Source organism: Epinephelus lanceolatus, chromosome 22 (assembly GCF_041903045.1).
Source record: "Epinephelus lanceolatus isolate andai-2023 chromosome 22, ASM4190304v1, whole genome shotgun sequence".
Lineage (NCBI taxonomy): Eukaryota > Metazoa > Chordata > Actinopteri > Perciformes > Serranidae > Epinephelus > Epinephelus lanceolatus.
Genome location: NC_135755.1, coordinates 8,511,098 through 8,622,580, shown reverse-complemented (window position 1 = coordinate 8,622,580; position 111,483 = coordinate 8,511,098). Strand labels below are relative to the sequence as shown.

Sequence of the window (111,483 nt, the reverse complement as noted above, 5' to 3'; positions counted from 1 at the left end):
CCTGCACTCTTTTACTACGAAGCCACGCTGTTGTAGCATGTGCAGAATGTGTCTCATTGTCTTGCTGGAATAAGCAGGGATGTCATCTGGATGGCAGCATATGTTGCTCCAAAACATGTACCTTCAGCATTTATGGAGCCTTCACAGATGTGAAGTTTACCCATGATGCCATGGGCACTAACACATCTCCATACCATCACAGATGGGGGCTTTGAGCTTTGAGCTGGTAACAATCTGGACGGTCCGTTTCCTCTAAAGCTCAGAGGACATGACGTCCATGATGGACTTGTCAGACCACAGCACACTTTTCCACTTTGTGTCAGTCCATCTCAGATGAGCTCAGACGCAGAGAAGTCAGCGTTGTTGATATCTGGCTCTCACTCTGCATGGTAGAGTCTGAACTTGCATTTGTAGATGTGGCGACAAACTGTGTTACAGACAGTGGTTTTCCAAAGTGTTTCCTAGCCCATGTAGTTATGGCCGTTATACCAGTGGTCCAGATTTCTCCTTAGTCATTAGTTCAAGGTCCACATAGTTAAATACATTCTTAAAAATAGCGCCGTACTTGCATATTCAAGCTAGTTTGCTGTCTCTGTCAAGTAGCTGTCCATTAGTCACTTGCTCTACGGCAGGAAATTGCACTTCAAAATAAAACCTCTGTGCTGGAAATTCACTGTACTTAAAAATAAGCGTGTTTTTCACAAACTTGACACGTTTGCGAGTCGCTTGCGGTCCATTCAGAATGGATCCGTGACCCACTTTTGGATCATGACCCACCAGTTGGGAAACACTGCTTTATGCAATCATGTTGGTTTTCAGAGAGTGCAGCCTGAGGGGTCAAAGGTCACAGGCATTCAATATTGGTTTTCAGCCTTGCCCCTTACGTGCAGATATCTGCGGATTCTATGGATCGTTTGATGATATTAGAAGATGGTGAAATCCATCAATTCTTGCAACTGTGCGTTGAGAAATACTCTTAAACTTTGGGACTACTTGCCCACACATTTTATCAGGAAGTGGTGAACATCACGTCACCCTTGCTTGTAAGCCTTCTGAGGTTGCCCCTTTCATACCCAATCATCTTGTCTTTGGACTGTATTCTGCTGCATATAGGTTGAAAAGGATTTGCCAATCACTGCATCACAACTATTACACAATCAGGGTTTTAAATCAAGTGAGAAATAGGGTCATGTTCTTGTAGACTTCTACATGATATGGCTTATTTTTGCAGCAGTGGAGTCGCCCCCTGCTGGTCATTAGAAAGAATGCAGGTTTAAGGCACTTCTGCACCGGCTTCACTTCTCGGACCTGGATGCCACGATGTCCACTTCTTTTATACAGTCAATAGTTTTTAGTTTCATACGTGAGGAAGAAAAACATAAAAATTCCACATCCGAGAAGCTGAAGATGTGTCGTCTCTCTGCTTGAAAAGCGACAAACGAGATGAAGAAGTGTGGGTGGAAGTAGCTGTGGGTTACCTTCAGTCTATTTAGTCTCACCCCTTCACACTTCATCATTGTTCGTACAACAGCAAATCAACACGGAAAGGCAACTTCACCCGTCACATAAAAATACACAGTTATTGGTAGAGTTAACTCCACGGAATAGTTAGAAACAATAAATAAGTTAAGAACGTCCCTTCACTGAGATTTAGCAGAATACTGAGTGTACTCTGAGTGTGTGTGTGTGTGTGTGTTGGGGTGATTTGATGGGGAACGAATGACACAATATATTACTTTCATCTCTGACATTAAGAATATAATGACTTACAAGGGTAGCGTGACAGTAAACAATGCTTGTGTCTTTTTCTTCCCAGCATTCCCCCTTTTAAAATCTCAAATCACACCCTGTGTGCGTGTATGTGTGTGTGTGTTGTGGTAGTAGTAGTGTAAATCTGCAACCGTAACACAGTTTAGTGAGTTAGCACGTCACACTTTTTTGTACTTCAAAAAAACAAACACAGGAATGAGGAAAAAACCAACATAAACATGGAATCTCTTTGTGGACATTCTCAGTTTCCTGTTTGCTTACGAACCCCCCGAGGCATCACATACACACATCTTAGTGGTTTCTGTTATACCTACTTGATGGTAATAACTCACGGGTGTGATGGAGGACAGGTAGATAGAAATAAAATATTAGTGGATAATATAAGTGTTCAAAAACGTGAATGGTTTATGGTATACTTGATATTTTCAGCTCAATAAATAATAGAAAACACAGAGCTGTGGTGTCTTTTGGTGTTTGTAGAAAGGCGAGAACCCATTACTATACTAATATGTGGCCAAAAGTATGTGGACATTTGGTTTAGGGCCTTTTATGCCCTATTTATAGATCTGCTCCCGACTAAGAATTGGCCTAGTCGCCCAATAGTCGTCATTTAGGGCCATTAGTCGACTAGTCGCCTGCATGTTTAAGATATTAATGTAATTATTAAATGATATATTTTGGGCGGGGCAACACAATGGTTTGCGTTGAAGGTGTGAGAAAGAATAGTATCAGTAACATTGTTAACACTGTGCTACATTACAGAGAAATACAAAACCGTACTAATGAACCTTCATTAATATAGGTCTATATTTTATCTACAAGTGCACGTCACACACTGAGCGAGCCGCCTGTTAATGACGCTGTGGGCTAATGGGCATGTAGCTACTTCCATGTTTCAGATGATACGTCATGTTTGTAGTCGACCAATGAAGATGAGTTTACATGTCACCTTGGGTTCGTCCTTCACCTTCTCAAAATGATCCCACACTTTGGATTTCCTGCCCGACATGTTATTAACTAGCCTGTGGAATAACCGCAGGTACCAGCCCTGGAAATTAACCTGACTCCTGTCTGACTGCTGAGCGTGGACACTTCCTGTGTCTGTCCTTTCAAATTAAATTCCCACATGGTCATATAGGTTTTGATTTATTCTGACTCCTAATAGAGTTTCACGTTTGTTTATTTTTGTTTTTTCTGCGAAAAGCGACAAATGAAATCTTGCCGACAAATTACCGTTGTGATTGACTAACGTTTGGTCGACTATTCGGGGGCAGCCCTACTTATTTCAACTGCATGGTGCAGCACGACTCGACCCACTTGGAACGATCCTTTTTTTGGGTTCCATCTGCAAATGTTGTAGATAGTACCTGGTATATTTTTGGTACCACCTTGGTCAAAGTTCCAAGTGAGCTGAGGTGATGGAAGGTGAAGTTTAAACACCGCAGTTTCACGCACAATCCCTATGACGATTGGCTAAGATTCACCTGAAGACCTTTTTAGGCACAAAATGTGGGTGTTTCGTAGCTTTGTTTTTTACTGAGATGTCGCTGCTTTTCCTGTCGAGATTGTTGCCCAAAAAGCAGTTGTTTTCTTACTGAGAATTTGCTGCTTTTCAAACCAGGATAGCGCCCCAGTGAAACGAGATATCTCAAACTAAACATGATCTTTTTTCCTAACCATAACCATGTGGTTAACATATGAGCTACATAGCAACATACAAATGCAACGTATCCATGGTTCGCAAAAACGTACAATGCCAACATTTTTTCTGGTGACTGAGTCGTGTTCCACCTACGCTGAGGAGTACTGCTAACAGATGACAACAAATTTGAGAAAAGTACCTCGTGCCAAAAGTGAGTCAAGTCAAGCCGAACCCTGCAGCGGAAATTCGTTGAAAGTTACAATGAAGGGACGACACAACAGTGTGCCTCCAACTTTGGAGCAACAGTTTGGGGAAGACCAAACGAATGTCGCCATAAACAATGTCAGCATAAATAAAGAGTTTTCCCAGTTTAGTGAGGAAGAACTTGACTGGGTGCTGTGAAGAGCGCTGACTTTAACCCCATCCATTTGGGATGAACTTGGATGAGCCGGATCTTATCGCCCAACTCGCTGTTGGATAGGGGTGGGGGAAAAAAAAAATCGATTTTTAGATGCATCGAGATTCTGTCTTGAACGATGCGAGCATCGATGCAGAAAACTCGTAATTGATTTTATTTTTATATTTATTTTTCAAATTACTGTAACTTCTCGACCATTCACGCTATCGATGGAATTCCAACGGATTCTGAAAGCTGAGAAGCAGAGCTTTTCAGTGATATACATTACGGTAGTGATGTCATTCCCTGTGGAGGAGGGGAGGGAATTGGAGGAGAGTGACAGCTGACGAGGAGAGTGCAAGTTGGAGTGTTTTAGTGGAGTTTGGGTGGTGTTTTCTTTGTAAATAATATTTAGTGTTGTAAATAATAGTATTTGTGGTTTTTTGAGAGCTTTTGAGTGTTTTTTTGTCGTGTTTTCGTTGTGTTTTCACCATAGTTTTGCCATTGTCTTTTTTGCAATAGTTCGTGTTTTTACAGTTCATAGATAGTTATAGTCAGTTTTACTTTTGTAAATACTGGAGGAGAAATGTTGAGGAGATCGACGAGGGACAGGAGAGTCCCATTGAGATGTGTGGATGAGGAGGATGGACCGGAGGAGACTGGTGGAGTGTATCTTCTCAACCACAGTAAGTAATATAGTTTGTATGCACTGGATATGTATTCCCAGCTTTATTACAATAATGTTTTTCAATATCTAGGGTAAATTTTCTTATTGGCTCGTTTTAGAATCGAGAATCGTTTTAGAATCGAGAATTGTTTTAGAATCAAAATCGTTGCCCTCAGAATCAGAATTGAATCGAATCGTGAGGTGCCTAGAAATTCCCACCCCTACTGTTGGACCTCAGTGAACAAGAGCAAATCCCTGCAGCAGGTTCCCAAAACTGGGGGTAAGCCTGAAAAGTGGTTTTGGGATAAAACTGTCAAAAGGTGTCCACATACTTTTGGCCATATATTTAAAGTTAAAATCCAACCTGTTTTGAACCTGCGTAAAAGTATAATGCAGTTGGGAAAACATCAGATATTGGTACCAGCTTTAAAATTCCACATCAATGCACAATCCAGTGTCGATTTAAAGCTGCAGGAAAATGAATTTGATTCTATATAAAAGAAAACATAAAACTTTTAAAACATAAAACACAAGCTCGTTTTGGGGGCAAAGTTACACCTTGACAACCACAAGGTCAGTTTTCATTCAGGGGTTGAAGATGTACAAACACTTTGATGAAACAGGAAGTTGACCTACCTTTAGAGGCTTTTTGTTCGAGAAGTTGATGCTTGTTTGCGTCAGAGATATAAATACAGCTCCCTTAAAAACACCGTAATCAAAAGATGGCACTGGGGTTAGACTGACATGTAGGTCGATGCTGATTAAAGTCGTAGAAACCCTCTTTAGGTCTGATTCTCGTGTTTATGCAGAAATATTTTTGCATAATGTGTTTCATTATAAGCATCTTAGAGTTTCCACTGGACTGTTTTGGTGTCTCGTGATGGCCTGAATGTTATTTCAGAGGCTTTTGGTTCAAACAGGAAGTGCATCCTGGGGGCCCTGAATGTCTGAAATTACTGGCCGTGAAAATCGTTAAATTTCATGGAGGGTAATACATCCAATATCAGCAGCTTTGGGTTAAAAAAAAAATGCGTATAAACCCACATCAGTCAAACCCCAGTGTTCACAAGGGGCCAACTCTTCCACAAAACAATGCCAACAACGCTGGCAGATCGGGACAAAACGGGGACTGTCGGAGCTCCACTGTCACGACAGGAAGGAAATTCATGAGTCTGAGGCTGAACACGTTTAGGTCCTGGGGGATTAAGTCACACACACTTCATACATTCATTCATTCATCTAATACACACACACACGCAGTCTTTTTCCCCCCTTCATCCTCCTTCCTCTTCAGCTCTCAGGTCCAAAGATAAAGATAAGACATCATAGTTAGGCAGAAAATTCACACTCACTCTCACACACACGCAAAACCTTTCCTCGCCCTGTCGCCCTCACAGCTCAGCGGTCAGACGTCGTAGTCGGGCAGGGCGGAGTACGTGATGCCGCCAACTGACGGAGGGCTGGAGTGGAGAGGAAGGAGCCAGCAAAAGACCGAACCTGGAGAGAAAACACAGTGCCGAAATGATCCAAACGCACGATGAACGCTCTGATAAGAACAGTCGTGAGCGGTGCATTTCAAACCGTGGACGACAAACACAAACCCACCTCTTCCGAAAACCTCCCGCAGCAGAGCCAGCTTTGGCTTGCGGGTGTGTGTGGGGTGGTGAGGCAGCTGAGAGGAGGCGGAGGAGGAGGAAGAGGATGAAGATGAAGAGCCCCGGTCCTTGATCATCAGCCTGTTCCTCATCTGCTCGATGGGAGTCTCGTCTGTGATTATGGAGACCAACTGGAGGGAGCGTTATTACATTTCAGGAAACTGGATTCAAGACTTTTTGAGGCCTAACTTGTTTTATATAATAAAGTTTTTCAACCTGGACCCTATTTTCCCATGTTTAACACTGTTCAACAAATGTAGTGAAGTAAAAAGTGCAATATTTCCCTTTGAGGTGTGGAGAAGTATAAAGCTGCATGAGATTAAAATACTCAAGTTAAGTACAAGTTTGTGTGTGTGTGTGTGTGTGTGTACCTGATCGTAGAAGATGACCATGACAAACACGCCAAACAACACCGACTCCACCAGGAGGATGATGTAGTGAGCGCTACGAGAGAGAGGAAGAAACAGAAACAGCAGGCTGACTGATCAGAATCGACACACAACTACTCACAGACTGTTTCACACTGAAACACCAGAGTTCAGTTTCAAAGACCACCCTGTTTTCACTCCGCAGAGGACTCACACTATCAGGTGCTTGCTGGGCGTCTCCTCCCCTTCCTTCTCTGCATCACCCTCTCGCTCGTTCCTTATCCGCCACACCCAGGCCGACACCACCAACACCATGGAGTACAGACTGGCCATGCCTGCGCTCACACATACACAGTACACCATTACAACATCAGTGGCACCACCTGCAGGTGTAGTTGTGGTAGCAGCAGTGTTGGAAGACGTATTTAGATCCTTTACTGAAGTAGAAGCACGAATACCAAACTCCACTGCAAGTAAAAGTCCTGCATGCTGTGGTACAGTGTTTGTACTCACCGGTGTAAAAGAGAAACTGGATAAAATACTTCTGGTTCAGCTCTCCGACACAGTTGTTGATCCTAAAATACACAAATCAGGAAGTGAGTGAGAAGAAGATGACTAAAGAAAGAAGAGGAAGAGACAAAGTGTGAGAGATGAAAAGCGGAAGTTACAAAACAAAGAGGATCGGTGTGCGATGTCTCACCAGGGACAGTGATGGTCCATGCGGCGTATACACCTCTGACAGACACGGCAGTGATGCGCTCTGGGAGGTCTGTAGGTTTCGCAGCGACTGCACACCGTCCAGCCTTCGCAGCCCTGAAAACAGACGGACAGTACTCAGATACTCAAACACAAATATTCCAGTTTCTGCTGGAGTGTTTGTTTTTCTCGCATGTCTCCACGGTGGACAGAGAATCCAAAAATGGAGAAAATCCTTGATGAACTGTAGCCATAGGGGGCCACATTTAACAAGAGCAAAACTAGATCAAAACATCTGTTTACAGACTCTCGCACAACTCCAGCTGTATAATCCAAGTTTATACTTTATATTTATACTTCTGCATCGAATCAACGTCGTACCTATCTCTGCATCGAAGCAGAGCCTACGCCGTATCCTACATCATAGCCTGATGTGCACCTCCAGACAATAAAGGCTCCACAAAAATAGCATTTTAAGTCTTGTGTGTGATTTATTCTGGCTTCATATGAGCAGAAGAAATCTGTGCTAGACGCTAGGCTAATTTATACAATGTAAAATGTCATATGCTTGTGCTAATAACGTTAGCATGTTTTATTTGTTTGGAAAACGTGTTTAGTATAAGACAATTGTTTTGTCGGTGAACCTTGTGAGTTGTAATGGAGCCGAATTTTGTAACATTACCTTTGTTAAATGTTGGCGTTGTCGCTGGCTTCATATGAGAAGAGGAAAAGTCTGCTAGCCACTAGGCTAATTTATACAATGTAAAATGCCATAGGCTTGTGCTAATAATGTTAGCATGTTGTACTTGTTGGGAAAATGTGTCCAGATAAAGACAAGTGTTCGTCTGTGAATGCTGCGAGTTATAGTGAAGCTGATTTGTGTACTTGTGTTTGAAATTGTTTCTATTAAGCCATGTTTAATGTGTGTTTAATGTGTGTTTAGAATCAACTTAACTTTACAGCACTTCACAGAATCCCCAAGTATAAATGCTCATAGCGGCGTAGGGCATGTGCGTAGGCTACGGCGTAGGCTCTGCTTAGAGCTGATGCACAAGTATAAATCTGCCTTTATCTATCCAGTCGTATGATTACTTCCCAGACAGACAGGCTGGCTTTGAAGAGAGCCTTGCTAAGTTTTACTTGTACTTCAGTTCCCTGTCAGAAAGGGCTGTCTGTTTGAGAAGGACTGAGCATACGGCTTGAATTATATTGCTCTTCTTGTTGTTGGAGGTGGACCCCTATGACTTTCCTCCATATCTGGATTCACCAAGAAGGTATGCAAGAAACACAAAGCTTTCGTCACCAATGAAAAGTAGCATGGCTAGTATAGATTACACTGTGTTTTATGGAATTAACAATTACATTTTTTTGTTGAACTTTAAAATTAATATAAGAAAATAAATCTCACAATCTAACGTAACCCCTGCAGAACTACAACGTGCCCCTAGAAGTACCTGTACTCCCATTGGAGAAACACTGCCTTAAATGGTTAATCAATTATTAAAGTTTTTGTTGAATTATTTTCTGTTCATCCACTGATTCTTTCAGAACATTGGCTTAAAAGATCTAAAAATGTACCTTGTAGATGGAATTCTACCACACCTGTCTACCAACATTATGAACCCAGAACAACAGAAGAAGGTCTGATCCCAGCACCCACAGACGTTTGAGATTCACGCTGTTTTTTTCTGGTCAGCCAGTACCCAAAAAGCTAAGTCAAGAATCACACACATTCAGAGTTTCCTGTTTTCAGTCGAGCTACAGATTCATACGTCATCCCCATCACTGTAACACCATCAAGACAACTCTTCACAGGCGTCTGCCATTAAGCTCATGAGTGCATAATAACAAGCCCAAAAGCAGACATAAGTACAGCTGTTAAGATGTAAATACGGAGTCACCACCAGATAAATATATAGCTGTTAATAATAGACTTACAATCAGAGAGGAGCTCCCTGTTATTAGCCTTTAGCTCTCTGTTGAGTTCATGACAAAAATATTTCCAAGGTGGAAAGATTCACTTTATCTCTTAGCTGGAAACGGCTGACGTAGCTCTGTGCTATCAAACAGACACAGAACTACATGATACGACTTTCTGGAACAATTTAAAGCTACTTCAAACGTTTTTGAACGATTTGTACTTGACTCTGCAGTAAAATGACGGACTAAAGTTTGTGTAATTAGTAAGATTAGAAGGATTAGGAGAATTTTAACCATGTGACTCACCCTCTCATTCATCCGAGACGACTGGGAGCGAAGGTCTGAGAAGTCTATGGCTGTCTCAGGAAGAGGCACCATACCTGAACAACACACGAACACGTAGGGCAAATGAAGTGTCTTTTCTTTTCCTGACTGTTTCTCCCATTTCCTGCAATGGCCCTGAGAACTCAACACACTGCAACTTCAGAAAACACCTTCACCAATTTGACTACACAGAGCTGCAAATAAGAGAAAACACAACCAAAGGCAGACATGCTGCAAGTAGCACCACACGCCAACAGATACCGTTTCCAGGGGACGCTGAAGAGTGATGCACATGGCAGTTTTTTTCTCTAACTGCTTCTCAAAGTCAAGGAAGGATGCTTCAACAGCTGCATTTCAAGGATGTGCTGTCATCGAATCCCGCTTAAGGACTGTTCCGATGTCTTGGATCCTTAAGTGCTGCATCGTAGGCAACTGGACTTGCTTGAGTATCTTGAACACGGTTCAACGCTCATCCAAGAGGCTTCTCCAGTTTTTAGATGAGAGCTGAAACGTCTTCAAGATACTCAAGCAAGTCAAGTTGTCCCAAATACATCCATCCATTTTTATCCGCTTATCCCAGGCCGGGTTGTGGGGGTAGCAGTCCGAGCAAAGCACCCTAGACGTCCCTCTCCCCAGCAACACTCTCCAGCTCCTCCTGGAGGACCCCGAGGCGTTCCCAGGCCAGATGAGATGTAATCCCTCCAGCATGTTCTGGGTCTGCCCCGGGGCCTCCAATACAACACTTAAGATTACCATGACCTGGATGACTGAGAATCTTCACAAAGATGTCGAGGATCTTCCGAATTATACCAAGGACAGAGTTCTTCGTTCAGAGAATTTATCCTCAGCGCTCTTAAGGCAACCAAAATCCTATGCGCACAATGCATAGGTTCTGTCCCCTACTTTGGAAACAGGGAAAATTTGCAAGTAAAGTCTGAGCTATTTTATTTCAGCAGTCCAACAAAATCTGTTTCTGAAAAAAATGGAGTTGGCACCGATGCATTGCCGATCCTTGGCCATGCTTGTCTTTAAGTATAAGGCTAGACCGTGTATGAAATGCTAGAGGGCTTTGAATTTGAAACAGGAAATGGTGTCTTTTACTCAGTCACAGACTGTGCTTCGTTGCTGTGGTCCAGCCCAAAACTTCATGCGGATATGTCTAATGAAGAACAGTTCACTTAGACACACTAATAAAGCAGAAGGGATCTGCTATTTCTGGAGCTGTACCCACAACCCTTCCCTTTTCAGCTCCGGTTGGTGATGTACGTCCCCTCATGATTGGTGGAGGCTGCGCATCGATCGGCCACCATGAGAACCAAGTTCTGCTGTTAACGATAGTTTGTAAAACCTTCTATGGGCGCAGACTAATTGGCCAAACTGATTAACTGACCATACTCTAGTTAGCTTGCAGCCCGTCCGTCTATCCATCATTTTCAGCCACTTATCCAAAGCCAGGACACAGGGGGCAGCAGGCAAAGCAAAGCACCCCAGACGTCCCTCTCCCCAACAAAAGCTTTCCAGCTCCTCCTGGGGAACCCAAAGGCGTTCCAAGGCCGGACGATATACAGTACAGGCCAAAAGTTTGGACACACCTTCTCATTCAATGCGTTTTCTTTATTTTCATGACTATTTACATTGTAGATTCTCACTGAAGGCATCAAAACTATGAATGAACACATGTGGAGTTATGTACTTAACAAAAAAAGGTGAAATAACTGAAAATATGTTTTATATTCTAGTTTCTTCAAAATAGCCACCCTTTGCTCTCATTACTGCTTTGCACACTCTTGGCATTCTCTCCATGAGCTTCAAGAAGTAGTCACCTGAAATGGTTTCCACTTCACAGGTGTGCCTTATCAGGGTTAATTAGTGGAATTTCTTGCTTTATCAATGGGGTTGGGACCATCAGTTGTGTTGTGCAGAAGTCAGGTTAATACACAGCCGACAGCCCTATTGGACAACTGTTAAAATTCATATTATGGCAAGAACCAATCAGCTAACTAAAGAAAAACGAGTGGCCATCATTACTTTAAGAAATGAAGGTCAGTCAGTCCGGAAAATTGCAAAAACTTTAAATGTGTCCCCAAGTGGAGTCGCAAAAACCATCAAGCGCTACAACGAAACTGGCACACATGAGGACCGACCCAGGAAAGGAAGACCAAGAGTCACCTCTGCTTCTGAGGATAAGTTCATCCGAGTCACCAGCCTCAGAAATCGCAAGTTAACAGCAGCTCAGATCAGAGACCAGATGAATGCCACACAGAGTTCTAGCAGCAGACCCATCTCTAGAACAACTGTTGGCTATTTTGAAGAAACTAGAATATAAAACATGTTTTCAGTTATTTCACCTTTTTTTGTTAAGTACATAACTCCACATGTGTTCATTCATAGTTTTGATGCCTTCAGTGAGAATCTACAATGTAAATAGTCATGAAAATAAAGAAAACGCATTGAATGAGAAGGTGTGTCCAAACTTTTGGCCTGTACTGTATGTTATCCCTGCACCATGTTCTGGGTCTACCCCGGGGCCTCCTACCAGGAGGACGTGCCTGGAACGTCTCCAACAAGAGGCGCCCAGGAGGATCCTGATCAGATGCCCCAACCACCTCAACTGACCCTTTAGACCCAAAGGAGCAGCGGCTCTACTCCGACCTCCCTCTGGGTGTCCGAGCTTCTCCCCCTATCTCTAAGGCTGAGTCCAGACACCCCACGAAGGAAACTCATTTCGGCCACTTGTATCCGGGATCTCAGTCACTACACAGAGCTCATGACCATAGGTGAGGGTTGGGACGTAGATGGACCAGTAAATTGGAAGCTTTGCTTTCTGGCTCAGTTCCCCCTTCACCATGATGGTCCGGCACAGCGCCCGCATCACATCAAACTGCTGATCCATCTCACGCTCCATTCTACCCTCACTCATGAACAGGACTACAAGATATTTGAACTCGTTCACTTGGCCTTGCAGCTAGCTTGCTTGCTAATTCCTCCACGCTGTCGTGGCCCCCTGGTTACAGAAAATGCCACAGCGCCTATTCATTTCAAAAGAGCAACAGCCAATAAGGAAACACCCTCGTCATCACTCACTCAGTGACAAACAAGTCTGTCTCATTTATAGGGCTGGCCAATTCTCCCGCTGTTTTTGAAATTGGAAACTGGAATTGGAAACTGAAGCGGAAACTTTCCAGTGAAACACACCTGCACACTCTTTGGACTATTCTATCATGATTGAGGTGGGAAGGAGTCTTTACTTTGAGAAGCACCCTCTATTTGCACGTGTTTGCAGTGTGCTGAGCTCTCAGGGCCACCGTACATTTCCTTCCTGCCTTATGAGCCTGAACATTGAACACACACACACACACACCCTCACAGTTACTGACCGGGGTCTGAGAAGACAGCTTTGGAGTGGCAGGCCAGCAGCAGCAGCAGAATCAGGTTGAACACTGATCCATGTAGAGTACACCAAACACTGTCAGAGGGTTAGAGAAGGAGACTCAATGCACTAAACAAACACCATTTGTTGTTTCATTAACTCTTCTGTTATGTGTAGGGCTGCGATTAATCGATTAACCTGCCAGCTATTTTCCAAAATAATCGTTAGATCTACAAAATGCCAGAAAGACACAAATTAAAGAAGCTGTTTTGTCCAAAAACATTCAGTTTTCAATAATACGAAAAAGGGAAAAACAGGTTCTCGAATTGGAAAAGCATTATTTTGTCATTCTTGGTCAGGAAAGTTATGAAAATGATCAATAGATTATTAAAATAGTTTTGAAACAAACAAACAAACACATAGCTAACTTGAGGGGGAAAAAACGTAGAGTCAAACTTTCACAGCAGACAGATTAATCACGTTTGTAGTTTGATATGGCAACAAATTTGACTGACTTTAGCGAAAGTAACAAGCTTAGACCCTGTTAATTAGGAAATACTCGTTTGAGGACACTGGGACTTTATTATCGTTGACAATATTTAGTTTTTATCCTACTGATCCCAAATAGCTAGGAGAAATTAAAAATGCATACCAACCAAAAATTCAGGTCTCAGGAGGTTAAATGCTCTGAACAATAAAATACATCGTCTTTGAAGCGTCTTTGTTACTCCATATCACAACATAAAGCTCATGAACGCACCAAAGTCGGGAAATTGGACTATCCGAGACGCACCTGAACGCTACATTAGTCGTGACGTTTACAAATTAATGTAGCAAGTGGAGTTTTAAGTACAATATTTAGGCTACTTCTTAAATGTAATGGAGGATAAGGATAAAGAAGCATAAAATAAAAATATATAAGTTTAGAACAAACACCACAAAAGTGTACTTGAGTACTCTACACCTCGAGTAAATGTACTTAGTTACATCCCAGCACTGTTTTTTTTGGCCTGAGACTGTGTCACTGTCAACTAGAGCTACAGGCTAAATTAATAGAAATAAAAAAAAGTGTAAAGTCAGTAAATCCCTGTATTCTTAAACGCATCCGTGACAAACAACTGAAACCTCCTGTCACGTTACAGCTGACTGTTTCGGGTCCCAGCTAGTAAACAAACGGAAACACACATGTAACCTGGTGTCACCTCAATAAAAACCCGTCAGAAACACGCGCCTGGATTTAAATAAATACGTGTTAGTGTGATAAAAACAAGTTTGGTTAGGATTCAGCAGAGGCAGAGAGACAGAGAGGAAGCTGTCAGACCTGTCTGCTGTCATATGAATGGAGACAGCGCAGAGGAGCAGACGCCATGTCGGTTTTTTAGGGGGTTAAACGACATTAAAACACAAAGTACCGACCTGTCCGAGTAGGCGGGGATGAGGACATACTGTATGACCACGTAGTCCGCGTAAAACACGCTGAAATAAGTTAAAATCAGACAGATAACGCCGCAGGGGTCTCGCCTACAGCGCAGAGACGCCATCTTCTGCCGGGCTCCGCCCCCCTGTCCCCCGCCTCTTGCTGCCTTCCTGGACCGTGGGAAATCACAGGCACTTCTTAAAGGGCCAGTTCACTCATTTTAAAAAATGGCGCACATCATCCAAGCATATTGCAAATTATATTTTCATGCTCTAATATCTATATCTATGTGTATGTTTTTGTGTCTAACTATGTATATTGCTTGAAAATATAACAATTATATCTTGGAAATACGTTACTTTTCCTTTTTAATTCTTCCTTATTGCTGCTTTTATATAGGTAGCAATATTTTCCATTCATCGTTTTTATTGTTTATACATTTTTATTTGAATATTTTAAATATTCTTAAGCATTAGAGAATTTTATTCTATAATCAAAGTTTGGTATTTATGATATAATTTAAATTTAACTGTGATATTGAACACATTTTACAGATTTATTTGTATATAATATGTACATTTATATATAGACACAGTTATGTACATACCGCCTATTTAACTGTACATGTTTCTCTCGAATATAATTTTCCTTTTCTGTTTATTTCTTCTTTAAAAGTTCTGCTTTTATTTGGGTTGTTCTATTTCTATTTATCTATTTTACTGTTTATATTCTATTTTCATTTAAAATTTTCATATTCTATCTTTACGGTGATATTACACGTATTTAGATATTTTTGTATGTGAATATATGTATGTTTATATGTACATATGTAATCATATATGTCTCTTGTAAATAAAATTTAGGTTTGCTTTTAATTATAAAAAAAATTGCCTGTTTTTTTGATTATGTACTATTCTTATATACATTTTATTAATAGCTGTATGTATATCTATATTTACATTTTCTGTGTGTATAGCGTGGAGGAGGCTACAGCAACAACAACAATTCTTGGTCTAAGCCTGTATTTTGCCACAACAATAATAAAATCATTGAGTCCGTATTTCGTCCAACAAACCCAAAAAATTCAATTTTCAGATACATAAAACAACAAATTTTCAAATTGGAGAAGCAATATGTTGTCACTTTTTTAGTCAGAAAAAGATGTATAAGATGAATCAATCATCAAAATAGTTGACAAAAACTACACATATATTTCAAGGGGACATAAAGTGCACAGGTGTAACTAATAATGCTCCTAACTGCTGAGTTGCATTAACAGTAACTGCATAAACAGAGGCGTCAGTGATCTTACTGGTTTCACCTGAACTTTCCTCCTACATCCTTTATGTATACACAGTACAGGATGCTGCCTTCAGGGATCGTAGGACATAATGTGGCTCAATTTTTAAAGGGCCAGTTCACTGAAAAACAAAACAAAACAAAACAAAATTACATTTTTAAAAAGATGGTTTTGTTATTTGGAGTTTTTACCCCAGGAAACCATTTTATTTTGTTTCCATGCCTTAATTGATCATATTTATTATCTGATAATGTTGATTTTTTAAAAAAATGTTGTTATTTGTTTTTTTGTTTTTTTTTTGCCTATTGTTTCTTGAAAGATAGATTCGCAAAATTAAAACCACCTGACTGTGTGACAACTTATTTAAGCATTTTTATTGGGTTTTCAGGGACAAGTAACGTGTACATTGCAAAGGTAGCAATCTGTATCCAACACAGAGGCAAGATAAAGTAATGTCCAGTAGAGACAAATATAGAGAACAAGAAAGCATCAAACCATAATAATAATATCTACAATAATAATAATAATAATAATAATAATGATAATAATAATAAAAAACAATAAAAGTAGTAATAATAATAATAAAAATGCAGTTAAATAAAATAAAATAAAACAACAAATATAAAAATACTGTACTACTGTACACTACTGTAAACGTACATTAGCACAAACCTTGAATCTCGAATTTTACGAGTTGCACCTGAAGGCAATCTTGAGCCTAAATATATTTTATTTATGGTACTTTCTAAACTAATAGATAAAAGATAAAAATGAAAAAATACACATTGAAATAATAATAAGAATAAATAATAATACATAAAAAGTACACACATAATATGATACATAAAAATAGAAAATAAAAAAGTACACATTGAAATGATAATGATGATAATAATAATAATAATTATTATTAAATTAAAGTATTAAATATACTTAAGCATTAGAGAATTTTATTCTATAATCAACGTTTTCTATTTGTGTTATAATTTAAAATAGTATCTTTAAAATATATTATTTTTATTGAATACACATTGAAACAACAACAATAATAATAAAAATATTAATAACTAATATTATTATAGACAAAACTAATAATAAAAAATAAAAATGAAAAAATACACATTGAATATTGTTATTATTATTATCTTAAATATTTTTTAGTTCTCCTTTTTTCCTCCTTAAAAGTTCTGCGTTTATTTAAATATTAAACAATAATAATACATATCAAAAATTTTGATCATTTTATAGTCGATACATAGGTGCATAAGCACAAAACTTGAATGTCGGATTTTCCGAGTGCACCTGAAGGCAATCTTGAGCCTAAATTTATTTAATTGATTCTACTTCCAGCTTTTTTAGATAGTGTAATGTAATCAATAAAAACACTTTGTCACAATTATAAATACAGCGTTTAAAATGTTACGTCACCATCAAAGCAGGTGAAGCACCGGGGCCTTGAAGTATTTATTATGTCAGGTGTGACATGATGTGTAGATACCGCTGGGTGCTTTGTAAATCCAGACACTGTCAGTGTGTGGCCTGCAGGTGGCAGCAGACCTCCTCCTCCTGCATAAAGCTGACATGTCCTCACCCCGTCGCTCCTCCCTTGCAGTAGGCAGTAACCAACTCGTCATCCTCCTCGTTTGCTCAACACTTTTGTTGCTGCACACACTCACAGGACGTGTTTGTGTGCGTGTGTGTGTGTGCGCGTGTATATGTGTGTGTGTTTGTAGTTTGTTCACTTCTGTCTTCACTGCAAACACACTGCCTGCTCTCATCGGATACAGTTCCTCACCCAGACCTCCAAGTTTTACCTGTTGATTTTTTGGGGGGGAGTTTATTATTGTGCTCGGGAGAAAGCTCGAAGAGGAGACTGAACGAAAAGAGAGAGACTCTAGAGAAGAAGGAGAAGAAACAGACAAACCTGGAGGAGGAAAAGGGCGTTCATACTTCGAAGTAACCATGGAAGTTCCTGGTATGCAGGTAAGCCGAAAGGTGGACGCGGTGGTAGATTTTGAAGGTGTGTTTGGTCTCTTTCTCTCGTCGTTACGACCAAACTAAACCAGTTTATCACAAGTGGAGGGAACAGGGTGCAACTACAGGCCATTTTAGACACATTTTTAAAGTGGTTACCTGGTGTTTGTGTGTGACATAAAACCTCCAGGTCTCTTAAATTCACATTAACCGTCCAATATCTCCGCAACCGCTTTGACGAAAGGTGACGAAAGGTGACGAAAGTACTCTTATTGGGTCATTTTCTAGCACGATACTGTAATGTGACTTTTATGTGGTACTTACAGTGAACTCCTGATACATTACCTTATGTATGTACTCTGGCACTTCATGTGGAGTTTAAAGTGAATTTAAAGTGTTAAGATATCTTTAAATGTGACTTTAGTACTCTAAATTGGGTTTATAGTGATTCTAAGGTGTTTAAATCTCTTAACACGTCCCTGTGATATTCTTATCAAGACTTACATTGTGATTCTTGTATTCTATATCTCTTAAGATATCTCTGTAATATTCCTTTCGCTACCTGGATTGGACTTTAAACTGAGTATATTGTGATTTTAAGGTGTTTTAATCTTTTGAAATAACCCCATAACATTTCTATAGTGACTCATAAGGTGACTTAGCTTCTCTAAATTGAGTTTATAGAGGCCGTATGGTGTTTAAATGTCTTAAAATGTCCCTTTAATACTTTAACAAAGACTTATCTTTGCTACTCTCTATGGACTTTATAATGAACTATATCTCTACAGTATGTGACTGTGGTGCTTCATATTGAGTTCATAGTGAAACATATGGTGTTGATTTATCTTAAGCTCGCTCTGTAATACTCCTAAAGTAACTTCAAATGTGACTTTAGTACTCTAAATTAAGTTTACAGAGACATCATGGTGTTTAAATCTTTTCGCTTATCCTCATGATACTCTTACAAAGACTTACAATGTCACTATCCTCCCCTACATTGAGTTTATAGTGAACTACTGATATATTACCTCATGTATCCTTAAAATACTGTATATGTGACTTCGGCACTTCATGTGGAGTTTGAAGTGAATTTATAGTGTTAAGATATCTTTAAAGTTACTTTAAATGTGACTTCAGTACTCTAAATTGGGTTTATAGTGATTCTAAGGTGTTTAAATCTCTAAATATGTCCCCATAATAGTCTTATCAGGACTTGCATTGCAATTTTTGTACTCTACATCTCTTCAAATCTACATATGCAGTATGCCTACAGCTACTTACAATAGACTGTAGTACTCTAAACTGTGTTCATAGGGATTTCAGGGAGTTTTAATCACTTAACATAACGCTATAACATTTCTATTGTGACTTAGGAAGTGACTTAGCTTCTCCAAATTGAATTTATAGTGACCTCATGGTGTTTAAATCTCTTAAAATGTCCCTATAATACTTTGACAAAGACTCATAATGTGGCTTTGCTACTATATTGAGTTTATAATGAACTATATCTCTACAGTATGTGACTGTGGTGCTTCACATTGAGTTCATAGTGAAACATATGGTGTTGATTTATCTTAAGCTCTCTCTGTAATACCCCTAAAGTAACTTCAAATGTGACTTTAGTACTCTAAGTTGAGTTTATAGAGACCTTATGGTGTTTAAATCTCTTAAGATTTCCCCACAATGTTCCTACAGAGACTCATTATGTGACTTTGCCACTCAGTTTTGATTTATGTTTATGTTCTTATGTCCCTATGATACTCGTACAAAGGCTTATTTTGGGGCTATATATTAAGCTACGATACATTAGGTTATACCCATGTGACTTATGATTTGACTTAAGAACTTCCAACAGAGTTGATTGCAACCTTATGGTGTTTATGTTTCCTAAGATGACTCCCTAATACACTTACAAAGACTTATAATGTAAATTTGCTACTCTACACTGAGTTTATAGTGACACAATGATGTTTAAATCTCCATAAGGTTTCTCCAGTGACTTCTGTTGGTACTCCATACTGACTATATAGAGACCTTATGATGTTTATATTAGAGTTGCAACAATTAGTCGATTAATCGGCTGACAGAAAATTAAATGGCACCTATTTTGAGAATTGAATAATCGTTTTAGCAGTTTTTTAAGGGACAAATAAAAGTCAAACATTTGTTGGTTTCTTGCTTCTAAAATGTGAGAGCTGAATGAATTTTATGTCATACGAGTAGTTTGGATTTTTGGACTGATGGTTGAGTAAGACATAGGCTACCATTTGACGAAGTCACATTGAACTCAGGGAAATTTCAGGGCATTTTTGACTCTTGGCTGAAGTGTTTTGACAAATCAGTTAATTGATAATGAAAATAATGGCTAGTCGCAGCCCTGGTTTATTTCTCTTAGGATGTCCCTTTTGTAACTAGGTTCACTGTTGAGTTTATATTGACTGTATGGTGTTTACTAGGGATGCACGATAATATTATCAGCGGTATCGGACGATATTGGCTTAAAATGAAGAATCGGCCAACGTGGCTTTTCTTATTTTGTACAGTGAATAAATATTACATACATTGAAAAATATCGTATTTCCTGTCTCCATCTGCTGGTGGGCCATCAAGATAAGAGCACGCTTGTATAATATGATGTTAATGCCACGACAGAAGAGACCTGATGATCACTAAAGTTAGGTAGGAAAAAAAGCATATATATATTGGTATCGGTTATCGGTTAAATAAGTTGTTATATATCTGCAAAAAAAAAAATCCAAAATCACGTATCCCTGTTGTTTATATCTCTTCAGATATGTTTATTGTGTCTGTTTACGCCCATGCTGACATAACAGCAACCTTACTTACTGTAATATTCATGTAATATTCCCACGGTGACTCACTGAGTCTGAGAGCTAATTTTAGCCTTGTTACAGCTCAGTATCTTTATCTGCTTTTATATGGGTTATAATTGGACTGACCTCAGAGGGAATGAGGTGTGTCTGTGATCCTCCCTCAGTGAGCCACATTGTGACTTAACATTGTTTAATATCTTCTATCAGACTGTTTTGCGTCATATATTTGGTTTAAATTTGGGTTTGTAACCTGTATTGTAGGGTTACACCTGTTGTTGCTCAGTGAAGATAAACCATTAGACCGACTGTGTTTCCTCCACCTCGACAAGGTGTGCAGTAGGGTGAGTTATAACCCTGCACTCGGCCTCCTGTTTGGCCGGCTCTCAGGTGTGTCTACCTGTGGGACTGGCTGCCTGGCTGTCAGCGCACTCGCTCTGCCTGCTCCGGTCGTCCCAGGTGGGCGGGGCGGAAGTGGTGTCGACGGCTGGTTAAATCAACACACACCTGACACCCGGCAGCAGCAGCTGCAGCGCCGCGGCTGACAGAAATATCTGTTGTACCTGCCAAAAAGACAGAAGATGAATTGTTGGATGTGTTGTGTAATAACGGTAGAGGAATGATGAATTGATTAAGTGACGGTGACAGTAGATTGTAAATTTTTTCAGCAAAAATGTCTGTTATATTAACTTCTAGTTGGGTTTTACATCCAGTTATAGGTAAAATGCCTGACTAATATTTTTAGTGATTTGTCTGTTAGTCTAAACATTGAAGCTGCTATAATACCCAATTTTATATCAACAAGGGATCAGCTGATGGTGACAAACCCACAGAGAGTTATCGCCTGAGTCTTTCAGCTCATTGTTTTTAGCATCAATTTAAGACGCAGTAAGCTGCCCTTTTTCATCAAAAAAGTTCTGATAAATCCACAGTGCTACATGCTCAGCACCAAACAGGAGACAGACACAGTTAGCGACTAGATGGTGAATGCAGTAGAGCATTTTTTTTCCCATTGAATTAATTTGTTGGTTATGTTCTTGATTAATCGCTAAGTTTCTTGGTCTATAAAAGGCCTACTGTCTACGAACCCAAAGATATTTATCTACTGTCATAGAGGAGGAAAGAAACCAGAAAATATTCACATTGAAGAAGTTTGGATCAGAGAATTTTGACTTTCATTCATTCATTTTCCATAACCGCTTATCCTGTTAGACTCCAGTGCCCCTGCGACCCCAATCCCAGCTGCCATTGGGTGAGAGGCAGGGTACACCCTGGACAGGTCGCCAGACTATCACAGGACTGACACATAGAGACAGACAACCATTCACACTCACATTCACACCTACGGACAATTTAGAGTCACCAATTAATCTGCATGTCTTTGGACTGTGGAAGGAAGCGGGAGCACACGGAGAAAACCCACGCTGACACAGGGTTCCCCCACCCCAGGCTTGTTTCGACTGCTCGCAAGTGGCCTAAAATCAGTATAGGCATGTCACCATACCAGAAAATTAATAGTTCATACCAATACAAGTGAAATTCCACTATTCACGAAACCCAATTCGATACCATGGTTGAAAAATGACAACAATAATTCCCAAGGCTGGGCGATATGTTCTGAAAATTATATCAGGATATTAATAGGCTATGTGTCAATACATGATGTATATCTTGATATTTTTAAATCTCCTCAAAAGCACTTAATTAATGCTAGGACTGGGAGACAAAATCGAACATAACTATAGACTATATTTCTACCAAATATCCTGTCTGATGTGACAAAGTGTAGGGATGACTATTGTTTTTTGTTTTTCTTCAGAAAATTTAACCCAAAGTTGAACATTTTTCAACTGTTAGTGACCAGAAAAATATAAATACAGAAATGCTGAATGTGCAGCACTCAGTAGGGAACAGATGCACAACATCTTGTCATGTTGCAGCTGTTTGTAGCATAGCATAAGAATACATATAGTCTCTATATACAGACACTACATTCAGTGAATGTAGATTCTGTAGGCAAACCCCAGAGATCTTGCCTCCTGAAGAAGAGCGGAAGAGCCCTGGTTTCCGGTTGTAGACTGTTTGTAGTCAGCATGATATTGACCAATCACGTTTGAGCCGGCTGCAGTTGTTGCCAGGTTAAATGGTCCGTACGGTGAACTAATGAGGCGGAACATAATTGGCGTCACCGCAAACTCTGAATCCATCGCAATGGTTCAGCACATTTGCTTGTATATAAACGGAAGTCAGAAACGGAAGTTCGTCTCCTCCGCCCAAATCAAACCGGAATGCCAAAAAATCGGGGGCCTACCTCCAGAGGCTGTATCGCCGTCTGCTGGAAGTCAGACGCCGAATACAGGTGATGGGTTCTGAGAATGACATACATACACAGACCTTTTCTTTTCAACGAGTCAAGGTAGCGTTGTTGCTGCAGCTGCATTTAACGCTGTCTTCCACATGCTCGTAGACGTTCATCATCATTTGGCATTTGACGGCAGACTACAACATTTGTAGGTGTATGAGCTGCTCCATCAGGTCCAGGAGACTTGCATCTTGGGTACTCAGAGTACTGGAGAAAAATGAGTTTTGTCATATTTTCAGAATTCTGGCATTAACTTGGTACTGACGTATCGGTTCTGACGACATCCCTAAATCAGTTAATTTGGGTTCATAATGGCCAATTGTCATTGTTTTTACATTCTGTACACTACTCAGTCAAACGGCAGTGTGTTTAAAGGAGTACCTTTGTGCTTTTTAGAGTTACAGTCCAGTTACTTCATGTCTGTGTCAAGTCGTACTCGTGTTTTTTGCGTTAGACATAACGTAGTTTAATAAAGATCATAGAGAGATTCATAGACCCTTGTGTGGACGTCAGTGTTGCACATGTACTTTGGACCTCGGAACCACCAAACGCCTCAGTTTTTTTTCTTTTTCTTATCAATGGATGACACTGTACTGTTGTGAAATCACAATACTTCAGAAAGTGTTACATAAAGCCTGACCGATATCAGACAGCTGACGATTTTGTGGGTTATTGGCTCGGTTTTGACATCCTTTTTTCAAAAAAAGAAATGAGCTTGATGTAATTTTGAAACCATGCCATCATCATGACTCTGTTATTTACACTGCTTTTACAGTCTGTTAGGAATAATACGCTTATTGTGTGGCCTTGGGCATGTCTTTGTATCACCTCTTCTTTTAGGGTTGATTTCCACAGTGAATTTAAATGAAGGCGGCGTGCCTAGCCTACAGTACAGATCACCTCTGCCAGCGTTTTATGAGCTTTATAAAAACAGTAGAGGCGGCACATTACGCAGCAAAGGCCAACTATTTGATGAGTGTTGCAGTTGTTTAGACTGTCTTCTAGTGAGTACATTGATCATGGGATTAAGTAGAGTCTGTTTGATTGTGTCACAATGTTGGGATGTGGAAAAAGCCCTCTGGTCCCTAAAGAAGTTGTGAACCTCTGAGAATCAGTTTCCCATGGGAAACCCTGTTTTTGATGACTACATTTGAGAGTTTCTTGCTTTAAAGAGTGTGCAAAACTCTTAAATACCTACATTGGCATCAGCTACACATGAGTTGTACTTCTGCATCAGGTAGCTATAAGTTCAGGTTCAACTGTTTTGTACTGTTCCACATTTGCTGGTTCTCAGATATGAGGATTTGCTAGTCTTTGTTATGTCATTGTAAAATAAATATTTTTGGTACAGGAATATTGGCTTATGCTCAGACATAAGGTTGGGTTCTGGGAAGTTGCAATGCGTATTTTTTGGGTGCCGATCGGTCACCACTTTGGTCCAGACTAGGGTTGTCAATGGTTAACCGGCGAATATGTTTTTGACCGGTTACATGTTGGTCTAGGTTAAATTAGCTACTCTTCAGTAGGAGTGAGAACCCCTTTAGCATTGTTAATCACTCCAGCACCTTTAGTGGTGTTAGTGGTGCTAACATCTTTAACAACGCTAAAGGGGTTTTGCGGCTCAAATTTAAGCCACTTACTGGGGCTACCTGCAGGGTCGCCACCATGTTTCAGCTGCCACAGAATTCCAGGCAGTACTTGTGATAGAGTGGTGCTGCAAGCTAGCTAGCTGCAATCAGACCTGGGTGGTGCGCAGTGCAAAGCGGCCATGGCTAACATTTGCTATCCATTGGAAACTGGAGGGTGGGCAGTGGGCACTCTTCCACACTAACACAGCTAGCTGGCTGTCTGTCAGCAGAAAATAAAAGTAAAGACATTTATCACAACATTGAAATGTCACGTCTCTAAATGGATAGCACTTGGAAATGCAAAGCTAAAGCTCACTGAGTCAACGGAAAGGCCTCTTGTATATTTTTCTTTTTCCTGAAAAATTAACAGGTTAGCAGTTCATGGATATTGGGTTATCGAAAACTGACATCCCAGACTTAAATTTCTCAACAATTGTCTAGTGGATTGTTATGTTATTTGGTACGAGCATTCATTGTCCACGAAGGACGAATCCCACTGCTTTGTTTTTGCGTCTGTGCAGTAATATACAGAGACCATTACGCGTTCATAAAAGGTAATGTGACAGAGTTTTGCTGATGGATGTTGTGACACTATGAAACAGTTGGATGACTCAGTGTCGTCTACAGTTGATCTGACACAATCTGATTAGACTTTTATTGCTTAATTGATTGATGATATGCTGGTCGTGTACAGGAAACACTTACAACCTCATCAGGTACACGGAAACACTTTTTTATTGATGCTTATCATGTAATTGTTAGTTTTACTTTTGGTATCTTGGGTGTCAGTGGAGAGTTTTAGTGCCCTGTAATGGTCTGATGCTATTTCAGATTTGTTGTTGCCTATCTTGCATTAGATTACAGAGACACTGAAGTCATATTCGCCTCTGTTTTTTGAATGAGAAGAGTGGTGATGTTGTGATCAAGCTTTTTGGCCCTGTATGACTACTTTATAATATTTGCTCTTAAGTGCTATATTGTAGGCTACTGGACATGCTTGAGTTTCTTGAAGACGTTACACTTCCCATCCAAGAGGCTTCTTCAGTTCTGAGAGTTCTACGATACGGCACTTGAGATTGCCATAGCCAGGATGACTGAGAATCTTCTCCAGCATTTTGTAATATTTGGTAACTGCAGATACCAAGGACCTCTATACTGGAGGTTCTGCCTCACAACTACTAGGTTGGGATGCATGGAGCTATAGGACGCAGGATGGTGTCAGCCGATATTCGCCTTGTTGATTGCTATCAGCTTACTGGCAAATTAGTCAACACACATAGATGGCAGTGGTTGATGTTTTTGTGGTTGTGTCACATCAATTTTACGCAAACTATAAAGCAGGGGTCAAGACTAATGGTGTCCCGTCGTCCTGGGGACAATAGAAAACATGTTTGGAACAAACAGCACCTTCGGAGCGAGAGGACGCAGTAAACTCACTATCAATGTATCAGAGGACACACCCCAGTGTTTCCCACATAACGCTGTATTGTTAACAACAATGCAGTGTGGAAATCGCTAGCTAGCTAACTAGGGATGCACCGAAATGAAAATTTGTGGCTGAAGCCGAATAATATTAAACGCTTGGCCATATACCGAGTACCGAATACCGAATATTGTTGTTTAGTTTTTCATTAGTTTTTGCAGATGAACCCCCTCCAGATTAGTGTTGTCAGGGTACCAATATTGCGACCCACTGTACGATACCAATGAAAATATCACGGTTCTGAGTAGTATCACGATACCACAGCGAAAATGAGGCAGATGTGCCTTTTGTCATTTATGAAAAAATAAATCACTTTTCTATAATACATCAATGATATTTCAATGGAATAAATTACTTATTGACTTATTCATACTTCAAAAACAGCATCAATGAGTGATTAACATGGGGGGAATCAAAATAAAATAAATAAATAAAATAAGAATCAACCAGCCACCCTCCTCCCCTGACAAGTAAAGAACAGTCCCTTCATAAGTAAATAACAGTCCCTAAAGTGCGGTGAGGTTTGTGGGCCGTGAACGGCTCGTTTCTCCTCTGACACATACCTGTGTTCCGCTGGCTCGGCTGTTCAGGTACTTCTGGGCAGTCATGACACCAAGAAGAGGATATTATTGGAGCCGACTTCTCCGTCGCCGGTAAGACGATGGTTGCCATATTTGACAGGAATGCATTACTGTCTGTATCTGTGACCCCTGTTCAACCCACAACCGATGGGATTCGCCTTTCGTTTCTGCTGCTGGTTGAAATCTGTAGGCTGCTCACACAGCATGCTGAATGATTTAAGCCTATTTTGCTCGCTCAAAACTATTTTTAGTCGCAAATGCGAGTGCCGTGACGGGCGGATCGCCACACTGCCGACATTTTATTCCGCCCGTCACGGCACGCTGTTTGATTGCGTTATCAAAACACGCCGCTATTATTCGGCCTTGCTTTTAACTTATTCCACTGAATACCGAATGTGTGTTTTTTTGCAATATTCGGCCAAATATATTCAGTTACCGAATATTCGGTGCATCCCTATAGCTAACATTAGCTGTTAGCACGGTGGCTGGAACGAACTGCAAAACGAGGTTGCCTTGAGTTACACTATGATGCGTTCAAGCTCTAGTCAATAAAAACGGGCATTAGTCGAAGGTAAATTCTAACGATCTTGTGATGTGTTCAGATGTAATCTCATAAAATGTAGCTTTAGGCGAAAAACCTGAATAAATTCAGCTGTTTAAAGGAGAAATGTGTCAATGTTTTAACAGCACAATAAAACAGATATTAGAGAGGAAATAATGATGTACCATATAAAGTAAAAAGGCTTTTTCGCTTATTTTTTTAGAGGTTTTCATGTGAAAGAAACTTACATTAAAGGTTGTTTCATACATTTGTATGATTGAATTTGTGCTCTTTCAAAGGTATTGTAATAAAGGACTGAATGGATTTAAAACCAGGGGCAACCTTTACTATTAAAAGAGCCGTTATTGGCCAAAAAAAGGAAGGAAAATCCGTCTGAAGCTGCAAAACCTATTTTAATAAAGGTAACAGCCTTATAAGTCTAAATTAGCCCATCAACATAACGAATAGGTCTAAATGAGCATTCATTACTGTGACTTGCTACAGGGTGGCTAATTATTTAGCAAATTAATCTGTCCACACACTATTAAATTCACAATTTTCCTCCGAGACTTTTCCCCTTTTGGATTTGCAATCCATAGCTAGCCTTGCTAGGGAGACTCCAAGCTAACCATCGTTATGAAGTTCAGCAAACTTCAGAGGAAAAGGCACCGGGTCGTAGATGTACGACACACATTTTAGTTTATGAAACATTAAAACATTTTTAATTCGATGTATAGGCTACACATTTTTACAGTTGTAGAATGCAGTGATCACTCTAGGCATATAACAATGACAAATGAATATCTGGATGTTATAACCGTTATTAACGGTAATAACCGTGATTCATTTCCAAATAATTTTACGTCAAAGCCACAGGGAGCCACCAGAGAGAGTCTAAAGAATCCTTCTCAGGAATGATCTTTGGATGAGCACAGACAGCTTGAAGGGAGCAGAGAGGTTTTATCTTTTGACCATTAAGTTACTTGCAGAATCAACGTAAATTAGGGCAAGCTGATATGATACTGCTAGTGACATTCATCATTTTAACCAGCGAAAGGGACTGGCTAAAATGACAAGCTGATTTCTAACAGATTTGTTAGTTGTATTCAGTAGGTTTTCAGAACAGCACAGGATCTTGGGGTTAAAACTTTTCCTTTCTAAAGTCTTTTTCGCAAAAAACAGAGGCTTCAGACTTATGTTTACTTGACCTCTGACCCTTCTTAGTGAAGGCAGAACAGTAAAGACAGAACTTCCTGTTCCTCTGCTGTACTGCAGCTCCTGCAGGGGATCAATTCTTAAGTTTCAGACAAACTTTCCCGTGCTCCGCTGTCGAAACTTCCTGTTGTAAATCAGTGTGACTCTGCAGCTCTGACGTGAACAGGTAAAGCGCGAGCAGGTTGTTTTCAGACATTTCGGGGAAGCCATCTGCAGGCGTGTCGACGGAGATGGCCCCGATCAAACACAAGGGAGTGTCCTCTTCTTGTTCTGTTCTTTGTAATTTCTACGGCTGCACCTTTTCAGAGCTCGCACGGTCATGACATAATCACAGGCTCCACCAGACTGAAACTTGAAAGAGACTTCACTTGTATGAGAGTGTCTTACTCTGGGTGTGAAATTATCAGCAGCCAGCTGCTTGTAAGTTTTGGCTGTGGGTGGTGAGTCAGTTTTTCTGTGGTCTGAATCATAGTAGAACGTTTTTACTCTCCTGTTTGTTTACATTCACATTTTCCTACATCAGAAGTCACATGGCCTCACAAACGGCTCCTGTACTGTAAAAAGTTTTAGGAACGTGTCTCTTCAATCTGTTGAGTCAGATTGGGCAACAGATTGAGATCAGGCAGATGTAAGAGGCATTAAAGTCCTCAGTTTCACTCATGACTACAGTCGTCAATGTCATGTTTAATTTCAAAGGAAAACTAAATACCAAAGAAAATTGTCCTGTAAATAGCAACAGGAAAAAATGAAAGACGACACTGACAAAGTCATGATTTAAAGCAGGATTTATACTCGTGCGTGAGCCTAAGATGATCCTATGCCGTAGCCTGCGTTGTTATGAGCATTTACTTGTATGGTGGTGTGTCTGTGTCACTCTGCAGTTACACCTCCAGAGCACTAGTCGGTGGTGGAGTTTTTGTGAAGTGCTGTAAAGTTTAGTTGATTCAATACACACATTAAACACACATTAAACACACATTAAACATGGTATAATACAGTCAATTTCAAACACAAGAACACAAATCAGCTTCACTATAACTCGCAGCATTCACAGACAAACATTTGTCTTTATCCCCACAAATACAACATGCTAACGTTATTAGCACAAGCCTATGGCATTTTACATTGTATGAATTAGCCTAGCAGCTAGCAGACTTTCCTCTGCTCATATGAAGCCAGGGACAACAGCAACATTTAACAAAGGTAACGTTACAAAATTCGGCTCCATTACAACTCACAAGGTTCACTGACAAAACAACTGTCTTATACTAAACACGTTTTCCAAACAAATACAACATGCTAACATTATCAGCACAAGCCTATGGCATTTTACATTGTATAAATTATCGTAGTGACAAACAGAGATTTCCTCTGCTCATATGAAGCCAGGATAAATCACACACAAGACTTAAAATGCTATTTTTGTGGAGGCTTTATTGTCTTCACAATTTATTGTTTCTTATCTCTGAAATTAAAGTAAATTAAAGCTTTGTGTCCACTGAGGGAAATGGTTTCAGCTTACAGAAATAGACAGGAGGTCAGTGTTACAGTGACATGTAGTTATATTTAGACATTTAGACAAAGTTCTAGCTGTCCTCACATTTAACTATGAAAGCAAGCTAAGAAGCTCATTTTATACCATTCCTTAAACATTTGAGAACTTTGGCTTCATTTATCAAAGTAAATAGAAACAATGGTTTGGTAACGCATTGATTTAACCTGTACTCTGAAAGTGGGTAACAAACATCCATCAGACTTGTTATACATCATATTTTAAAAAAAGCTTCAGTGTGTTTTGGAAAAGTTCATATGTTGCATGACTCAACATGTCATGTCATGTTTTTGACTGTTAAAAAAACAAAACAGGAAATGTTAAGAGTGGTGAGATTTTCACATGATGCGGCTCTGCAAAGGTCATTTTTTGAGAATGCTGTGTTTGTACTTCCTCCTCCAGCAGCTGTGACCTTTCACCTCTCTCTCTCACACACGCACACACACACACACACACACACACACACACTGAGCTTTTTTTTCTGTTTGGATATTTGGACTCGACTTGGTAGTAAAAACATGGATCCCTCTCACTCAGTCGCACGCAGTTTCCACAGCGGTGTCCAAGTTCTTGTGAAGGCAGCTGAATGTTTGCATGTTCACTTCGCTGACCTCTAAAACTCAGCTCTGCCTCTCTCTTTCTATCAGTGTAGCTTTAACCTGAATCTGCCTCTTATCATCAGTGTTATCACCATTTAACCTACAGCTGTAAAAGTCAGGTGCGTGTCTTGTTTTAAATAGCATCCTCCAAAAAAAAAAAGCGTAATGGCTTTAAATTGTTTGTAAGATTTACTGAATGGAAAAACTGACCTACCTTGTGAAAGGTACAGACATTTTCACAAACCTCAGGGACGCAGGGTTTCTGGTCACGTATTATCTATTATCTGTGATTATTGAGCTAAAAAATAATTAATAGGCAGGCTGTGTAAACAATGACATCATCAAGGCATGTATATTTCTAATACATATATTTTTTTTTATTAAAAAGTAGCCTTCTTTTGCCATACATAGTATTCCAAGTATGTCCCTTTTTAATAGGCTCACTTGCATAATATTGCTATTTTAAAATTAAATATCATGCAAGCACACATTCGTTGGGGCATTATGTAAACACAAAGAATTTCCTTGAGCTTTACACCTACATATTCTCTGATAAAATAAAACAGAATAAAAACTATTTGCAAAAAAACCCCAAAAAAAAACCACATGTAGGCTTGTCTAACTCAATGTTTTAATGTATTCTCACATAACAGTTTGTATGAAATTTTATGAAAATGCACATGCAAAAAATTGTATGATATTTAATGAATTAGTGCCCCAATCAATGGCATCATTACATTATGAACTTAAAGTAAAGTTACGTATAAACTGAAAGTTATGTAGGTTAGGTTGAAGAAAGTAAAGATGCGTAGGTTAGGTTGAAGAAAGTAAAGTTACATAGGTTAGGTTGAAGAAAGTAAAGTTGCGTAGGTTAGGTTGAAGAAGGTAAAGTTAGGTAGGTTAGGTTGAGGAAGGTAAAGGTACGAAAGTTAGGTTGAAGAAAGTAAAGTTGCGTAGGTTGGGTTTAAGAAGGTAAAATTGGGTTAGGTTTAAGAAAGTAAAGTTATGTAAGTCAGGTTTAGGAAAGTAAGGTTGCATAGGTTAGGTTTAAGAAGGTAAGGTTACGTAGGTTAAGTTTAAGAAAGTAAAGATGCGTAGGTCAGTTTTAAAAAAGTAAAATTACCAAGGTTAGGTTGAAGAAAGTAAAATTATGTAGGTTAGATTGAAGAAAGTAAAGTTACGTAGGGTATATTGATAAAAGAAAAGCTATGTAAGTCAGGTGTGAGAAAGTAAAGTAATGTAGGTTAGGTTTAAGAAGGTAAAGTTACGTAGGTTAGGTTGAAGAAAGTAAAGTTACAAAAGTTAGGTTGAAGAAAGTAAAGTTATGTAGATCAGGTTTAAGAAGGTTAAGTTACGTAGGTCAGGTTAAAAATGGTAAAGTTACGTAGGTTACATTGAAGAAAGTAAAGTTATGTAGGTTAGGTTGGAGAAAGAAACATGGCAACAACATACCCTGAAACAGTGCAAAGTCCACGTGGTCCACATCAAATCTGAAAACTCGATAAAAGTCCAAACAGTACTAAGAGTTTACACCCATGTTAGCATCCACATTGAGCTAAATACTAATGTTTATCAAGCAGAAATGTCAAATATTTGTTGGCTCTTGCGTCTCAAATGTGAGGATGTACTACTGTTCTGTTTTATGTAATCATTAATTGAATAACTTGGGGTTTAGTTCTGCTGGTCTGACAAAACAAGCAACTTCAAGATGTTAATTTGAGCTCAGACATTAAATTAAAACATAAACAGATTCATCGTTAGCTGCAGTGCTACTTTTCATAAACAAAATCTTAATGGTTATGCAGTTGCTTGATAGTGGTGGAAGGTAAGGAAGGAAGGAAAATATGTATCCCGTATACTTGTAAAATAAATATTTTGGGTGTTTGCTCTGCTTGGAAGAAAGGTTTTTACCCTTGTACCACAGTTAATGTCTTTATCCAGTGATCCTGCTGACTGGTTAGTTAGCCTCCCAGTTTGTTCAGGTTAATGGATGCACAGGGAAGACACACCACAACTAGAAATTTCCTTTTTGCCTTACTGGAAGTTATCAAAAGTTAATCAATTGGCAGGAGATTTATGGCCTAAGGATTTATCAGAATGAGCAACACAGTCTAAACACTCTCTTGACATTGTGGCTTTGGTTAAACATTAACCTGAAACACCTTTTTAAAATCTGGAAAGTAGATTTGTTTGCATTTGAGTAATTCTCCTTGAGTGGCCGTCACTGATAAGCTTAAATTAAAATTCCCAGACAGTCGTTTTAAAGATCATATGACCTGCAGTGAAACGATAACATAACCAGTTTTTAACTGTGAAAGATGGTCATTTTTACAGTTTCTGAATTTATCTACAGTAACAGAGCTGGTCTGTAATGATTGAGCCAGTGTTGAATGTTTAACTTCCTTCTCTGTTGTTTTTTCACCACGCTGAGACAGAAAGGTCAAAGTATAACCTCCCACGTTTATATTATCCCCTTCCAAGTGCAGTCTGTTGTTTTATGTTTGTGGTTTTTGGTGTTCGTACTCATTACTTTAAGACAGATGACTAAATCTGTTCAAATGTCTCTGTGTTGGACGTAAAGTAGGGCTGGATATTTAAAGTGTTTTGATTCAGAAAGCTTACAGATTCAGTTACATCAAATAAGTACCACTAAAGCACTTCCCTGAATGTACTTTGGGAAGTTGAAATATGGGATGGATTGCTATCACAATACACACATTAATGTTCCTCTCAGGATGAATTGTGGCAATCCGTTAACTTTTCAGCACTTTGGACCAAATACCTGCAAAATTTTGGATGCACTTAGCTTCAACTGTACTTTGTGTTCTGTGCTAATTAGCAAATGTTAGCATGGTAACACACTGAACTAATGTAGTAAACATTGTAAACATACCTGCTAAACATCAGCATGTCAGCAAAAGTTGGCATGCTAACACGCTAAGATAATGTAGTGAACATGGTAAACATACCTGCTAATCATCAGCATGTTCGCATGCTAACATGCTAAGCTAATGATTATGTTAAACACACTTGCTAATCATCAGCATGATAACTTAGTAACACACTAAAATAATGTAGTGAACATGGTAAACATTAGGTTTGGGAATCTCTCTGTGATAGACGATTCGATACGTATCCAGATACACGGGTTACGACACAATTCAAAAACGATATACTTTTAATACAGAACGATTCGATACAGTGTAGGAACAATATGATTCGATACGATTCGATACAATTCTACGGTTGACATTTGTTGATGTAGACAATCATACATTATAAAATAAAGAAGTCAATTCTATAAAAGTGACGTTCTTACAGTATTTTCAAATTTGTAAAAGACCACATCCCCAAGCATTGTTGCTGTATGGCACTGGCAAAAATAAAATTAAAAGACAAACAACAACAAAATTACATGTCACATGTATTTATTTTTAGACATGGACCAAAAAAAGACTTGCTGAATGAACATCATTTTGTTGGATGGGATCAATATAAAAATGAGAAGAAGTTTTAAACTTTAAGTGAAGTGAACTTTAAGTAAAATTTAAATGTTTTAAATCTACTTGTTGTGTTGTTTTTATTGTATTGTCTGTGTTTTTGTATGTATCTTATATGGACTTGAGTCTGGAATAAAGTTTATTATAAGGCTGTACAATATAAACATAAAGCAGAATAAAATAATAACATCCAATGTAGGGGCAGAATCTGACATCTCCTGTTATTAGTTGATATCATGGACTGTGATGACTAGCAGCTTATCACTGACAGCATGTCAGACTATTTCTCTGTGTTTGCTACACTCTGTGTTTGTCATTTATAAAAAGATAAATCACTTTTCTATAATACATCAATGATATTTCAATGGAATAAATTAATTATTGACTTATTCATACTTCAAAAACAGCATCAATAAGTGATTAACATAGGGGGGATCAAAATAAAATAAATAAATAAAATAAAAATCAACCAGCCACCCTCCTCCTCTGACAAGAACAGTCCCTAAAGTGCACTGAGGTTTGTGGAAATGTGAACGGCTCGTTTCTCTGACACGTCACATACCTGTGTGCTGCCACGGCTCGGCTGTTCAGGTATTTCTGGGCAGTCATGGCACCGACGAAGACTTCTTGGACCTGGAGCTGGGCTTCTCAGTTGCCGGTAAGCCGCTATCTTGCGCCACAGAGCACTATGGCCGCCGTATTTGACAGGAATACGTATTTCTGTCTGTGTCTGTGACCCCCATTCAACCCACAACTGGCAGGATTCGCCTTTAGTTTCTGCTGCGGCTTGGCTGCTCCCTGGTTTATCCAACCAGCATTAGCTTCTGTTCCTCATCTCCACCGGTCAAGCTGGTGCTGATGTTTACATCCATTATCGTTGTCAGTAATGCCTGCTACGGAGCATGCCGCCGGGTCTCGCGTTGTTTTAGAGATGCAAACTGTTAAAGCCAGTCAACCGATTGCTAGTCTCGCGATACCCGATCCATGACTATACATTCGATTCATCTAAGGATTCATGGCTGATTTGTATTGATTGAGGAGGCTGCTACCGACGCAGCCGTATCTCTCGCTTGTCAAACCGGATATCCGTTCATATCGGTTAATCGTTCCCAACCCTAGTAAACATACCTGGTAAACATCAGCATATTAGCAAATGCTGATATGCTAACATGCTAAACTAATGTAGTGAACATGGTGAACATTCCTGCTAAACATGAGCATGTTACCAAATGTTAGCATGCTAATATCCTAAACTAATGAAGTGAACATCATAAACATACCAGCTAATCGTCAGCTAAACTAATTTAGTGAACATTGTAACCATACCTGGTTAACATTGGCATGCTAGCAAATGTTGGCATGCTAATATGCTAAGCTAATATAGTGAACAGTGCAAACATACCAGCTAATCATCAGCATGTTAACGTCAGCATGTTAGCACAGCTAAATAGTGTTTGCTTGGAATAGGAAGAACTTTAAACACCCCCAAAGGGAAATTCAACTGTCTAGCAACTCAAAAAACAACCACACTTCCCCTCATCAACAATAACACAGTGGTATTAAAATAGACGTAAAAAGAAATAAGTTGAAATTAGTGCATTAAAAGAAATAGAAATTGAAATTAAAATTGCTCACTCCACAGTCCAGTCCATTTGTGGCTAATGTGACATGTGTTAGTGTGTGTGTGTGACTGGATTCAGGAGGTGTTAAACAGTCTTGTTGCCGTGGGAACGACGGATCTCCTGAAACGCTCCGTTCTGCAGCGAGATGAGCTGCAGCTGCTCCTCTGTGGCTCCAGGAGGCTGTGGAGAGGGTGTCTGCTTATGAACTGGCACTTTGTGGTGTGGCCCCTGGGCAAAACACGTTGAGTGTCCCTGATCCAGACAGTAAATAGATAACAGGGAACTAAATTTAAGCTCAGTTTTACCCCCAAATACTTAATTTATTTCTGTGTTACATAACTGCTTCAACAGAGAGAGACACAGAGAGTCCATCGTCCTCTGGGGAAGCCGCGCTCCTGGTTATCATATTATTGCATCATAATTGATGTCTGAACAGCTGATTACTGAATTTCCTTATTGGCTCGAGGTGATTTATGAAACAGAGCGCTGTTGCAGTGTCACTGGTTGACAAACACAAACGCACAAAGACATTAAAGGAAGTTTTCGATCTGTATTTTAGTGATTATTAATATTATTTGTACTTTGGTGATGCATCATAAACACACAAATACCAATATTGTGCGAAATTTTACCTGCTGTCTAAGTTCTGGAAAAACTGTCCAAACATTAGCACCACTTTGTCCTGTTTAATTTGATAACTCTTTGGGAACATACAGCTTTATGAATGATAATTTCTGCAGTTTTTAATTTCATTTTATTTAGAATGTTTGATATATTTATATGTTGGCAGTTGCTTATCTCGTTTATATCTTATCTTTTGTTATTGATTACGTTTTCCTTTTTGTTTTATTTTTTTGATGGATACGTTAATTGTTTAGTTGATAAAGTGCAAGAAATTATTGTTCATCACTACTACAAACGCAGCTGTGGCCAGTATCTTACTATCACTATCCTCATTCATATTTTAAGAAGCTACAAATTATATTCAGCCACAAAATAAGCCTGAAAAGCTGCAAATAAGAGTTGTTGCATAGAGATGATACATCATCTCATCTAGTTGCATTGGTGTGAACCTGCAGGTTTTTAGAACGTTGCAGAATGGCGTGTTGCAAGTAGTTGCCTGTTTCAGCTCGTCTCGTCGCAAATCTTTGGCCTCGATGGGACTCAGCTGGACCGACAGTGTGACAGCGGTGAAATGTAACACAGTAAACAAGCTAACGGCGCTAACGACAGATGGGAAGTATGCGGAGAGTAAGAGCCTGTGTTGCATGAAGACGCTGTGAGCTTTAAATTCACCACCTCAAAGCAGAAGGTAGAATATGATGTTGGTGCAGAGTCTCTCCTCCTCTGTGCCGCTGCATTGTGTCTGCAGCTGTCTGTACCAACGAGTTGTGTGAAAGTCAAGAGCACTCAGAGCAAAATCTGGTGACCATCACATCCCCAGAAGTACACTGCACAGCATACGGACTAGAACGAAAGACGGAAGCAAACAAAAAAACAAAACGTCTGCTGGACTTGAAGCAGTCTTAGTTGAGTGAGGGGTCTCTGACTGACGATTCCAATGTCTGACTCTCAAGGGGCAGCCCTAATATTCCAATAATTGATTAATCATTTAAGTAATCACTTTGGGATCTGGGATGTTCCACTGGTCATTTTTTTTTATTATTATTGGACATTTTTATAGAACAAAATAGGAATCAATTAATTGAGAAAATAACTGGCAGGTGAATCACTACTAAAAGCAGCACCTCGCCTTTAAGAGGGTGGACTTAAATGATGGATCAAATAATCTTCTTAGCACTAACTATTATGCACACAGATATATGTGAACAAAAAGCAATAAACTAAAAAGAAATTCAAGGCCATGTACACCCACACAGGTGCTTTAAATACCTGTGACTGATTACACCTCCTGCTCAGGCTGAAGATGGACTAACTGTGCCGGGAACTATATGTCACTAAACTCCATGTGCTTACAGGAATGATAAAGACGTAGAGTCCTGTAATTAACGGTTGTAAAAAAGCTACCAGGAGATTGAGACACTGTCGATGCCCACACAGTTAGAGTAAACCAGGACAGGTGAAATCACCTGCGTGTGGGAATTTCTGATAGTTTTGTGGAGATTAACAATAGGATTGTGAGGTGAAGAAAAAAAAAGGACAAGTGTGCAAAGTGTAACAAGGTGTGCAAAATGATTGTAATTATAGGTTTTAAGTATAAAAGTTAAAGATGTATTGCGCTGTGCCAGAAGTTACAGAAAATGTAGGCTAATTATAAGTCCAGTAAAACCTCAGCAGCCTCCCCGTCCACTAATGTCCGTACTGAAGAGGCGTGCTGCTCCCGCGGGTAAAAATAACTACAGAGCAGAACTTTATGTCAAGGAGAGCTTAACCAAAAGACAAATATGTACTAGTGCAAAGTTGTGTTCAGGCACACTGGCTGTTCAAATGGGTAGCTCTTAGAGTCTGTCCTTAAGGTGAGAATTTTTGTCCAACCGCATATTAGGGCCATCCTAGGTGAAAAATAAAAGGTAGTGGCACCCAGTAGCTCACCATAGAGCAGGGACCCCCCCCCCCCCGCCCCTTTAACGTTTAAGATGTCCGATCAAATAAACGCAAATTAAAGGGGTAAATTCCCCAAAACACAAAGCACAAGTTTATGAGAAAAAAAATGGAATATTCTCTGAGATTTAAGTGGTATATTTGCCAGAAAAAAACAAACAAACAAAAATATTTACAAGAAAAAACACAAATGTACAAAAATAAAAAAATATATTTTTTTTTGAGATTTAAGAGGTAAATTTACAAGGAAAAAAAACGACAAAAAAAAAACGACAACCCAAATTTCTGAGAAAAAAACGTATTGTCTGAGGTTACCAGAATAAAACTCTCAAATTTAAGAGCGAAAACTTGAATATTCTCTCAGATTTAAGCGGTAAATTTATCAGAAAAAAAAATATATATATGGAAAAAATGGATATTGTGTCAGATTAAAGTCACAATTTTCCTAGAAAAATAACACAATACGAAAAACAACCTGGATATTGCCTGAGATTTAAGTCAAAAATTTACAAGGAAAAAAATCACAAACTTTGGATAAAAAAAACTTGAGCTATAAAATCATAAATTTATACTGTGGTGAGGATGATCTGCGTTCACGACAGTCTCTATGATAATGTGTGGTTATGTGGGCTCAAAGTATAATTTGAATAGATAATTGCAGAACAAATACACGGTAAGCCGCGGCGTCTGTGGTGTATTGTGTTGATCCAACCTTGCAAACCGAAGTGACATGATTCCTCGACAAAAAATCTTTAGAATATTCAAGTTTGTCTCATGGATGTGTATTTTTCCCGTAATTGTACCACTTTAATCTCAGTAATTGTCGTAAAAAATCATTAATGAACTACGTTAATTTTTTCTCTGTATTTTACCCCCGTCCCCGGGCTCCACATGTATTAATTTTCTTATTTTAATTTTATTTTATTTTACCTACAGTGGCCCCAGTGAGCCGTCATGTTTTTGCGTTATTACTCAAAGTATTTTTTCTAATTATCAAAGAGGAAGTACATTTTACGTAAAAGTATGATCCTTAAAAAATAATGAGCTTTTAGGTGTCTGGTGGGCGGGGACGTGCATGACACAGTAAACTACTGCTGTTCACAAAAATAAAGAAACACTTCTCCAAGTGACGCGGGCGACATTTGAAATGCAATACATCGCTCGCGCAACAGGGGGTAGCAGAGTCACTGGTACATTCTGGCTAGCTAGTACTGCTATTTTATTAGAGTGCGTTTATTATTGTGTTTTTCCCCCTCACCCGCCATATTTCATACCTGCTTCTTCTGTGAATAACAAAAACAAGTGTTTAATGTCAAGTATGTCGCTTGCATTATCACCCCCGCTGGCAACTCATGGTATTACATGCATCGCTGCGTCACGTGTCAGAAAAATGGACAATACATTTTGAGACGCAAGCACGCATCATGGCGGCTAATGCGTCCCAATTCGTTCGCGTATGCATGTCTTTGCATCGACTATGAAACGGCCCTTACTATGGACTCTATTCATGTTTTGTTCTGACGTGTTATTTCGATTCATACACTGGCACCAAATATTGTTTGCTTAACATACACATCATATTTAATTATCATTGAGCAAGGACATGCAACAGCTGATAACTCATAAGCTAACACACAATATAGACTTTCTTTGTGGTTTATTTTCCATTTTGTGTTTAATTCAAACTATTTTTAACCCTTGAAATGTTCTGCTGAGTCATTTAAATAACGTTTCAGTGTCACGTGAGTCTCTGTAAACTTTTAATTTTCTCATTTTAGAGATGCTTTTTTTCCGTCAGATGCGCATCATGATGGTTGTTTTTGACATGTGTTTTGTGATACCAGCGTTGTCATGAGCGAGCTTTTATATTATTGTATTGTGAGTTATTGTCCTTTATTTTATCTCTTTATTCTTCTCTCCGTATTCACTGCCTCTCATCTCTGCCTCTCCGTCTCTCAGCGCCGAGCTAAGAGTATCATTAGACAGTAACCACTGTATTTGCTGACAGGGTGTGGCAGCGTTGTGGGCACTGTGTGTGTGTGTGTGTGTGTGTGTGTGTGTGACCGTTCCTTTTTTTAGTTCAGAGAGGAAACTCGGCCAACATCATAGGAATATCATACGCTTCTGTGGGTGTGTTTATTAAATGTTCTTCCAAGTAATTCTTGGAGTTTAATAACAAAATGTGAGTGTGTGTCATCGTCTGTCTGTGTGCGTGTGTGTGTGTGTGTGTGTGTGTGTGTGCGCGCGCGTGTGTTGCTCTGACTTGCATAACAAGTGCTTGATGATGGCAACATTTGAGACACTGAAACTCTCAGCAGTTCCCACTGGCAGTGAGCTGCTCTGCTGCAGATACAAACTTAAACAGTTAACAGTGACTGTGTGTGTGTTCTTAAAGACGTCTGAACATTCGGGGAGAATTCGGTGCAGTTTCTCTGACCAGTATTGTCGTCTAAATTGTTGTTGTTTTCTATGGCTTCTCTTGGTGGTATTAAAGCTGGGGTCAGTAGAAATCTGGAAAAGGCTTAAAACAAAACTGGCAGACTTTGTAAATACACCGTCCTCCTGCAGCAGGATTTATACTTGTGCGTCAGCTCTACACAGGTGCCCTACACTGTTGTGAGCATTTATACTTGTGCGGTGGTGTGTCTGTGTCACTCTGCAGTTACACCTCCAAAACACTAGTTGGCGGCAGAGGTTTCTGTGAAGTGCTGCAAAGTTTAGTTGATTCAAAACACACATTAAACACACATTAAACACTCATTAAACACACATTAAACATGGCTTAATAGAGACAATTTCAAACACAAGTACACAAATCATCTTCACTATAACTTGCAGCATTCACAGACAAACACTTGTCTTTATCTGGACACATCTTCCCCACAAATACAACATGCTAACGTTATTAGCACAAGCCTATGGCATTTTACATTGTATAAATTATCCTAGCAGCTAGCATAGAGGGATAACAGCAACATTTAACAAAGGTAATGTTACAAAATTTGGCTCCATTACAGCTCACAAGGTTCACTGACAAAACAACTGTCTTATACTAAACACATTTTCCAAACAAATACAACATGCTAACGTTATTAGCACAAGCCTATGACATTTTACATTGTATAAATTAGCCTGGCAGCTAGCATAGAGGGACAACAGCAACATTTAACAAAGGTAACGTTACAAAATTTGGCTCCATTACAACTCATAAAGTTCACCGACAAAACAGTCGTCACACTAAACACGTTTTCCAAACAAATACAACATGCTAACGTTATTAGCACAAGCCTATGGCATTTTTCATTGTATAAATTAGCCTAGCAACTAGCAGAGATTTCCTCTCCTCATATAAAGCCGACACAGAAATGTAAATCCCGCTTAATCCCCTCCTACCAGATGACCACAGGTGTACGTGCATGCCTCATACAGTAACCGAGTGTTTCCTGTACATTGATATATTTAACTGTAGAGCTCTCTTTAGCTAGCTAGTCACCCCGCTGTCTCTCCGCCTCGCTCCTCGCCGCTGTGAACTGCTTCCCCAGGTGGAGAGCAGGCAGACTTTTGGTTAGTGGCTTAAGTGGCTTGAGTTTGACCAGCGGGCTGGCGACTAGCAATGGCACTGGGTCTAACCTGTGTAACAGTAACCTTAAACATCTGCAGCAGGAATATGAGTTCAGAACTTTTATAGTTACTGAGCACGTTCAGAGGAAGGGCCATTTTGGTTTTAATGAGCGTGATGCCACCTCCAGACCACGGCAATACCAGAAAATATCACATGTAACCCCCTCCTGTAGTTTCTTTTAGGATCTCACTGTGATGCTTTTTTTCGCTGAAAGCCGGAAGCGGTAAAATCTACAGTGAAATTCACCTTTTAGAAGTGATGGCCGTGACGTTCATTCCTGTAAACCGGCTGCGTGTCACAGCCACGGCGGTAACACAGAGTGCAGGGTTTAGGAAACAAGTGTAAGTCAGTGGAAAGGCGTCAGAGATAAGTGTGGTGTGTTTGTGTGGTCAGACAGCTGTGTGTGTTCAGTTCCTGTTATCTTTAACTGTCATGCTGGCTTCCTTCTGCGTTTTTATGGGTTTTTTGTGTGTGTGTGTGTCTGTGTGTGTGTGTGTGTGTGTGTGTGTCGCCCTGTGGTGACAACATGGCTGTTGTGTTGCACAGCCTGGTGTGTGTGAGAGGAAATAAGAGTCAGAGTTGCTGGGAAAGTGATGGAAACAACTTCACGTGTGAAACACTTCAGATTTTTTATTTACTCCCGTTTCTGTTGTTAAATTTAATTTCTATGAAGTGAATTAATTAGTTAATGTTTCTCTCACCACAGACTGATGTTTGATCCAGTTTAATGTCAGTCACCTAAAATGTGACATCACTTCAAATGACATGAGTAGTTTGTAAATAAACTGCTGTTAATCAGTTCTCCTTGTCTCCTTGTTTCCTTTCTCCTCTTCTTTCCTTGTCTCCTCCTCTCTTCTTCTATCTTTGTCTCTTTTCCCCTTTTTCCTCCCCCTCTGTCCTTTCTTCACTTCTTTCCTTGTCTCCTTGCCTCTTCTTCTTTCCTCGTCTTCTTTGTTCTTTTTCTGTCCTCGTCTCCTGCCTTCTTCTCCTCTTCTGGTCTCCTCCTCTTTGTCTCTCCTTGCCTTTTCTGCTTGTTTCTTCTCTTCTTTTCTCCCCTTGTCTCCTTTCTTTTATTTTCTCCTTGTTTCCTCTCTGTTCTTCTTCTCTCCTTGTCTCTTCTTCTGTTTCTCTCCTTGTCTCCTCCCCTCTTGTCTCCTCTCCTTTTCCCTCCCCTTGTCACCTGTCTTCATCTTCGTTTCTTGTCCCTTCTCCTCTTGTCTTTTCTCCTTGCCCCCTCTCTCCTTGTCCCCTCTCCTCTTCCTCTTCACAGAGTACTCAGATCGATCCGGAGGAGCTGTTCACCAAATTGGATCGCATTGGAAAAGGATCTTTTGGAGAGGTGTGTGTGTGTGTGTGTATGTGTGTGTGTGTGTGTGTGTGTGTGTGTTGCCTGGTCGATTGTTGGTGTTATTACTGTATTGAATGAACAGTTTCTCTTTTTATTTCCTTCTTCTGCCTTTTTCATCGTCTTTGACCGTCTTTCATTTAATGTTTGACACTTTTCCCATCTCCTCCTCCTCCTCCTCCTCTTCCTCCTCCTCATCCTGCAGGTGTTCAAAGGCATTGATAATCGCACTCAGAGCGTTGTTGCCATAAAGACGATTGATCTGGAGGAGGCTGAGGATGAGATCGAGGACATCCAGCAGGAGATCACAGTTCTCAGTCAGTGCGACAGTCCGTACATCACAAAGTACTACGGCTCCTATCTGAAGGTGAGACGTCATTTTCCTCCGCTACAAACAAACTCAGGTGACGGAGTAACGTCTGAAAGGCTGACTGAAACATCACTGATTCTGTCTGGCGTCTGCAGCATCGTCTCGCTTGTTCAGTCATTAAATCAAAGTTAATAACACGTAATCTGAAGGATACATATTCAGGTTTTCACAGACAATCTGATGAACTCATTATTTACATGCTGTTTCTCTCAGGGCAGTAAACTGTGGATCATCATGGAGTATCTGGGTGGAGGTTCGGCGCTCGACTTGGTGAGTAATATCTATTTATTTATGTTTTTCAGTTCAATAAAAAACAACTCGCGAAGTGGAAAAGTGAACTGAACTGAATTAAATGTAAAAAGTGGTTTAGATATACAGTGTCCTTGGTTGCCAAATGTTCTGTGTGGAGTCTGGTCTTGAATGAAACTCACAGGGTGTGTTTGAGTTCCTACAAACAGCCTTGGGCATGTCAAGTGAGTGTTTTATATCTGTGTCATCACATGTGTGTGTGTATGTGTGGGGGTGTGTGTGTGTGTGTAGCTCCGGGCGGGTCCGTTTGACGAGTCTCAGATAGCTACCATGCTGAAGGAGATCCTGAAGGGGCTCGACTACCTGCACTCTGAGAAGAAGATTCACAGAGACATCAAAGGTACAGACGGGACTGATCTGGAGCTTCTGCCTTGTTTTGAAATGTTCGTCGAGTGTTTTAGTGTCGCAATGAAATTCGTGGACTTGTGAAAGGCGTATTTCAAAAAACAAAAATCAAAGACAAATCATCGAGGCAGAATAAGATGGGCTGCCCGCGGCTAAGAGTTTTCCTAGATACTTCCATGTTTCAGATGATACGTCATGTTCGTAGTCGACCAGTGAATCATTGTGCTACATTACACGTACAAGCTACGTGTCTTTGCAAAACTGTGCAAAGACACGTAGCTGCACCAGAGGAATGAATGACGAATCAAACGCAACACCTTTACACCTTGCTCATAAAAATGAGCATATCTCAAAAACTAAATAATGTACATAGTTCAAATAACTTACGTAGTGTTAAGAAATGTTTTATGTTACTATATTTAGAAATCTTTTGGGTAAGTATGTTTTGTTTTTATTTTGTAAAATATAATTAAAAAACATCCAATTTTTTTGTATTTTTTCTTTTTTAATGACACAATTTCAATACTTTAATCAGTTATTATGGTTTATTGACTTGCATAATCTTTTAGCTTAGGTTGTACAGATTTTAGGGATATGAAATGACGTCACAATAAGAAAAAATACTGATGTAGGCACTGTCGAACCATTTCTATTAGAGTTCAAAGGGTGAAGATAGTATAGCAACATGAAATAGAATATCAAATATAATGCGGTATAGTATGGGTATAATAGCAAAAGGGTAGTATAATATATAATAGATCATAGGTAAAGTATAATATATAACAAAATAAATCAACGCATAGTGAGAAAAATAATGAATAATGGTCCGAGTGGTGTTGTAGCACGTGATTTTCCCTGCTGCTGCACAACAGAAGACGAGATAACCTGTCTTTTATTATCTAGTACATGTCAAGCTCCATAAGCACTACATTTCCCATAATGCAACTCAGAAGCATTTGTCATTAGACCCTCCCTGACATTAAAATACAGTTAAAAAAATGATGGTCTCCAAGCTGAGGTACACAGTGTTTTCACTTTAAGGTGTTTCCTCAGACTTGACACACTGTGCAGTTCTTCCTGTGACCCTTTAAGAGCGAACGGACGGCACTGGTTCACCCTCTGTGCCCAGTTTTACTCCAGAGAGCAGATCCAGACTGCTGAAACTGACACATTTAAAGCCAGTGTGCGGAATTCCTGACTTTGGCGCCACCTGGTGGTCGGATAAAAATGGCTCCTCTGGATACAGATTGTAAATGATGCGTGTGTGTTTTCAGCTTTACTCAAATTTATAAACATTAATTTAGTAGTAGCTGTTATTTAAAAGGAAGTGTATGAAACTACATGAAGTATTAACAACATGCCAAAGAGACCTGCACATGAAACAAACCTTGATTTAACCAGAACTCATAATAATAATAATAATAATATATTAATTCTGTGCAGCTGCCAATGTCCTGCTGTCGGAGCACGGTCAGGTGAAGCTGGCGGACTTCGGGGTGGCCGGTCAGCTGACGGACACGCAGATCAAGAGGGAAACCTTCGTGGGAACGCCGTTCTGGATGGCTCCTGAGGTCATCCAGCAGTCTGCGTACGACTCAAAGGTAACACATCTCTTATCTCTGCGGTTTGGTGCCATTCACATTTGAACAGGTATCGTTTCCAGTACCTGTAATTTAATACCTGTAACCAGTGACAGCCTTCTTTGGCACTTTTTTTGCTTTTTTTTTTTAATCACACACGCTGATCTTCTGTCTCTGTTTGTTGTCTGCGTGTGTGTGTGTGTGTGTGTGTGTGTGTGTGTGTGTGTGTGTGTGTGTCTGCTTGTCTAGCAGTGATGCTAGGTTCTTCAGTCCCTCTATGATTTCTCGGCTGTATTGTTGCGGCTTGAAATATCTGATTTCACAGCAGCTTTTCTAAAATGCAGCGAAGCTTGTTGAGATGTTGTTGTTTTTTTATTTTTTATTTTTTTTGGAATAAAATACCGGGGGCAAGTGAAAATCACAATCAGCTGTTAGTGATGTTAGCCGCAGCACTGATGAACTGTCCCAGTGAGCCGCTCTCCTGCTCTCTCTGCACAGTTAGCACGAGCTAACACAGCACAGCGTGATCTCACCCCTGCTCGTCATATTTTGCTGCCTCGCAGCAGCTGTTAACATCCGACACAGAGCTGTTAATCTCACACTGACAGCAAAAAAGCTCGACCCTGATGTTAGTTTAGTTTAGTTTAGTTTAGTTTAGCTTAGCTTAGCTTAGCTAAGTTTAGTTCAGCTTAGCTTAGTTGAGTTGAGTTTAGTTTAGTTTAGTCACACTAAGTAGTTTGTTAAGCTTAGTTTATCTAAACTTAAATCTTAGTTTAGATTAGTTTAGTTTAGATAAACTTAATTTAGCTTGTCTTAGTTTATCTTAGCTAAATTCAGTTTAGCTTAGTTTAGCTTAGCTAAGTTAAGTATAGCTTAGTTTAGCTTAGGTAAGTTTAGCTTAGTTTAGTTCAGCTTAGCTCAGTTGAGTTGAGTTTAGTCACGTTAAGCTTAGCCTAGCTCAGTTGAGTTTAGTTTAGCTTAGTTTAGTCCATGTAGATTTAGTTTATCTTATTTTAGCTTTTTTTTAAGCTCAGCTTAGCCTAGTTAAGTTTATTTTAGTTGAGCTTATCTTAGTTTAGCTTAATAAGTTTGGTTTAGCTTAGCTAAGCTGAGCTGAGGTTAGTTAAGTGCAGCTTACCCTAGTTTAGTTGAGATTCGTAAGGTTTAGCTTAGCTTGGCTTAGTTTAATTGAGTTCAGTTTAGCTTAGTTTGGCTTAGGTTAGCTTACTTACTGTAGTTTGATAAAGTTCAGCTTAGTTTAGTGTAGCTTTGTTGAGGCAAAGCTTAGCTAAGTTTAGTTTGATTAATTTAAGCTTAGCTAAATGACAGTTTAGTAAGTTTAGCTTAGCTTAGCTTAGCTTAGTTTAATTTGGTCATTTCCCAATTTATAAAATGGGTAGACTGACAATAAATAACTATAAGTTAATGATTTGTAGCATCAATAACAATAGATAAACAAAAGAAATTTAAAAAAAAAAACAAAAAAAAGGACTGAAAAGGCGTCGGCTGAAGTCTTAGCATACGTGTAGGTGGGTAGGTTCAATAAGCTAACAGTTAGCCCTGTGAATCAATACGCTGCACGCAGCTCTGCGATGACATGAGATTTTATCTCATTTAAACAGTCGAATTTGGGGTGAAGTTGCAGTTCAACAGGATTGCTACGCGATAGCGCCAGTGTGATTCATCAAGTTCATTACCCAACCCCAGTTACTACACCTTCTCCATCTACTTCAAGGTGCCTTAATTGAATCTGAAACTTAACAGATTTTAACTGTGTTGGCTGTCTTGTAAATTATTGTTTACTATCAGCCCCGCCCCCAAACACCACTCATAACTTAGCAGCTGTAACTAGACACTAAACGCCTGGTGGGCTCAGCATTTCTCCACACTTGGCATCTGAAGAGATTTTACTGTTTCGTCTTTAATTTGCAAGAATCACAAGCAGAAGCGTGATGAATGGATTACACAACGTGTTGTGTTCAGCACACTGCTGCTGTCACATGTGAGCTCGCCCTCGGGTTAAATAAAGTTTCCTTCAAACACACACAGACAGGAAACTCAGGCCTCATATCTCAGATGTTGGAACGCTCGTCAGCACAAACAAACTTTCCGTTTGTTGTTACAGAGCTCATCTGGCCTGAGTGTGCACTTTATGGCTGTGGGATTCCTCTGTTGCCTTCTCTCTGAGCGCCATGTTTTTGTGTGTCGCCGTGGCAACCTCGGCCACGTGCCCTGTTGCTGTCTGGTTCTTGAGGTCGTTTGCATTTTTTCCACAGTGTTTTATTTGCATCTGATGGAAACACCCACAGTGTCCTGATGTCTGGATTTTTAATTGTTATTTACGTCACATTTATGTTTTTAATCAGGAAAAATAATGTAGTCTAGTTTTCCTGATTAAAATCTGAACCCTTGACTCCTCGTCATGTTTTCATTTCGGAGGGGATTCCCTCGTCTTTGACATCAAAGCTTAAAATACACAGACGAACCCGCCTGCATTCATCGCTGCACCTGCTGCAGTCAAAACACACACACACACACACACACACACACACACACACACACACACACACACACACACACACAGTGAAAAGGCTGGTTCAATGGTTGGTAAACAAACATCTTTTTATAAAAATGGCATAACGAGCTGATGTCTCCAGACCTGCTGTCTGTCTCTGTTTGTGTCGGTACATGTCTGACAAAGGTGTGTGTGGTTTGGTGTATTTTGGAAACGAGGCAGATCCATTAGGGTGTGTGTGTGTGTGTGTGTGTGTGTGTGTGTGTGTGTGTGTTGATGTGGTTGTGTGTGTGTGGATGTTATTAATTGTTGTGATTTCTGGCAGATGCTCGCATACAAAGTAACTTTTATTTTATTGTTTTATATTATGCACTCTTTATTTACCTTCTTTCTGGCTTTGTCCTGTAACCATGGGCATAATATGAGACACCGGGCCCCGGGGCACAGACATGCAAAAGGCCCCACCACCTGGTCTACACAGGACCAGGACACACAGACTCTGTGGTGGTTTTGCCTCTGTTGTTGTTGTTGTTGTTGTTTTGTGTTTGTAGCCGGTATGCATCTTTTAGCTTAGCTTATTTTATCTTATTTTAGCATACCCAGATAGCACACATACATCTGGCCGACGTCGGCCCGATGTATCAAGTTTAGATCGTTAAGACGTAGCAGGGAGAGCGTTTGCTCATTGCCAAGACGTCGCTGAGACATTGCCCTTTAATCGAAAATGACCACCACGCGACATTCAGACGATCAATAAAATAAGCTGCGCTCAGTAGGCGTTCCTTCATTAATATTCATACGCTTCGTTAACTACGACCTTTATTCATTTAGGTCGGACCTTTCAAACTACAAATATTTCACCACCCAATGTGAGAAATCAGTGCTAACATTCAAAAATAGCTGACTGTTACCATATTTTGTGTGTAAGTGTGCACAATGAAGAGACAAAAGTCAATTTGACAAACTTTATTTTCAAATTTCCACAAACAATATCTGACGGCCAGTCCGCTTCTCCTGGCAGCCTGCAAGACACAGAAAAGACGATGAGCACATAACTTCAAGAAACAAATCCAAACTTCACCACTGTATTTTTTTTTAGCATTTCAGCTGTCTTTTAGCCAGATTGAAGGCTTTGGGTCCGTCACTCTGCTTCATTTAGTGTTGAAACGGTTAAATAACGGGATCCGTTAACTCCGTTAACTGTTAACAGCAGCTCAACAATCAGTCCTTCATCTCGGAAAAACTGTGGTTTCAAAAATGCTCTATTACCTGTAGCCACCGGGTCAGTTTGCTTTGCAGAGGAGGAGACCTCGACTGATAAATGCCCATAAAATCACATTAACAACATACTGAAGGCATCCTTAAACTTCACTATTTCACCTCTGCGCTCCTCTCTGCTGGTCTCACCGACACTTCAGCACCCGTTCTGGGATACACAGTGTCGGCCCGCCCCGCCTGACCTCCGTGCTCCTCTCCGCTCCTCTCCCAGACACTTGAGCACACGTCCAGGGCCCCGGAGGTCAGGCCGGGGGGCCGCGGGACCACGGGTGGCAGCTCCGGGCACTTCCACTTTAACCCAGAACGAGTGCTCACGATAACCAGATGAGCAGATAACGTCAACTAGGGAAAATAAAATGAAAACACCACAGTTGTAGCCTGTTAGCATAACATGAGCTAAACCGTTAAACTAGCTAACAGCTAACGAAAGATAACGTTAGTTGGTGGGGACAAGCTATATACACCCAGTCGTGCCTCGCCACTCACCAGGAACCTCTTTTAACGGTCACAGAAGAAACAACAAAGCTATTTTCTGCCAGTTTATTCCAGTTAGCTTACCTGAAACCAACTGCGATGAGATGCAGTGTGCTGCGAGCTCAGTTCCAAACAAACATCGCGGAGATGAAATCCCGCCTCTGCGGCGACTTCCGTATGTGGGCAGACATTCTACGACACTGGGCCGACCCAAAGCCGATGTAACAGAGACGTTTGATGAGCTGGGACAAAAGAGTATTAAATTTAAAGATATCCGCCCATGCGGCCGACGCTTGTCAGACGTTATAAATTCAGGGCCGATGTGTCGTCCTCAGTTTAGCTTAATCTTGCTTAGCTTAGCTTAGCATAGTTGAATTTAGCTTAGCATAGTTAGATTTAGCTTATCTGAGTTTAGCTTAGCTTAGCATAGTTTAGTTTAGTGTAATTTAGTTTAGCTTAGCTTAGTTTATCTCAGTTTGACTCAGCTTATCTTAGTTAAGTTCAGTTTAGTTTAGCTTACCTTAGTTTAGATTAGTCTAATTTTGTGTCTGTTTTGATTGTTATGAGGTGAGTTTGTGTCCTTTGGGGACATTTCATGTTTTGTTTTGTTTTGTTTTTTCTATAATTTTGTGTTGTTTTGTTGTTATTTTGCCTCTTTCTGAAGATATTTCAGTCTCTTTTTAGATCATTGCATCTCTTTACGGTCTTTTTGTATCTCTGTAGCTACTACTACTACTACTATTCCACAACTATTCCCCTCTGGATAGATAAAGTTGCTCACTTGTTGGTAAACATTCATGAAATGTCAAACATGGAAACAAATGAAAAATAGAAAACGTTACCAGATGTGAAATTGATGTATCAGTGTGATAATCAGCCAGAAATCATCTAACTCATGATGGTACTTCATAACGCCTTCTTTTATTCTGCAGTATTAAACAATAAAGGCAGCATGTTGTAGGGAGGTGAGTTGTCTTACTTTAATCTGTAGAGGATGATTATCAGTCTTGTCTAAAGGGAAGGAAGACAAAGTGTGACTTGTTGAAATACCACAGACAGTTTGCAGACACTGCTGACGGTTACGTAAACAACACACGTAACCTGACCAGGCAGAACAGGATCACAAACACTAAAAGGAAATTGTGTCCTAAGCAGACATCAGACTTGTAGCTTAGTCACTGAGACTGCAGGAGAATTAGAATTAGATTAGAGTTGCCAAACTATCTACACGTGGCGCTGTGGTAACAATGAGGGCGTCAGGAACTGCGTAGCTACGCTGGCGTGGTGGCTTTCCACTGTAAACAAACAAACGCACTGTCAAGTCACTACGTCCAGTTGCATTTTTGTTTTTCAGCATCGTAGATAAGCAAATGTGCACGGTCAGTTTTCATTATCACGGTATATCTTGAAACCGACACATCACCGCAACTAGTAACCGTGACCTAAACATACGTGACCGAAACTTTAACCAAAATGACCCAAAATAAAGCTAGCTTTCGTTACTGTCAACAAATACAATGGAAAAAACGTGTTGGTCCAACTCTTAAAAAAGTTGAAAAATTTTCTCAGTCTATTCTCAAAATTTTGACTTTTTCTGAAAATATTATTGTTTCTTGTAAAGCATTTTTGACTTAGCCTTCATGTTACGTATTACCACTTTATCGTCAAAATATTCCGACTTTTTTCTCCACGTGTCCTTCTCAAAATACAAATTAATTCTCATAGAATTACATTTTTAGCTCATGAAGAATACAATGTTTTTTTACCAGCCTTCCCTTAAACAGCTGCTCACTGTAGCTTTTGTGAAATAAAAACAAGTAAATAGTGCATTTGTTGGGGACTATTTTCAGCGGCGGAGTAATCACAATGTGGTGCTCCAATAAGAACTAATGTCAGCAGGACAGCGTGTGTGGGATTCATTCAGATGTGTGTGTGTGTGTGGTCTCCTGCTACAGTCTGCCATATGTTCAGTGTGTAACAGTAATGGAGCCGACAGTTAACAGTCAAACAGTCACCGAGCATCCTGTTGTAATGTGACCCTGAGCAGCTCCGCTACGACTGTATACTGTGTGTGTGTGTGTGTGCGCGCGCGCGCGTGTGTTATAATGTCTGCTCCTCACCTGCCACATGGTCACCGGAGCAAGTTGAAGCGATGTGACATTCAACCTGTTTGCAACTTCTGTGTGTGTGTGTGTGTGTGTGTGTGTGTGTGTGTGTGTTGACATATGCTCAGTGGGCGTCACAGCCGTAAACTCAGCCTCAAACTTTCATCCACAAACCACCTGACTGTGTGTTTGTCTGCTCGTGTCATCAGCAGTGTAAACTCTGCTGTGTCCACCCTCCGTGGACACAGTAATACACATCCACCCATCTATACACACACGTAAACATGCTCACATACATACATATCACATATATGCATATATGGGTGTGCATACACATATTTATCCATGAATCCACAAAGAATTAAACCTAAAAAAAATAAAATGAATTGAAATAAAATTGAGTAAAAAAAAAAAATAATAATAATTTTAAAAAGTTTCCAAACCAAGGTTTTTGTTCTCGCTTAAGTGATGAGCTGTTTGGCCTTTAAATTTTTTACAAAATATTGATGAATAACTACGTTTACATGAACAAAATATTCAGGATTTTGCCCCTGTTCTGAAAAAGACAATATTCCCACGAAGCTATTTACAGATACAGAAATTATAGAAGTTTTAAGTTAGTTTTTTTCCCTTTTTGTTTTGTATTTACATATGTGAATAAAATAAAAAATAAATGAATAAATAAGAATTATTTCCGTTTATATGAAGCCATGGACACTAACGTTATTATCGTGCGTTTAAGTGTCAATTATCACGTCAAAATATGGAAAAGTGGAGCCACTTGTCATTTTGCGTCCAAATTAAATTTTTTACGATTTTTCTTTCCAGTGGCGGACTCGCACGGCGGTGCGAACACAGCCTCCCTTTTTTTAATTCCTTACCACCTCCTTGATAGTTGCACATACATTTATTTGAATATGTAGAACTTGGTTTGTCAATGAGTAAATTGTTGTACTTGATCCCATTGAAGAGTCAACTATAGACCGGTGTATATACCCCACGTCCTAATCCGAAATGTCCACTGGTTGTGTGTCCGCCATTCAGAATCATACAGGACACTTTACACTAAAGGAAACTCGTCTTCTCAGTGAACAGTACTCATTAGTAAACTCTCTACACAAGCTCTGACACCCTTTGTCTGTGTGTCTCTCCAGGCTGATATCTGGTCGCTGGGCATCACCGCCATCGAGCTCGCCAAAGGCGAACCTCCAAACTCGGACATGCATCCGATGCGAGTGCTGTTCCACATCCCCAAGTCTCCTCCTCCGACGCTGACCGGAGACTTCTCCAAGAGCTTCAAAGAATTCACCGAGGCCTGCCTCAACAAGGACCCTACTTTCGTAAGACACACACACACACACACACACACACACACACACACACACACACAGAAAAGACTGACACACATGTATCTAGATTCACTCTAAGGAGCCGTTGTTTTCATGTTTTTATACTCTGATATTTCTCACAGCATAAAGGATATCTTTTATGGTGTTTCATAAATCGTTTTCTTTCCGCCAAGCAAAAATGAAGCTCATGTGTTTTATACAGTTTTATGAATTTAAACAACTGTACTTACGCTTCAGTGTCATTTAAAGGTACTTCTTTGTTCTTCTACTTCTACGTTTTTGATTTCTGGCCCAGCAATCCTCATTTCCACCAAGCAGTCCGGTTCAGTTCAGTTTGGGACGTATTAAATCGGTTATTTATGCATTTCCATTAGGGTAGTCGCAGAAAGAAAAACTAAAAACAAACATGAAACTCTATTAGGAGCTGCACCTTGTCAAAATAAATCCAAACCCTATATGACTGGACCATGTGTGACTTTAATTTGAAAGGACAGACACAGGAAGTGTCCACGCTCAGCAGTCAGACAGGAGTCAGGTTAATTTCCAGGGCTGGTACCTGCGGTTATTCCACAGGCTAGTTAACAACATGTCGGGCAGGAAATCCAAAGTGTGGGATCATTTTGAGAAGGTGAAGGACGAACCCAAGGTGATATGTAAACTCATCTTCATTGGTCGACTACAAACATGACGTATCATCTGAAACATGGAAGTAGCTACATGCCCATTAGCCACTTAGCACAATGGCCTTTCGCAAAAAGGTTTGTTCAGAAATCACTTTTTTAACTGATCCATTAATGCAGTCCCCAAAATGTTTCTGCAGTTGACCGATAGGAAGCGACCGTGTTTCTACAGAAGAGCGTGGCCCGGTAGAGATGTGACCTGAACCCTGGAATTGCCGCTTGCTGCTATATTTTTACATTTGAACTTGTGCAACTCTCTTTTACTTCTCAGTCAGGCAACAACATAACGATTTGTTAAAAATAAAGGGTCTTGTCAGGTGTTAAAGTTTTTATGAGTCTTATTGAGATGACAAACTGTTGTCGTACAGAAAGTATAAGGAGTGAGTTCTTGATGCATAAACACAAGAAAATACTGATTTCGTACACAATTATCTTATTTTGACTTAATTTCCTCTGGTGTGAGTCATCATGTGAGGAACTTTGTTAACACATTTCTTATGTAGTTTGCAAGATTTGAGTCAAATCAATGTTTGTTCATGTCATGTAGTTTAACCCAGGTTTCCTTCACTGTGTGACTATAGCTGCAGTTTGCTGCCCTCTGGTGGACAAACAGCTCCTCTTTGGTCTCCCTCTCATCTTTTTTTGAGTGCTGAATGGTTAAAGACAACCTACTGTCATCTGGAATAGAATGGTCAAAATGAACTTCACAGAAAAGTCTATGGTTGTTGGGGAAACTCATAAGAACCTGTCATATGTGAAGTCTGATTTCATCCTGAGTCCTGCAGTCAAACAGTGGCAGACTTTTTATTTCTTCATCTTTCTCTTATTAAAAGTGACGACAGTCGATAAAAAGACAGTAAACTCTCTCTCTTCGCGCAGCGTCCGACAGCCAAAGAGCTCCTCAAACACAAGTTCATTGTCAAACACTGTAAGAAGACGTCCTACCTCAGCGAGCTGATCGACAGGTACAGGAGGTGGAAGGAGGAGGGGCACAGTGACAGCAGCTCCGACGACTCAGACGGGTAATCTGATTACTTTTGTCGTGGCAAAAATAAAACCTTGGTATTAGTAATTGTTTCAGTTCAGTTCAATTCAGTAGAACTTAATTTATCCCGAAGGAAATTCTTGTGCCAGAGAGTGCTTCAAATTACAGTAACACTAAGTAAAGTAACCACACTTTAACTTTCACAACCAGTTGGTTCCCCGGGTCAGGGGACTGCTTAGTGAGTAACAAGAGTGTGTTTTTCTGTGTGTGTACAGTGAGTCCAGTAATAAGGAGAACAGCGAGTCTCCTCAGTGGACCTTCACCACCGTGCGCAAGAAGAAGACGGAGGGCAGGAAGGTCCTCAATGGAACGGTCAGTACCAGTCATACAGTGTGTACGTCAGCCCATGTATTTAAGAAACAAATGGGGATTTATGCTTGTGTGTCAGCTCTATGCAGAGTCTACACCGTGGTGAGCATTTATACTTGTGTGGTGGTGTGTCTGTGTCACCTCCAGAGCACTAGTCAGGGGGATGGGGATTCTGTGAAGTTTAGTTGATTCAAAACACCCATTAAACACACATTAAACACACATTAAACATGACTTAATAGAGACCATTTCAAACACAAGTACACAAATCTGCTTCACTATAACTCGCAGCATTCACAGACAAACATTTGTCTTTATCCCCACAAATACAACATGCTAACGTTATTAGCACAAGTCTATGGCATTTTACATTGTATAAATTAGCCTAGTGGCTAGCGGACTTTTCCTCTACTCATATGAAGCCAGGGACAACAGCAACATTTAACAAAGGTAACGTTACAAAATTCAGCTCCATTACAACTCACAAGGTTCACTGACAAAACAACTGTCTGATAGCTACTAAACACGTTTTCCAAACAAATACAACATGCTAACATTATTAGCACAAGTCTATGGCATTTTACATTGTATAAATTATCCTAGCGACTAGCAGAGATTTCTTCTGCTCATATGAAGCCAGGATAAATCACACACAAGACTTAAAATGCTATTTTTGTGGAGGCTTTATTCACAATTTATTGTTTCATATCTGTGAAATTAAAGTAAATAAAAGCTTTGTGTCCACTGAGAGAAATGGTTTCAGCTTACAGAAATAGACAGGAGGTCTGCGTCACTGTGACGTATGGTTACATTTCTGGGGAGGTGCTACGGCGTAGGCTCGATTTGACGCAGAAGTATAAATCCTGCTCAAGAAACAGCTTTTAGTAAGTGGAAAAATTCTTCTAACACTCTCAAAATGCTCAAATCTCATCTGCTGATTGAACAAAAGTGGAACAGAAAAAGTAATGAAACAGCATCAACATCTTGTCTGCGTGAAGAGTTTATGGTTTTGTTTTCAATAAAATAGATAGATGTAAAGATTTTCAAAGCAGCTTCTCCTTTTGTGAACTTAGGAAAAAGTTTTATTGCTTTTTACACGACACTACACACAAGTAAATTTAGTATGACTTTAAAACAAGAAGTTTTCAGGGATGAAGTCGTAAAATAAAATCCAGACTCTGGCTTAAGATTTTTATTCCAAAATCTTGAACAATTAAATTTAAGCAAAACTTTCGTCAGTATTGGAAGATTAAGACTTTTTTTGGGGGGTCAAACATGTCAGTTTCAAAATGGTCAGTGCTTGCTTTGTTTTTCTTTTTTCCAACCTCACCCTCCATCTCTTCCTCTTCCTCCTCTTCATCTTCTTCTGTGCAGGGTCAGGATCAGCTGAGTAAATCTGCCAGTCTGACCACAGTCATCTCTCCTGTATTCACTGAGGTTAGTACATACACATGAAAATATACAACCATCCTATTTGGTGTCATTTTCTGAGGCGTTCGCAGCACAGTTTACGTCTTTAAATGAGGCTTTAAAAGCTAACGATGTGTTCATTCCTGAAAACAACACTGAGGACCTGACATTAGTTTGAGTTGTACAGAGAAAAGGGTGCAGCTGGTGGGGTTGGGCCAGTGTAAACATTTTCAAACTGGTTTGATATTAAGCCAAACACCAAACTGGACTGGTGTACCAAATTTTACTACTAGGTGTCACACTTACTTTAGTCTCACCACAAATGAACCGCACCAGAGTTCGTTTGTAACCGGACCGAGACCTTCTTGAAGAGGTGGTCTCGGTCCGGTTGTTTTGGTGCGCACCTGAGTGTGATTGCTGTGTTCACACCTGCCCAAACAAACCGCACTGAGGGGGCAAAGGAACTTGAGTTTGATTGAACCGAACCAAACAGGGCAGGTGTGAAAGCACCCAAAGACGTGAGCATAGTTTGTTTACAGCCTAATGCTAGCTTTTTACTTGTGGCAATTGAATTTAAGCTTCGATAATCCGTAAAAGTGGTGTCATCTTGCCAAACATAACGTGTCATTATTTATCATGCATGTTTGTTTGCCACGGAGCTTATTTACTTCATTAGTCCAAAATCCAATAGAAAAATCTCATCGGCTTTTTGACGAGGGAATCAGGACGATGCTAACTTTCGCATCGGCCTACAAAAAAAACGTTATCCCTTTAGCACTCTATCCATCCATCCATTTTCATCCACTTATCCGGGGTAGGGTCGTGGGGGCAGCAGGCTGAGCAAAGCACCCCAGACGTCCCTCTCCCCAGCAACACTTTCCAGCTCCTCCTGGGGGACCCCAAATCAAATCATATTGCTTATAACTTATGCAGTACAGGTTGGATTTAGCGCCGTGATGCTGTCGGCACAGGTCGCTGATGAAACCAAACTGGTATAAACTCGTACACCGGATCAGACCGGCAAAATAAGACGTCGACCCTACTCTAGCAGATGGCCGAAATTTATTTCCCATCTTCTTCCTGTAGTTGAAGCAGCAGCACAAGGAACACTCTGAGCAGCGACTGGCCATTGAGGAGCTGGAACGCAACATCCGACTGGCTGAAGAAGTCTGTCCAGGCATCACGGACAGGATGGTCACGCACATTATTGCCAGGTACCAGAAGTACGTCTTACTTTTCTGTTTCTTTGTTTCTTTGTGTGCTTTTTTTGCCTGCTCCTTTTGTTACTAATTTCCTTGTAATTCTGGTGTTTTTCTTCCTTTTTATTGTCAAACTTATTCTCGTCACTTTACGATTGATTGGCATTCACGAACATAAACGTGTGCCTACCATCAAATCCGAGTTTTCTGCAGTGTTCATGAATCCAGAGCAGGTTTTGAGTACTGCGTTTTTTTATTTCATGAATGAGACCCAGTGTGTTTAAATGTCTTAAGATTCTTTTTGTGTGTCCATCGGATCATTTGTTTACCAAATGTTTTGCTGTCTCTTTCTCCTTCTCGATCTCGGTCCCCCTCCCTTTAGATTCACGACCAACTGAAGGGCTCGAAAATGGATTGGAAAAGGAAGTACGTTATGGGGGGAGAGACTGTGTCTCCATACGGTGACGCTGCTGGACGATTTGGAAACAGAGGAGATTTGCTGTGCGATGTCTTCTCACTGTACACACACACACATCTCACACACATACACATGCGCACACACACAAACACATACACACACACACTACTAATGTAATATATACACTATATATTATAAATATATATTCACTGCTGTTGGTTGAAGACCTTTTTTCTCCCAAAGTTGGATTTGAAAGACAGCTGCATTTTTTTAAGTCAACTTGTGTGAAGTTTTGAAAAACAAACTAAGATGTCAGTTGGATTTGTGGTTTTCGTTTCCCCTTTTTTAGGGTCTTGAACTTCTCTTTTTGCTCAAACTTAAGTCTTCTTAAGTTATGTTTGAACCTTCTAAATTACCATAATGTGCCTTAATTATTTATGCACTCATTTTCTAAAAGTAGACGTCACTTTTTTAGTGGAGATGTTTTTGTTGAAACTGCACACAGAAAAAAATACATATAGAAGAGGGTTCTTGTCCATCAGCAGTGGTATGTTCTGTGTCATGATAAGTCTTGATTTTGTAGATGTCAATATGTTTGTTCAGTAGCACTTGAGACAGATTATATGCCAATATTACATATTTTTGTTGTCCTCAGAAATGCTTTGAATTACAGTTCCCTGATCCCGGAAATCAGTCAATGTCAGATCTACCCTGTAAAGTCTAACACGTGAAATTTTCAGTTTTCATAGTTTAATGTGGTCGTTGTAGTTCTTAAAGACATGGGAATTATAAATGTTATTAATAATGTTATCCACTACTAGAACAGTTTTAGTTTTGCTGACAGATTCATATGAGAATTATTTTCAACATTGAAGGTGACCGTAGTATTAAACACACTTGAGATTTTTTTTTCCCCAAGTTTCCCCAGTAAAAAAAAAAAAACCCACAACTGTCAAAAACAAACAACAAAAATAATAGGAATCTAGACCATTTGGGGAGCTACCAGACTATCACTCAGCTAGTGGCTTCCCAACAATTAAGCTAGCTAACTAACTGCTGTTGTAACTGTTTCCACAAGAACTAGCTAAATTTAACTATTAAATATGTCTAAAATACTGAAGTGTATTCAACAGTAAAAACAACAATGTTAAGAATCTAGACCCATTTTTTATTTCACTTGTGGGAGACACCAGACTCTAGTCCGGCTATGGAACTAGTTTTCTAACGATTAAGCTAGCTAGCTAGCTAACTGCTGTTGTAACTGTTTTCAAAATAACCAGCTAAATTTAACTATTTAATATGTCTTCAATCTTCCAAGTTTATTAAGCTGTTAAAACAACAAAATTAAGAATTAAGACCCATTTTTATTTCACTTTTGGGAGCTAAGACACTTTAGTCCAGCTTGTTGCTTGTTAACAAGTAAGCTAGCTAGCTAACTGCTGTTGTAACTGTTTTCAAAATATTGTCTAAAATCTGCACGTTTATTCAGCTGTTAAAACATCAAAATTAAGATTTGAGCTCATTTTTTATTTCACTTTTGGGAGCTAAGACACTCTAGTCCAGCTAGTTGCTTGCTAACAAGTAAGCTAGCTAGCTAACTGCTGTTGGAACTGTTTTCAAAATATTGTCTAAAAAAGTTTATTCAGCTATTAAAAAAAATGAAATTAAGAATTGAGACCCATTTTTCCTTCACTTTTGGGAGCTACAAGACCTTAGTCTGGCTAGGCAACTAGTTTTCTAACTGTAGAAGCTGTTTCCGAAGTAACTAGTAAAATTTAACCCTAAAATACATCTAAAAACTTCAAAGTTATGAAAGTCATTTCTACTTAAGGTGAAGTTACAACTTCAATGTTAAAAATGGTTGCCATTAAAATAAAATCAGTGTCGTTTTGTGTTTGGTGGCACAACCAGTAGCATTACCCAGTCATTAGCTTAATTAAAAATGAGAGGTCTAAATGAATATTTGTGTTGGTCTGGATGAAACTTTACAGTTGGTTTAGATTTCCTTCTGGGATTCATGTTTTGGGATGTGTGTAGTTCGAAGTGTCTGATTGAAATAAGATTTCAGTGGAAATAATAAAAAAGGAACATATTCTAGGAACTGCAATCAAGACACAACCACACAAAGGTCCTCCACCCGCTCATGAAAAGACTGTCCTTTTTCACTATGCAGTTTGGGAAAATGTTGAGAACTCAGATCTGATTCTTAACATAATGCTTGATGTTTAAGGACATTGTTTTTAACACCTATCATTGGAAAGGTCCTTTTCAAGAGCATGAAGGGAGCTGTAATCAAAGATATTACTGATAGTTTGTACCAAAGACACTATAAAACTTGGTCATTGTATATTTTTATCTTTTATATATCATAAGGGATACGACAATGCTTGTTGAGGGGGGAAATGTAAAATGAAAGATGTAAGATTTTACATAAGTGTACTCTTTTTTTGTAGCGGGACTTAGAGTTTTATGAATAAATATTTAAGTTTGATTGAGAAACGTGTTGTGTTTTAACTTTTCTGTTTTTACTTAAATGTGATTTTGTCTGATCAAATTTTAGAAATGTTGAGGTAGAAGTTTTCTGACAATTTTCGCTTTATTTTAATGTGTTTAATGTGTCAACAATTTGATATAATTGCTTGGGTGACAATACCAAACAATAATATAATAAATTGTAGAGAGCAAACTTAATTAATTTAATTTGTATGTCTGTTGAATTGTATTGATTTAACCTCAGTTTTTTCCCTTGTATAATCCTTTATTAGCAAATGCAGTTACGTTACACAGGTTTAACCAAAAAACAAAAACAAATTCTTCCTTCACATTTTTCTACAGAATTCACAAGAACCATTCATATAAAATAAGATACCCTGCTACAGCATTCAGAAAGTTACCCAGTACGTTTTACGCATCACACTGACAAGACGTCATATTAAAGTCTTAAAAAGTTTCGTTCCTGTGGCATCCGACTTATTTTTAGCAAGGTTGCAAGATAATCGAGGCAAATGAACACAGCCTCTATGATTTTTGAAGCGTAAATGTGATTCCAGTGGTAATAGTCTACTATAATTCTCCATTACAACAAAGCTGTAAAGGTAATTTTGCTGTGGTGACGTTTTATAGACTCATTTAGCTGCCTTTTTAAAGACGCCCAGAAGCTTCGAAATTCAGGAGTGGTACTGATGTGTTTTATGTCATAGAACGTAACAGTGAAGTCCCTTTAGCTTGTGTTAACCACAGATCTTATTTCAGGCATCTAACCAAGCAACCATTAAAAAAACCCATTGACCTGAAAACAAGGGAACTGGGAGTGCTAAAATGCTAACTTATTTCTGGGTTATTACTGCAACACTTACTAGCAAGAAATGTGCCAAAAGTTGGAAAACCCCGCAACTTTTAAGGTGGAACTCAATGTATGAGCTGACGATGTGAATCCATCAGCTCATCTTAAATTCCGATATGACAACTTTATTGCTTTAGTTTTTATTGTCTCTTGGATGATAGACCCTTTTAGTAATGAGTGAATCTTCAAGGCTTTAAAAATATATATTAATTTGGATCGGACTATGTGAACAGCCTATATTCTAATCAGAGAATCTGTGGGCTCCGGCAACACTAAGCCCCTGCGCTTACCTGAGAAGGACTAAATGCACAAATGCCATATTTTTTAAATATCCCATGGAGAGAGACTCTCACTGCAGCCTGTTCTGTTTTGTTCTAAAAATGTCAGTGTGCAGCCTCGTTCTGTGGACGATAAACCAGGTGCAGAGTGATAAAGGAGGAAATAAAGTGAGTGCTGGACGGAGCAGTGAGTACTGTTTGAGGAAGGTGACCTATGGTCTAGATACCATGTTTGAACTTTTGGATCCAAATGTACTTGCCGGAAGTGTTTGGTGGAAACGGGGCTACAGTGCCTCATCAACAATCACAAGTGTGCAGAATGTTTTCTAGTATTTCTGTTTCATAAATGATCTTTGATTCACCATGAACAGAGCTAACTAGCCCAAGTAAGCTAAACTCACGGTGTCAGAATTAGCTAGCCACCTGTAGCTGCAACAGGCTTCACATTGCAGTTTATGGGACTTTCATCATGAGTCAAGAAAGCTAATAGCCTAAAGTGGACTCCAACTTTTTGATTAAAGGAAACCATATCGAATTGGTTTTTGTGCACCTTGTGGTAACTCAGTTTTCATGATGTTGACATTTCACACATCATGGTTCTATGATCCTGTTCTAGAACAAATACAACATATGAAACAAAAATTTTGCCTAGGGCTAGAACAAAACCCACTGGAACTGGCCAGATACAAAAATGAGACTAAATTCACTGTGCCAGAGTTAGCTAGCTTAAGTTAGCTAAAATCACTGTGTCAGAGTTAGCTAGCCCCCTGTAGTTGCAACAGGTTTCACACGGCAGTTGATGAGACTTTCTTCATGAGTCAAGAAAGATAATAGCCTATAGTGGAGTATAACTTTTTGACTAAAAGTAACCTTTTTCTGCACCTTGTGGTAACTCAATTTTCATGATGTTGACATTTTACACACCATAGAAACAAAGATTTTGCCCAGCACTTTTACAATTACTGATCAAACTGATGGTCAGATACGAAATTAAGACTAAATTCACTGTGAACACAGTTGGCTAGCTTAAGTTAGCGAAATGCACTGTGCGCTGTGAGTTAGCTAGCCACCTTAGCAACACATCACAATTTGAGACTGTCATCATGAGTCAAGACATCTAATGTAGCAGACTATAACTTTTGGACTAAAAGTAACCTGTTTGTTCACCTTGTGGTGCCTCAATTTTCATGATGTCATTTTACACATCATACAGACACAAAGCCCAGCACTAGTACGATAACCAATCAAACTGATGGCCAGTTGAAAATTGTAATAAACTGTCAACCAGTTCAGCCACTATACAGTGTCATTGACCTTCGATGGTCAGCTAGGAGGAGTACATATTTCAATCCTCAAAATATGCTAACTTGTACCCAGAAAAGTGATTACTAAAGAGCAGCTGGTGTTTTCAGAAGCTGAGGTTTTTGCAAAAACAAGGCATAAACAGTACATGTCATCTGACATTACACTTCAAAAACTGTACACCTTGTACATATGAACCCATCACATTTATTAGAATTATTTATTTTACGGTCTGTGGTGGATTTTTTTTTCTTCGAAAACCATCCTGCCAATTTTGAGTGATCACATCATGAACCTTTGTAGTCGTCTTTATCTACAGTGTGACTTCAGTGATCTTTGCAGCACCTTTAGTCTCGTCACCTCCTTTTGTCTTCTCTTCTTCCCCTTTTAATTCCCTTTTTGCTTTCTCCTTCACTGCTCCTGCCTTCTCCTCCTCTTCCTCCTCCCCTTCCTCCTCCTCGTCCAGCTGGAGGCTCCCCGAGGAGAACCTCATCCTGGCAAGTCCAGCAGATCGTACCACTTTCCCCAGCGGGGGTGGTGGGCAGTAATACGGATAGAAGACCTCTGGGTCTGAGTCGCTGTAGCTTCCTGTGGTGCCTCCGATCATGCACAGCGAGGTCGGTCGATCAGGCAGAGGGGAGGAGCTAAGTGGGAGGTAGGTGGGTCGGGAGGGGCGAGTCAGGTGGGGGTAGTAACCAAGGGGACGGAACTCAGAGGCAGGGTTAAAGGCGGGGTTAGAACTCCTTGAGAGGTGAAACTTGACATCTGGTTGGCTGGCCACCCGGCGAGGCAGCCCTGGGAGGAAGTTGGAGTCATCGCTGTAATGCCCCGCCTCTGTGTGTCCAACACCCAAGTGCCTCGCTCCGTTGCTCCCTGTTTGATATACCCGTGCCAATCCCAGCCCACCTGAGCCAGAGGGGCGGAGGTTCCTCCTGATTGGCGAGAGGGAAGGTGAATCATGACCTAACGGATAGAAAGGCGGCCGCGAAAGGCCATCCATCGTCACATAATCCCGTCTCCTTGCATGCGGGAAACGCTCCAGTGAGGAAACGGCAACGTAGTCCGACAAGTAGGGGTGTCGGTTGAGAGGCGAGGGACTGGCTAATGGGAATGTTGGGAGGATGGGGTGATACTGGTAGGCAGGACTGTTTGGGTAGAGAAGAACCAGCTGCTGAGCGGCATCCGGGTGTGGCTGGGGGTTGGGCCGACGACGTGACCGGTTGCCATAGACACCGGCTAGCCTTTGGGCTTGGCGCTGCGCCCCAATCCTTCCCCCCCTCATGTCATCCATCACAGATGTGGAGGCAGATCTGATTTTGGGTGATGGGGTTGACTGGTGTAGAGATGAGGGAGAGACGGGGGTGACTTGGGAGAGAGGGCGAGTCCTCTGGGTGACCTCGACGGATGATTGGCTGCGTTTAGCACCTCCTCCAACTATTTCGATGTCTATGCCTCGGTGATGTGGGTCCAACTCGTCCTGACTGCAGACCGCCATAGCATGACCCGACTGGGTGAACGGACGGGAGTGCTCGTACATCTGCGGAGGTAAGACGCACAAACATTAGTCTTGCCCATACTGTTGCATTTGCTTGCAAAATGACTCTAACAATCAGCGATCATCAAAATAGTTGCCATATCATCTTCCATCGATGGACTTAGCAATTAATTGACTAATTAATGTGCCTCTACTTCTTAGGTACGTGAATTGTATGTGCATAGATGGTAGTTTTTATTACCTGTTTGGAGACGTCCGTGAGGAGATCAGGGGAGGAGCGACACTGTCGGGGATCATAGTCTGACTGACAGTAAGTCCTGGATAAAGAGCAGGAAGAAGAAAAGCTCTGTTTTCCAAATGTTTCTTTGATATTTTTGATATCTTGACCTCCAAACCAAGGTAGTAATCAAAGATTTGAACATTATTGTATCATCTTTTGGCTAAAGAGCGAAAATAGTGACACAACAAATTCAATGACATGAGAAGGGATACATGAGTAGTTGAGAGGGAATGAATTAGAGACACACAACATTAGTTTGGTCATTGGTAAAAGAAAAAAATAGTTTTTATAGCTCCTGTGTTTTTTGTTGGTGGATCAGTGCACTCTTTGCACCCTTAATGGAGGTATTTTCATCAAAGAGGTCAATGGTGATCAAGTAGTCCGATACATTTAACGTATACTTGTGAATTTATTCTCACCTCTCAAAGTGTGAAGGCTTCTTCTCCCCTGATCCCATACACTCCAGCAGCTGCTTCTGCGTACGTCCACTGCCACACAAAAAAATAACACTGTAAAGTAATTCATAATCACCATTCACCATCCTATTTAAGTCCCTGAAAGTCGTAGATTCAAATCATCAGTCAGTGACCCCTGAGATTGCTTCAAGTAGTTATTTTTCTGTTTGTATTTTGCTAGTCAGTGTGCTGTGCAGTGTACTTCCGGGGACGTCTGCCCAGATTTTGATGCGGAGTGAGCACTCATGACTTTCACGATTCTCCTTGACACAGTCAGCTGTGGACAAGATGCAGCGGCACAGAGAGGGAGAGTCTTTGAACCATAAGGTTCCGAGACGGCATTGTCGTCTCTCTTCTGCTTGGAAGTGGTGAATTTACAGCTCACAGCAACTTAATACAGCTCAGTCTCCAGCCTTTGTTTGACATCTAGTGTCTAGGAAAAAAAATGTGATGCGGGCGCTGCGCCGGACTGTCGTGGAGCCTCTTGGATGAGAGGCAAAATGTCTTGCAGAAAGTCAAGCAAGTCCAGTTGCCTACGATATAGCACCTCTGAATAAACTGGGTCCTGATTCTCATATGTCAGTTGTAAGTCAGTGGACATGACATGGACAAACCGTTCACACTTGGAGCCCCATTTCTGTGCTTCAGTTCAGTGTGTTTCAACAACAGACAGACTAGGTATATAACTAAACTTTCTAAACATGCAGACACAAGAATATAACAGAAATAGGAGGGAAAAAAGACAACTGTAGTTTTAAGAAAGATTTAAAATAAATCAGTGTGAGTGCGCCTTTAAATCACAGTGGAGTGTGTTTACCTGTATCTAAAGCTGGAGCCTTTACAGGACAGCAGCGTTTTGTGTATTGTCTTCGGTTCCTCGGCCAGTCTGAAGAAGGCGTGGTACTCCACACACGTCTTCCAGAAGGATTTACATACATCTCGACTGGCCATGGAGAACTCCAGTGTGTCCTTACATGAAGGCTAGATGAAACACTTCCATTAACAGACACATACAGTATGTGCACATGTAAACATGTAAATATTGAACAGAGGCAGTCCAGTGTACCCATTCAAGGAGTTTGAAACAAACACATCAGGTCCTCACCCCAACTTTGTCATGTAGCTTTATGAGGAAATGTTTGCGCTTGAAGCTCAGCTTGCGGATCTTCGCCCAGCTGAACGTGTTGATTTTGGTGTTGCCCTAGAAAGCACAGAAGAAAAAGTGCTTTGATATGTTCTTCAGTGTAAGACCACAGATAAAACATGCTGCTGCATTAACTCCGGCGATAAATGACTCTACAGTAGTCACCCGTATTAATCGACTCCATCTCTGATCAGCTCCAATTGGCAGTGATGGAAACATGACATCCGGGTGGAGATGCTAATTTTCACACCTTTTCTGGAGAGATGCATCAAAGCACCACCACAAAATACCATCCATCCAAGCAGCGCTAAACATTCAACATTAATCTGCACCGAGTTTGAAAGAATATAACCACCATAACATTTTCCCCGGCCTTCATGCTGCTTTCTACTTCCTTTTTAACCCTGTTTTCCGTTGTGCTCTTTACGCCAAATGTGACACACCAGTACAATAAAAGAAAGGAGCCACATTTAGACAAATCACATACCCATGCTAATTTTGGTGGGTAAATGGTATTGGAGACCATCAACAACATACCTGAAAGACCAGTACTCCAGAGTGTGTGACAGCCAGGTTGATCCTCATTCCCTCTCCGTCATGAGCGGGGTGAGGCCTGATGCCGTACATGTCCAGCTTCCTCGCCACCTCCAGCAGGTGGATGTCGGAGTCTCCTGGGGAAACACCTCTAAAGAGGGAGAGAAAGATGGTACCAGTGGTGTGGTGGCAGTCGATGAAGTAGATAGGTTACTGAGGAGGAAGTAGTCCAGTGTCTTTTGGCTGACAGATGGATGTACTGTAAATAGCCAATAAAAAGAGGTGGGTATATCCGGTAGACCTGGGTATACCCTCCACTGCCCCACTGGATGGTATGTGTCCACAAGTGCATTTTTGGATATGAGAGGTTGTGCTGCTTCCCGGCATTGGATGCTTGATGGGCATGCAACTGGGCACATGGGTCGTCTACACTTACATTACAAAAATAGTTCACTGATATGTGTTTCTGATGACATTTGAGGTGAGAGAGAAGGTATCCAGTTTCTGAATCTGTTGTCATTTTAGATTGACAATGTTAGATTGGAGGTTTTTAATTAATAAGTCAAATTTGTTCGTCATAACGGGTAAAAATATAACACCTTATCATGTCAAATCCACATTAAGACGAAAGATGTTTAATGTTGGGTGGAACCATTTCACCAGTTTCAGAGGGGAAGCTGATGTAACAGTATTCGGTATACATTGTATTCGCATCAGTGTCCACTAGATGGTAGTATTTAATCAGAGTACATTGGACATAGTGTTTAGTCATCTATTCTGAGTGTGTTACTGATTTGCCTTCATTCTTTCTCATCATGTAAAACCAGCGTTGCCAGGTGTATGATAATTATCATATTTGTACGATAATTTGGCACTCTGTACGATGTACAACCAATAATCCCCAAAAAGGCCAAATGTACGATAATTTGACCATTTCATGAATGTGTGGTTGTAATCAGTATGCCGGAGTTTTTTTTGTGAGCCCTGAAGGCATCTGTTCTCATGTGACATGTTTCCAGCCAATCGCATTTTGCTTAGCGTGAGATACGGGTAGCCTCGCATAACTCCATTCACGTTGAATTTTGTCTGGATTCTGGTTCTGGTCTAGAGAGCGGATCCGGAATTCACCAAATTCACCAAAGTAAAAGTGTTCACCAAAGTAAAACTTTAAATTCTGGCGCACCATCGATTTACAATAAAAGAAAAAGGTTAACTTAATGGCTTGGGGCTTTTCTTGTAAATTATATTCTTTAAATTAAAAAGTTTCACCGCATTTTTATTAGCTTGGTGCTTTTATTTTGACGGAAAGGCACATCCATCGAATTCCGGATCCTGTCTCTCTCGCCCTGTTTCCAGTTCCTTATCAAAACGGCCACTAAACGGCCCCAGACTAGCTATGGGTGACGTTTGTCTCTGAACAATGAGCGCGATTGGCTGAATGGTCAGCTGTACCAGCCCCACGAGGCGCTAGGACCTGTCAGGAAGTCGAGCGAGAATGAGATTCAAAACAGAAGAAGAAGAGGAAAAACAGAAGCAAAGAAAATGGGAAAAAAGTAAACCAAAAAAGTAAACACTAGAGTGACTATATTTGCCTTATTTTTGTTATTATAGATGTACGATAATTTCCCTCAAAATTCGATAATTTTGAGTCTCTGGTACGATAATCCTACATTTCCCACCTGGCAGCGCTGTGTAAAACAAATGCCTTGAGTTATTTGTTTTGATACCGCTTTAGATTACTGATATTACCGAGGTCTGCTGCTGAAATCTGCGTCATGTTTCACTCAGTAAGTCTCCGATTTAATAAGTCAGCAGTGATAAAAATGTGTAAACTGTCATTAAGGCAGACGAGGGGAGCATTAGCTGGTAAACTTCACATTTATTCACTTTACATGGAGCTAACTTTTATACAGAATTATGTCAATTTTTAACCTCATGTGTTACCGTCTTTTCATGAGTTGTAAGAAATCATAAATAATTTTTTAGGATTAGATGTTTACCGTAAGCTAGCTCGGGCTCTGTTAAATTTAGCAATATGTTAACGGAGCAACCTATAATACACGCAAGGTATCGTGGGGGCTAGGAATAACGTGGATACAAAGCAAAGTTTTCCTGAGTAAAACGCCACGTTCGTGTTTAAGATTAAGATTTTTTTATATCATTTATATTGGATGAAAGCACACATGGGATCTAGTGAAAACACCCTTAATACGAACGTCGAAATAGACGTACAGAGGCATATGGCTTTCGATATGTTTACTACCTTTTGGCGGCGATATTTGGGTGAAAATAACACATCCACAGTAAAAACTTCCACACATATTCAGTTCAGTTTTTGTGTGTACCTGTGCCTCTTGTGAAACTTGATGATCTTGTGGTCTAGATATTCCTGGTTGGGGACGTACTGCTTCATCTCTAAATGGTGACCATCCAGCTCCTCGTCATAGTCCCCTAGCTCTGCTGCAACACACACGCATATGTAAAAACATGCCAAGTAAAACAATATATACATGTTAATAAACCAACTCTGTACAGTTCCAGAAGTCTTAGATATGATAGGATACGAATGGGGGTATTAAAGGTTACAGTTTTCTTCTTTATGCTCAGCTAATGATTCGCATAAAACAGTTTCTCAAGTACTACACAATAGATGAATTGAATTATGCCTATAAGTGTATTTTAGAAATCTCTATGAACAGATATTTGCAGTGGGACAAGATTTTGGTATCGGAAGTGTTCTAGTTTCCGTTTGTGGTCTTAGGAGTATTGATTAATCACAATTCACAAAAGAGGCAGAAATGCAGTCTCAGAAGCCATCGGCTATTGTCTGATAATGATGATTTAGCTAATGGAAGAGTAAGTCTTGGCCCGGATATCAGGCCCACAGGAAGTGTGCTGGGCATTGAAGCCAATTTGAGTTGCACCATCACAAGATGCTTTGAGGCCCAAAATACTTTTTCCTATTGACTTATATGTCAGAAGAGACATCTGTAAATCAGTGGATTCATTGTTTTTGGGCATCAGCCCCGCAAAATGACTCATTTCACGATCAGGATTTCATCCATTCAGTCTGATAACATTTCTAAAGTCTAGAAGAGATGCATGATTGAATCATTAATCAATCAATCACCACTCGAGTTAGCGGTGCGCTAAGCCGCAAGTAGCCATCTCGGCCAGAAGTCTTTAGTGTATCTTCTCTTTGGGATACACAGTGAGAAAGAAACACATTCTCACTCCGACCTCATCACATGTCGACGTTTGGTCATGGACTTTCCACATTGAAATACGACGTGCAAGGTATCCTGAGTACATTGGTTGTTGACGTTGTTGGATGCCATGTAAAGTTCTGCCTGTTATGTGCATTGTCTTCTTTCAAAATACACTGAAGTTTTCACAGGAAATGTAACGTTTACATACAGTTTCTTTCAAAATAAACATGCTACGCTGGTACAGCACTGTGAATTGACGTTTTTTACATTCAACGACAAACATACATGGTTACAAACAGGTGGTGCTTCTCAAAGTCAAGAATGGATCCTTAAACGGCTGAAGTTCAAGAAGGCTGTGTCATCAAACCCCACCGCAGGACTGTTCCAATGTCAAGGATCCTTTGAATTCTACCTTCAGGGTCTCTTCAGTAACGCACACCTGGGTACTTGCTAGTCTGTTCCAATGTGTGTTCTCCCAGTCCTACCAAGGACGCATCCTTGACTTTGAGAAACACCAAGGGTTTGGCATTACAGTCTTATGGGAATTGAATACCACTGTCCCGGGTCAAAGTCAGTGGTTGTTGCACTCATCTGTGACCCCTCCCACCTGCCCTGCTCAGACTTCCACCTGCCTTAACTTTCATTGTTGTTCTGCCACCTTTCCCCCCTGACATAGCGACCGGCTGCGTATCAGGCCGACATAAAAGGACGGCTTTTTCATCGGTGTCTGACATCGCAAGTCACTGACCAAGCACCAGATTTTGGCTACTTCAGAGTGAGACCAGGTTGGCAAAAGCAATGCCAATCATCCGGGTCATTTTATACATGGTAGCTGAACTATTTTTTGGCTTCATGCACCATTGAGCAACTTTCATAGGAATGAACGAGACCCCGCCTCCAAAGCTGTATCCAGTTCTCTTTACACATCTTTGCCGGATATCTGCTTGCTAATACTGGTCCTTGCCTGAAGAGGCTTATTATTATTATCAGCCTGCTGAATAGTGGATTCAAGGATTCATAACGTAGGTTTGAAGTGTGCAGTATTTTAATGCTTACACTGCAGTATGTGAGAGACCAGCAGGGCGGCGCTGTTGTCGTTACATGTCAGACTGCCGTTAGACAAGTCCTGCTTTATCTGTAAGGCAAACAGATACCTACACACACACACACACACACACACACACGAACACATGAACACACAAAAGAAGATAATCTACAATCACTGAAGGAAACATAAACATCTGCTTTTCATATGTCGGAAGGTAAAATGTTAGAAAAGGGAAAATAAATATCTAGTCACCAGTTTAAGTTCAGCAACTCAGTTTTCATTCATTTTTTAGTAGATTCACCCTCACACACACACACACACACACACACACACACCTACACACACACACACACATACATAAGGCTAAGTAACAAACACTGTTACCTGGTGAGGCCTCTCTTTAGTTGTCCAGGATCTGGTGGAAAGAACTTCACTATAAACCTGAAGAACAGATCGTTGGTGTCTGACAGAGAGAGATGAAAAGGGAAGTGTCACAGGTAAAAAAATAAATAAATAAATAAATAATAATAATTAAACTGTAAGCAAAAAAGGACATAAACTCATGTTAAAGATTCCTGATGTTAAAAGGCGAATGGAGCCAAAACGTGACATTTAATTTGACATTAAAATGGCAAGTTCTCATCTTAACTCTAGAACAGTGGTTCCTAACTGGTCCAAATTTCTCCTTAGTCATTAGTCATCTTAGCCTGACCGCAGCATGCCAGACCGTTTCTTATTGTAAAGTGAAGCTGACTTTCTTACATTTAATCTGTTTGGCGAGCGGCTTCAGCAGCTCCAACCACACCTGCAACCAAACACATTATAAGGCAAAGAAATACAAAGTATTCTTCATGTATGTGTGGTCATATATGTCATATATTTCCTTACGTAGTTGCCACCGTGGTGTCTGAACTCCAGCCCAAAGTACTCCTTCTCCAGCAGCTTCAGATGACCACACACTTTGTTGAAGAAGTCGCTGCCTAAAACCTTTTGCTGAGAGACAATTAAAGATGGAGGAAGAGAGTGAGAGGGATTATTGGATTTTTTAAAATTGAGACGCTCTTAAAGCCGGAGTCCAGGGACACTCTGGGGCCCGAGACGATGTGGTGCAGCAGCTCAATTTCTCTGCTACTTAGATCACTTTGTGTAATGAGAGTTTGTGTAATGCTGTGTTCTCTGTCGTAGGTCATATGAGCGGAGAGTGAGTCCTGTGGTGGAGAGCTGCCATTGAATCCTGCACACATAGATGAGAAAAGTAAATGCCTTAACCACTGTTTGAAACCAACCAATTCCAGCGGCAATTCCAGCACCAAAACTCTTTTTTTTTTAGCTAGACGTTGGCAGCATTTCCAGCCATGAATGGGCCATCACAACTTGGTGTTTTTTAGCGAAATATTGGCGGCCATGATAGTGCTACCAAAACTGTTTTTTGTTTTTAGCTAAATATGGGCAGCATTCAAGCCAAGATTATACGACCAAAACTGGGTGCTTTTTAGTGACATGTTGGCAGCATTTACAGTCGTGACTGTGCAACAGAAAATGGTTATTTTTTAGCTAAGTATGGTCCGTATTTCCAGCCACGATTGTACCACCAAACTCTTTTTTTAGCTAGATCTTGGCAGCATTTCTAGCCATGACTGTGCCATCACAACTTGGTGTTTTTTAGCGAAATATTGGCGGCCATAATTGTGCCACCAAAACTAGTTGTTTGGGGTTTTTTTAGCTTAGATTATACAAGCAAAATTGGGTGTTTTTTAGTAACACGTTGGCAGCATTTACAGTTGTGATTGCAAAAAAAAGTGGTTATTTTTTAGTGAGACATTATCCCAGCAAGCATTTTTTGGTTTAAAAAACGTCTAATAGCTGTCTACATGAAGACCTGATGTCTAGGCTAAATCACGGCTGAATTTGGGCTGTCAGTGAAAATTTGGTAGACGTCTAACCACAGCCAAAGTGTAGACGTCATCAATTATACGGCTACATAGAGACCATGTCCAAAAAATGGAGATAAACATATTTTAATTACTATTGTCTCTACATACGTGATTGAATATCATACCGCATGCCATCTGCAATGGTGAAAATTACATTTAATCAGTTTCAAAATTAAATCGGCTAGATTTGGGTTACATGTAGCTAGACTAAATCGGAGCTAAATATAGCCAATACGTTTAAATCACAAGTATTGCTTGCTGGGTAGCTATGTTTCCATCCAAAAGTGATTTGAATCATTGGGAAATGCACATTAAAAGAAATATGAATCCTGTGTGTTTCCATTAAATGTACGGACTTTGGTGAAAACTACAAACTCGCGCAAGTTTTCCGCAGAACCGGAAACAAAACAAATCTCGCATTCTTCTTCTACGTTTTCTGGCGGTTGGCAACCAGCTTGTAAATGCATTACGGCCTTCCCGACCTGGAGTGTGGATATCACCATGGAGAGAGGTGCACTGCGTCAGACTTAATTCGAACATAACTGTTTCCATCCCCCGTTTTGCGAATCAACATTTTTTCAAATCAACCAAAACCTGGCTAAAGCGAGCGTATTTTAGTTTGTGCGAATCACGGGATTTGAATTTGAATTTTGGCGTTTCCATCATAATCTTCTGATACGATACTTCAAGATGCACATCTAAACAGGCTGATGGAAACATGGCTACTGACTGCATTTCCAGCTGTGATTGTGCTGTGAAAACTGGGGTGTTTTAGCGAGACATCAGCAGCATTTCCAGCACAATTCTGCCACTAAAACTGTTAGTGAAAACTGTTTTTTAGCAAAATATTGGCAGCATTTATATAAGCAAAACAGTTTTATATGGCAAGATGTCAGCAGCACTTCTAGCCATGAAGGTGCCACTACAGCTGGTTGTGTTTTTAGCTTTTTAGTTGTTGTATTTCGTGACACATTGGCAGCATTTACAGCCATGATTGTGCAACAAAAAGTGGTTATTTTTGCGTGAGACATTGACTGCATTTCCAGCTACAATTGTGCCACCTAAACTGGGTGATTTTGGGAGTCACCAGCAGCATTTCCAGCTGTGACTGTACCATCAACACTGGTTGTTTTTCGTGAGAGAGAGGTGGCATTTCCATGCGCAGTTGTGCCTCCAAAACTGGTTGTTTTTTAGGGAGACATCAGCGACATTTCCAGCTACAATTGTACCATCAAAAATGTTGTTTTTTTAGCAAAATACTGGCAGCATTTCCAGCCGTGATTGTGCCGTCAAAACTGGTTGTTTTTTTAGCTAAATATGGATGGCATTCAATCCAAGATTGTACCACCAAAACTGGGTGTTCATGACACAGTGGCAGCATTTACAGCCGCAATTGTGCAACAAAAAGTGGTTATTTTTTCATGAGACATTGACTGCATTTCCAGCTGTGATTGTGCTATGAAAACTGGGGTGTTTTAGCGAGACATCAGCAACATTTCCAGCACAATTCTGCCACCAAAACTGTGTTTTTTAGCAAAGTATTGGCAGTATTTCTGGTGTGATTGTACCATCACAGCTGGATGTTTTTTAACAAAATGTTGACGGCATTTCCACAACATAATTATGTGCAAATGTTACAAATTCGTGATTTGCAATGCCAACATTTTTTCTGTCAATTGGGTCGGTTGTTGTTTCCTTAACCGAAGAATTGGCCCTCTTTACGTGACTCAGTTGTGATCATATTTTTTGGCCAAAGTACGATGAGACAAAAGATCAGAGACATACATACAGTAAAGGTTACCTGTTTAGTGATGGTGATTAAGTTATTTTATTGCCAGTCTTTATTTTTGTTTCCTTTGATCAGTTTACATGATGTCAGTCTGTACATGTACCTTGTTCATTGGCATGCCAGCCATTTGCTATGAAGACCCAGTAAAATCGAAACGTTGCTTCAATCCAATAAAATGTAGGAGGGACATACACACAATAATCCCTCTGCATCCTTTACTTCTCATCCTTTCCCTCTTGCCTCCTCTCTCCTCTCTCCTCTCTTCCTTCCTTTAATCTCTCTCCATCTCTTCCTCCTCCCATTCCTCTCTCTGTGCCTCTACATGTCATCTGTCTAATTACTGAGATAGCGTTTGTGCATCGCAACCCAAGGTTCTTTTTTAGTGTTTGCTGTCTGCTAGCTGGCGTTTAGCGCCCCGGCGGGGGTCACTGGACGCCCCTCATTAACTTGTCATGAGAGAGAGAGGGAGGAAGAGGAGGGACAGAGCAGCTGTAACCGATTATAAAGAGAACACAAGCCTAACCGATGATTACTGGAAACAAATGGCCGCCCCCAGAACAACAGAGCAGTTAGTTTCAATAGAGCGGAATAGAGTTAAACTGAACTTTACTGTTCAATCTGCTGGCTGGAAATTCATCTGTGGGACATGTGACGGAAAAGAATGAAGTACAGCAGACCTGAGATCTTTTCCTAAATTATGTCTGTTCATGGCCAAGATATGTAACTCTGTTTAGCTTCCAGCATCTTGTAGGTTTGAGAGAAGAGCAACATCCATGCCATCACAGAGTAAAACTGTTCATCCATTCTTCTGTCTACTCTCTGTCTCTTCTTGCAACAGATGCCAGAAAAACTGTTCACATTGTACGTTTCTGCAAACCACGTTAGTACGTTTCATATGTATCACATCGACGCTCCCAAAGTGGCATAAATATGAGCTGACTTTGTCATCGGGAGGTGGAGGGGAGGCTGGATGGCGTGACACCTTGTTGACACATTTGCCAAGCTGCAGACCGCTGTTGGAGAAGCAAATCACTGCTGTTTTCTCAGCAGCTTTTCAGGCAGCAAATGTGAGTGTTTGGTTGCGACTCGTCGCTGTTTTTCCAGCCGACCTTCGGGCACAAAAAGTAGTTGTTCTTTACTGAGTCATCGCTGCTTCTCTGTCACGACAGTGCCATGACAAAACTGCTGTTTTTACTGACACATCATTGCTGTTTCTGGCGAGAATGCGCCTCGCCAAACCGTGCCTTTTAAGCTGAAACAACAGCAAGTGTTTTTTATGTCTTGACCTTTTTGGCGACACTGAACTTAGGTGTTTTTCACAGACTCATTGTGCTATTTTCCAGCACTGTTTGCAGCACCAAACCTGGGTGTTTTTCATGTTTCCCAGCAGCGTTTTTAGCACAGAGACGGGGTGTTTTTCACCAACATATCATGGTGTTTCCCAGCAACATTTGAGACCAACAAACCACAACACTGTTTGTTGACGACCCTTTGCGGCATTTCTACCACTGTTTGTGGAACTGACATGGCTGTTTTGTACCGGCATTTCCGAGCTGCAGACCACTGTTAGCGACCAACAAACAAACAAAACACTGCTTGCTTTTGACGACCCTTTGCAGCATTTCCACTGATGTTTGTGGCACCAAAGCAGGGTGTTTTTCACGGAAACTGGCACGTCATGGCATTACCCAGCGGCATTTGAGCCACTGAGACTAGATGTTTTTTTTAACCGAACCTGTTTCTCACCAACACATTGTTTCCTAGCAGCATTTGGGTGAGGCAGTTGCCAAACTGCAGACAAATGTTCAAGACCAGAAAACAACAAGACTGGTATGTTGTTGAACCTGGGTGTTCTTCACCCAACCCATCCAGCAGCATTTGTGCCACTGAAACATGATCTTTTTCTAACCATAACCAAGTGGTTTCGTTGCCTTGACCTAACCACACCTTTGCCACACGAAAGCTTTCAATGCATCTGCCACAAAATAATGTACAACTGTAATTTACGCGTGGTTTGCAGAAACGTACAATGCCAACATTTTTTCTGGCGGCTGGGTTTCTATCCTCCTTCCCTGTTGTCATTCATGCATCCATCCATCTTTTCTCTTCTTCCACGTCTCGTCTGATCATTAATTGGGGTTTTGCCCTGAAGGTTAAAGGATCGGACACACACACACACACACACACACACACACACACACACACACAGAGTAGCATCCTGAAATCTTTTCTTATGATCTGAGTGTGGGATGGGGGTTATTACCTCCTGTGTTGACCACTATATTTATCACAGGGTACAGTTTATTTTTGCCCTCATCCATCCATCCATCCATCCATCTTTTATTGTTTCCTCCCTTCTCCCTTCATCCCTCCTCCTCTTGTAAAGATATTACTAATGTCCCGGAGGCCTCTGGGAAAGCGACAGAGAAAGCATGGGCGTGGAAAATGGGAGCTACTTTGCTAACACAATACTGCAAGCCACACGCACACACACACACACACACACACACAGTAAAAGTCTCTTTTTAGATTGCGTTACTGCCTCGCAGGCGTTGTCGGCGTCACCATGTTGGAAATCGCGAGCCGTCACTCTGCTTTTCTGCAGCTGGATCGCGGAGCACATGACAGTTCATAGACAGCAGAGTGTTTATGTTTCACATCCAGCTGTTTACACGTCACACAGCTGTTTGACAGCCGGCAAACATCTGCAACCATTTGATTTATTCAATCAGAAGATATTTTCATTAAAACTTCATCAAAGTTAAATTTTCTTTATGAACTTCCTGTGCAGTTCTGTCCCAGATAATCTGCTGCAATCTGGTACAGGAGGACTTATAATTATAACACTTATAACAATATATATATATATATATATACAGTACAGGCCAAAAGTTTGGACACACCTTCTCATTCAATGCGTTTTCTTTATTTTCATGACTATTTACATTGTAGATTCTCACTGAAGGCATCAAAACTATGAATGAACACATGTGGAGTTATGTACTTAACAAAAAAAGGTGAAATAACTGAAAACATGTTTTATATTTTAGTTTCTTCAAAATAGCCACCCTTTGCTCTGATTACTGCTTTGCACACTCTTGGCATTCTCTCCATGAGCTTCAAGAGGTAGTCACCTGAAATGGTTTTCCAACAGTCTTGAAGGAGTTCCCAGAGGTGTTTAGCACTTGTTGGCCCCTTTGCCTTCACTCTGCGGTCCAGCTCACCCCAAACCATCTGGATTGGGTTCAGGTCCGGTGACTGTGGAGGCCAGGTCATCTGCCGCAGCACTCCATCACTCTCCTTCTTGGTCAAATAGCCCTTACACAGCCTGGAGGTGTGTTTGGGGTCATTGTCCTGTTGAAAAATAAATGATCGTCCAACTAAACGCAAACCGGATGGGATGGCATGTCGCTGCAGGATGCTGTGGTAGCCATGCTGGTTCAGTGTGCCTTCAATTTTGAATAAATCCCCAACAGTGTCAGCAGCAAAACACCCCCACACCATCACACCTCCTCCTCCATGCTTCACAGTGGGAACCAGGCATGTGGAATCCATCCGTTCACCTTTTCTGCGTCTCACAAAGACACGGCGGTTGGAACCAAAGATCTCAAATTTGGACTCATCAGACCAAAGCACAGATTTCCACTGGTCTAATGTCCATTCCTTGTGTTTCTTGGCCCAAACAAATCTCTTCTGCTTGTTGCCTCTCCTTAGCAGTGGTTTCCTAGCAGCTATTTGACCATGAAGGCCTGATTGGCGCAGTCTCCTCTTAACAGTTGTTCTAGAGATGGGTCTGCTGCTAGAGCTCTGTGTGGCATTCATCTGGTCTCTGATCTGAGCTGCTGTTAACTTGCGATTTCTGAGGCTGGTGACTCGGATGAACTTATCCTCAGAAGCAGAGGTGACTCTTGGTCTTCCTTTCCTGGGTCGGTCCTCATGTGTGCCAGTTTCATTGTAGCGCTTGATGGTTTTTGCGACTCCACTTGGGGACACATTTAAAGTTTTTGCAATTTTCCGGACTGACTGACCTTCATTTCTTAAAGTAATGATGGCCACTGGTTTTTCTTTAGTTAGCTGATTGGTTCTTGCCATAATATGAATTTTAACAGTTGTCCAATAGGGCTGTCGGCTGTGTATTAACCTGACTTCTGCACAACACAACTGATGGTCCCAACCCCATTGATAAAGCAAGAAATTCCACTAATTAACCCTGATAAGGCACACCTGTGAAGTGGAAACCATTTCAGGTGACTACCTCTTGAAGCTCATGGAGAGAATGCCAAGAGTGTGCAAAGCAGTAATCAGAGCAAAGGGTGGCTATTTTGAAGAAACTAGAATATAAAACATATTTTCAGTTATTTCACCATTTCTTGTTAAGTACATAACTCCACATGTGTTCATTCATAGTTTTGATGCCTTCAGTGAGAATCTACAATGTAAATAGTCATGAAAATAAAGAAAACGCATTGAATGAGAAGGTGTGTCCAAACTTTTGGCCTGTACTGTATATATATATATATATATATATATATATATATATATACATATGATTAAGGAAAGAATTTAACTCCAACATCTGCATTTATGAATGGAATTTCATGCGTTAGAAAGTCTGACGTTTCTAACTTCTGACCACACCACACACTGCAATTATTTATTATTTATTTATTTATTTATTTATTTATCAATTATCCTGCCTTGTTTCCTTAATTAACGGATTAATTTGGTGGTCTAAATATCCACCACAGTGTCCGAAACTGAAGGTGTCATCTTGACGTTGCATGTTTTGTGTTAACAACAGACTTAAACCCAAATATATTTACTGTAGTTTCATATAAGTCAAAGAAAAATGGCAAAATTTAAGATTTGAGAAGCTGGAACTTGTGAGTTTTTTTACCACTTTTACTTGAAATGACTCAACTGATTGGAAAAAAAGAAAAAATTATATTTGTCAACCTGTATCCGAGGCTTCAGTTTGTCACAGAGTGCAGTGGATGAACAGCAGCAGCGACAAGACCATGGATCTATATTCTAGGGCTTCTCAGGCACCTTCCACACTATCATGGCCTTAAGCCTCAGTTTCATGTCACATTAATCTCTGTCTCTTCTGTCTCTATTGTCCAAAAAAGACAACGACACAGACAGAGAAAATATTTTAGGGTGGCAGAAGCCCAAAGGTCTGACGAGCAGGGAGGCCCATGCAGCAGTGACGAGCCCTGAACCATAAAACCTGATGTGACTGATAGATTCAATGAAAGAAATACTCTCAGAGATAGGTTAGAGGGTTCAGGATCCGTCTCAGTTTGCCAGTGTGTTAGTGGAAACAGTATTCACTTGGGAGGCTTTAAAAATCCAGTCGCAAAGGAGAAATCTGACTTTCAGTGATCAATGAGTCATCGGCTGATTGAAAATCAGAAATTTGAGGTCACTTGTGCGTAAAACACAGGAACACCTGACTAGTACCAGGTTGGACGCCCTTTTTAATTCTTGGTGTCACAGATTCAACAAGGAGCTGGAAACATTCCTCACAGATTTTGGTCCATATTGACATGATGACATCACATTGGCCATTGGAGTACAGTGAACTCATTGTCATGTTCAAGAAACCAGTTTGAGATGATGTGAGCTTTGTGACATGGTGCGTTATCCTGCTGGAAGTAGCTATCAGAAGATGGGTACACTGTGGTCATAAAGGGATGGACACGGTCAGCAACAATACTCAGGTAGGCTGTGGTGTTTAAACCATGCCCAGTTGGTACTAAGAAAATCTCCCCCACACCATTACACCACCAGCAGCAGCTTGAACCGTTGATACAAGGCAGGATGGATCCATGACGCCAAATTCTGACCCTACCATCTGAATGTGGCAGCAGAAATCCAGACTCATCAGACCAGGCAACGTTTTTCCAATCTTCTATTGTCCAGTTTTGGTGAGCCTGTGTGAACTGTAGCCTCAGTTTCCTGTTGTTAGCTGACAGGAGTGGCACCTGGTGTGGTCTTCTGCTGCTGTAGCCCATCTGCTTCAAGGTTGGACAAGGTGTTGTTGCTTCAGAGATGCTCTTCTGCAGACCTTGGTTGGAACCAGTGGTTATTTGACTTCCTGTTGCCTTTCTATCATCTTGAACCAGTCTGGTCATTCTCCTCTGACCTCTGACCTCTGGCATCAACAAGGCATTTTGGCTCATTGGATATTTTCTCTTTTTGGGACCATCCTCTGTAAACCCTAAAGATGGTTGTGTGTCTGGCACCAACAACCATGCCACGTTCAAAGTCACTTAAATCACCTTTCTTCATCATTCTGATGCTCAGTTTGAACTTCAGCAGCTCATTTTCACCATCAAGACACTGAGTTGCTGCCACGTGATTGGCTGATTAGCTATTTGGGTTAAGGAGCAGTTGAACAGGTGTACCTAATAAAGTGGCTGGTGAGCGTATATTTCATGGAACAAACATAAACGTACTCACAATGTCAAATGGCTCATATCAGAATATGTGTATTATAGGCTACTGTTAGATTATCATTAGAACAGGGGTGCACGATATTGGATTTTTTGCCGATGTGCCGATAACTCATTTGACAGATAGCTGATACCGATATATATATATCAATATATATATATCAATATACACCTTTTCCCCACCTAGTTTTAGTGATCATCAAGTCTCTTCTGTAGTGGAACTAACATCATGTTAGGGTTAGGGTCACTTTTTATTCGATGTTATATTCATGTATTGTGCAAAATAAGAAAAAAGCACGTTGAGCCGATATCAATGACGTGCCGATATTTCTCAACATTTGCAGCATGGTTTGAGTAAATATTTTCAGGGCAATCTTTAACAACACGTCATCATGTATTGGCTGAATTATATCTTGTATTAATAATCTAAGTGTGCAGAGTCAAAATTTCACCTATTACAGTACTTGAGTAAGTGTATACTTGCTGACACAGTGTCTTATAAGATCATACTGTGATACTGATACGGTTGATATGGTCACTGGTATGTGATATTATAGTATCAGTATAGTTTATACAATCCTGATTTCAACTTGAACAGGAGGTGTAAAAATCATGGCGTTACTACACAAGAGGAAGAGAAATTATATCGTAGAAAAGGGGTAAAAACATAGGCGGAAATATCAATCTAAAAATATAAATCAATAATAAATATTTTTAAAAATACAACAAAAATACAGTGTATAAAACACGAGCGATGGATGCACGACTGCTGTGGGATAAATAGAAATATATAATTTTATTTAAACCGTTGATAAACTCACTTCCACCTCGAACGTGCGCTCGCTGTCATCCAGGAAGACCACGCGCAGCCGGAGCTTCGTCTCCTTGGAGACCCGGGACTTGGTGAGGCTGCCGAGTCTCCGCCGGTGCCGGTGCCGGTCCCCCATGTCTCCGTGTGTGTCCCTCAGGAAGACTCACGACAATCATCCGTGACATCCATCAGAGTAAATCCAAAAGTCTCAGAAACAGGACGGCGTCACGCGCTCCTCACCACCACCACCACCACCACCACCACCATCATCATCATCATCATCCTCTTCCTCCTCTTCCTCTCCGCTCCTCCGGGGATCCGTGGCTGCCGTTGGAGCGCGCGCTCTCCAGATGGTGGCACGCTGATGTTTCCAGAGAGTGAACCAGTGATGACACAGCCTGTGTGTGCTGCAGGAGACAGAGGAGGAGGAAGCACTGCATCCGGAGTGATACTCAAGTACAAGTACTCAAATATCTAAAGGAAAATGTACTTTAAATATCAGGGACCTTAAGTTAAGATTTCCCTTTAAGTCCCACTTTAGGTTTCCTCAAAATAAAATGTGTTGCTCAAAACAGCCTCAAGTCTTCTCCTTTAGGTTTTGTCTTGTCTTTGTCTTGGTCCTATACTTAAGGAAGCCCTTAACCATTGCACAAAAGACCTTAGCAACCAAAGTAAGGTAAATACGTTTATTTAAGTTTATACCGATAAATTAGAAAAAAATAAACGCATCCCGAGATTTTACACTTTAGATTTGACTGAATTATTTTTTGTTGCAGTTTCCGCCACCAAGTAAATACAAGCAAATACATTCTCACTCTGACCTCGTCACGTATCGGCGAAAGTCCACGACCACATACGACATCCAAGGTACCCTGCGTACACTTCTGTTTTCACAGGAGCATTTACTCTTTCAAAATAAGCGCACTACGTCGGTACAAAGCCGCGAACTGACGTTCTTTTTTCCATCAACAACAAACACGTGGTTAGGTTTAGGAAAAAAGAACAGGAGAGATGCTAACACCGCCCCTCCTGCCCTCCCCAGTCGGACTCCCGCCATGTTTCGCCCCTGACGCCGGTAGCGACTGGCCGTGTATCATGTCGAAGTTAAAGGACGTTTTTTTTCATGTTGGTGTCTGACGCTGCAAGTCACTGCCCAAGCGCCGGATTTCAACGACTTCAGAGCGAGGCCGGGCTCAGTAAACACACTTCACTGAAACGTTCACCACTGTTAGGCTAAGTCTCTTTCTATGGAGTAAATGCCTTATTGTTTTTCCTTAACTATGGAAACCTTTTAAGGGAATCTGTGCAGCATCCTTAAATAAGTCCCTCAGCTCAGGAGATACTAAGCCTTAAGTGTCATCATTAAAGAGAAAATTTAAGGTGTTTTGTTATTATTATTATTGTCATTACTTATCAACAAGCCAACCAACGGGCTGCTGAAATGTATATTTATTCACTGTACTTAGCTTTTGAGGTACCAGCCACTTTATTAGGTACAGCTGTTCAACAGTTTGTTTACGCAAAGAGCTAATCAGCCAATCACGTAGCAGCAACTCAATGTCTTTATGATGAAGACGAGCTGCTGAAGTTCAAACTGAGCATCAGAATGAGGAAGAAAGGTGATTTAAGTGACTTTGAACGTGGTTTGGCTGTTGCTGACCGTGTCCATCCCTTTATGACCACAGTGTACCCATCTTCTGATGGCTACTTCCAGCAGGATAACGCACCATGTCACAAAGTTCACATCATCTCAAACATGACAATGAGTTCACTGTACTCCAATGGCCTCCACAGTCACCAGATCTCAGTCCAATAGAGCACCTTTGGGATGTGCTGGAACGGGAGATTCTCATCATGGATGTGCAGCCGACAAATCTGCAGCAACTGTGTGATGTCATCATGTCAATATGGACCAAAATCTCTGAGGAATGTTTCCAGCACCTTGTTGAATCTATGACACCAAGAATTAAAAAGGGCGTCCAACCTGGTACTATCAAGGTGTTCCTAATAAAGTGGCTGGTTAGTGTATAAACATATTTTTTCCATGAGAAAAAATCAATAACATTGTTAGAACTCATCACAGTAAAAGTCCAGAAAAAATTTCACTGCTCGACACAAGACGTCTCTGAGAAGCAGTCCTGCTGGTACATGCATGTGTTAAACTGAGATTTAAGGTGAGCACAGAGAAAACAACCACTGAGTGTCAAACTCTGTTCTTAAATTATTGAATTAATTGAATGAATTTAACATCCAAATAAAGAAACAAGAAGGAAAAATTATTTGTGATTTTAAATTTGGTGTTTGCATGAAGTCTGGTGTGGACGGGATCTGTAGTTTTCTTTCCCTCTCTTCTATGAGCAGCGTGTTAGCGGCACAGAGATGATGCTACACACTCAATATGTGAAGTGTGTGTGTGTGTGTTTGTGTGTGTGTGTGTCCTCCACGGGAATAATATGAATTTCACGGTGGCTGGACGCTTTTAGAGGACTGACCTGTCCAAAAGTAGGCTAGTAGTGCAATGCCTCCACTCGCCTCCAGCATGGACTGAGCACTTAGTGTGTGTGTGTGTGTGTGTGTGTGTGTGTGTGTGTGTAAGGATGACACACATGTAAAATGTTGGTCAAAACATTTTCTGTTTCCTTTGTCTGTTTCTGTGTCTGACACACATGCACATAAAAACTCACACGTACAATAACAGTACTACAATACTCGACTGTTATATATTATATTTTATTATATTATATTATATTATCCATCCATTTTCATCCGCTTATCCAGGTCGTGGGGGCAGCAAGCTGAGGAAAGCACCCCAGACGTCCCTCTCCCCAGCAACGCTTCCCAGCTCCTCCTGGGGGATCCCGAGGTGTTCCCAGACCTGATGAGATATGTAATCCGTCCAGTGTGTTCTGGGTCTGCCCCGGGGCCTCCTACCAGTGGGACGTGCCCGAAACACCTCTAACAGGAGGCGCCCAGGAGGATCCTGATCAGATGCCCGAACCACCTCAACTGACCGCTTTCAATGTGAAGGAGCAGCGGCTCTACTCCGAGCTCCCTCTGGATGTCGAAGCTCCTCACCCTACCTTTAAGAGTCCAGACACCCCACGGAGGAAACTCATTTCGTTCACTGGTATCCGCAATCTCATTCTCCTTCTGCCTCAGCTCCCTCTTCACCATGACAGTCCGGCGCAGCGCCTGCATCACTGCAGAAGCTGCACCAAAGCGCCGGTCCATCTCTCGCTCCATTCTACCCTCACCCATGAACAAGACCCTGAGATACTTGAACTCCCTCGCTTGGCGCAGTAACTCTCTCCCAACCTGCAGGTGTCAATCCAACGGTTTCCGCCAGAGAACCATCGCCTCAGATTTGGAGGTGCTGACTCTCATCCCCGCCGCTTCACACTCAGCTTCAAACCGCCCCAGTGCATGCTGGAGGTCACGGTGTGATGAAGCCAACAGAGCCACATCATCTGCGAAAAAGCAGAGATGCAATTCTGAGGTCACCAAACTTGACCCTTTCCTCCCCCCGGCTGCACCTCGAGATCCTGTCCATGAATATCACAAACAGGATTGGTCCCTGTATGACCAACGTGAGAGCTGCGTGCACGTACTCGGCGTCAAGTCAAACACGTTCTCCGTGGGTGGTGGCCTCCACCAGAGTTGCCCCTTGTCACAGATATATTATATTATATTGTATTGTATTATATTAGGGTAGATAGGGTGAAGAGAGCTCGGAGTAGAGCCGCTGCTCCTTCATGTCGAAAGGGGTCAGTTGAGGTGGTTTCGGCATCTGATCAGGATCCTCCTGTTAGAGGTGTTCTGGGCACGTCCCACTGGTAGGAGGCCCCAGGGCAGACCCAGAACACTCTGGAGGGATTACATATCTCATCTGGCCTGGGAACACCTTGGGGTCCCCCAGGAGGAGCTGGAAAGTTTTGCTGTGGAGAGGGACGTCTGGGGTGCTTTGCTTGGCCTGCTGCCCCCACGACCCGGCTTCGGATAAGCGGATGAAAATGTTTGGAAGGATGGGTATATTATAATATATATCCTTACGGTACAGTGTACAGACAGTGGTATAAATGTATGACAATATAATATTATTAGTACTGGTGCATTGATGTTCGAGCAGCATGTTAGCAGGTCGGGCCCCTCCAAAGGTCACCAGATAAATCTAAGGGGTCGTGAGAGAGAAGAGGAAGACACCTCTGACATCTCTGTTGATGTGCAGTGGTGAATGGAGAGCCGGCTTTTTCCTGAAGCCAGTAATGAGTTCTTGTGTTTTCTTGGTGGTGAGAGTCAGATTATTTTCTGAGCTCCACTCTGTCACTGCCTCTTCTCTGTAGGCAGCCTCGTCACCGTTGGTGATCAGCCCCACCATGTTTGTATCGTCTGCAAACAACCCCTTTTACCCCATTTTCGGCAGTCATGAGCTGGCTTGGTTTGGGCCATCAGCCCAGCACCGCAGGGATTTGCATTTCCATGAACAACAGGCCAGGTAAACAGGGCAGGTAAAAGAAGTTTACCTGTTGGAGATGAGCTGTTTGCAGAGGTGCAGTAAGAGCCTGTTGTCTGCAGCTCTTCATCAACATCTCACCGTGGCTGTTTCTGCTCTCACGTTCCTCCCTGCTGAATTATCAGACTTTATTGAAGAAAAGACGCTAAGAACGTCACGCTAGTTCAGTGATAAACACATTTAATTTCCTGTAGGTTCTTCACAATAAAAGTCCCCTCTGTTATTTTGTAATGCAAAAACTTTATTGTGAAGCAGCACAATAAGGAAATGTTGAGTTTTCAAGCAGCAACTTCACACAAATTTCGGTGACTCGTTTTAAAAGTGTATTTAGTGCCAACCTCAATTAAGGTTTTAAATAATGATAGATGTTCCAAGTCCATGTTCGAGGTTTTTGATACGGAGAATGATTCGTATCAGTTCAAGTGTTTGCTGTGTTTACCGCAAAGAAATTATATCACAGCCTACAAAAACTCGTCTTCCAACCTGGAAAAGAATGTCGCGGTATGTAACGGTAGGTTTTTTTTCTCATTACAAGCAAAAACATCTTGCTCCACTGGCAGATTGTTCCACTTGTTTCAAGTGAAAATTTGCTTGAAACAAGTGAAAATTGTCTACAAACAAGTTACTTTTTAGGTGATGTGTCTTATTTTAAGTGTAATGAGATTTGTTTTGATGACAAATTAGACATTTTGACTAGAAATAAGACAAATACTCTTGGTAAGACTGAGTTTTTCCAGTGTATACTTCATGAGGTGTTCAAATGTGCCTACAAAAAAAAGGAAATTTGGGTTTTTGTGAGAAAAATACAGTTGGGGGTGAAATTTGTTTTCTTGGCAATATATTATACGATATTTTTAAGCTCTAAACATTTCTGTAGCAGAATCGTGTCAGAATGACAATACAGCTACTTTCCTGTATTTCCTGAGATTTTTTTTAAAAGTACTTTTACTTAAGTAATTTTTTAAGCAAATACTTTAGTACTTTTACTTAAGTAAGATTTTGACAAAGCTACTTTTACTTGTATTGGAGTAATATTTGACAAGGAGTATCAAAAGTTTAAAGCAGCTGTGCAGAACTTTTTACTATTCATAAAACTGTCCCTAGTTCGTATCACCCCCCCTTGAAGATCCGCATATTTATTTGAACCCAACAGCGACAAAAAAGCCTTTCGCTATATGGCTATTTAGCGTAGCCTCGGTCGGGTCGGACACAGCGGAAGTCAGCAAACCAGAACACAGCACTTGGAGGCGGAAGTAATTCTGCACGCCCGCAGCCATTAAACCACAGAAGAAGAAGGAGCCGTGTTTACAGAGAGTGTTCTTCAAGTAAGCGGTACGCAATGGGCACTGCTGAACACATAACAGTTTTACCAGATGTGTCTATAAGGACTTGGTTGTACTTTTGATGTCATGGCGGATAACGAAGGAGCACCATCTAAAAAAAAAAGAACAGAAGAAGTGATAGGGCTCGAGCCAAAACGCGTGTAAACCTCGGTCGGGCATTCACGAAGTGGAGAGAGCTGAGAGATTTGAAAGGTTTTAAAACTGATCCCGAGTTGGCCCTTTTCCTAATCGACAGGTATGTAATTTTTGTTTTTGTTTAGAGAATATAACACAACTTGTTAGACGTTGTTTTACTTCCATATATGACGACATGGAAGTTATAATCAAGCTAAATGTAATGTTAGCTGATGTGAACCGCTTTTGTGTAGTAACGTTACAACAAACGCCACAAAATTATCTGTGACTGTGACCATGAACACAAATATACAGCAGGCAGTTGTCCTCAGTTTATAAGAAATTCAGAGCTACACCAGAACATTTATGGTTTTCCTCTTGCTCTCCAAAACAAATGCATGCGGTAATTGCTGGCTGCAGTCGGAATTTTACGACACCAGGCTGTGGGTGTCATACCGCTTCGACCAAAGGGGGCACTATAATCAACGAAAACGTGAAGTTCTGCACAGCTGCTTTAAACATTTATATGCCTGTGTGTGAGCTAAACAGCTAACTAACATTAGCTCAAGTGGGTAGCCAACAGCTGTTTTTATACACCCGAAGAACTTCTATAAAAATGACCTGCCAGGCCTCTAATAGAGACAGGCCTTTATTTATCAAAAATGTGGGCATTTGATTGAAGTCCTACGGCTGTTACTTTTAAACAAGAGGAAAATTAAGACCATAATTTATTTTTCACCATGTGCTGTTTTGAAGGAGTTACGAATCAGGAGACACATGGGCAGATTATGAGACAATGGGCCCCTGGGAAGGGGCCAAAGCTGAAAAGGCCCCACCACCAACTATTTTGAAGATAATGATGATACTGATTTAAAGTCCTGACGAAGACCTGCAGTGGTCGAAACATTTAATGATGTAGCCACAACAATAAAGGCTCTTCAATACTTCCCTCCTGGTTTTCTATGTGTTTGGAGCCTCTCGATCGCCGTCCTGTGTATCCTGTTGTTTCTCCATGAGTACCTGACACACGGTTTTAATCTACGTCTGATTATTCGGAGCAACCAGTCGTCTCTCTTTACTTAAAAAAAATATATCGATCGGTTCATCATATCAGCAGGAATCGACATGTTTGCCGATACCGATGACGTGCCGATATTATCGTGCATCCCAGTCTGAAACAACAACACACCTGGACGTTCTGGTTTCTCCTCAGGTCAGATTTGTTTTTATTGTCACGGTCACACCACTAGATGGAGATAAAGACTAGAGGATAATCTGAAGCAGCTGATAGAGGAGGCTCAGTAACACACGCACACACACACACACAGACACACACACACACACACTTGTCCAGTAAACATGATATTTTGATACCGTAATATGAACCTCTCCGTCTCTGCTCACCATCTGCCACACACACACACACACACACACTCACTCACACTTTTCATTTTTCCATCCCTTGTCTCCAGTTCCCTCCTTCTGTCTCTCCTCACCCGTCTCACTTTCTCCCACTCTCTGTCTCACACACACACACACACACACACACACACACACACAGCTAACCTGACTGACACAGTAGCATCTGGCGTCTTTATGCTGCTGCCTCCCTCCTGAGACACACACACACACACACACACACAGACACTGACACTCTCATATAATTTTTCCACTGCAGCAGTGTGTCGTCCTCTAAACTCTGCTGCTTCACATCTTTACCTGCAGGTTCACTCAGACTCACAGGTGACACACCTGCATCGCTCCCTCGGCCAATAACAAACTGTTTAGACTGTTTATCCGGCTCATGTTCACAAAAACACGACATTATTTAAATAAAATCTGTTCGGCTTCATCACTCCAGAGTAAATGCTGGTGAGATTAACAGAGATCTAAATCACCAACAGTTTTCTTTGTCTAATGAAATGGGGAACAAAAACAATTATCCTTTTTTCGACGTAAAGAGAGATGAAATTTATATTTTTTTCTGCAATCATGCTGTATAAGAGGGACATTTTGCCCATTTTCATAGTTATTTTGAGTCTCTTCCTGGTTGCTACGTGTCAGTTTGAGTGACATTTTATTCCTGATGACGTCGTGTTTGTTTATTTGTATACTCAGCGACCACTTTATTAGGAACACCTTGCTAGTACCAGGATGGACTCCCTTTTTAATTCTTGGTGTCATAGATTCAACAAGGTGCTGGAAACATTCCTCAGAGACTTTGGTCCATATTGACATGATGACATCACACAGTTGCTGCAGATTTGTCGGCTGCACATCCATGATGAGAATCTCCCGTTCCACCACATCCCAAAGGTGCTCTATTGGACTGAGATCTGGTGACTGTGGAGGCCACTGGAGTACAGTGAACTCATTGTCATGTTTGAGATGATGTGAGCTTTGTGACATGGTGCGTTATCCTGCTGGAAGTAGCCATCAGAAGATGGGTACACTGTGGTCATAAAGGGATGGACACGGTCAGCAACAATACTCAGGTAGGCTGTGGTGTTTAAACCATGCTCAGTTGGTACTAAGAAAATCTCCCCCACACCATTACAGCACCAGCAGCAGCCTGAACCGTTGATACAAGGCAGGATGGATCCATGACGCCAAATTCTGACCCTACCATCTAAATGTGGCAGCAGAAATCCAGACTCATCAGACCAGGCAACGTTTCTCCAATCTTCTATTGTCCAGTTTTGGTGAGCCTGTGTGAACTGTAGCCTCAGATTCCTGTTGTTAGCTGACAGGAGTGGCACCTGGTGTGGTCTTCTGCTGCTGTAGCCCATCTGCTTCAAGCTTGGACAAGGTGTTGTTGCTTCAGAGATGGTCTTCTGCAGACCCTGGTTGTACCCAGTGGTTATTTGACTTCCTGTTGCCTTTCTATCATCTTGAACCAGTCTGGCCATTCTCTTCTAACCTCTGACCTCTGGCATCAACAAGGCATTTTGGCCTGAGGTCGACAGGCAGCTTGATGAGGCGTCAGAGTCGAACCTGAAAAGGAGACAATCTATGTTCCAACCCTCACCTGGTCATGAGCTTTGGGTGGGGACTGAAAGAATGAGATCGCAGATGCACAGAGCCAAACTTAGTTTGCCCTGTAAGGTTGCTGGGCTCATCCTCTGTGACCAGGAGGGTAAAGATCTCGGACGTCCAGAGGGAGGTTGTAGTAGAGCTGCTGCTTTTTCACATCAAAAGGAACCAGTTGAGGTAGTTCGGGCATCAAATGGCGATGCCTCCCTGGCGCTTTCTTTTGGAGGTTTTCCTGGCACGTCCAATTAGTAGGAAACCTCAGGGCTGATCCAGAAAACACTGGAGAGAATATGTATCTCATCTGGGCTGGGAACACCTTATGATCCTCCAGGAGGAGCTGACTGAAGGGAGGGATGTCTGGACAACCTGGCTTCATCTGTTGCCACTGCTTTTACCATCACCTCCTTCAAGCAACAGCTCCGCAGACTTACACTCTTCCTAGTGTGTTTTTAATGCAGAACATGGTCGGACAACTTAACCGCAAACATATCAAAGTTGCATCCACTCGCTCTGAAAGACACGAGGAGATGGAGCACTACACACACCATCTCTGGGTGTGAAGTTAGTGTCACGTCAGCTGTCACATGTGGAGAACTTTGAGCTGTGACACTGGATGAAATCCTGGTGCCAACATCTGTCGACCTCTTGAGGGAAAATCCAACATGGAAGAGTGTGTGCATGAATCCTGGCATTTCTACAAAAGTAAGCAAAGAAGAGATGCAGCGTGACGACGAGGATGGGGACATGATGTGGAAAAAGAAAGCCTTGTGATCGCACGCACACACACACACACACACACACACACACACACACACACACACACACAGCAAGTGTGTACTGATGAAGGATACGCTGGAAAAAGCTGCACAGAACAGAGCAGGACAGGTGCAAACCATTAACCACTGTATGGAAAGTCAAATAGCAGTGCTGTGTGTGTGTGTGTGTGTGTGTGTGTGTGTGTGTGTGTGTGTGGATAACAATCGCCAGCAAACCATCTAAAATCACCATCAACTTATCACCTGTTACTCTCTGTGGCCCTGATTCAGTGAACTCCACCCGCCCGCTCCACCCTGCAGCTCTAGACAAACACTGTGACCATTTTTAGTTTCAGCCTCTTCTCCTAAATTCTCTCCATGTTTTCCATCACTGCAGGTGCTTTTCCAGCTTTTATAACATCAAGAATGTTTGAATCATATTAAACATTTCTTAAAAATTAAAAGTGGAATCTTATGTGTCACTCTGCAGTTACACCTCCAAAACACTAGTCGGTGGTGAGGTTTCTGTGAAGTGCTGTAAAGTTTAGTTGATTCAAAACACACATTAAACACACATTAAACATGGCTTAATAGAGACAGCTTCAAACACAAGTACACAAATCAGCTTCACTATAGCTCGCAGCATTCACAGACAAACACTTGTCTTTATCTGGACACATTTTCCCCACAAATACAACATGCTAACGTTATTAGCACAAGCCTATGGCATTTTACATTGTATAAATTAGCCGAGCGGTTAGCAGACTTTTTCTCTACTCATATAAAACCAGGGACAACGGCAACACGTAACAAAGGTAACGTTACAAAATTTGGCTCCATTACAGCTCACAAGGTTCACTGACAAAACAACTGTCTTATACTAAACACGTTTTCCAAACAAATATAACATGCTAATGTTATTAGCAAAAGCCTATGGCATTTTACATTGTATAAATTAGCCTAGCGACTAGCAGAGTTTTCCTCTGCTCATATGAAGCCAGGATAAATCACACACAGGACTTAAAATGCTATTTTTGTGGAGGCTTTATTGTCTTCACAATTTATTGTTTTTTATCTGTGAAATTAAAGCAGTAGAAAGACACAACATTTTTTAAATTGGTGCTGCATGACCAGAGAAAACAAAAATACTGCATACTTAAGTAAACCTGGAAGCTAGAAAACTGTATTTGGTGTACACGCCAGATAAGCAATTCTGTTGGAGTAAATAGGCACCATCTTGGTTTAGTGTGTTAGCATGCTAATATTCCCCAGTTAGCACTCATGATGGCTGATGGGAATGTCATCAGTTTTTCAGATATTGTTGAAAATAAAATTGTGACCTGAAGGATGGACACTAAAGAGATCACTATAGTTATAATTTATACAATGTAAAATGCCATAGGCTTGTGCTAAAAATGTTAGCATGTTGTATTTGTTTGGAAAACGTGTTTAGTATAAGACAGTTGTTTTGTCAGTGAACCTTGTGAGTTGTAAAGGAGAGATGCTGCTGTCGTCCCTGGCTTCATATGAGTAGACAAAAAGTTTGCTAGCTGCTAGGCTAATTTAAACAATGTAAAATGCCATATGCTGGTGCTAATAACGTTAGCATGTTGTATTTGTTTGGAAAACATGTTTAGTATAAGACAGTTGTTTTGTCAGTGAACCTTGTGAGTTGTAATGGAGCCGAATTTTGTAACGTTACCTTTGTTAAATGTTGCTGTTGTCCCTGGCTTCATATGAATAGAGGAAAAGTCTGCTAGCTGCTAGGCTAATTCATACAATGTAAAATGCCACAGACTTGTGCTAAAAACGTTAGCATGTTGTATTTGTGGGGAAAATGTGTCCAGATAAAGACAAGTGTTTGTCTGTGAAAGCTGCGAGTTATAGTGAAGCTGATTTGTGTACTTGTGTTTGAAATTGTCTCTAATAAGCCATGTTTAATGTGTGTTTTGAATCAACTAAACTTTGCAGCACTTCACAGATACCCTGCTGCCAACTAGTGTTTGGAGGTGTAACTGCAGAGTGACACACAAGTATAAATGCTCACAACGGCGAAGGCTATCAATAGGACACTAATTTCTGCTACTTTAAAGTAAAGGTTTATTTGATTCATGGGACAAATATGGATCAGTAATGAAAATAATTCTTATTTGTTGCCATGAAAACACGACTGAGTTACAGTGACTGCAGTGAAACAATGAACCTCTCTCTAAATGTTTATAAAAACAGTTTACATATTGTGATTGCATCTTTTCCGTGACAGTGATGGACGACCTTCTACGTCTGAGTTGTTTCCTGTGCCATTGGGAACTGAAGTCATTAGGGCCGAGAACTGATTTTAAAACATATCTGTGATTGTGTCACATGCACGTAGACCGAGCGTTTAAGGCGCAGAGAAGGTGAAATGAATCAGGAAGCAGCGGCAGCAGCGCAGTGTTTCCTGGCTGCTTAATGGGAGATAATGGAGGTCTGATTGTAACGATGTGATGTGGGAAAACTGAGAGAAAGCTGATGACAGAGATCATATCTGCTGGGAAAAACCAGCTCGCTGCTCCGTCTCTTTCTTTCTTTGTTCCATTTCTGTTTGTCTGCCTTTGTTTCTCTTTCACAGTCTCACCCTTTTCTTTCTCTTTTCCTCCCCTTTCTTTTCCTTTCTTTCACTCTCTCTTACTTAATCCCTCGTCCTGCCTTTTTCCTCATCTTTCCATCCTTCCTTCCTTCTCTGTGACCTCTCCTCTTGTACTGTTTGTCTTTTGGTTTCTACTTTCTTGATTATCTCAGTGGTCTTTTTGTTGTATCGTTGTCTTAACCTGTCTTTTAATTTCCTCTTTTCCCTGCTTCTTTTCTCCATTTTCATTTTCTTCTTCCTTCTGGCTCTTTATTGGAGTTGAAGCCGAATACTTGAATTAAACAAGTATCCAATACAGATAACCTACTGTATACAAATACAAGCACTATAAAAGTAAAATGTGTCAATATCTGGACTGCTGTTGAAGGTACCTGTGTTCAATCTCATACTCTCATCACAAATGACCCAAAGCTCAACTCTGAGACTGTTGTATATAAATAGTTTTCTAATAAATAATAAATATAGCAACTTCTGATCAACCCATATCAATTTCAGGCTAAAATGTAACCACACCCATTTACAGTCCAAACTTAGCCTGTTTCAAGCACATATACAGATACAGATAATTTAGTCGGTTGAACAGATACAGACACAGATACAGATAATTTAGTCAGTTGAACAGATACAGACACAGATACAGATAATTTAGTCGGTTGAACAGATACAGACACAGATACAGATAATTTAGTCGGTTGAACAGATACAGACACAGATACAGATAATTTAGTCGGTTGAACAGATACAGACACAGATACAGATAATTTAGTCGGTTGAGTAGATACAGAGACAGATGCAGATAATATAGTCAGTTGAACAGATACAGATACAGACACAGATACAGATAATTTAGCCAGTTGAACAGATACAGATACAGATAATATAGTCAGTTGAACAGATACAGATATAGACACAGATACAGATACAGATAATTTAGTCAGTTGAACAGATACAGATACAGATAATATAGTCAGTTGAACAGATACAGATACAGAGACAGATGCAGATAATATAGTCAGTTGAACAGATACAGATACAGACACAGATACAGATAATTTAGCCAGTTGAACAGATACAGATACAGATAATATAGTCAGTTGAACAGATACAGACACAGATAATTTAGCCAGTTGAACAGATACAGACACAGATACAGATAATTTAGCCAGTTGAACAGATACAGATACAGATAATTTAGCCAGTTGAACAGATACAGACACAGATACAGATAATTTAGCCAGTTGAACAGATACAGATACAGATACAGATAATGGTGTACTTGCTCATCCCTACTCTGTTGTTTCCAGATCACAATCTGGATCAGAGATATTCAACTTGCTTTGTCCAGGGACACTTTTACAAAATGATCAAAGACCAGGTGGCAATTAATAAACAAATATTAATCATATTTATCAGTTTATGTAATGAATATATCACTTGTTTTCAAGCTGTCGCTGTTTAAGGAAGAAGAAGCAGAAGAAGATATACTTCATTAATCCCAGAGGGTAATTTCAATTTTTTCACTCTGCTGTCATACACACAGGCCCGAAATACAAACACATGCACAAACAGGACCTGTACATGCATTAAATGGAGAGATGTCAGAGTGAGGGGGCTACCCATGGACAGGCACCCCAAGCAGCTGGGGGTTCGGGGCCTTGCTCAAGGGCACCTCGCCGTGACCAGGACAAAAATCGGCTATGGACTGAAGTGTCTCCTTCCTTCCTTCCTTCTCCTTTCTTCCTTCCTTCCTTCCTTTCTCTCTCTCTCTGTCTTCCTTCCTTCCTCCCTCCCTTTCTCTCTCTCTCTCTTTCTTTCTTCCTTCTTTTCTCTCTCTCTCTCCCCTCCATCCTTCCTTCCTCTCTTTCTTTCTTTCCACCATTAATTTCATCCTTTCTTATTTAGTTTGATCTTCTTTCTATCACCCTGAAATGTTATCTATTGATTTCATTCGTCCCAAATCTTTGTCTCCTTCTCCTTTTTCTTCCTACCTCAGTCTCCCATCTCCTTCTCTTCTTTTTCAGTCCTCTTTTCCTCCTTCCTCCTGATCTTTCCATTTTTCTGTCTCCACTTTCTTGATTTTCTTTATTGTCTTTCATTCTCTTTCTTTATTGTCCTCCCTTCACCCTTCATCTCCTACTTCTACTTTCTTTCTACCTTTCTTTCTTCCTCATTTCCTCCCTCCTCTTCTTCTTGTCCTCCCCCTCTTAGCTCTCTCCGATTGTACTTTTAATTTTTTTTTCTGTTTCTGTTTGTTTCCTTCCCTCCTTTCTTTTCATCTCTCCACTTTGTTTCCACATTGAACCATTTGTTTTGTCCAGTTTTATTTAATTTCATCTGCTTTTCCATTTATTCATCCTTCATCTTTGTTTTCTCCTTCTCTTTCTTCCTCCTTCCTGCCCTCTTCTTGATCTCTCTTTCCGCTCCTACTTCTAATTTCTGTTTTCCTTTCTTTCTACATTTCTGTTTTCTTCATCATAGTCTTTATTTTACTGCAATTCAATCATCTTTCTCTCTCCTCTGTCTTTTCTTTTTCTTTCCTGCTTTCATTCATTCATTGATCTCCTTCTCTTGTCCTCATTCTTACCATCTTGTCTTCCTCCTCTCATTATCCATCTTTCCTTCCTTCCTTTTCCTCTGTACACCTCCTGCGCTGTCATCCTCCTCTTCCTCATTGTCATCCTCCTCCTGTTTCACCCTCTTCTCCTCCTCCTCCTCATCCCTCTATCCCTGCTGCAGTACGGAGAGGAGCCCTCGATGGTTAATCACCTGCTTCAGTTACATCCACTTACAAGAGCGACTCTATTTCACACCTCGCCGTCAGACTCGAGAGGCTCATGCACACACACACACACACACACACTGTGTTATTGTCTTCCAGGCTCAGATTAGCGCACGTCCATCCAATAATCCTCGGACAAGTTTCCTGGAGTTTGTTCAAACCTGCTGCCTCATCAGATCGGTCACAGATGTGTCTGATGATGTCATACTAATCATGTGAACACAGACTGTTTACTGTCAGCGGTCCACACAAGATGGTGGACCTTCCCCAGGACTTTCCCTCCAGCGCCACCTGCCACTGATATCTGAGTGAAATTAGTATTTACAACTCTTCATGACCATGTTTGAGACCAACTGAGCTGAGACTGGATGAGTTCATGCTGCACCAATCCTTCCTTCCTTCCTTCCTCCATCCCTCTATCTCTCTCTCTTTCTTTCTTCCTTCTTTCCTCCCTTTCTCTATCTCTATCTCTCTTCCTTCCCTCCCTCCCTCCTTCCTGCTTTCCTTCCGTCTTTCCTTCCTCTCTCTATCTCGCTATCTCTCTTCCTTCCTTCCTTCCTTCCTTCCTTCCTTCATCCCTCTATCTCTCTCTCTTTCTTTCTTCCTTCTTTCCTCCCTTCCTTTCTCCCTCTCTCTATCTCTCTTCCTTCCTTCCTCCCTCCCTCTCTCTCTCTTTCTCCCTTCCTTTATCTCTTTCTTTCCTTCTCCCTTTCTTCCTTCCTTCTTTCCTTCCTCCGTCCCTCTATCTCTCTCTTTCTTCCTTCCTTCCTTCCTTCCTTCCTCCATTCCTCTATCTCTCTCTCTCTTCCTTCCTTCCTTCCTTCCTTCCTTCTGTCTTTCCTTCCACCCTCCCTCTATCTCTCTTTCTCTCTTCTTCCTTCCTTCCTCCCTCCCTCTATCTCTCTTCCTTCCCTCCCTCCCTCCCTCCCTCATTCCTGCTTTCCTTCCATCTTTCCTTCCTCCATCCCACTATCTCTCTCTCTTCCTTCCTTCCTTCCTTCTGTCTTTCCTTCCACCTTCCCTCTATCGCTCTTTCTCCCTTCCTTCCTTCCTTCCTTCCTTCCTTCTGTCTTTCCTTCCACCCTCCCTCTATCTCTCTTTCTCTCTTCTTCCTTCCTTCCTCCCTCCCTCTATCTCTCTTCCTTCCTTCCTTCCTTCCTTCCTTCCGTCTTTCCTTCCACCCTCCCTCTATCTCTCTTTCTCTCTTCTTCCTTCCTTCCTCCCTCCCTCTATCTCTCTTCCTTCCCTCCCTCCCTCCCTCCCTCATTCCTGCTTTCCTTCCATCTTTCCTTCCTCCATCCCACTATCTCTCTCTCTTCCTTCCTTCCTTCCTTCTGTCTTTCCTTCCTCATCCCTCTCTCTCTCTCTTTCTTTCTTCCTTCTTTCCTCCCTTCCTTCATCCCTCTCTCTATCTCTCTTCCTTCCCTCCCTCCTTCCTGCTTTCCTTCTGCCTTCTTCCTCCCTCCCTTTATCTCTCTTTCCTTCCTTCTCCCTTTCTTTCTTCCTTCTTTCCTTCCTCCATCCCTCTATCTTTCTCTCTTCCTTCCATCCTTCCTTCCTCCATTCCTCTATCTCTCTCTCTCTTTCTTTCTTCCTTCTTTCCTTCCTTCCTTTCTCTCTCTTTCTTTTTTCCTCCCTTCCTTCTTCTCTCTCTCTGTTTCTCTATGTCTCTTCCTTCCTTCCTTCCTTCCTTCCTTCACAAAGTCAAGGCAACACATCATGACTGAATTTTACACATGAGGTCATTCTAAGGGTGAAGCACACCTTCAAACGAATAGTTCACCCAAGAGCATGTCACAGTGGGCACTGTCAACCTGCCATACATGCCACTCTCTGAGTTAACCCAGTAAACTTCCGCCCCTCCACCACACCTACCTGCCAGCCTATCACCTGTCCACACCTCATCACCTCTGCTCAGCTGTGCCTCATTACTCCCTGCCACTATGAGCACTCCAGCTTCACAGACTCTTGCTGCCACAATGTTCTTTGTCATTATGCAAACTGCTTCCTCGTTGCCGACCTCACCTGCCTCTGACTCTCCTGCTTCACCTGCTCCCTGGTAAACCACTCAGCCCCAAGAGCTCTGCTTTCACGTCCCTGGTTTCTGTTCACCTGTTCTCCATGGCTGTGTGGCGAGACTACCCGTCAGCTCTATGTTGTGAGTGACCCTGTTCTGCTGCCTTTGATTTCCTGTGCTGTAGATTACCTCGCCGTGCGGCTGCACTTTCTGCCTTCATGTGTGTGCCACAGGATCCTGGTTCCTCAACTCCTCACTGGTTCCAACCCACCTGCGGCCGGCTCCTTGCAGGTGTGTTGGCTCTCCTTGTGTGATCAGTCAATCAAAATAATCCTGCACAGGGATTCTCAGAACGTTTTTTAGACGTCTTATAACCATTGTTGCTTTTTTTCATTTGGACTCTGTCATAGTCTGGCTGCACTGATATGCTTTCATTTTCCAGGTGCTCAGCACTCCTACATCATTCGATAGCAAACGAAGGCTCGATAGAGCCTTGAGGTGAGAACTAATTTATATTGTTTTTGGGCGAACCATTCCTTTATGTAAGAATTAAAAGAAACACTTCCCAGTCCCCCCGAAGCACAAAGTTGTTACTCTTTTCCACTGTAATTACATATTTGTCCAGGTATAGCTGCCCCGTAAATATTTTATTGATACCAGGTGTATATACTGTAATTTCCAGACATTCACACAATTAGTTTTATGTCCTGTCCAAACACACAGAGCATAATTTGGTCTTGGGAAGGCGGAAAGAAGGAAGGAGGAAAAAGAGGATAAAAAGGAAGGAGGTGTAAAGAAAAGACAGAACATAAATGAAGGCACTTGATCACACAAAGTCGTCTTTTATCTTGTGCAACAGGCAGGGTTAGGAAATGAGACGAGTGGTTTTTGTCTGAGAGGGCAAAGCAGAAAAAGGGATTTGTCTCCAAATGCAGCTGTGGCAACAGGCGGTGTGTGTGTGTGTGTGTGTGTGTGTGTGTGTGTGTGTGTGTGTGTGTGTGTATGTGGCTAAATGAGATATTGAAACAGAGACATACCCTCGTGTCTGTTCTTGACTGATGAGAGCTGAAAATAGGATTTGTCTTTGAAACAGAGGAGGACGGCTGTAAGCCAGTTAAGACAACTGAAGAGCCCATTTCACACTGAGGAAATGGAAGTCAGTGTGAAACGTTTGTTGAAGGGTTTCGCTGTGACAATTACAGAGATTAAAAGGTGCAGATTTTAACACTGCTGTTTCTGTTAGCGCAGCTCTCGAAAAAAAGAAACCCTTCAGAGTCGGTGAAATGTGAACACGATGTTCTCATGTTGGCGCGCGGACACCAGCAGTGGAAAAAGTATTCAGATCCTTTACTTTAGTACATACCAGTGAAATATACTTAAAAGTAAATTGCAGTAAAATGTTCCCTGTCAGTATTTCGCTCGTCTCTTAAAGACCCACAAATAATGTTGTCACATTATGTACTTATCATAAAGTTACGTAGGTTAGGTTTAGGATATGAAACATTTTAAGCATCATCACGATACACTGTAGGAAAAAATCCTAATTTTACGATAAATGACTACATTTTTTACAGTAGTTTCCTGTTTTTTAAAAACAGTATAAAAATCTCAGACAATATCTGTAAATTAACAACCTGCCTGTTTGTTTAAGTATTTTGACAATAATGACAAAAATACATTTATTTCTCATTTTTTTACAGAAAAAAGTACATATAATTTTACGTAAAATGACAGTAATTATCTTTAATTAAATATATAGTTTGTTATATAACAGTTTGTGTCCATACTAACATTCTAACATTTTTCTCTATAATTTTAAGGTAAATCTTATTATTTTTATATTTATGTGTAATTTTACATTCAAACTCTGTAATTAAATATGTAGCTCGTTATATAAAGGTTTACGACCCTACTTACATACATATATATATATATATATATATATATATATATATATATATATATATATATATATACCTAACGTAACGTTATGTGGGTTAAATAAGTAAAAGTAAAGGTTAGGTCTGGGAAAAGACACATGGTTAATTATTACCGTACTTACTTAATGAAAAGTTATGTTTAGGCAAGTTAAGTTTCGTAGGTAAGATTAAGGAAAAGAAACATTTTGGGCATCGTCACAATATGTACTCAAGGTAAAGTTACGGGAAAAGAAAAGACATAGTTTGGCCTTGTCAAGTTACGCACTTCATGTAAAGTTACATAGGTTAGGTTTTAGCAAGTTATGTTTTTTAGGTTAGCTTGAAGAAAGAAAATATGGTTGGGCATTGTCAGGTTACATACTTAACGTAAAGTTACATAGGTTAGGTTTCAGCAAGTTAAGTTACGTAGGAAAAATTAAGGAAAAGAAACATTTTGGGCATAGTCATGATACATACTTAACGTAAAGTTATGTAAGTTAAGTTACTGAAAGTCAAGTTTCATAGGTTAGGTTTAGGAAAAGAAAGATAGTTGGGCATCATTGCGTTACATACTTACAACGAAAAGTTCCAAAGGTTACGTTTAGGCAAATAAAGTAATGCAGATTAGGTTTAGGCAAGTAAAGTTTTGTAGGTTTAAGAAAAGAAACATCGTTGAGCATCATTACATGCTTAAATGTAACCTACGTTTTTAGGTACATAACGTAAATTTATGGGTCAATCCTAGACAAGTAAAGTTACGTAGGTTATATTTAGGAAAATAAAATCATGTAGGTTAGTTTTGGGCAAGTAAAGTTTTGTAGGTTAGGTTTAGGCAAGTAAAGTCACGTAGGTTAGGTTTAGGCAAGTAAAGTCACCTAGGTTTGGTTTGGGCAAGTAAAGTCATGTAGGTTTGGTTTGGACAAGTAAAGTCACGTAGGTTTGGTTTGGGCAAGTAAAGTTTCGTAGGTTAGGTTTAGGCAAGTAAAGTCATGTAGGTTAGGTTTAGGCAAGTAAAGTCACCTAGGTTTGGTTTGGGCAAGTAAAGTTTCGTAGGTTAGGTTTAGGCAAGTAAAGTCATGTAGGTTAGGTTTGGGCAAGTAAAGTCACATGGGTTTGGTTTGGACAAGTAAAGTCACATGGGTTTGGTTTAGGCAAGTAAAGTCACGTAGGTTTGGTTTGGGCAAGTAAAGTCATGTAGGTTTGGTTTGGGCAAGTAAAGTCATGTAGGTTTGGTTTGGACAAGTAAAGTCACATGGGTTTGGTTTGGGCAAGTAAAGTCACGTAGGTTTGGTTTAGGCAAGTAAAGTCACGTAGGTTTGGTTTAGGCAAGTAAAGTCACGTAGGTTTGGTTTGGGCAAGTAAAGTCACGTAGGTTTGGTTTGGGCAAGTAAAGTCATGTAGGTTTGGTTTGGACAAGTAAAGTCACATGGGTTTGGTTTGGGCAAGTAAAGTCACGTAGGTTAGGTTTGGGCAAGTAAAGTCACGTAGGTTAGGTTTGGACAAGTAAAGTCACGTAGGTTTAGTTTGGGCAAATAAAGTCACGTAGGTTAGTTTAGGCAAGTAAAGTCAAGTAGGTTTGGTTTGGACAAGTAAAGTCACGTAGGTTAGGCAAGTAAAGTCATGTAGGTTAGGCAAGTAAAGTCATGTAGGTTAGGTTTGGGCAAGTAAAGTCACGTAGGTTAGGTTTGGGCAAGTAAAGTTTCGTAGGTTCGGTTTGGACAAGTAAAGTTTCGTAGGTTAGGTTTAGGCAAGTAAAGTCACGTAGGTTAGGCAAGTAATGTCATGTAGGTTAGGTTTGGGCAAGTAAAGTCACGTAGGTTAGGTTTGGGCAAGTAAAGTTTCGTAGGTTCGGTTTGGACAAGTAAAGTTTCGTAGGTTAGGTTTAGGCAAGTAAAGTCACGTAGGTTAGGCAAGTAAAGTCACGTAGGTTAGGTTTGGGCAAGTAAAGTTTCATAGGTTCGAGTTGGACAAGTAAAGCTTCGTAGGTTAGGTTTAGGCAAGTAAAGTCACGTAGGTTAGGCAAGTAAAGTCACGTAGGTTAGGTTTAGGCAAGTAAAGTCACGTAGGTTAGGTTTAGGCAAGTGAAGTTTTGTAGGTTTAGGCAAGTAAAGTCACGTAGGTTAGGTTTAGGCAAGTAAAGTTTCGTAGGTTAGGTTTAGGCAAGTAAAGTTTCGTAGGTTAGGTTTAGGCAAGTAAAGTCACGTAGGTTAGGTTTGGAAAAATAACGATAGTTAGGCACCATTACTTGCCTAAATATAATCTATGTTGTTAAGTACATAAGGTCAAGTTACATGGGTTAATTCTGGACAAGTAAAGTTACGCTGGTTAGGTTTAGCAAAAGAAAGTGATTTGGGCATTGTTACGTACTTAAAGGGAAATTTCGGTTTATTTCAACCTGTCTCCTATCGTCAGGCCACTTTAGAAAGCAGAGCTAAATGGTAAACAAACATGACACCACACCGGTAAGGTAAGACAACACGTTTACATGTCATTTTCTATATGTTCTCTGACATTTATCCTAACGATATGAGGCGGTCTTTGTGGAGAAAAAGCTTGTTTAGTGGACTAACTTTGCACTTGAAGGTTGCCCGTTCACTTACGTTTTAACAGATCTGACGCTACTATGCACCCGGCTGTATCTAGGCTAACGGCTAACATGCTAACTATTATTTTATGTCACGTGAAACAAATTTAGGACGACAGGAGACAGGTTGAAATAAACCGAAATTTCCCTTTAACGAAAAGTTATGTAAGTTAAGTTACTGAAAGTAAACTTATGTAGGTTAGGTTTAGGAAAAGACACAGTTGGGCCTTGTCAAGTTACGTACTCAATGTTAAATTACATAGGTTAGGTTTTAGCAAGTAAAGTTTTCTAGGTTATCATAAAGAAAAAAATATGGCTGGGCATTGCCAGGTTACATACTTATTGAAAGTTACGTAGGTCTCAGGGGGCAAGTCCTGTGTTTGGGTCCCCCCAAAATCTGAACCTTTGGCTCTGATGACAACTGACAAACATAGAAAGTGGACATGTCCGCACTTACTCTACTGGTGAACTGTATTTTACTCCAGTTTGCAGTAACACACACACACACACACACACACACACACACAGTATGAAAGATGAGTCCTTAAAGTGATTAAAACACAGTAACACTGACACAAATTACACGTCTGACCTTAAATTTATATTAAAAAATCCTGGATTGAAATGTGTGTGTGTGTGTGTGTGTGTGTGTGTGTGTGAAGGGTGGTGTTAAAAGGATTGGAGTAGATCTCATTATTACAGTGGAAGGGTTTAATCATAGTTTCTAGATGGTGTTTTCCACTTGGTTAGCTCTCTGTCTCTCTCGTCTTACAAATTAGACGTTGGACGCTAAAAGACACAGCCACTCGTTTTAATGCACTCCTCTCCACTCTGATCTGTTCGTCCTCGGCTCATCCACACGTCTCTGTCCTGCTGCCTGTCTTTTTATTCTGTTCTAATTTTTTTTTTGTTGATTTTCTGTCTTTTTCTATAGATGTCTTTCTTCTTTCTTTTTGTCTGTTTCTTCCTTTAACATTTTTTTTTGCCATTTTCTGTTTTTCTTCTTTCTTTTTAGTTTTCCTTGTGTTTCTTTCCTCACATGTTTATTTCTTTCTGTCTATCTCTTTTTTGTTGTTGCTGTTTTTTCCTGAAAATGTTTGCTATTTGCTGTAACTTTTTTTGGTGTCTGTCTTTCTTTATGTCTTTTCACCCAACTTTCTTATTTTGCTCTTTTCCCTTAAAGGTTTGTCATTCTGTCACTTTCTGTCTTGAAACTGAAAAAAAGAAGAAATAAATAGAAACAATCAGTTTCTTTTTTCTTGATTTCACAGAAATATTTGCCTTTTTCTCTTTCTTTCTCACGTTTCTCATGTTTGTCTTTCTTTTTTGTGTGTATTTCTTTCTTTCTTTCTTTCGAATGAAGCAATATTACATCAATTGGCCAAAGGGGGGCGCTAAAGCAACCGATTGAAATAGCAAACTTTGAATGGGCATATCTCATGCCCCGTATGTCGTAGAGACATGAAACTTTGCACATAGATGCCTCTCCTCATGAGGAACACATTTGCCCCAAGAACCCATAACTTCCGGTTATATAGATTTTCCGCCATTTTGCATTTTTTGAAAAACACTTCAAATTGATCTGCATGAAACTGGGTGAACATAATCTAGGGACCAATATCTAAAGTTCCCTCTTGGCAAAAGTTGGAAAACTTACTAAAACTGAGCTTCTATAAGGCAATGAATATTGCGGAGGGCGTGGCTCATCACATAAAGGTGTATAACATCTCAAGGGTTTCACCCATCACCACGCAACTTTGTAGGCATATGACCACACATAATCTGAGGGGACCCCTCCATTATTGACCCCATCAAACAAAATGGGGGCGCTAGAGAGCTAATTTCTTATCTAGGCCTAACCGCCATATGGATTTTTACTAAACTTGGTAGATATGTAGAACAGGACGCCTCAAGGTGACTGGAGAAAGCGCTGTGTTGTGGCTCCCCCTGTGGCCGAATGTTTTGGGGTTTTTTTTCTAATTTTTGGTATGACTAAGTCATGGTATGGTATGCTGTACTCAAAGGGTATGGACTAGTAAAAATTATTTGTCATTTTCTTTAGCATTTTATGTTTTTGCTGTCAAGCTGTCTTTCTTTCTTTTTCTTTTCCTGAAAAGGTTTGCTATTGTCTGTAACTGTCTGTCTTGAAAATGAAAATACGTGTTCTTTTTTCACATTTTTATCTCTTTTTTTGTCAGTTTTTTTTTCTGAAAATATTTGCTATTCACTAACTTTGAAATTTCTTTCTTTTTATTGAGAAGGTGTGAAAAAAATCAGGTTGTTTCTACATTTTCTCAGTTTCTTTCCTCCATCTTTTTCTGAAACATCAGAACAGTTTTCACCATCCTCTGTAATCGTCCTGCTTGGATGCTGAATTTTATCGAATACATGTTCTTACATTCCACACTTCATTTAGATGACAATTCTTTCCTTCTTTCTACTCCCCTTTGTCTTATTTTGAAACATCTGCTATCTACACATGGACCTCTGAACTGGCTGATATGGGAAGTGTGTCACGTTTTAGAAGTGACATCCACATTTGATGAAGCTCACAGGACTGTGGAATTTAAGTTCTCACAGACAACCCTGACCATTTTTATTCTTTGTGGAAAATTTGTGTGTGTTACAGGCAACTGTACGCCATAAGATAAGATAAGATAAGATAAGATAAGATAATCCGTTATTCAGCAAACAAGAAGCATCAGTAAAGAAAAAACACAAAGCAATATAATAAGGAAGCATCAAAAAGAAGCAGGACATAATCAAGAGACTGAATGGCTCCAATAAAACTGATTTGTGATCAGTTTCTTTCCTTCCTCCAATTCTTTTGCTTCTTTACTCTCATATTTCCCTCCTTCCTTCCTTGCTTTATTTCCCTTGTGTCGAGCCTGCTTCACTTTTTTTGCACCTCACATTTGCTTCTTTCATTATTCTTGTCTTTTTCTTTCATCCTTATTGATGAGCTCTAATCTTTCCTATCATCTCTCCGCGCTCTCTTTCCTTCCACCTTTCCTCACTTCTGTCTTATTTTCACATCTCCCCTCTCGTATTTTATTTGTGTCAGTAGGTGCGACCAGCTGGCGATCCCAGTGAAGGAATTCCCCCGATCTTTCCTTCCGTTCCTCCCTCTACCCGTGTCTAATCATTTACACACTTTCCAGGACTCAGATGGTTAGATTGGATGAGCGGAGGAAAGAGCAGGAGTGTGAGGAGGTGGAATATATGAGCCCTGTTAACTGGCAGCTCTTTCAAGTGAAAAAAACAACAAAAAAACATTCCTCCGTCTTACAGGAAAGAAAAGTTTGTCTGTTTTACATTCATCATCACCTGTCACATCTGGGTTCACCCTCGGTGACCTCTGTGGTCGGACTCATGTTTAAAAACTGTCCCGTGCGGCGTCTAAATCATTGACAAGTTCATTCAGAGACATTATCTTAATTAAGGTGACCATGCATGCGTCTTTAGCGGCCTTTCTCATGATCTGCTGTGCAGGTCGGATTTGGATTGTTTACGGTAACAAACAGGAAGAGCGAGCTCATATACATATTAATAATATAGCATGGGTTATGAAAATAAGGTCAAATGTAGTAATATCACACAGAAATATATGCAATAACAGAAAATATGCTATGGTATAGTATCAGTGTAGTACAGTATTGTCTAATATATTAAATTATATAATATAATAAAGAATATTGACATTATTAAATCCATGTTTGCGGCCAAGTCAAAAACTTTTTATCCAAGAAAAAAAGGTGGGTTTACTGTCACTCAGATATAATCAAATGTGTTGATTTATTGACAAAAACACAAAGAAACGTAAAGTAATATGACAACCAATCAGCAACAAGGTTTGAAATTTAAGTAAAATAAGAATTTAGATGAACTTTTGGGTGTTTAGCTTCGTTCAGCATCGTGTCACTTTCAGCTTCGTGTGTGATTATTAAAGATGCAAAGTGTGCGTGTATGTGTGTGTGTGTGTGTGTGTGTGTGTGTTGCCTTTACCAGGCGACTTAATGATGCCGCTGCTGAATCAGCAAAAACAGCGCACAGAGTGAGGAGGATGAAAGATGGAGAGACGGAGGGTGAGGGTGATGGAGGGGAGAGAACGGGAGGGAAGGAGAAAAGATAAAGAGTGGATGTTAAGAGGAAAGAAAAAGGACATAAAACGGGAATAATAGATGAGAGAGAGGGAAAGAAGAGACAAAGGATGTGAGAAAAATTAAATAATAGATTGAAAATGCGAAAAGAAAAAAGAAAGGAACGAAAAAGAGAACAAGGCTCAAGAGTCATTTCGAGGCGTCTTTACTGCAAAAATTGTTCGTTTCATGCCCGAGTGTGTGTGTTTTTGTATGTCCTGTAAGTGTGTGTGCATCAGTGTTTGTGCCAGGCTCATGCCAGCCTGCGTGTGTACGTGTGTGTGTGTGTGTGTGTGTGTAAACAATAGAGTTGATTAGGCGTTGCGTGGCAGTGACAGCGCTGAGGGGAGATGATTAATGATTCTCTGTTTAATGTGATTAGTCCATTAATACCTCCTGTGATGGCTCAGACCAGCTAACACTGGGGAAAGGTCAGCGCACACACACACATGCACACGCACGCACACACCCACACACACACACACACACACACACACACACACACGTTGCTGTAATGGATCATAAAGGAGGTCAAAGAAAGGAGTGCTGCTTCAGTCTCCTGTTTGAGAGTCATAAGAGTGTTTCAGTTAAATGTTTCTGTTTTGTGCGATTTGTCTCGTATTACTTCTACACACACCTTGAACTGTGATATTCAATTTAATTTATAAAGCCCGATATCACAAATCACAATTTGCCTCAGAGGACTTTGGACCCTCGCAGCGGATAAGGAGAAATTCCCCAAAAAAACCTTTAACGGGGGAAAAAAATGGTAGAAACCTCAGGAAGAGCAACTGAAGAAGGATCGATGGATAGATGCCACTTGACACGCTGCACCCACACAAATGACATTACAGACCAAGTGCACCCCCCTATCGGCAGCTGCACTCCCTGATGGCAGGGCAATACACCGAGCCACACCACAAAACTGCTCAGGAGCGGCCTCAAGGCATCAACCTGGCCTCCAAATTACCCACATCCCAATCCGATTGAACATCCACTGGGCATGCCGGTACCGGTTTGTCCCACAGATGCTCAATCAGATTGGGATCTGGGGAATTTGCACGCTAGGTTGATACCTTGAGCACTTCACGTTCCTTGGACCGTTCCTGAGCAGTTTACCTATATCATGGTGCACTGCCTCGCTGGGGGGCTTCTGCCATCAGGGTACTGTTGCAATCAGTGGGGGTTCTTGGTCTATGACAATGTTTAGGTGGATGAATTGCGTAAAGGGGCGTCCACGTGAGCGCCAGGACCAAAGGTTTCCCAGCAGAACATTGCATTGTCATGAAATGATTGATGTTTTTAACCTCACCTATCAATGGTTGTAATGTTTTGGCTGATCGGTATATGACAGGTGTACGTATGTGACAATAGAGTGTGCCAGGGCTGACGTCAAAACCCGGAAGTTTAGCATCGCGCTGGTTCCCAGAAGAGAAAGTGAATGTGATTTTTGCATTGTGTTTTGGATTATGTCAGAAAATAAGCTCTGTGGCTAACACAAGTTTATGATACTTACAGGTTTTGTTCAGCGAGATAATCTTCACATATGAACACCTTTCATACCGCATTTGAAGCTTAAATGCAATCGCCAGAATTAAAAAGCCAGCGTTAGGCTTTAATGGACTACATGACTACTCCACGGTCGCATGACTCTTGACGTCACCGCCACTAAGCTTTCAACTGATTTCGGCCGCTTTATTTTAAAAACATTGTATAATGGGGAAATCGGACTGTTTAAGCTAAATAAGAAGCTGTAATGGCGGACTGCCAGCACTCTCGCCTGTTCAGGGGTGATGACGTTTAATGTCCCCGACAGGGTTTGTAGTCGTATTGAGCAACTTGTTAGCAACTGCCTTTTTTACGACACGTAAAAGCTTCAAAATTCACAAGTAGGGTATTTACTGACGTGTTTTATGTCGTAGAACAAAACATGAAACTCGCTTAAGCTTTTGTTAACCACAGACCTTATTTGAGGCATTTTACCAAAATCCCATTCAAAAAACGTATTGACTTTTAGACGAGAGAACCGGAAGTGCTAAAAGCGCTAACGGAGTTCCGGGTTTACTGGCACACTCTATAACAATTAGAAAGACTGCACAAGTCGTGTCGGTGACGTTATCTCACTGAAGCTACGATGCCTGGGTGTTAAATACTGGGATGTGCTCATATGAATGATGCGACTTGCTGGTTCTTTTCTTCTCCCACTGAGGCATCAGGTAAGATAACATTATATTTGCACATGACACATAGCTAAGCTAACAAGCTTGCTAGCTTGTTGGATCATAGATGAGTTACTAACTAGCTAGCTTGTTAAAACATAGCTAAGTTAGGTGGAACATAGTGAAACATAGCTAAGTTGCTAAGATGATGTATACACCGAATCACGTCCAAGTAGAAACTCCTCGTGTCTCATACCTAAAGGGAAACAATGTTGAGCAAATGCTGCCTCGGTTAGTTTTTTGTCACCTAAAAAAAGGCCACCAAAAATAAAATTTCAACCATAACATGTGATCAGGTTTTGGACCTTGTCCACTTTTGTGTCGGGATCGGCTGCTGACTGACTTTGCAGAGATGGTCGCCATCTTGTTTTTACATGGATTACTGTATTGTGCTCTTACTGCCACTAGATGGCACAAAAAAAGTGTCCACGAACAAGGACAACAGGTTTGAGTCAAGTAGAATGAAGTGGTGGAATACTTCTTTAACAAATAGCATGGTGTCAAGTTTCTCATTTAAGTGTTTTTGCAAAAAATGTCAAGCTTGCTTCAAAAGACGATCATTTTCATAACGATTTTTTGTGGTTGTTTGAAGGACTTTTTCCTTACTAACATGTTTTGTTTACTTACAATCCTGCCTGTTGTTTGGACTTTAGGCATAGAATACATGAGCTGCTCCTTTAACCTCCCTCTGTGCTGCCTTTGATCAGATCAGACCCGTCGGAGCGTTTGGACCTGTGCGTTAAAAGAGTTCACATTCTTCCAGGTAAATTTCCAGCTTTCAATCAACCCACGACGTACGAGAGAGAGAATACCCCTCAAAAATAAAAGTATTCTTCTTCTTTCTGGCAGCTTTGAGGAGGAAACACAGTCGCTGTGCCAGTTCCTCTCCGTGGAGATCAATCTGTTTACCACCAAAGACACACAGCCAAGAGAAACAGAGTCCCAGATATTAAACATTTTTATGTGTATCTTTGCAGTTGTGTTAATGTGTGTGTTTGTATGTTGCCCAGTCAGTTATTTTGTGTGTTTATGC

General features: G+C 40.6%; 3 protein-coding genes and 1 long non-coding RNA gene across 5 annotated transcripts; 1 reads left to right on the top strand and 3 right to left on the bottom strand.

Annotated features, from left to right (window-relative positions):
- Positions 1-4,260: 4,260 nt before the first annotated feature.
- On the bottom strand, positions 4,261-14,379 carry LOC117245932 (palmitoyltransferase ZDHHC3). Its single transcript, XM_033609552.2, has 9 exons — positions 14,226-14,379; positions 12,817-12,905; positions 9,422-9,495; positions 7,200-7,312; positions 7,013-7,074; positions 6,714-6,834; positions 6,503-6,575; positions 6,082-6,262; positions 4,261-5,973 (listed from the first exon to the last, which is right to left on the bottom strand). The coding sequence occupies exons 1-9, from the start codon at positions 14,348-14,350 to the stop codon at positions 5,882-5,884; spliced, it is 930 nt and encodes a 309-aa protein (XP_033465443.1). The 5' UTR covers positions 14,351-14,379; the 3' UTR covers positions 4,261-5,881.
- A 2,803-nt stretch (positions 14,380-17,182) lies between these two features.
- On the top strand, positions 17,183-60,828 carry LOC117245897 (serine/threonine-protein kinase 26). Of its 2 annotated transcripts, none has more exons than XM_033609502.2 (12): positions 17,183-17,509; positions 42,869-42,937; positions 43,149-43,310; positions 43,527-43,583; positions 43,854-43,962; positions 45,411-45,568; positions 53,074-53,259; positions 54,828-54,970; positions 55,209-55,305; positions 56,677-56,739; positions 57,799-57,926; positions 58,294-60,828. In XM_033609502.2, exons 1-12 carry the CDS (start codon positions 17,489-17,491, stop codon positions 58,307-58,309), a joined length of 1,209 nt encoding a protein of 402 aa, XP_033465393.1. In that variant the 5' UTR covers positions 17,183-17,488; the 3' UTR covers positions 58,310-60,828. The 2 variants fall into 2 exon arrangements, with proteins under 2 accessions (XP_033465393.1, XP_033465392.1); XM_033609501.2 differs by having other exon boundaries at positions 57,799-57,935.
- On the bottom strand, positions 49,014-51,974 carry LOC144459846 (uncharacterized). Its single transcript, XR_013488641.1, has 4 exons — positions 51,935-51,974; positions 50,794-50,825; positions 49,899-50,056; positions 49,014-49,084 (listed from the first exon to the last, which is right to left on the bottom strand). It is a non-coding gene; the product is annotated as an uncharacterized LOC144459846 (long non-coding RNA).
- Positions 60,829-60,853: 25 nt separating the features above from the next.
- On the bottom strand, positions 60,854-82,744 carry LOC117245830 (FERM domain-containing protein 7). The gene is made up of 12 exons (XM_033609387.2): positions 82,420-82,744; positions 72,306-72,410; positions 72,180-72,222; positions 71,802-71,880; positions 71,426-71,523; positions 69,506-69,620; positions 67,164-67,311; positions 66,588-66,683; positions 66,300-66,463; positions 65,447-65,515; positions 64,989-65,064; positions 60,854-64,789 (listed from the first exon to the last, which is right to left on the bottom strand). Exons 1-12 carry the CDS (start codon positions 82,543-82,545, stop codon positions 63,566-63,568), a joined length of 2,343 nt encoding a protein of 780 aa, XP_033465278.1. The 5' UTR covers positions 82,546-82,744; the 3' UTR covers positions 60,854-63,565.
- Positions 82,745-111,483: the final 28,739 nt, after the last annotated feature.

What these genes read in the sequence shown, in the direction of transcription:
- LOC117245932 (XM_033609552.2), bottom strand. Translation starts at nt 14,350, where the DNA reads ATGGCGTCTCTGCGCTGTAGGCGAGACCCCTGCGGCGTTATCTGTCTG. An exon ending in ATCCCCGCCTACTCGGACAG is followed by an intron (nt 12,906 to 14,225) that starts GTCGGTACTTTG and finishes ACCCTCTGACAG; the next exon opens with TGTTTGGTGTACTCTACATG. An exon ending in CGTCTCGGATGAATGAGAGG is followed by an intron (nt 7,313 to 9,421) that starts GTGAGTCACATG and finishes GTCTGTTTTCAG; the next exon opens with GGCTGCGAAGGCTGGACGGT.
- LOC117245897 (XM_033609501.2), top strand. Translation starts at nt 17,489, where the DNA reads ATGGAAGTTCCTGGTATGCAG. An exon ending in GAAAAGGATCTTTTGGAGAG is followed by an intron (nt 42,938 to 43,148) that starts GTGTGTGTGTGT and finishes CTCATCCTGCAG; the next exon opens with GTGTTCAAAGGCATTGATAA. An exon ending in GAGGTTCGGCGCTCGACTTG is followed by an intron (nt 43,584 to 43,853) that starts GTGAGTAATATC and finishes GTGTGTGTGTAG; the next exon opens with CTCCGGGCGGGTCCGTTTGA.
- LOC117245830 (XM_033609387.2), bottom strand. Translation starts at nt 82,545, where the DNA reads ATGGGGGACCGGCACCGGCACCGGCGGAGACTCGGCAGCCTCACCAAG. An exon ending in AGCGCACGTTCGAGGTGGAA is followed by an intron (nt 72,411 to 82,419) that starts GTGAGTTTATCA and finishes ATTGTCTCTCAG; the next exon opens with CAAAAGGTTTTAGGCAGCGA. An exon ending in TCACGGACGTCTCCAAACAG is followed by an intron (nt 64,790 to 64,988) that starts GTAATAAAAACT and finishes TTACCTCCGCAG; the next exon opens with ATGTACGAGCACTCCCGTCC.